At 45.7% G+C, this 125,959-nt stretch overlaps 1 protein-coding gene, 1 non-coding gene and 2 pseudogenes across 2 annotated transcripts; 3 read left to right on the top strand and 1 right to left on the bottom strand.

The window, feature by feature from the left end:
• Positions 1 to 4: 4 nt before the first annotated feature.
• LOC136507119 (hydroquinone glucosyltransferase-like) lies at positions 5 to 893 on the bottom strand (annotated as a pseudogene).
• A 5,210-nt stretch (positions 894 to 6,103) lies between these two features.
• LOC136507117 (cysteine-rich receptor-like protein kinase 15) lies at positions 6,104 to 11,058 on the top strand. Its single transcript, XM_066501944.1, has 10 exons — positions 6,104 to 6,181; positions 6,885 to 6,921; positions 7,631 to 7,769; positions 7,958 to 7,992; positions 8,183 to 8,235; positions 8,792 to 8,924; positions 9,029 to 9,216; positions 9,355 to 9,504; positions 9,892 to 10,077; positions 10,690 to 11,058. Exons 1-10 carry the CDS (start codon positions 6,104 to 6,106, stop codon positions 11,056 to 11,058), a joined length of 1,368 nt encoding a protein of 455 aa, XP_066358041.1.
• A 2,749-nt stretch (positions 11,059 to 13,807) lies between these two features.
• LOC136507116 (putative disease resistance protein RGA3) lies at positions 13,808 to 81,722 on the top strand (annotated as a pseudogene).
• LOC136509742 (small nucleolar RNA R71) lies at positions 62,445 to 62,551 on the top strand. Its single transcript, XR_010772485.1, has one exon. It is a non-coding gene; the product is annotated as a small nucleolar RNA R71 (small nucleolar RNA).
• Positions 81,723 to 125,959: the final 44,237 nt, after the last annotated feature.

The raw sequence follows: 125,959 nt of genomic DNA, 5'->3' as shown, positions 1-125,959 counted from the left end.
CTTCCCCTGCCATCAACTCCCCCACCACCGCTGCGATGATCTCCTTATCCTTCCTCTCGGGCAATCGTATCGCAGATTCGCAGCTCCTACCCCCTCGGACAGCATCACCGCGTTAAGCCGCTGCTCGACGAACAGCCAGGCCACCATCGGCACGCCGTGCACCAGGCTCTCTACCGTGGATTTCCACCCGTAATGCGTCAGGAAACCTCCGGTGGCACTGTGGGCAAGCACCTGTGTCTGCGGTGCCCACGACGGCACCAAGAGACCCACGTCCTTTGTCCTCTCCAGGAATCCTTCCGGCAGGTAGGCGAAGGGGTCCTTCCTTCTTGCTCTCTCTGCGTTGTAGTAATTGTCACTGAGTGTACCCTCGTCGCTGGGGCTTCGCACCACCCAGAGGAAGCGCTGCGCGCTGAGCTCCAGCCCAAGCGCGAGCTCGTGCATCTGCTCCTTTGGCAGCGAGCCGGCGGAGCCGAACGAGACAAAGATGACCGACCTGCCCGACTGCCGATCGAGCCACTCCAGGCACGCCGCACGCGGGGAGCGTGGAAGCGTGCCGTTGGCATCGGTGCTACTGCCGACGAACTGCCGTATCAGCGGGCCGATAGGGTACACAGGCGGCCGGCCGGGCTCTGGCTGGCGAAGCACCTCGGCGACCTCAGGCTCGACGGCGTCGAAGGAGTTGACCAGGATGAAGAAGCATCACCGTGTACGAAGGGTTGGACCTGTCCTGGAGCGGCGAGGGTATGTCCGACCCCGGGAGAGAGCGAGAGCGCGTGCAGGTTCATGGGCATGAAGAGGCAGCGCGTCCCCACGCCGGCGTCGCGCGCGGCGTCCAACGAGTCCATCCCGAACTGGTCGGCGACGAACGCGACGAGGCGGGCGGTCTCCGCCATACCTAAAATGTATAGAAAACACTAGTATATTATATGTATATACGGGTATATACGTGAAACACAAATATACATATACATGGCTGTTGGCCTCCGGCTCGGTTGTCAGCATATGGCCGCGGCGGCGGCTTACGCCGTAGCTTCGACTGTGACATGATACCTCACGTCACATGCACCTATCCTACGCAGGTTGACGTTTCCACGACTCTCAAACAACCGTACTCAGTCAAAGTCAATAAAGACACTGATAAACGAAAAGAAAATCCGAGAAATGGTAGAAAATAGCAATTTGTCTTTCGTACGAGTTGCAAAAAATGCAAATAAATTAGTTTATGTAGAACAAAAAAATGAGTAAAGAAAAACTATAAAGAAATTAATATTCGGATCTCCAAACAAGTTGCAATTAGTAAATAGATCAATACATATTAGAAGTTACAATAATAGTTTCATTGATATCCATAAGTTAGATATATATATACTTGTTGGATTTATTATGGGCTAGGCCCATTTATAAATTTAATAAATCAATAACTCTATGGCTTATAATTGTGGGTATTACTATTTGTACCGGATTGGAAGTTAAAAGGACGTTGACTCAACTTAAATGATTGGAATTGATCCGTCTAATTTGAGAAGTTGAGAAACGGACAAAGGCGTGCCACACGCGCGCGCGCTCGCCGCCGCCGCCGCCGGGCTCGGGCCGGGGCGTGGCGAGGCGGGCGGGCGTGGCGTGTTATCTTTTTAATACCCACTAACCACGGGAGTTTCAACTGGATGGGAGGTCTGACTCCTGATCTCCCGGAGTCTCTCCATCTTCCCTTCCCGGCACATTCCTCCGGGACCTCTCGGCTTTTCCTATTAATCTTCCAACTCCAGTTAAAGAGAGAGTACTCATCCAGAGATACGATTCAGTTGCTCGATGGCCTTCCTCATCTCGTAACTCTGCGCGCACGGAGAAGCGAGACGGCAGGTGCCTCCGAAGCCCTTGTCGTTCGAGACCTTGCTCGGGGGATCGGCAATTAGGTTTTTGGGGAGCGTCTACGCGACTGCCCGAAGAGTCTCCGTCTCCGTACGCCTACGTCGTCTACTTCCCGATCGCCGGCGTCACCATCTTCTTCCTGCAGTAGCAAACATCTTCTTCTTCTACGGCATGTCAAGGGACGTTGCTGGAACTTCAGAATCGCGGATGGGAGGGTATGATTGTTTCATCATCTTTCTGTTTTATGTTCTACATGTTTCATCAGTTCATCAGTTTGCTTCATATCTTATATCTGTTCGTGCTAGAAATATGCTTATGTCTGTTCATGCTAGAAATATGCTCTGCATATGTGTTTCCTTCTTACAGTTCTGTTGTTCCGTATATAGCTTTATGCTTGTTGCAGATATGAGATGTATATCATGCCATCTGTTTCTCTCTGTTTTTCATGAATCAAGTTCACATGCTTTTTGATCTTTATAAGTTTCACATGATATATGATCTAGCATGTATTTTCACCATGGATATAATCGATATCATGATTACAATGATTAATAATTGTTTATATGTTATCATCATGCTGTTGATTTATGGAATTAAAATGACATGGAAATTGCCTATTATCCTAACAATCCAAAAACCTAATTTTAGTCATTTTTCTGTCAGAGGTTTTGCTGCCGTGTTAAAGCCTGATCCTTTTGATGGTAAAAACTTCTTGGTTTGGAAAGCTAAGATGGAATTGTGGCTCACTGCAATGTCATGTTATCATGTCTTTGAGGGCAAACCTGCTAACTTGTCTCCTGAGGATGAGGCTAAGTTTAAGGCTGATGACAACCTCTTTCGAGGTGCAGTGATTAGCGCACTTGATCCAAAATTCCAGAAAAGCTATATCATCCTTCCTATAGGGAAAGAGCTGTGGGATGCACTTGTTGGAAAAGTTTGGAGTTACCGATGCTGGTAGCGAGCTGTATCTCATGGAGCAGCTGTATGACTATAAGATGGTTGAGAACCGATCTGTAGTGGAACAGGCTCATGAGATTCAGGCACTAGCTAAGGAACTTGAGCTCTTTCCATGTGTCTTACCTGACAAGTTTGTGGCTGGCGGTATAATCGCCAAGTTACCACCTTCTTGGAAGGACTTTGCTACCTCACTCAAACATAAGAGACAGGAGTTCAATGTGGAAGAGCTCATTGGTACTCTTGATGTTGAGGAGAGAGCGAGAGCAAAAGACAATGGAAAGAGCGTTGAGACCTCTACTGCTAATGTGGTGCAGAAGAGAAACTCTGGATTCTGCAAGTTTAACAAGAAGAAGAAAAACCAGAATAAGCAAGAGAACACAACTAAGCCTGTTCAAACAGCACAGTTTAAAAAGAAGAACAACAACAAGAGAGATGGAGGCTGCTTTGTTTGTGGCAGTGAACAGCACTGGGCAAGTGAGTGCCCTGAGCGCAAGTTCAAGCAGGAAAAGAAATCAGCAAATGTTGTCACTACTGATACTGGAGAAGGAGCATCTGGGTATGGTAATTCTTTACCATTTGTTCTTTCAGTATGTAATTCACCTGAGTGGTGGATGGATAGTGGTGCAAATATACATGTGTGTGCTGATGTTTCTCTGTTTTCTTCCTACCAGGTCGAGAGGTCTGGCGCCTTGTTGATGGGAAATGGGTCGCGTGCTCATGTTCTTGGTGTTGGTACGGTCATTCTGAAGTTTACTTCGGGAAAGACGGTGCCATTGAAGAGCGTGCAGCATGTGCCCTCCATCAAGAAGAATCTTGTTAGTGCATCTATGCTATGTCGAGATGGCTACAAAATTGTTCTAGAGTCGAATAAATGTGTTGTGTCGAAACATGGTTCCTTTGTTGGTAAAGGATATGATTGCGGAGGTTTGTTCCGCTTATCACTGCATGATGTGTGTAATAAAATGGTGAATTATGTTAATATTTCTGATGAGTCGGATTTATGGCATTCACGTTTCTGTCATGCAAGTTTTGGCTGTCTTATGCGGTTAGCAAATCTAAATTTAATTCCTAAATTCAATTTGGTCAAAAAGTCTAAGTGCCATGTATGTGTTGAATCAAAACAACCCCGCAAGCCTCACAAGGCTGCTGAGGCGAGGAATTTAGCACCTCTAGAACTTGTCCATTCTGATTTGTGCGAAATGAATGGAATTTTGACTAAAGGCGGTAAAAGATACTTCATCACTTTTATAGATGACTCCACCAGGTTTTGCTATGTGTATCTCTTAAAAACAAAAGATGAAGCGTTTAATTATTTTAAGACCTATAAAGCTGGAGTTGAGAATCAACTTGAGAGGAAAATAAAGCGGTTAAGGTCCGATCGAGGTGGAGAATATTTCTCTAATGTTTTCGATGAGTTCTGTGTGGAACATGGTATTGTTCATGAGAGGACACCGCCATTCTCACCACAATCCAATGGGATTGCTGAAAGGAAAAACCGCACTCTAACAGAGTTAGTGAATTCCATGTTGAGTACAGCGGGATTATCCAAGGAATGGTGGGGTGAGGCAATTTTGACAGCATGTCATGTCCTGAACAGAGTCCCAACAAAGAACAAAGAAATCACACCATTTGAGGAATGGGAAAAGAGAAGATTAAATCTCTCATATTTGCGCACTTGGGGTTGCTTGGCTAAAGTAAATGTGCCAATCAACAAAAAGCGTAAACTTGGGCCTAAAACTGTTGATTGTATTTTCCTTGGCTATGCCTTTCACAGCATTGGTTATAGGTTCTTAATTATAAAATCTGAAGTTCCTGACATGTATGTTGATACAATCATGGAATCAAGAGATGCTACTTTCTTTGAGAATGAATTTCCAATGAAAAATACACCTAGTGAAACAAGTCATGAGACTATAATTCCCCATGAACACGAACTGTCTATTCCAACAGATCATGCTGAAGATTTTCATGTGCACATCCCTGAGGAGGATGACACTATAGTCACTCGAAAGAGCAAGAGACAGAGGGTTGCAAAATCCTTTGGTGATGACTATTTAGTGTACCTTGTGGAAGACATACCAACCACCATTAGAGAGGCGTATTCTTCTCCTGATGCTGACTTGTGGAAGGAAGCAGTAAGGAGTGAGATGGATTCTATTATGTCTAATGGAACTTAGGAGGTCGTTGACCGTCCTTATGGTTGTCAACCTATAGGTTGCAAATGGATTTTCAAGAAAAGCTTAGGCCTGATGGTACAATTGAGAGGTACAAGGCAAGGCTTGTGGCCAAAGGATATACCCAAAAAGAGGGTGAAGATTTCTTTGACACCTATTCACCAGTTGCTCAATTGACTACAATTCGCACCTTAATTGCCGTGGCTGCCTCTTATGGTCTTATCATTCATCAGATGGATGTCAAGACAGCTTTCCTGAATGGAGAGTTAGAAGAGGAGATCTATATGGATCAGCCAGAAGGGTTCATTGCGGATGGTCAAGAGAACAAGGTGTGTAGGTTGTTAAAATCATTATATGGCCTAAAACAAGCACCTAAGCAATGGCATGAAAGGTTTGATAATACTCTCACATCTTCCGGTTTCTCTGTGAATGAAGCTGACACATGTGTGTATTATCGATATGGTGGGGGTGAAGCTGTTATGCTGTGCCTATATGTTGATGACATCATGATCTTTGGATCAAATCTCAATGTGATTGAGGAAGTAAAGAAACTTTTGTCGAGCAATTTTGAAATGAAAGATTTGGGAGAAGCTAATGTTATTTTAAACATCAAGCTTATTAGAGAAGGTGATGGTGGGGTAACTCTGTTACAATCCCACTATGTGGAAAAGGTACTAAGTCGCTTTGGTTTTAGTGACTGTGATCCTGCTCCCACGCCTTATGATCCTAGCGTGCTATTGAGGAAAAATCGAAGAATAGCAAGGGATCAACTAACATATTCCCAGATCATTGGCTCACTCATGTACCTGGCGAGTGCAACAAGGCCTGACATCTCATATGCTGTGAGTAAGCTGAGCCGGTTTGTGTCAAACCCGGGAGATGATCACTGGCGTGCTCTTGAGAGAGTGTTGCGTTATCTGAAAGGTACTATGACTTATGGTATTCAGTATACTGGATATCCAAAAGTACTGGAAGGCTATTGTGATGCCAACTGGATTTCTGATGCTGATGAGCTTCATGCCACGAGCGGATATGTGTTTCTGCTTGGAGGTGGCGCTGTTTCCTGGAAGTCTTGCAAGCAGACTATCTTAACGAAGTCTACAATGGAAGCAGAACTCGCTGCATTGGACACTGCTGGAGCTGAAGCCGAGTGGCTTCGTGATTTCCTGTTGGATTTACCGGTAGTTGAAAAACCGATACCGGGCTATCTCAATGAACTGTGACAACCAGACTGTGATTACAAAGGTCAACAGTTCCAGGAATAACATGAAGTCCACAAGGCATGTTAAAAGAAGATTAAAGACTGTCAGAAAGTTGAAAACCTCCGGAGTTATAACGTTGGACTATGTCCACACGTCGAATAATCTGGCAGATCAATTCACTAAGGGACTGTCACGAAATGTGATAGAAAGTGCATCGAGAGAGATGGGTATGAGACCCACATGAAATCTACTGTAGTGGTAACCTGCTCTATGTGATCGGAGATCCCGTGAAGTAGAGTGGTGAAACAAACTATGAGTAGATTGAGAGGAAAGCTCCCTACGAACCTATCTCTGATGTATATCTTTTTCCTTCTGTAAGGAAGGATGGTATTTACCTTAATGTACTCCGAGAGTCTTATAAAGATGAGATGTTGTCCTACAGAACATCTTTTGAGAAGTACACCTATATGAGTCAGACTGCTGGTCACAGTCTATGGGACCTGGGTTATCCCTAAACACTCATGAAAGGCATAGAAGTGTGACTTATATGCTTCAAACAGCGGGGATGCTTGTTGCAACCTAGTACCGGCAAAGGACTTGAGTGAATCTCACCTCACACAAAACTGTCAATTCAAGGCATAGTCCATTGTTCAGTTGTGACTAAGTGAAACTCTTGTTCTAGGTGGATGTTCAACTTAACAGTCTCCATCGAAACACTGGTATATCAAAGAATTATGATTCTGGAACTATACAGTTACAAACCCTAGAGTTTGGTGGGGATTGTTGGATTTATTATGGGCTAGGCCCATTTATAAATTTAATAAATCAATAACTCTATGGCTTGTAATTGTGGGTATTACTATTTGTACCGGATTGGAAGTTAAAAGGACGTTGACTCAACTTAAATGATTGGAATTGATCCGTCTAATTTGAGAAGTTGAGAAACGGACAAAGGCGTGCCACACACGCGCGCGCGTGCCGCCGCCGCCGCCGCCGGCCGGGCCGGGCAAGGGCTCGGGCCGGGGCGGCGGGCGGGGCGGGGCGGGGCGTGGCATGGCGTGGCGTGGCGATGGCAGGCAGGCGGGCGGGCATGGCGTGGCATGTTATCTTTTTAATACCCACTAACAACGGGAGTTTCAACTGGATGGGAGGTCTGACTCTTGATCTCCCGAGTCTCTCCATCTTCCATTCCCGGCGCATTCCTCCGGGACCTCTCGGCTTTTCCTGTTAATCTTCCAACTCCAGTTAAAAGAGAGAGTACTCATCCAGAGATACGATTCAGTTGCTCGATGGCCTTCCTCATCTCGTAACTCTGCGCGCATGGAGAAGCGAGACGGGTAGGTGCCTCCGAAAGCCCTTGTCGTTCGAGACCTTGCTCGGGGGATCGGCAATTAGGTTTTTGGGGAGCGTCTACGCGACTGCTCGAAGAGTCTCTGTCTCCGTACGCCTACATCGTCTACTTCCCGATCGCCGACGTCACCATCTTCTTCCTGGCAGTAGCAAACATCTTCTTCTTCTACGGCATGTCAAGGGACGTTGCTGGAACTTCAGAATCGCGGATGGGAGGGTATGATTGTTTCATCATCTTTCTGTTTTATGTTCTACATGTTTCATCAGTTCATCAGTTTGCTTCATATCTTATATCTGTTCATGCTAGAAATATACTTATGTCTGTTCATGCTAGAAATATGCTCTGCATATGTGTTTCCTTCTTACAGTTCTGTTGTTCCGTATATAGCTTTATGCTTGTTGCAGATATGAGATGTATATCATGCCATCTGTTTCTCTCTGTTATTCATGAATCAAGTTCACATGTTTTTGATCTTTATAAGTTTCACATGATATATGATCTAGCATGTATTTTCACCATGGATATAATCGATATCATGATTACAATGATTAATAATTGTTTATATGTCATCATCATGCTGTTGATTTATGGAATTAAAATGACATGGAAATTGCCTATTATCCTAACAGATTTCTCTGAGGAGAGACGAATTGGTGCAGGATCATATGGAGATGTTTACAAGGTCAGACTTGAGCATGCATGGTCTTTTTACAAACTGTGGTGCATTGCTTCAGAACAATATACCTATACGACATGATGTTAGCAATGTTTTAAATAGCGGGCTAAGGTGTTTAGCGGTATATCTCTAAAACAGCTAATAGTGAAGCTATATCGGGCTATAGCGGGATATAACGTCTAAATTGTATATGAACTCAAATAGCGGCACCCTGCCTCAAAAGGCTATAGCGAGCTATAGCGGTAGCTATAGCGGGAGATTTAAAACTATGGATGTTAGTGTTAATGCAAATGCAAAGTAGGCAACCAGCTGAATAAAAACTTATTGCTGTGTGCCCAGCTGCCCGAGGCCCCAAGCCATATTCTGATGTGGTTATAAGTTGTAGTTAGAAAAGGTCAATTTGCGTTATTGGGTACTAACGGAACATCTTTAACAGGGAGTGACTAAAAATGGGTAGGATGTTGCTGTGAAGATGATTAAAGAAAATCTACAACTTGATGATCAGCAGTTCACAAACGAGTTTCGTAACCTAAAGATGCTTAAGCATCAAAATATTGTGCAGATTCTTGGCTACAGCTATGAAACAAAGAAAACACCTACAAAGTATAATGGAAAGACGGTGCTCGCTGAAAAGACATACAGAGCCCTATGCTTCCAGTATTTGCACAATGGGAGCCTCGAAAAGCATCTTTGTGGTATGGTTATGCTCATTTTACTATATCTTTGAAGAAAGCCTTTTCTGTATATATATACTAGCAATTGATTGATCGATTGGTAATCACCTCGTTTGCTACCACAGATGAGTTTCATGGATTTGATTGGCACACTAGGTACAAAATTATTAAGGGGACTTGTGAAGGTTTGAAACATATTCATGAGGAGCTGGCGGAACCTCTTTACCACTTGGACCTAAAACCTGAAAATATATTGCTAGATAAGAACATGGTGCCAAAAATTGCAGATTTTGGTTTGTCCAGGATATCTTTGGTAAAGAACTAGCTCGGACCACACGAAGTCCTGTAGGAACACTGTAAGTTGAATGCCTGATTTGGACATATCTTATTTCTAATACATCGAAAGTGACTTGTGAATTACTAATCTCATTTGTATGTGATGCAAATGCAGTGGATACCAGCCACCAGAATACATCGAGAGAGTGAAATTTCACAACGGTTTGACATATTCAGCTTAGATGTCATGATGATAAAGATACTGACAGGACCTGAGGGCTACTCCAACTGTGCATACATGCAAAACGATGGTTTTGTTGATCTGGTGAGAAATGATATTTGTTTTTTTTTTGTTATTAACAGTATCAATTCAGTAAATAAACCAAATTAAAAGCATGGAAATATGCTGCAACTGAATTGATTGATTGATGGAGGGAGATTATATATATATATATATATATATATATATATATATATATATATATATATATATATATATATGGTTATATGGTTAAACTTATAGAATCAATGCGTACCGTAGGATGACCGTTGACCGGACCTTAATCAATCAGCACGACAACAGGAGGACCAGAGGCTGACTGCTAAACATAAGGCCTAAGCCCAATACCACTAACCTGCCTGTCTAACACAAACGTTACACATTTACATCCAGATGGTATCTATCAACCCATGCTGACAGTTTATTTCGCAGGTACAAAAGAACTGGAGGAACAGGTCGCAGGCAACATGGAGTGGTTCATCGCTAGAAGCATACTGCCACCAAGTAAAAATATGTGCTCAGATGGCACTGAACTGCGTGGAGGAAGACAGCCAGGAAAGGCCCGACATAGTGAAGATCATTGATGCACTGAATGAGATCGAAAGAAACATCAGCAAGGTAATTCATATAAATGGTGATTTCTTTTTGAATAAAAATCCTTTGTAAATGAAAAAGTCGGAACATTAAGTCACCAAATCATTTCACTATGTGTTCAATTATGTTTACAATGTTTGTCCAGTGTGTTAGGAGCTGCAGTTCCATACTATTATTTTTTTCTGCATTAAAAACCATAATAATAAAGTGTAGTTTCTCTATCTTGTAAACCTAAAACTCATGAGGTGGAATAAAATAGTTAATAGGGACAATGCTCAGTTTCATTAGTGTGTATATGTTTTCTTTTGCCTGCAATTTTAAGCCATATTTGTGATATGTCTCTAAAGTGTATTGCTTTGAATTAGTTACACATTTTACTTGGTTCGCACCTAAAGTCAAAGTGTTGTACTCAACTTTATAAAAATCCTTAGTTGGTGCTGCCATATAACCAGATGTCAAGTTCTTTCCCTTTAATATGCACTGCCTGATTAAATTAGTTACATTTTACTTGGTTCGCACCTAAAGTCAAAGTATTCTACTGAGTACCCAAACAACTTTATAAAAATCCTTAGTTGGTACTTCCATATAACCAGATGTCAAGTTCTTTCCTTTAATGTACACTGCCTGAATAAACAGAACATACTTCTACAAGTTGAGCCAATCAAGCTTCAGTTCCCGGAAGAGGCAGACAGTTCACAGATTGCATGCTCGCTGCAGCTAACCAACAACACAGATAAACATGTTATCTTTAGGCTGGTGATCAAGAATCCAGAGCATTTCAAGGGTTCCTTCTGTGGCGTTGTAACTAGGGGTGAAAAGTACTCTCTTGCTGTGACTAGGTGCAACAAGCTGCTGAAACCACAAGTGGACAGAGATGAGTACTTAACCCTGGAGAGCAGCATGGCAAGCGATCACGAAATACAGTATGCAATATCTGATCATGTGGACAGTCACACACGTTTCTTTGTGGAAGCCATAGAAACGGCCGTGAGATACATCGAGTAAAATTGACAGTTTCTTATATACCAGCACAAGGGAAGGCCCCAACTAAGGTGAGTTCCTTGACATACAAAATTCATGAATTATCCTGGTCTCGACTAGACTCCCTCGTCTCCAATTGCCAGAGCGCATTGGTAAAAAAGAGAAGCATCCATGATAATTTTCTTTACGTTCAGGGAGCAGTACAAAAGCTACACAGGCAGAAGATACCAGCTTTGTTCATGAAACTAGACATCCACAAAGCTTTTGACTCGGTAAATTGGGGGTACTTGCTAGAGATTCTACAGGCTTTGGGCTTCGGACCACACTGGCGTGAATGGATCTCTATTCTATTCCATACATCCACCTCGACAGCCTTGCTTAATGGGCGGCAAGGACCCACTTTTAGTCATGCCAGAGGCGTCCGGCAGGGAGATCCGCTTTCACCCATGCTCTTCATTCTGGCTATGGACCCGCTTCAACGCTTGCTTGACCTAGCAACCCAACATGGGATACTCACCCCCTTACCCATCATGGCGGCAAAATGGAGAACCTCTATGTATGCAGACGATGCGGCTATTTTCATCAACCCAATAAAAGAGGATGTAGAAGATGTCAAAATTATTCTCCAAACATTCTGCACCTTCTCAGGACTCCATATTAATTTAGAAAAAAGCTCTGTGCATCCAATCAGATGTGAAAATGTCGATCTAGACCAAGTCCTATCACCCTTCACCGGTAGTAGAGGTGACTTCCCATACAAATATTTGGGGCTGCAACTCCACACCAGATCACTACAAAAGATCCATGTGCAACCTCTCATTGAGCGTATTGGACAAAGGTTACCCAAATGGAAAGGAAGATGGCTAAACAAAGCGGGATGCCTCACTCTAGTAACTTTAGTCCTCTCCTCCATGCCAACCTACCACCTCACAGTGTTTCCCTTGGCGACATGGGCTAAGAGGTAGATTGAAAAAATCAGGAGATCTTTCTTGTGGAAGGGGGAGGAGAATGCCAATGGTGGACATTGCCTGGTTAACTGGCTAACCATTACCAAACCCAAAGACCTTGGTGGCTTTGGCATGTCTGACCTTCATAGATTTGGGAGAGCCCTCCGATTGCACTGGCTTTGGCAAGAATGGGTGGAGGACTCCAAGCCTTGGATGGGCTCAGAGCTTCCATGTACTGATGTTGATCGTCTCCTCTTCAACTCCTCAATCAACATAACTTTGGGTGATGGTGCAAAGACTCGGTTTTGGCACCATAATTGACTTGAAGGAGAAACTCCAAGGTACCTAGCCCCGAATTTGTTTGGGCTTGTTTTGAGGAAAAACCGAACAGTGCAACAAGAACTCTGGAACAATAATTGGATGTGCTCGCTAAGAGGGAAAATCACCTCGGTTGTCCACATAGAAGAATTTGTGTTCCTTTGGATACGAATTCAAGACGTGCACCTACAGTAGGGCGTTCAGGACTCCATCACCTAACAATGGACCCAGGATGGGACTTACTCCACCCGTTCAGCTTACAGAATTCAATTCAAAGGCTCGCTCGTCCTATTCCATACTGAACTCATTTGGAAAGCACAAGTGGAGAGCAAATGCAAGATCTTTGCATGGATTTTGGTGCAAGATAAAATTCTTACGGCGCACAACCTACAAAAGAGAGGGTGGCCACACCAAGAACACTGCGTGCTGTGCAACGGTCCCTTGGAAACCGGACTCCACCTATGTCTATGTTGCCCTTTTGCTAAGGCGGTTTGAGATCAAATCCTCTCTTGGGAAAACTTCACTCAGCTGCAACAACAGCCCCAGGCAGACCCCATCCATATCAGAGCATGGTGGGAAGAGGCGGCAAGGAAAGTGCCGAAATCTGAACGTAGACGACGAAACAGGGTAGTAATCTAGACCTTTTCGAATATTTGGAAAGAGAGAAATAGGAAAATTTTCAACAACGAGATAGAAATGGTGCCGCAAGTAGCCGCAAGGATAAAGGAAGACATAGAGCAAAGGAAGAGAGCACTCACTTAGGTTTAGCTGTTGTTTCCCATTGGGGTGTGTGTTTCCCTCTTATCCCTGCTTCGGGGGGCTTTAAACCCTCGTCCGGAGTGTCTTTGCTTGTACATAAACTCTCTTTCGCTATCTTAATTGAAAGGCAGAGCTCCTGCCATTGCGTTCAAAAAAATGAATTATCCTGGTAGCACTTGATGGCATATAATTATATATACACATCTGACTCTTTCTGTATTATGAATGTATGATGCATATTTTTCATATGGAACTTAACAATAAGAACATGAAACAACAATTGGTGGTCATAATAGCACCAAAGAACTTTACTAGCTCAGAATAAAATCATCGTGTGGCATAGGTATTGTTATTTAAAATCTGAAAGGAGATTGCCAATTTCGGTGAAGGTATAGTTTATGTAATGTAAGCAAATTGGTATATTGCTGAATTTGATTTATGGTACATGCTGGTCGAACTTTGTTAAAATTGACCTCTAATATATGAGAATTACAGAGATTGATAACTTACGAGTGTAAGACTGATGTTGCTAGATCCAAAAAGAAATAAATGGTTTCATAATAATTTAACTGTTTTTATTTGAATGACATGTTTACATATTATTAGTAGAAGTGTCACGCTCGGAGACTGTGTTAGGGTCTTAAGACAACTTAAATTATATAGTAAGAAGTGCGATTGTCCAATGTGTTGATAAATCAACTGAAATCTTGCAGCTTCCTCATAAAAGGTACTCCAAAACTGTATCTGGGATGACAATGGATAATACAGAGATCCCAGATCAACTCCAGAATTTCAACTTAATGGCAAGTGCTAGATGCAATGACCTGGAGTTTTCTGATATATGAGAAACAACATCAGATGTACGGCCGAACTCATCGTTGGGAGGACAAAAGAAAACACAGAAAATAATGGCTTCATTACTTGATAGCACGGAACAAAAGATCATCCTTCCAATATACGGTATTGGAGGTATTGGGAAGACAACATTTGCAAAATTGATTTACAATAATTTCGAATCATACTCTCGGGCATGGGTTTATGTGTCCTCGAATTTTGACTTGAATAAGATCGGTAACTCTATAATATCATAACTATCTAAAAAGGAGAGCCTAATTTATGACAGAAAGCAGATACATAGTTGCCTTATGAAACTACTTTCAGATAAGAAGGTTCTGATTGTTTTAGATGACCTGTGGGAGGAGAATCCATTTCAACTTGAGGATTTGAAGGATATGTTGAATCTTGGTGAGAGTATCAAAAGAATTGTTTTAGTAACTACATGCAAAGAAACTTTGTACCAATCATAAGCCATACAAGATAGAATCCTTGTCAGATGACATGTGTTGGGATATAATAAAACAGAGAAGTGGCTTCGAATTTAGATATGACAAAGGACACTTGGAGGGTATAGGAAGGGAGATTTCCAAAAAGTGTGGAGGTATAGCTTCAGCAGCTCAGTCTCTTGGATTCATGTTGCAGTCCAAGACAAAGGATCAATGGATGGAAGTGAAATACAGTGATATCTGGAATAATTCTATTTCTAATGTGCTTGCATCATTGGAATAATTCTATTTCTAATGTGCTCAGTCTCTTGAAGTATGCCTCCTTGCTTGAAGTCGTGCTTTACCTACTGCTCAATGTTTCAGAAAGGTCACAAGATAGCTAAAAACGATCTAATTCACCAATGGATTTCTTTGGGTTTCATCAAACGAACAAAATTACTCTCCACTATGCAGCTTTGCGAAAAGTATATTGTGCAGCTTGTTGGACTATGTTTCCTTCAACATTCAGTGTCACCCATGGTAAGTTATTTTTCTATACTGCTACAACCCATTCACTACGGGATACAATCATTTCGCCGAGTGCCAGGGGCACTCGGCAATGGCCCAAAAACACTCGGCAACTGCTTTGCCGAGTGTAACACTCGGCATACAACACACGGCATCTTTTTGTCGGCAAACAGCTATTTGCCGAGTGCTTTTTGCCGGGCACTTGGCAAAGCCTTTGCCGAGTGCCGGAAAAGCACTCGGCAAAGATTTAGACTCGGCAAAATGAAAATACAAAAAAAACCCAAAAATAATAGCAAAATTTTTCAAATTTTTTTTTGGGGGAGGCCGCCACTAGCTAGCGTCCGCCCGTCTTCATCGAAGTCGGTGCATTTTTTGCGCTAAATTCGCGGCTAACGCGGCCGACAGGATTCGAACTCACGACCCCCCCTCGCGTGTCTGCTGCTCTACCACTGCACTACACTGTCACTTGTGTCTAGATTCTGTTATCTATCCTCATAGATTATACTAAACTGAGAGTAAATTGCTTGTTTGAGGTCCTAAACGAATTCAAATAAAAAAGTGGTCAACTACAAAGTTTCATAACTTTTCGAGATCTACAATTTTCATTTAGGAAGTTTTTCCATCCGAGGTCGTTTGAAAAATTCAAATTTCAAATTTTAAAGATTCAAACGTAGTTTTGCATGATAAGATGATTTCAAATCAAAAAGTTGTCAACTACATAGTTTCATAACTTTTGGACATCTACAATTTTCATTTAGGAAGTTTTTCCATCCGAGGTCTTTTGAAAAATTCAAATTTTAAAATTTTTAAATTCAAACGTCGTTTTTGCATGACAAGATGATTTCAAATCAAAATGTTGCCAACTACAAAATTTCATAACTTCTCAAGATCTACAAAGTTTATTTTTGTCATTTGTTCATCCGACATAGTGGTAGTAACATTGTTCACAAATCTTATATATCTCTCTTCTACTTTCATGAAACTAATATGAGAGATATGAGAGATGTAGATTTTATGAACAACGTTATTGTCGCTTTGTCAAATAAAGAAATGACCAAAATAAAATTTGTAGATCTTGAGAAGTTATACAACTTTGTAGTTGAAAAGTTTTTCATTTGAATTCATTTAGGGCCTCAAAAATTGCTTTGAAAAACTGATTTGCCAAGGGACAAAAAAATGCACACGGCAAAATGCCTCTTTGCCGAGTGCCAAAACAAAGGCACTCGGCAAAATACATCTTTGCCGAGTGCCAGAAAAAAGGCACTCGGCAAAGACGCATTTTGCCGTGTGCCGAAAAATAGCACTCGGAAAAATACATCTTTGCCGAGTGCCAGAAAAAAGGCACTCGGCAAAGACCCATTTTGTCGAGTGTTTTTTTTTTGCCGAGTGTATTTTATTTGGCACTCGGCAAAGACCGTCTTTGCCGAGTGCCCGATAAAATACACTCGGCAAAGCCTCCGGCACTCGGCAAAGTGCCGGTTTCCGGTAGCAATTGTTTTTATCATTTCCGTGAAACAATTGAAAAGAATAAAGAATGGAAGTTTTGATAACCACACCAGTACGAAAATGATTTTTAGGTGGGTAAAATGGATTTCTAGAGGTGGCTATTATGCTTGCCTCTATATATAGGTCTTTGAAAATTGGGTGGTTTTGAAAGGCGGGCAATAATCTGCCTTTGTAAATGATTTTCAAAGGTGGGTGACTTAAGCTGTGTTAGATAATATGCTGCTCTAACATCTTTATTTGTCATAGGAGCATAGTAACAGTGACCGCTCCCTCTCTTTCTTTCTGATAGCACAGCAGTATTTGGGAGTATGGCTATAGTGACATATAGTAGGTAGTATATGTCTATAGTAACACATAGTGGGCAGTACGTGTTAATGGACAACGCCTCTGTAACTCAGTTGAGCTCACGTGACCCTGTCGCCTGCACTCGCCACAGCCTGCTCGTCCATGTTGCCCACTATGGCCTGCTCGCGCACTCGCCCAGTCACCCATGACTCCATGCTTCGCGCTACACTACTGGCTTGGCATGCTTGTAATTTGTATAAGAACCGATGTACACAATCAATGCAAGTGTTGATTGGTAAGCGCGCGTTGACCCCCCATCACCTACACTCGCTCCTCTTCCACTGCTCCACATGGACTTTGAACCTGCTCTTCAAATTCGAGCCCTCCGTTCACGACGTGTCGTCTTCTTCTGTGTCGGACATCGGCGACGCCGATGGCGCCCTCAGCACTCATCAGTGTCCCCCTCGCCCTTAGCCCCAAGGTCCACCTGCTTCTTCACTACAGATGGTGAACATCAAGTCCCATGTCCTGACGGTCCTCGATCTTGTCAACCCGAACGACCCCGAATGGCATTGCTTCTTCGATTCCATCATTGGCAAATTCGGGCTTCACTCGCACATAGCTACTACTCAATGCCACCCAACGCCTCAACCCGAGTGGCTCATGGTTGATCAATGTTTGGTCAACTGGATCTGTAATGTTCACTACTACAGAAAGGTTAATCACCGCCAGGACATTCACCCACGGTTATGAGACAACAGGCAGATGGGCTAGAGGGGCCCTTCTAGTTGACCAACCGGCGGTGATATCAATTTTCACCGACGACCCGGCATATGATCCAGCGGTGAACTCAATGTGACTCTTTGCCGCCGTATCGTATACCGAACCAACGGTAGAATGGTTTTCACCGTCGGCTACTCATGCGATGTGCGACGCGCGAAGAAGCTGACAGAGATAATAAGTTTCACCGCCGGTGCCAAGATGGATCGATGCCTCATCGTTAGATCCGGCAGTGAAACAAACTCCCACTCCCGCAACATTCTCCAGATCGTCTGCGCGCTAGGTGCCACCGCGTACTCGGTCCGGGCAGCCATCCTCGACCTCTTCCACGACCACCAACTTCATCAGGCCATGTACGTCGAAGCTTAGTACCGCATCCTCTATTAGGTCGAGCTCACTGTCAATGGCTACTGTGCCAAACTAAAGTATCCTGCCAACGCTCTTCGTTAACTCGACTAGCCCATCGGTGGGACGTCCTAGGTCTCGAACATGCTCTATAGTCTCAACACCAAGTTTTAGCACACCATCTCTCCCATCACCTCCAAGCAACCTCCCTAGACCTTCCTATCAACTCGCTCCTTTCTCTTGCTGGAGGAGCTCTACGACTCCCAGCACAACAAGCTCATCATCCACCGTGCTCTCATGGAGCATGGCGTCACACAGCCTCCTCCGTTTGTTGGCAACACCGACTCGGGTGATGACAGCAGCACTGGCCCCATCACTAGCAACACTGGTGGGAACCGCACCAAGAAATATCGTGGCCGCGGCAACAACAACCAAGACAGCTCCCGATGTTGCGCTCTCCTCTTCATCATAGTTGTCTTGGACGGTGGGATTCAACCCATGGACTGCCATGGTTTAGGAATGGCCCATTTCGTTCCGGGCACCTACTGCGGATGTCCTAGGGCCATGCCCGGCACTCCTCAGTAGGCTTTCATTTCTAGTGCTCCCTAGTTCTGCATCAACTCCTCTATGGACCTACCCTCGGTGCCCCCGGATAGACCATACTGACTATGTGGAGCCCAACTCCCTTCTCGTCGACTTGGCCAGTGCCGGCATGCCACCAGCTAGTTGCAGCTCCGGTGACTGGGTTCCTCAATACCGACGCATCATCCCACGTGGCTTCAGGCCCTCAGTAATCTCCATTCTCTAAGCTCTCTCACATCTCATACTTTTGTTACCGTGGGCAACGACGCCATAATGCTAGTCACGCACTAGGTGAAAGGATCTAGATGGCTAGAGGGAGTGAATAGCCTATAAAAAATTACTACAAACTTCACAACACTAGTACAAAGGGGATTAGTAAAATAACAAGTCCTAATAGCCTCTACTTGCACTAGCACTAATTTTACCCAACCAGGCATCCTACACAATTCTAGTAGCTTTGTTTTCTAATTTAGTCACAAGTACCACATAGGAGCTACTCTTAACAAGAACAACTGGAGCTACAAAGCAAGAAACTAAACTAGTTACAACTATAACTACAAGCTCTAGCTAGCTACCACTACAAGCATCTACTGCACAAGCAAGATATGAATGAACCAACAAGTGTGGAAGTGATATACCGAACTAGCCACGAGCATTTCATTAGAGTTGCTCTTTGCAATCTCTCATGGGGACAAGCACAAGAGCCGTGCCCCTTACAGTTGCTTGATCGGAGCCGGCAACAATCATCAGTAGCCACTCAACAATCCCTCCAACTCTAGGCCAACTAGGTGATGGCAAATATCAAGAGTAACAAGAGCTTCACCAGCCGCCATGCCCAAGTAGTGCCATAAGATACAAGAACGACGATGCAAATGCACTAGAGGACCTCTAATCTTACCTGAATGTGAACTGCAAGAGTGCAAGTGAGTGGAGTGTGTATCCTAGCTCTCAAAGTGTGTAGACAAGTGTTATGGGTGACAAGAGAGTGGCCAAAGCCAGCCACAAGCTCTATTTATAGAGCCACCAACAAATCCAACAGTTACCAACTTGTCACACAGGATGCGGGCACACCGGACATGTATGGTGCAGCACTGGACTTCACACTGGATAGCCCCAATGGTTGAAAAAAATAGTCATTGCCTAGACACACATGTCTGGTGCTCACAACGCCCCAAAATACATGAAAACATGCTCTATGGAACTCCTATCCGGTGCAATCTGCCCAAAATGCACCTAAAACACCCTCTCTGGAGTTGCTATCCGGTGCACAGTACTTGTCTGGTGCACACAGGAAGGCAAGGTGCAAGGCTGAAAACTGGTTAAGACTGCGCATAGGCTGACATGTCTGGTGCACCCATCCGCTGCTACATCGGACACGTCTAGTGAGTGCCAAAAAATACCACCGACAACACCTTCTCTTCTATTCGCAAGCGTGTCAACTCTCAAATGTTTTGCCAAACATCAAAGTCTTGAGTTAGCATTTTTCAAAGTGTTTTTCAAACCATTTCACTTGCTCACCACTGTGTCACAAGGCCTACATGCACATGGATGTAGATCAACATCTAGGTGGCACTAGATGACCGAGATTGCTAATTAGAGCTCTCCTCTTAATAGGACGACCATCTATCCTAAACATGATCATGCACTCTATTGTGTCTTGACAGGCAAAACAAAATCCCTATTTATTCCTTTGCCTTCACATCTTGGATCCTTTGTTTTTCTCTTTCTTCTTTGCCAAGTCAGAGCTTTCTCCATCTTGAATGACCACTCTTCATCCATCTCCAAGCCTTGCTCTCCATCTTGACCTAACCAAGCTTAATCAACCACTTGGCACATGGTTAGTCCACTAGTTGTCTCAATTACTAAAACCAAACATAGGGCTTTCAATCTCTCCCTTTTTGTTAATTGATGACAACTTTCACAAAGATATGAATTATTTTGAAAGTCCAAGCTAGCTCTTCACACAAGTGTAAATTGCTAACTTGGTTGGGACACCTTGTGTTGCTTATCCAACTTGAAGACCACTTGGGAAGGCTGTAGATAAGTTTCATAAGATCCAACTAGGCATTGTTAGCTCCCCTGCATATGTGCTAGTATGTTTGGATTAAAGCTTGCACATATGCTAGATAGTAATTGTGGGAGAACTAACATTATGTAGTGATGCTAAGGTGTATAGGATAAATCTTTGTAATGTGTATACCACTTGAAGATGTGGTTGCCACTTGGTAATCACCTCGTCCTTTCAGCTTCATCATTAGCATCTTGCTTGGTTAGACATCGAAAACACTAGAAATCCCGTGAGATCAATATTATAAGCAAGTTTCTAGATATCACATGAGAACACACAACCTACACTACTACAGGAATTTTAATCGAGGTGGGCATTTTTGCTTAACCAAGGCGGGCAAGCCAACTGCCTCGGCACAAAGGTCATGGTTAATTGTGGCCTTAACTACCAACTGCCTCGGTTAATAGATTAACCGTGGCGGGCATCATAAGCTAACCGCCTCGGTAAATACATATTAACCGAAGCGGTTGTCATAACGCGCCCGCCTCGCTTAACATTTTAACCGAGGCGGTTGAATAAAGATGCTCGCCTCGGTTAAGATTTTAACTGAGGCAGTTTTATTACTTGGCCGCCTCGGTTAATGATTTCTAGATTTAAGAAAATGCCTTTTCAAATTTAAATTTAAAATTTCGCTAATGAAAACACAGATAAAGCAGGAAATAGATGACAAACATATATTACATTCATTCTCGTTCGACGAACCGACATTAAGTTATTACATTAGTGATGTCTTCATCATTGTTTCACAAACACAAATCATTTGTACATCAGCAACTAAGGTCATTCATACATAACATTTCTTACCGAAAAAGAGGTCTGGCATAATGTAATCCGATATTCGTAACTTGGTGCTCCAGTTTCTGATCGTCTCAAACTTCGGATCCCGCGCTAACTCGCTTTTCTGGTTGAAGAACGTATTCCCTTCATGCTCGCTCTCTGTGACAAATTTACATATGTCCGCTACTGTTGTCTAAAGTCTTGGTCGAGCTTCTCCCTTCGCCACCATCCTTGTGCTTTCTTGAGCTGTCGCCAGCTGCTGCTGAATCTGCTGCACGTCCTCAAGTACTCGCAAACGTAGAATCCACATAGAACTGAGCCATAGGGTTATTTAGCGCACTACACGATGTAAAATACACAATCATTAGAGCATATATAATAAACAATCAGTATGGGTAGTAGAACTAGTAGTAGTGAGTAGAGTAGAGTAGAGCAGTAGTAGGAGGAGTTGGAGTACTAGAGTAGAGTAGAGTAGTAGGTGTAGTATTAGGAGAAGAGCAGTAGTAGTAGTAGAGTAGTAGTAGTATTGGTACTTACTGGGAACTCACGCCTGAGTTTTAGTTTTGTGCCATTCTTGATCTTCTTCTTCTCAAATCTCCGATCATAGCAATCGGGATCTTTCACGTACTTCTTATAAGCGCTGTATGAAAAACCACTAGTGTCAACGACATTTTCAATAAGTATGTTAACTATAAATAAATACATTCCATCACTTACTATCTCAAACAGCTTTCAAATTGCTTATACCCTGCTTTGTTTGTATCCCGCAAAGAGTCAAATATACAGGCCCTTCCGTCCTAAGGATAGATTATAAATGCAATCCAGTGGCACATGATGCACTGGCTACACCATTCACACAATATAGATTAGAAATGTTCAAATATAAGAAGTCATGATCCCAGTATATATATGTTCCAAGTATCTTTTGGACTTACCCGAACTGGTGGGAGGCCATGACGTTCCCATTTCCCCGGACCTTCTTCATGGCCTCATAGATGTACATTCCTGCCCGATACTTATATTCGATTACCAGATCTTCCCTGTATTTCTTTTATCTCCTTTGGGTTCAAATTCACCAGCTTTTCATGAGTGTCTGGTATATCATAACCTACGATGGTTCTCTCTGTAATAAGCATCCGAGAGAGATAGATAATATCCTTGCCCAATTCCTTGCTTACATAGGCCTGCATCCTACAAGGAAAAGTCATCTTGGCATTATTAGTTTGTTCCTAAAGTACCTACAGCGATGTAGTAGTGTCAAAGTCATAAATAACTTATGGGGCAAATAAGGTGACTTGGGTGATGTCAAGGTCCTTTCGCCGTAGTAGTCTATGCATGTCATGGAAATCTACGATGACTTCACCATCCGTGGGCATGTGGAAGTACTCCATCGGAATGTTGATAATGAAGTTTTCTAGGCCCACTTTCGCTGCTTTCATGTACCATAGATGGAACCTCCTTACCTACCACTTCTCTTCAAGGAGGTCGCCCAAGGTCAACATGAACTTCCCATGCACGTAGTTTTCGGGGCAATCATCCGACTGGGGCCAAAACGATGGCGGTGTTTTCAACCTGCAACACCGGGGCTTGAGATGTTAGGGAGTGGAAAAAGCAGATAACATCTCAAAATGAATTATAGATTGACTATGCTTGCCAGTAGCATACCTTTCAAACATAGTTGAGTATGGGTGCTCGTCGGCTATTTGATAGGCCACCCAACTTGACTTGGTGTGGTTCGGGGGTATGGGCTCCTCTTCATCTGCAGGCTTCCTCGGTGTGGGAGGACATTGGTTTGAGCCCTGCTTCAAACCACTTGTAGGCTGTGGTGTCACATTGCCCGATGCTGCCCCTGTGCTTCCCTATAGATTGCTGTTGCTAGGTGGCAGACTGCTTGGAGGACTGCTGCCTGGGCTGCCAGCATTGTCATTGTCATCGCCACCGCCATCGTCGTCCTTGTCCATAGTATCTTCATGTCCTCAATGAGCGGCTCTAGGAACACATCTATATCATTGCCTGGCTGCTGTTGGTATTTATTAACTTGTCACTTGTTTTAGTAGCCACCTATTAGTTACCTACATCTTCTAACATTACTTTACTAGGTTGTCATCCCTAGTGATGGTGCTAGAGATGCTTGTTGGTATTGCCTAACATCACTACTAGAATGATACTAAGTAGTTCTCTATCATTTTATGTGACTAGAAAGAATATAAAGATATATGAATGAAAAGGAATCTACAAGTGCATAGATAATTATACCATTGTAGCACTTCACCCGAGAGTATTCTAGGTATCATTATTTATATTTTACCATAGGGAAGGTCTAGCATGGACAAGTATTGATAACTTATACCATTGATGGAGAAGTAAACCATAGCCAATATTCTACTCATAACAGGGGTAAGTCGTAGGATAAGAGATATGAAAAGTATTGATCAATGATGATGATAAATCACTCAGAGTACTCCTTTCTATGGCATTAGCATGGTTAGGTAGAATATTAGAGGAATAATTCCTATGTCATTCTTAATTACAAGTCAAATCATAATTTGATTAGTGCAATTACACCTAGTAACCATGGCTAAGATCATCTTTATATCTACGCATAAGGGATATTACTAGAGAAGAGTAAGAACAAAGCTTATCTTCCTTCGTAATTAGATCCTACGTGCTACCTACATCGGGGAGTGGACTACAAAGGACTTAACAGGAGTGTCACATCCACGATCTATCACATGGCCCGGACACATAGGGTGTATCCTCAGGTAAACAACATATAAGCACCACGCTTACACAATGTTAACCACTCACCCCGTGTACTTTGGAGCGAGCGCTATACGAACTTATGCATAAAAATAATGATAAACTAGCTATACTAAGTATATAATCAAAGTGGACGATGAACATTATAACAAAGAGCATAAATAAGATGAATACTAATATTGTCATAACAATTGTAGCAAGCATATAAAAAAATGGAGATACAAAAGAGAGGGGGTACAAGGATTATACCAAACCACGCTCTTGACATGATTAGGAATCCAAGCGAAGCTTGCTTGCCTCCCTCTAGACCTACCCTAACTAGCTATGCCCTAGAATATGGTGGAGCTCTGAGGATGATTAGGGTTCCTGTCTTCTCAAATGACTTATGCCTCAGGGGGAAAGGCAGGGGCTGGTATATATAGGCCGGAGCATCCATCGTGAGACCTTGGATCAAACCGACTTAAAGGACGGCGTAGATGCAACCTAGGAGGCGGTGGAGAACTAACATTGCGACAGAGACCAACATGTGGGCCCTAGGGGGCCAGGTGGCCTATAGGTGTCGGTCGACCCCACCTGGTAGTGTCTCGCTGTCTGCTTTGGTGTGGAGTCCTCCCGAGTCTTCTGGAACCTTCTGGGGTCATTTTTGCTATGGATAAGCGTGATTAAATCTGACATCTCAGTCCACCTTGATGGTTTTCTAGATAAACCCTGTAGAAAATACAGATTCATCAAAACTCATGGAGTTTGTTAGTTTAAACCCCTAGACCTTTGTTGATGTCATATTTATCCCTTATGCATGTTATATTGATGGTTTATAATGATTGTTAACTACCGTCAACAAGCTCCCCCAAGCTTAACCTTTGTTAGGCAGTTAGCAAAGCTAAACTTAGCAAAATGGATCAGGAGTTGCTACGATGTTTTCACTCCTCAAAAGTACATATGCGTTCAAACAAGAATTCTCCTCCGAATTGGAATAAACCAAGCTAACTTTCAAACTTACCCATATTACCTTCAACCATGGTGTAACAACCCAAAAATCCACACACCAAAAATCATAACTACAAAATTTTTGTTTAAACCCCATGTGATGATGAGTGACATTTGTAGGAGCTAACCCTAAGTGTTGCATTAGTCGTAATCTAACTAAACCTACATGACTTGCACAAGTATCTCACCTCATCACCTTGAATTTATTTTACCACATAGCATACATCAAGTTGCATTATATTCAACATGGTGATTTGGATTTTATTTGGGTTTATGTGTTGATTAATAAAAGCTAACAAATATCTGTTTATAAATAAATGTACTAACATGGGATTAATATCCCAACATATACTATGACCAATGTTTATCACCATGGGACATTATACCAAAGGAGAAATATGCCACTTTGATTTATATACATGAAAGAAGTGTAACATGATACAAAAAGAAATAGAAAAAGAAAAGGAAATAGGAGAGAGAGAGCAGCAGCAGCCCAGGCCTACTCGGCCTTGCGAGCCAGCCCACCTGCCCTCCCACTCGCGCACGTGGCCCACGAAGCCGGCCCAGCTTCGCCTCGCCACCCGCGCGCGCGTAGACGCCGACCACCGGGTCCCACCTGCCAGCCCATACCGCTTCACCGGGTCACGACGTGCCTGAGCCGCACCCACTGCCAACCGGACCCCACACGTCAGCCACCCCCAGCAATAGGGTCTTCTTCCTCCCCACGCCAGCCTCTCCTCTCGACCGAGCCCTGACCACAGAGCAGGCGCGGGCCCGGGGTCACGCACATTGCATGACCCTGTTCCCCCCTTGTGCCGTGCTTACGCTACTGCACGTGGGCCGTCGGATGCGCCGCACGCATCACCACCTCACGATCGCCGTCCGCCTTTGGAGCCCTTTGAGCTTAGCTATAAAAGCCAACGTCCGTGAGCCCTAACCCTCAGCCCGTTTGCCGCCGTCGCTGGTGGCACAGCACCACACAGCATCAAGCCGAGAGAGAGGGAGGAGGGAGAAGCAAGGAGGAGAAGGAAGCCGCTGCGGGGAGGAGCTCGCCGGAGCCAGAGCGAGCGACGCCACACTGCACTACTTCCGGAGCTACATGGCCACACCATCTCGCTGCACCGCCGCACCACACCATCAAGAACACCGCGGTAAGCCTCTCGCTACTGAGACCTCCTCCTAGCCCCATGGATGCCGACTCACGTGCACATGCACGGGCACGCTCACCATGGCCAAGAGCACAACCATGGCAAGACCACCACGTCTTCTACGTCACGGTAAAGGCGACGTTGACACCCCGACTGACTCCGCCATGACGAGAGACACACCGCGCTCACCTTAGCCGAGGAAAAAGCCCACCGGAGCCCTGCGTTGCCGCACCGCACCTCGTCGGAGCGCCACCGCCTCCGCTTTGACCCCACCACTGTGGCCGGAGCCACTAGGAGCACCAGGAGCTCCTTCAACACGCCCACCATGGTCATAGAAGCACCATGGAGCTCACACGCTCCTCCAACTAGGCTCTCGCTACCACTACAGCCCTGTCCATGCACGTCGACGAACCCACGCCGCCGTTCACCGTGGTCAGAACCCTAGGAAGCCCTAGCTGCCACCTTGACCCCACCACTGCACTCGCCGATGCTTGGCAACACTTTTGCCTACCTTAATTGAACACCAGCGCCGCGAGTGAGGCTCACCGGGGAGCTCACCATCGGCGGGAGCACGCCGGGGAAGAAGGAGGGGATTTTCCCCTCGTGCGACCACATGTCTGTGCACTTGGTGCACGTGAACCGAACCCCGGGAAGGAGTAAGTGGACCAAGTCCTTCATAGACCGGCTCTGCGGTCTATGGACCAACGCAGGTGGGTTCACCCATGAACCGCGCCTCACCTGCGCCCGTGGACCATGGCCCGTTAGTGGCCCAGTAAGACGACGTGGCCGCACCAGCGCGCGCCACGTGGCGGGCCAAAGCCCAGCCCGTATCCAGGCCCAACCGACCCAGTTTGGGCCCGGCCTATATTGACAATTGACCGATCAATGTTGACAGTTGACCAGGGCCACATGTCAGTGACACCGCCATGCAAGACCCACTTGTCAGAGGATGAAACAGCCAAAATGATGTCATGCCGACGTCATGATAACATCAGCTGCTGACGTCAGCAGCTCTGGCCCCACCTGTCAGTGACTGAGATCCATTGACCATTGACTTGCCCGTTGACTTGACGTTGACTTTAACCGGACCCACATGTTAGTGACCCAAGAGCCCCTGGTCCCATCTGTCAGTAGCTGATGACGTAGATGACGTCATGCTGATGTCATGATGACGTCAGCAGGACCCCACCTGTCAGTACCTGAACCGAGACGATGATGTCATGCTGACATCATGCTGATGTCATGCTGACGTCAGCATGCCACGTGGACCAACAGGAGCGTGACACGTGTCAGCACGATATTAATTCAGCCTTTTTCCCATTTTCAGAAATGATTGAAACTTCAGAAATTCATAACTAATTCATACAAACTCAGAAAAATACAAGACCAGGACCAAAATTCATCTAAAATCGAGCTCTACGCAATGAACCCATGTTGGAGTGCATTTGGCTCTTTTGAATTTTCATTGCTTTTTATGCTATTCTATAGACGTCGCTAACGCGACTATAATGCGATCGTTTGCAGACTCGGAGGAGAACCAGACGGACGAGGACTGAGAGTAGCATGAGGAGTACGGAGATGACTACACTGAAGGTGCCACATCCCACCCAATCTCATAGCACCTATTATGCATGGCTAATATAGAGCTGCTATTGCTTTACTTTTTTGATATAATCACACTATGATAGGACTTGCATGGTAGTATGCTTTCTTGATGGCCTTTACCTTGACGCAACCTTACCCCTGCTCACCCTGCTGCTATGCTTATATATACCATATCGATGCGTGGTGGAAACTGGAGTTATCTGGACTATGGGGAGAGTGCTGCGTGTGTGACTTGGGTGTGTGGAGGGTAAGGGTTGTGTCAACCAAGTTGGAGTATACGACGAGCCTGGGCAAGTCTTGCCATGAGGTGCTACCTGGGCACCCTGGAATGGATACCTGTGGTGGGTAAATGGTGATATGAGGTGGCCCTGGGTGTGAACCTGTGATGGGAGGAGCCCGGGGTGGAGGTGCTGTGGTGGCACGGTAAAACCCTGATGAAGACATTCTGGCTTGGTCATCTCTAAGGACTTACAAGTACTCAGACTCACCGGGAAGCCTTACGTACCACTCGCCCTATATGGTGCGGGACGGCCGGACTACTTGGTAGGATATTGCCACTACTGCTAGGTTGATAGCGGACAGTGCAAGAAGGTACGAGGCACGGAGGATTCCCCCACACCCTTCCGAGACTTCATGGAGACCTTGTGGACTCGGCTCATGACTCACAGTTTTAGCCTCCCCAGACTAGGCTTGGGGTGTACCAGGGATGCATGGTAGAGTGGCATTATCCTAGGCTAGCAAGCGGCCGGAATCAGCCCAGTTGACGACGGTCAGCGAAGAAGGCAGATCTTATGGTTATGTAAAACCTCTGCAGAGTGTATGGTTGATCGATCGATACATATGCCGACTTGTCGGCTATGGACCTTTCCCGGGTTTCGCTTAAACTAGATAGTGAGATGAGTCCTCTTCTTCCCCCATGAGAGAGTGTCGGTCGTAGCCAGGGGCTACGCGCCATGAGACAGTGCCGAGACTGAGTTGGCCTATCGACTGAGTGATGGTATGGAGATGGCGTTGGTATATCGACACCAGGATCGAAACCTAGCTCTGGACGGAAATGGGGTGGAATGTGTGTGGGAATGGTGTTAAAACTTGACTATACTATTATATACTTGATATGCTAATACATAGGAAACCCCAGCCTTATAGGTTCCTTTTTATTATATCCAACTTGCATCCAATTTCCACAAAGCATAGCTCATAGGGTGGGAGTGGCCAGTACAAATCGTACTGATAAACTTTGGCACACAGGTTCTGCTAAGGAGTATAGCTTAGAGGAGTTTGATGGTTGAGGGGTTCGTTCCTATGCTCGAGTTTTGGCGATCTTATCTCTAAGCTGTTCTAAATGAATGCTACTTTTGATTCCGCCAATGCGGCGATGTAATAATTTATGTAATTCCGCACTATTTGTACTCTGATATTACGTTGTATGGATGTGATACTCGACTAGAATTTGGGTAATATGATATACAACGGTCTTATTACACTTCGACTCTATGGATTTTCCTTCGCGGAAATCAGGTCGTTTCAGTTGGTATCAGAGCCATACTTGACCCTAGGACGAAACCCTCAGAAATGGACGATAGAATAGGATGTGAACAGCCCTTCTTTTGGTTATATACCAACCCTACATTTACTTTTATGCAAGGCTTATCTATTTATTGACCTGCTAACACCTGTTTCCTAAAAACTTACAGATGGCAACGAACGTCGAATGGCCGCCTCTAGGACCACTACCTCTAGACCACACCAAGCTTACCTTCGACCTACGTGAGCTCAGGGGTTTTGCACAGACCCTCTACCGAGTTCTCGTCATGGTAGGAGTCCCTGACGAGCTTGTCAAGGTCACCTGCACCGGGAAGTCAGCTCAGGAAGGAGGAATCGAAGGACCGGTTGTCACCTCAGTCGAGTTCCCAGCTAGCACTACCTTACCTTCTGTCCTAGCTTTCACCGAGTTGACTATAGACGACATAGTTGAGGAGAGACTGCGAGCTGTCTCACACAAGGCACTTCGCAGAGTGATGAGGGACCACTACGAGCACCTAAAGACGATAGAGTTCCATCTACTTCCCTAGGCCCTTGACCTCAGCCTTACCCCTAGTGAGCAAAGTTTCACAGCCGGCAGAGTTATCCTTGCCGAGGAGGACAGATGCCTTCGTGTCTCAGCTATCCACCTACTAGAGCAGGACAGGTACGTGACCCAGCTTGAGCAGAGGAGATGTTAGGACCAGGCCCTTCTGTGGGAGTACCAGGAGCGAGGCTCACAGGGAGCACAGAAGCGAGCTAGTCTGCTTGAGACAGTTGCCAAGCTACAGGATGAGCTCAACCGTCGTGAAGAAGTCCACAGAGCCGAGGTCGCTGACTTACAAGACAAAGCCGCCGACCTAGGCAATAGGAACTGCTACCTCGATAGCAAGGTCTTGGAGTTGCAGAGAGAGTTGGACGACAAGAAGGCTGAGTTCAACCGTAGAGGAGACAGAGAGAGGTCCAAAGGGATTGATATGCTAAAAATCCAATCTAAGAACAAGACCATGACTGAGGAGCTAGAGGAGTTCAGGAAGAAGGCCATTCGCAACCAGGGTCACCTTGTTGACACCGTTTTTTGTACGTGATAATGATCGGAGTGGACTAATCGGCAAGGGGAAAGTTACTGTGTACTTTGATAGCCGATGAAAGCCAGCTTGTAAAGATGGTTGCCGATAGCTGGTGATGGTCAATGGAAAGGTTGGTTTAGACTCGGGCGTTGCCGATGAGGTTGGAGGTGTTATTGTCGATGCCGATGAAGGAAGGCTTGAAGGTTACTGCCGATGCAGCAGTGAGTATGCCGATGAAGGAAGACTTGAAGACTACTGCCGATGAAACAGGGGATATGCCGATGGGAAGGAAGATGGCGAGATTTTCATCGTAATTGAGGCGGACAGGGAAATAGATAGGAGTTGATTTCCTTTTCTATATTTGTTAGAGTATGGTTCATGTAAGAGTCACGTGTTTCCTTAGATATGGGCTTGGTGTCCTAGTTGTGTTCGGTTGTGTCTCTTTAGATCAGGGTATAAATATGGAGTGGGGGGCAATGTAAGAATAGATCAATCAATATCAAAACCAATTTTTACTCCTATTTGCATCTACTTACTTTTCGGCGACTTCGTCAATTTGCATATTTTTCCTTTTTTACGAGTTCTCATTGATTCGGCGAGCTGCATCGCTTCAGTGCGACCTTCGGCGATTCTCGAGTTCCGCGTGAGCACCTCTTGGCCGTGACTTCCGGGCGTATCGCTGTTGTCAGGACCAAAGTGTTCGTATCTTCATCCTTGTCGATTAGCAGGTCAAATCGACTGGCACGCTTTGGATATCGATTCGGGTATTAGCCCTTTGTGTTTGCAGATCCACTTTTGCATCAACACATCTTTTGGCACGCCCGGTGGGACCAATCAATCAATATGTTCAATCCCGAGATCGATTCAGGGAACATTATCGCAGTATCAGAAGAAGATCTCAAGGAAGAACAGAGGCAGGCTATGGAAAAGGCTGTAGAAGAATACAAGCAGCTTTGTCTGAGATCGTTTAGCTTGAACAAGAGTGGACAAGTCATCCAGAAGCAAGATTTGCCGTTGCCTCGGCAGGTTACCTTTGACTCCAATCCTGGTAAACTTCAAGAGATGGTTAATTCTGCAGTAAATCATGCTTTGATTAATCATTCCAATGTGCTGTCCAATACTGTTCATAATGCTGTGGTTCGAACTCTCAAAGAAGGACAAGCGGCACCACATTACGTTGGGCCTGCCTATCATCAACCAGAGCCGGCATCTGTCAAAACTCCATCGGCTCCTTCGGCCGTTGTGGGTACAGAAGTTACTTCCCCTCCAGTATTGGCAGGCTCACCTAATATTCAATCTACACCGATACGATCAGATCAGGTACTACCAGGAGGGCGAGTTCAGCTTAATACAGATCTATCGGCATCAGCTATGTCAGGCCCTGTGTCTCAGAATAGCCAGATTCCTACTAATTGGTGGGGATATGGTATGCCTCCGGAGTCATCTGCTTTCAATCCTAGATTACCTCAAGTGTTTGATGCAGTAGGAAGAGCTCCTATACCATCGGCCGTTTCGCCGATGGCTCAAGTGCCTCAATATGCCGCAACTACTTCTGTGCAACCAACTCCAGGAGGTTTCCAGATGCCTATGGTTCAAACATTCAGTTCAAGTCCATCGGCGAGCTTACTGCCGATGCAGCAGAAAGCCCCTGCTATGAGTCAAACTGGGGTTCAGTTCATGCCTCAAACCGGTTATAATTATCCAACAATATCAGCAAATTACCAGCCATCGCAGGTTGCAGGGATTCAACAAGGTCATATGCAAGCTGGTTTCCAGAATCAAGCATCGGCAGCTCAGCCGATGAATCCTTTCCAACAGGCTAATGGACCACAAGTAACGGCAAATATGCCGATTGCTGGAGATCGTGGGCCACAAAGATATGTGGAGGGATATCAGCAGGCACCTCCTGTAGAAATTCAACCAGTTCGTCAGCAGGAGGCTGATGTTTTTTGGGCCGATAAGATAGCAGAAATTATGAAGGATCAGTTTGGGATAAAGCCCAAGGTTAATACTTATTCTTATCGGACTCCATACCCTCCTGCATATGATTTAATTCCTCTCCCAAATCGGTACAAGGTACCAGATTTCACTAAATTCTCTGGGCAAGATGATACATCAACAATGGAACATGTCAATCGCTTCATTATTCAATGTGGAGAGGCAGCTAACAGAGATGAATTAAGAGTTCGATTATTTTCATCATCTTTGTCTGGATCAGCATTTACATGGTTCATTTCATTACCACCAAATTCTATTATTACTTGGGTTGATCTAGAAAAACAATTTCATAAGTATTTCTTTGCTGGAATCCATGAAAAGAAGCTTACCGATTTGGTAAAATTGAGACAGCGTAATGATGAATCGGTAGAAAGCTTTGTGCAAAGGCTACGAGATGTAAAAAATAAGTGCTACAGCCTGGTGCTGGATGATCGGCAGCTTGCCGATCTGGCTTTCCAAGGGTTATTGCCACATCTTAAAGACAGATATGCTTCTCAGGAGTTTGAAAGCCTCAGTCATCTTGTGCAAAGGATCTCTGATCAAGATACTAGGGTTTTTGAACCTAAAAAGAATTGGAGTAAAAAGGTATCATTTGTTGAAGAAGTAGGAGATTCTGACTCTGATGAAGAACCAGTTATCGGCTTAGCTGAGTGGGTTAAGAATAAAAAGCCGATATCATGTCCCTTTGGTCAAAAAGAGCCAGAAAAGTTTACCTTTGATATCACCAAGGCCGATAAAATATTTGATCTTCTGCTTCAAGAGGGCCAAATTAAGCTGTCACCTAATCATGTGATCCCATCGGCAGAAGAGTTGAAGAAGATCTTGTACTGCAAATGGCACAATGCAACTTCACACAGTACAAATGAGTGCAAGGTGTTCAGGCAACAGTTACAATCGGCTATTGAATCTGGGAGAATTAAGTTTGGTACTTCCAAGGCCCAGAAGCCGATGAAAATTGATCAACACCCTTTTCCAGCAAATATGTTGGATGCCAAAGGAAAGACCAAGGTATTGACGTCAGAGGCTGCTGAGAAAAATGCGTCAGTGGACCCCCAACATCGGATAACTACCGATGATGCAAAAAGTAAGGGTTTGCTAGGAGAAAGCAGTAGTTCCAAGAATCCTCCTCGACCTGGCATTGTGATTACTCATCGAAGGCAGCAGGAGGGTTGGCGTCAACGTAATGACCGATATCGACAACAGCAAGAAGTGAGACGTCAGGAAGAATGGAATCGACATAAAGATCATTGGAGGTGTCCATTTTTCATCCATTGCTGGGAAGAAGGTATTAAATTGCCAACTGTTGAAAATTGCCCTGAGTGTAATGGTTATTACGGGGTCAATCGCTCAGAAAGGAGGTTTCAACTTGGTAATCAGGGTTTGTCTATCAATGAGCCGATCAGAGGCAGAGCATCAGTGCATGATCGGCTGGGGGGCAGACTTAGTGTACATGAGAGGCTTGGTAAACGCGCTGGATATTTTCCAAGGAATCAAGAGGAGCTTGAGGAGATGGCAAACGCAAGAGTTCCCGATGAGGAAATATTCTACAGGGACCCTAATATACGTCGTGTAGAACCAACTAGGACTTGTTATCAGTCGGTTTGGAAAACCAAGTTTCCTCGATGGTGCCCAGAGGGTCTGACAAAGACGCAGAGAAGGAGGATGCAACGTGAGCGTCAGGAGGATTTATACCAAGAGGAAAATTCCTCCAATGAAAGGCCCGGTCATCAGCAGTGGCAGGTAAAACACAAAAATAAGGGTCCATCGGCAGATGTTAATATGGTATTCATGTTGCCGATGGAGTTTTTAGCACTATCTGATAATGAGGAAGAAGTTGTTCTCTCTGATCAAGTAGCTCAGTTAACACTAGATCCAATGATGGCTGTTTTTGAGAAACCTACCGATGACGAGAGACAGCATCTTAAGGCTTTATTTGTGAAGGGCAGAGTCGATGGGCAGCCTGTGTCTAAGGTACTTATTGATGGAGGGGCTGCGATTAATATTATGCCTTACGTGATGTATCGGAAACTTGGTAAGGGAGATCAAGACTTGACCAAAACCGATATGATGTTGAAAGATTTTGAAGGCAATGTGTCACCGGCTAAAGGGGCAGTGTGCGTTGAATTGACCATCGGCAGCAAAACCTTGCCAACGACGTTCTTTGTTATCAACGGCAAGGGTGCATATAATCTGCTTCTAGGGAGGGATTGGATTCATGCTAATTGTTGTGTTCCTTCTACAATGCATCAATGCCTCGTATAGTGGATTGGGGATAAGATTGAGGTCGTCCCTGGTGATTCTTCTTATATCATCGCATCGGCAGAATCAGATACTTATGAGCGAACTAAATGCATATTAGGAGAAGCTTGGGAAAAAGAGTTCCTTAGAGTTGCTGATTATGAAATTCCACCGATCCAAGCAGTCGGTTCTGAAGAAGAGTTTTAATGGATAGGTTTGCCGATGATGGAAAATTAGGTCAAGGGTTCACATCGGCAGATGATTTAGTAGAAGTAGATATTGGTGATGGCGATAGGTCAAGACCTACTTTTATTAGTGCTAAGTTAGATTCCAAGTGTAAGCAGCGAATAACAGATTTGTTAAAAGAGTATAAAGATTGTTTTGCTTGGGATTATACTGAGATGCCTGGATTAGACCGATCGATAGTTGAACATCGGTTACCTATCAAATCTGGATTTCGGCCACATCAGCAGCCAGCGCGCCGATGCAACCCTAATGTACTTCCTGACATTAAGGCCGAAATAACTAAATTAATTGAAGCAAAGTTTATTCGGCAATGTCGATACGCAGAGTGGATCTCTAATGTGGTTCCTGTTTATAAGAAAAATGGAAAACTTCATGTCTGTATTGATTTCAGGAATCTCAACAAAGCCACACCGATGGATGGCTATCCAATGCCGATTGCTGATTTGTTGATTGATGCTGCGGCTGGACATCAAATTATCAGCTTCATGGATGGTAATGCAGGTTACAATCAAATATTCATGGCTGAAGAAGATATTCCCAAGACTGCTTTCAGATGTCCAGGTCATGTGGGGTTGTTCGAATGGATAGTCATGACGTTTGGTTTGAAAAATGCCGGTGCTACTTATCAAAGAGCTATGAACTTTATTTTTCATGAATACATCGGCACATTAGTGGAGATCTACATTGATGATGTAGTGATTAAGTCTGGAGATATCACAACACATTTAGCCGATCTGCGAAAGATACTGGAGTGCACAAGGAAGCATGGATTGAAGATGAATCCTAATAAATGTGCATTTGGTGTATCGGCAGGACAATTCTTGGGTTTTATGGTGCATCAGCGGGGCATTGAAATCAGTAGGAAGTCTATTGATGCAATTAACAAGGTGATTGCTCCTGCCAATAAGACTGAATTGCAATCTTTGATCGGTAAGATTAATTTCATTAGAAGATTCATATCTAATCTGTCGGGTAAGATCAAGGCTTTCAGCCCACTACTTAAATTGAAAGCTGATCAGGAATTTGTATGGGGAGCTGAACAGCAATTAGCCCTTGATGAAATTAAGAAATATTTATCAAATCCTCCGGTGCTAGTTCCACCTCAACATGGGAGGCCTTTCAGGTTATATTTGTCAACTGATGATACAGTTATCGGTTCAGCTCTTATTCAAGAATTTGAAGGGAAAGAACGTGTTATTTATTATTTGAGCAGAAGATTAGTGGATGCTGAGACGAGGTATTCGGCCATCGAGAAATTGTGTCTGTGTTTATACTTTTCTTGTGTCAAATTAAGGCATTATTTGTTATCTGCCGAATGTACGGTCATATGCAAAGACGATGTGGTCAAGTATATGCTGTCGATGCCGATATTAAGTGGTAGAATCGGCAAATGGATTTTAGCATTATCAGAATTTGAACTACGTTACAAATCAACTAAGGCAGTTAAAGGGCAAGTGATGGCTGATTTTGTCACTCAGCATTGTAATACAGTGGACTCTCTGGAGGTTGCTCCCTAGACACTTTTCTTCGATGGGTCCACATGTGGTGAAGGAGCAGGTATCGGCATTGTGTTAATTTCACCTCAAGGAAGGAAGTATGAGTTTTCATTGCCGATTGTTGCTACAGCGACAAACAATCAAGCTGAATACCAAGCCTTGATAAAAGGGTTAGAATTACTGAAGGAGATACGTGCCGATGTTGTTGAAATCTTTGGTGATTCTATGCTAGTTATAAATCAATTGGCTGGAATTTATGAATGCCGAAGTGAAGCTTTGATTTCGTATTATGAAAGATGTTTGCAATTGGTGAAAGGATTTAGAGGTTTTCGTCTTGAACATATCTCTCGATTGCATAATGAGGAAGCTAATCGACTAGCTCAGCATGCTTCAGGGTATCAGCCTATTCAGGAAGTGCTAACATCGGCAGTTGATACCGATGACTGGAGGAAAGAGATTGTCGATTATTTAAAGGATCCATATAGAAAGGTTGAGAGACGTATAAGGTTCCAAGCTACCAAGTATGTGCTCCTCGATGATGAATTATATTATCGAACTATAGATGGAGTTTTACTTAGATGTGTTAGCGATGATGAATCGAAAAGCTTGATGGGTGAAATTCATGAAGGAGTATGTGGGGCGCATCAATCGGCTTTCAAGATGAAATGGATGATCAGAAGGAATGGGTACTATTGGCCGACTATTCTTGAAGATTGTTTTAAATATTTTAAAGGATGCCAGGGGTGTCAAAAGTTTGGTAATATTCAAAGAGCGCCTGCATCGGCTATGAACCCTATAATCAAACCGTGGCCGTTCCGGGGATGGGCTATTGATCTCATTGGTCAGATTTATCCGCCATCGAGTAAAGGACATAAATTTATTCTGGTTGCTACCGATTATTTCACAAAGTGGGTTGAGGCAATTCCTTTAAAAAAGGTGACATCGGTCAATATGATTGATTTTGTGAAAGAGCATATTGTTTACCGATTTGGTATTCCTCAGACTATCACTACCGATCAGGGCACTATGTTTACATCAGGAGAATTTGATGAGTTTGCTGTAGGTATGGGAATTAAAATTTTAAATTCTTCTCCATATTATGCTCAAGCTAATGGTCAAGCTGAGGCTTCTAACAAAGGGATCATCAAACTCATTAAGCGCAAAATTGAAGAAAATCCTAGGAGGTGGCATACAGTATTAAATGAAGCCTTGTGGTCATATCGGATGTCATGTCATGGTGCAACCAAAGTAACGCCTTATCAGTTAGTATATGGACACGATGCAGTATTGCCTTGGGAAATTAAAGTTGGCTCTAGACGAATACGTTCTCAAAATCAGCTGACAGCCGATGATTATAATACTCTTATGAAGGATGAGTTGGAAGATGTGGCGGGTCATCGGTTAAGGGCTTTAGTTAGTATCGAAGAAAATAAGAAAAGAGTAGCCAGATGGTATGACAAGAAGGTGAAAGTAAAGGAGTTTGCCGATGGAGATCTGGTCTGGAAATTGATTTTACCAATTGGGACTAAAAGTTCAAAGTTTGGAAAGTGGTCTCCTAATTGGGAAGGTCCATATCGGATAAATCAGTCTGTTCCTGGTAATGCATATATTTTAGAAATCCTCGAAGGGGTTGTGTTTCCCAGAGCGTTAAATGGAAAATATTTAAAGAAATATTACCCTAGTATCTGGATAGATGCATAAAAGTATAAGTGCCGATAACAGTACTATCGGCTAGAATTATGCAAGGATGTCAATGTCTCATAAAGTGCCGATACAATAAATAAGATTACAAGTTCAACAAGGATTGGATAGCTAATATCGCACGCAGGCGAATCTGGTCGGCTTCCTCCATTTCTTTGATATCGTCATCGGCAGCACCCTCCACAGGCTTGAGTTTTTTCTTCATGGCTAAAGCTTTGCGAGCCTGGATATCTCTTTCTTGCTGAAGGGCTTTGACGGCATTGGGTAGCTGGTTTTCTTCTTGTTGAGCATGAGTTAAGGCTGCATCAACTTCTTTCAATTCAGCCAATAGAGCCATCTTCCTTGCTGATAAATCCAAGATTTTCTGCTTAAGTTCAGCACCCGAAGTCTGCAAGTTGCCGATGCCCTTGTGCTTCTCATCAGCAATTTGTTTCAGTTGTAGCATCTCTTCTTTGAGTTGAGCTTGAGTTGCTCTATCGGCAATGCGCTGAGCAGCCCGTTGATATTGCAGTTGGTGGCTTTCTAAATGAGCTGCTGGGAAGAGTACTTCTTCAACATCGGCAGGGACCTGGCCACGAATTGTTTTGAAAATTGCCTTTGCGGGGTCCGAGTCATCTACCAGTTGGGCGGTACCCTGCTGTAGCAAGTTCAGGAGGGCTTCCAACTTGGATTTAGTCTCTGCCGATATTGTTCCCAGTGCAAGGGAAGAACTTGTCTCCTCTCCATCGTCGTCAGAAATGTCAATGGCAAAGGAAAATAGGCTGTTCGGGGAATCTTGTTCCTGAGAGAGAGAAAAGGAGATCAGTTAAGGGTAAGTATGAGTATTGTAAATCAGCTAGGTTGATCAGTTTACCTGTTTCAAGGCAATTTCCTGTGCTTGACTGGAGGAAGCAACCTGGAGTATGTCGTGTGGGGGATCGGCTGAGCTTGCCGATGGGATATCCTTTGTGACTTCATCGGTGGTGGGCTCTTGAGGTATGATCAATGACATTGGGGCAGATGTAGGGATCGGCATAGACCTTTGTCGTTTTGGCTGTGCTTCAGTATCTGTTAAAGCTTTGCGCTTTGCTTGGGCATCGGCAACGATTGGCTGGGGGGCATCGACACTTGTTGGTTGTGAAGCTTGGACATCTGGTACGTTTGCCGATGTACCCAATTGTTGCTGCAAAACAAGTGTAAGATATGATATTTAACAGATAAAATGTAAAGTCAAGAAGCTACCTCTGAAGGTTCATCGAAAGAAGTGGTGCTTGATATCGGTGGAATTGCCGATGACGATCCAGTAGCAGCTCTGACCCCCTGATGATTAAGATTAATACAGTTTGTGATCGGCATAAGTAAAAATAAACAAGGTTGTTACCTTGAATGCTTTGACCAAGGTTGTAGCAGCAGCCGATGGAGCAGCCCTGGATGTAGCCAATTTGGACTTGGAAGTGATGGTCTTGGTACGAATCTTCTGGTGGGTCAAAGCGGCTAAGGTGGGAGCGTTGTAGCCGATCGGCGATGTTGGGGAAACAGGCCGAAGATTGAAGGGTTTCCCACTTTTGCTCACCGATGGTGCTGGATTGTTAACCTGTTACAAGAGAATCAGTTACTGATATATGAAGGGAAAAGCAGAAGGGAGTTAAAAGAAACTTACCGCGTCGTCAGGGATGGCATATTCAGGGTCGATCATGTGCCGATATGTGTGAGCAGAAGTTGCGAACAGTTGTTCTTTCCACTCTCGCCACCATTGCTTATATGACTCGGTGATGAAAGATATTGGTGTCCAGGTGGATATATCAACATCTGTAGTATCGGCATCGGGGGAGAGTTGTACTACCTTGTTCCAATCTGTTCCGCAGGTGATTGTTTCCCTGGGTTTGATCACATCGGCAAAGCAGAGTTTGATTGGCAGTTGCCCAAAAGCCAATTGGCGGGATACTGCCGATGGGTTGTAAAATTCATACGTAATGTTGGTGTTTTTCCCGCTGCCGAATGTGTTTACTGGAATTGCCCTGGGAGTGATGATAGCCATCATGAGCTCATTATCTTGATTCAGAGTGTCATCGGCAAAGTTGAAAAGAAGGGGGAATCTGTTTTCTTCGTCAATATAAGGCACCCAGGCCCTATGATCACGAGAAAGACCATTGTAGAAGCTTTGAAAGAATCTGCCGATTTGGTCTTCGTTGGCTTCTGTTCCAGGAAGGACAATTATGGCTTCACCAAAATTGAGGGGTGAGCGTGTTGCCGATTCATCATCCCCAAGCACATAGTCTTCAGCAATTTCTCGTGGGAATTGTTGAGCAAAAAAGTCCCATTGCAAACGTTTGTGCATATGGGCATTCAGCCACATGTTGATAAACCACCACGGGCCTCCCAGGTTGCCGATGGGTTCGCCAAGCAAAAGTTTCTGAGACACTTGATGAAGAAGATGATAAGTGGAGCTCAGAAGGTATCGGCCAAGAGGAAACCTTACGCCATTAGCCAAAAGTTCAGCTGCAGGGAGGAAGGCGTTGGTTGGTCCTACTGATCGACCACAGAAGATAAATTTTTCTAACCACATATTCAGGAATGTGGCATGTTCCCTCTGGTTAAGTGTCCCGGTCTTCTGGTATTCTTGAATGTATCCCGTCCAACCGCCGATGTTGCGGGTATTCACCCTATATTCAGACTTTCTACCATAGATGGAGCCTTCATCGGCAGTTGAGATGTCCAAGCCAGTAAGCATGTGGATATCGGCAAGGGTAGGAGTAGCTGGGCCATGTCCAAACATAAAAGTATTGGTCGTGTCTGACCAGAAATAAGCAGCTGCAATTATCATTGATTCATTTTTCTGCATATCGGCAATAGATAGCCTAATGCATTGGTCTAACTTTCGTTCTGCCCAGTATACTTGCATCGATCTATTAACCCTCAAGTACCAATCTTTCCACCCTTTGGTGGTTTTGGGCCAAGATCGGAATGTGTCTTTCCACAAATTCAGAGAGAAATTTTGGGCTCTAAAGGGGATTCTGTTAACCTCTGCATTGATCAGATCGGTTGGATCTGGGTTGCCCATTGGTCCAAGGCATTGGACGTGCGGCTGATCGGTTGGGATAACTAATTTGTTGCGCAGTTCCTAAGGTTATAGAATCTAGAGAACAGAAGAAAGGAAAAATCACCAACTGAATGAATTTGCAAAAAGATCAAAGTAAAAGGTAATGGAAGTGGAGCGAACCGCGGGGACGTCGAAGTTGATGGCCATTGTCTTGAGGAAGATGGAGGTACGAGCCGGAGACTTGAAGTTAGCGCCGGAGAAGAGTTCTTGTTGGTTGAGGTCGCGCAGTTGTTCGTCGGAGTCGCCGCCGGAGAGAGAGAATGCCAAGGATTGGAGGCTGAAGGTAGAAAATGAGGGTTCCGGAGAAATCTATTTATAAGCCGCCCGGAATAAGGGTATTTTGGACTTATCTCTATGTCGCGCGCATATAGGTCAAGGCGGTTCAGATGGATATGGTAACTGTTCGCGCGATAATCAGGGGATTGTACAGATGAGTTGATGAAAAGTAATCATGACTTGGAAGAGATATCGATACAGGATATTTTAATTCTGAAAATGGCAGCATTATCATGTTAAGATCTTGCCGATGGGTTATTGTTTTGGTATCTTAACCATAATCAAGGCAAGAGTGGTTGGCGATTGTGCGATATTTACTGAAGTGCGTGAATCAAGATTAGATTTGATTGGATTTGATAACAAATCAAGTTTTGGCTTGGAGAATGAGTTACGGTAATCGGGCAAAGGCAAGCGTTATCTGGAGTAAATTTCGGAGCATTAATGGTTTTATACTCCGAAATTGGGGGGCATGTGTTGACACCGTTTTTTGTACGTGATAATGATCGGAGTGGACTAATCGGCAAGGGGAAAGTTACTGTGTACTTTGATAGCCGATGAAAGCCAGCTTGTAAAGATGGTTGCCGATAGCTGGTGATGGTCAATGGAAAGGTTGGTTTAGACTCGGGCGTTGCCGATGAGGTTGGAGGTGTTATTGTCGATGCCGATGAAGGAAGGCTTGAAGGTTACTGCCGATGCAGCAGTGAGTATGCCGATGAAGGAAGACTTGAAGACTACTGCCGATGAAACAGGGGATATGCCGATGGGAAGGAAGATGGCAAGATTTTCATCGTAATTGAGGCGGACAGGGAAATAGATAGGAGTTGATTTCCTTTTCTATATTTGTTAGAGTATGGTTCATGTAAGAGTCACGTGTTTCCTTAGATATGGGCTTGGTGTCCTAGTTGTGTTCAGTTGTGTCTCTTTAGATCAGGGTATAAATATGGAGTGGGGGGCAATGTAAGAATAGATCAATCAATATCAAAACCAATTTTTACTCCTATTTGCATCTACTTACTTTTCGACGACTTCGTCAATTTGCATATTTTTCCTTTTTGACGAGTTCTCATTGATTCGGCGAGCTGCATCGCTTCAGTGCGACCTTCGGCGATTCTCGAGTTCCGCGTGAGCACCTCTTGGCCGTGACTTCCGGGCGTATCGCTGTTGTCAGGACCAAAGTGTTCGTATCTTCATCCTTGTCGATTAGCAGGTCAAATCGACTGGCACGCTTTGGATATCGATTCGGGTATTAGCCCTTTGTGTTTGCAGATCCACTTTTGCATCAACACACCTAATCGAGGCACTCAGGCAGAACGAGTACCTACAGGACAAGTGTGAGAGGACTTGGCAGGCTTGGCAGAAGTCTGACAAGAAGCGCCTCAGGGAGATGAAGGGTATGTGGGATCAGCTACCCAAGGAGATTCGCAGAAAGACGAAGCCTAGGATAGAGGAGTTTGAGTTAGCCCCAACTCGCCTCAACCTAGATGCCTACCCTACCCTACCTAGAGCCAAGCCTACTGAGGAGCTTGCTGAGGCCTTGAAGTACGTGTCCCGACTTCACAAGTCTGATGAGGAGATCGAGATCGAGAACAGTCGTATCCCAGCTGCGGTGTACGAGTTAGAGTAGATGACCCTGTGTGGTCATGAGTCATGTCAGTGGCTTCCATAAGTTGTACCCCATGATGTACCCCTTATGAGATGTAATATGAGACACTATGCGTAGAACGATTCTCGCGAGTCTCCAAGTGTAGCTACTGGAGATGATGCTATGTAATAAAACCCATGTAATGAATGTTTTGGATCTTATTGCATCTTATGGATCTTATTCCTTCTTTATAATGAGTGTTGGATAGTATAAATGTTTTTCTTGAAATCGTCAAAATCATGTAATCATACTGAATTATAAGCACTTATGGCACAAACACTAAAATTCCTATGATCCATGTTGTAGATGCCGAACCGCCAATCTGCTCGCCTAATGAACCGTGGACGTGCGCCCACCCTCGAACCAGTCAAACCAAATAGGGGGCGTGGTGGCAACAACCATGGCCATGGCCATGGCCGTGGACGTGGTGGGATACCCTTCAACCTGGAGAATACCCCACCGCCTGAGGAGAACATTCCGCCACCACCACCACCGAACCTGGCAGAGGTGATGGCGCAACAGACCCAGCTTCTTGTAGCTCTTGTAGACGGAGCAAACCATCACCAGGGAGGTCAGTAGAATGACTTCCAAAGGAAGCTAGAGGGATTTCTGAAGCTGAGGCCACCTACCTATGATGGCACCGACCCTGACCCGCTTGTAGCCGATGACTGGCTCAAGGAGGTGGAAAAGAAGCTCGACCTCACCACCTTCACTGATGATTAGTGTGTTGGAGCTGCCACACACTAGCTCATAGGTGCAGCACGCGCCTAGTGGGATAGTTTCAGTGATTCCCATGAGGACCCTGTCAACATCTCATGGGATGAGTTCGCCAAAGCATTCACTGAGTATCACATTCCTAAGGGTATCATGGAGGCCAAAGCCAAGGAGTTCAGCAACATCAAGATGGGAAAGGATAGGGTGACTGAGTACACTACTTGTTTCACCAACCTTCTACACTATGCACCTTCCTATGTTGTGAACTCTGAGAAGGAGAAACTATACTATTACCGCAAGGGACTTAACCCGCACATCAAGATGAAGTTTGGCGGTATTGAGAGTAGCACGCTGCGTGCTTTGGCGGATCGCTGCATCCAGATCGAGAAGGACCGTGCTGAAGCTGGAGAGGAGTACAGGGAGAGGAAGTGTAAGCCTGAGGAGTCCTTCCGTGGCCGTGATCGCAAGAGGTTCCACAGAGATGCACCATCCAGGGAATGCTCTTGCCACAATAGGGATGACAACCCTAGATCGAGTAGGGGTGGTGGAGGCTACACCACCAAATACTCCCGCCCTGCTCAGGATCATTACACCCGGGACCGTTATGCTCGGGACCGCAACACTCAGGACCGTTTCAACCATTCCCGCTCAGTGAATGAACGCCCAGCACAGAACCGCTCTGCACCAAGCACTAAAAACTGGAAGGCACCCGCGCCAACCCCTACAGGCGGTGCGCCTTTCACCTGCTTCGCTTGTGGCCAACCAGGTCATAAAGCTGCTGAGTGCCCTCAAAACTCAGCTGCTCAGAAGTCTCAGTTCAAGGGATCTGCTACTCATGGACGTCTCAACCACCTAGATGCCGAGGAAGCATAGGCTGCCCTTGACGTTGTGTACGGTATGTTTTTAGTTAATGGCAATACTGCATCAGTTCTATTTGACTCTGGAGCAACTTGTTCTTACATATCATCCAAGTTTGTACGAGAGCATGGCCTGCCTGTAACCCCATGTGGAAAACCTATCATCACTAGCTCACCTTTAGGATACCTAAAGTGCACCCACATCTGTAAGGGAGTGAGTCTTACCATTGAGGGTCTTATCTTTAAAGCCAACCTAACCCTGTTACCTTCCATGAGCCTAGACGTCATCTTAGGTATGGATTGGCTAACCATTCACCGAGGTATCAAATCATGTTCACCTAGATACGTCCAAGTGACCCACCCATCAGGCCAAGTTATTAGGTGTGAACCTCAGTCCGGAAAGTCCACCTCTATCCTATGTGCCCTTAAAGCGAGTTCAGAATCACAGAAGGAGGAGAGGACAGTCCATGATGTGCCTATGGTCAGAGACTATCCCGATGTATTCCCTGAAGAATTACTGGGTATGCCACCAGACCGTGATGTAGAGTTCATCATTGATCTTTTGCTGGGAATAGGACCCATTGCCAAGAGACCTTATCGCATGTCAGTTAATGAACTGGCCGAGCTCAAGAAATAGCTTGATGAGCTCATCTCAAAGGGATATATCAGACCCAGTGCTTCACCCTAGGGATCCCCTATTCTGTTTGTTAGGAAGAAGGATGGCTCGATGAGAATGTGCATTGATTACCGGAACTTGAACGCAATCACCATCAAGAACAAGTACCCCCTACCAAGGATCGATGATTTGCTTGATCAGCTTCGAGGTGCCAAGTATTTCTCCAAGATTGATCTTAGATCTGGCTATCATCAGATGAAGATTTGAGAGAGTGACATTCCGAAGACAGCTTTTGTGACTAGGTACGGGCAGTTTGAGTTCACTATGGTGTCCTTTGGACTCACGAATGCTCCCGCATACTTCATGAACATGATGAATAAGGTTTTCATGGATGAACTGGATAAGTTCATGGTAGTATTCATTGATGACATCCTTGTCTATTCACCCACCGCTGAAGAACATGAACATCATATGAGAACTGTGCTTGAGAAACTAGCCCAACATCAGCTCTATGCAAAGTTCAGCAAATGCGAATTTTGGCTATAGGAAGTTGCCTTTCTAGGCCATGTACTATCAGCTGAAGGTGTCATAGTTGACCCAGCCAAGATTGAAGCTGTGAAAGAGTGGGATCAACCCCGTAATGTGATAGAAGTCAGAAGTTTCTTGGGATTGGATGGATATTATCGCCGATTCATTGAAAACTTCTCCAAGATAGCCCGTCCGATGACCAACCTTCTGAAGAAGGCCAAGGAGTTTGAATGGACACTCGAGTACGAGCAAGGCTTCTAGGAATTGAGACAGAAGCTTACCACAACTCCTGTGCTAGTATTGCCTGATATTAGCAAAGATTTCATGGTCTATTGTGATGCATCCCATCAAGGACATGGCTGTGTATTGATGCAAGGTGGGAGAGTGATAGCTTATGCTTCTCGACAGTTGAAAGAACTCGAGAACCGTTATCCTACTCATGATCTTGAGTTAGCAGCAGTTGTGCATGCTTTGAAGATTTGGAGGCACTACTTGATAGGCAACAAGTGTGATATCTATACCGATCACAAAAGCTTGAAGTATGTTTTCACTTAAGAAGATCTGAATATGAGGCAACGCCGATGGCTAGAATTGATCAAGGACTATGACCTAGAAATTCACTATCATTCGGGAAAAGCTAATGTAGTCGCAGATGCTCTCAGTCGCAAGAGTTACTGTCACACTCTGATCATGGAATCCGTACCACCTGAACTCAAGGAAGAGATTGATGATTTCCAACTTGAGATGCTACCGCATGGCTTGTTGAGTGAGCTCCGCATACAGTATGATCTCACAGATCACATTTGTCAAGCTCAAAAAAATTGTGAAGAGATCGAATATCTCTGTGGTCTGATGAAACTAGGCTACAAGACCAACAACCATGAAAGATGAATAAGGAACCATCTAGTTCAAGGATAGAATCTGTGTCCCTTCCGATCCAGCACTACGAGAGGAAGTTCTGTCAGAAGCTCATGATTCTAAGTACTATATTCACCCTAGAGGTTCAAAGATGTATCAAGACTTGAAGAAACACTTTTGGTGGAAAGGCATGAAGACAGACATTGCGGGACATGTGGCATGATGTGACACCTGTAATAGAGTCAAGGTTGAACATCAAAGGCCTGCAGGATTGCTGAAGCCTCTTGACGTTCCCGAGTGGAAATGGGAGAGCATATCCATGGATTTCATAGTCGGGTTGCCCTGTTCACAGAAAGGCAATGATTCCATTTGGGTGATTGTAGATCGTTTGACCAAGGTTGCTCACTTTGTACCCGTTAAGACCAAGACCGATGCCGAAAAATTAGCAGATCTATATGTTGAGCATATCCTCAGACTGCATGGAGCTCCCTCTAGTATTGTATCTGATCATGGTCCTCGGTTTGTGTCCCGATTCTGGGAAGCCCTACACAAGTCCATTGGAACCAAACTTGATTTCAGTACCGCTTATCACCCACAGATAGATGGATAGACTGAACGAGTGAATCAGATCTTAGAAGACATGCTTCGCGCTAGTGTACTGAATTATGGCTCTGATTGGGAGAAATGCCTACCCTATGCAGAGTTCTCTTACAACAACAGCTACCAAGCTAGCATCAAGATGTCGTCGTTTGAAGCTCTATATGGCAGACCTTGTAAGACACCTTTGATGTGGTCTCAACCGGGGAAAGATCGTTCTTTGACTCTGCTAAGATTCAAGATGCCGAAGAAGGAGTTGCTCAAGTAAAGGAGAATATGAGAATTGCTCAAAGTCGATACAAGAGCTATGCTGACAAAAGAAGAAGAGAACTTGAGTTCAATGTGGGAGACTTTGTCTATCTCGAGGTATCCCCGCTACGTGGAACTGTCAGATTCCACGTGAAAGGAAAGCTCGCCCCTAGATTTGTTGGGCCATACAAGATCCGCAAGAGGATTGGAAAACTCGCTTACAAACTTGAGCTACCTAAGGAATTGGCGGGTGTACATCCTATGTTTCATGTATCCCAGCTACGCAAGTGTTTGAGAGTGCCCGATGAAGTGATCCCGACAGATACGCTTGACATTCATAACACTCTCGAGTATAAAGAGCATCATATCAGAATTCTGGGTAGAGACACCAAAGAAACTCGAAGCAAAACTATTTCTATGTGCAAGATCCAATGGAGCAATCACACTGAGAGGGAAGCAACATGGGAGAAAGAGTCTGACCTCCGGCTACAATATCCTTATCTCTTCGAAGAGTACGTTATGCTTTAATCTCGGGGATGAGATTCTATTAAGGGGGTAGGACTGTAACAACCCAAAAATCCACACACCAAAAATCACAACTACAAAATTTTTGTTTAAACCCCATGTGATGATGAGAGACATTTGTAGGAGCTAACCCTAAGTGTTGCATTAGTCATAATCTAACTAAACCTACATGACTTGCACAAGTATCTCACCTCATCACCTTGAATTTATTTTACCACATAGCATACATCAAGTTGCATTATATTCAACATGGTGATTTGGATTTTATTTGGGTTTATGTGTTGATTAATAAAAGCTAACAAATATCTGTTTATAAATAAATGTACTAACATGGGATTAATATCCCAACATATACTATGACTAATGTTTATCACCATGGGACATTATACCAAAGGAGAAATATGCCACTTTGATTTATATACATGAAAGAAGTGTAACATAATACAAAAAGAAATAGAAAAAGAAAAGGAAATAGGAGAGAGAGAGCAGCAGCAGCCCAGGCCTGCTCGGCCTTGCCAGCCAGCCCGCCTGCCCTCCCACTCGTGCACGCGGCCCATGAACTCGGCCCAGCTTCGCCTCGCCACCCGCGCGCGCGCAGACGCCGACCACCGGGTCGCACCTGCCAGCCCGTACCGCTTCACCGTGTCGCGACACGCCTGAGCCGCACCCACTGCCAACCGGACCCCATGCGTCAGCCACCCCCAGCAATAGGGTCTTCTTCCTCCCTACGCCAGCCTCTCCTCCCGACCGAGCCCCGACCGCAGAGCAGGCGCGGGCCTAGGGTCACGCACATCGCATGACCCTATTCCCCCCTTGCGCCTCGCTTATGCTACCGCACACAGGCCGTCGGATGCGCCGCACGCATCACCACCGCCCGATCGCCATCCGCCATTGGAGCCCTTGGAGCTCAGCTATAAAAGCCAACGTCCGTGAGCCTTAACCCTCAGCCTATTCGCCGCCGCCGCTGGTGGCACAGCACCACACAGCATCAAGCCGAGAGAGAGGGAGGAGGGAGAAGCAAGGAGGAGAAGGAAGCCGCTGCGGGGAGGAGCTCGCCGGAGCCAGAGTGAGCGACGCCGCATTGCACTGTTTCTAGAGCTACACGGCCACACCGTCTCGCTGCACCGCCGCACCACACCGTCAAGAACACCGCGGTAAGCCTCTTGCTGCTGAGACCTCCTCCTAGCCCCATGGATGCCGACGCATGTGCACATGCACAGGCACACTCACCATGGCCGAGAGCACAACCATGGCGAGACCACCGCGTCTTCTACGTCGCGGTAAAGGCGACATTGACACCCTGACTGGCTCCGCCATGACGAGGGACACACCGCGCTCACCTTAGCCGAGGAAGAAGCCCACCGGAGCCCTGCGTTGCCACACCGCACCTCGTCGGAGCGCCACCGCCTCCGCTTTGACCCCACCACCATGGCCGGAGCCACTAGGAGCACCAGGAGCTCCTTCAACACACCCACCATGGTCGTAGAAGCACCGTGGAGCTCACATGCTCCTCCAACTAGGCTCTCGCTACCACTGCAGCCCTGTCCATGCATGCCGACGAACCCACGCTGCTGTTCACCATGGCCGGAATCCTAGGAAGCCCCAGCCGCCACCTTGACCCCACCACCGACGGGAGCACGCCGGGGAAGAAGGAGGGGATTTTCCCCTCGCTGGCCACACGTCTGTGCACTTGGTGCACGTGAACCGAACCCTAGGAAGGAGCAAGTGGACCAAGTCCTTCATAGACTGGCTCTGCGGTCTATGGACCAACGTAGGCGGGTTCACCATGAACCGCGCCTCACCTGCGCCCGTGGACCACGGCCCGTTAGTGGCCCAGTAAGATGACGTGGCCACACCAGCGCGCGCCATGTGGCGGGCCAAAGCCTAGCCCATATCCAGGCCCAACCGGCCCAGTTTGGGCCCGGCCTATATTGATAATTGATCGATCAACATTGACCATTGATCGGGGCCACATGTCAGTGACACCGCCATGCGGGACCCACTTGTCAGAGGATGAAACAGCCGAGATGACGTCATGCTGACGTCATGATAACGTCAGCTGCTGACGTTAGCAGCTCTGGCCCCACCTGTCAGTGACTGTGATCTGTTGACCATTGACTCACCCGTTGACTTGACGTTGACTTTAACTGGACCCACATGTCAGTGACCCAAGAGCCCCTGGTCCCACCTGTCAGTAGCTGATGACGTAGACGACGTCATGCTGACGTCAGCGGGACCCCACTTATCAGTACCTGAACTGAGACGATGACATCATGCCGACGTCAGCATGCCACGTGGACCAACAGAGCGTGACACGTGTCAGCACGATATTAATTAAGCCTTTTTCCCATTTTCAGAAATGATTGAAACTTCAGAAATTCATAACTAATTCATACAAACTTAGAAAAATAGAAGACCAGGAAGAAAATTCATCTAAAATTGAGCTTTACGCAATGAACCCATGTTGGAGTGCATTTGGCTCTTTTGAATTTTCATTGCTTTTTGTGCTATTCTATAGACGTCGCTAACGCGACTATAATGCGATCGTTTGCAGACTCGGAGGAGAACCAGATGGACGAGGACCAATAGTACCATGAGGAGTACAGAGACGACTACACTAAAGGTGCCACATCCCACCCAATCTCATAGCACCTATTATGCATGGCTAATATAGAGCTGCTATTGCTTTACTTTATTGATATAATCACACTATGATAGGACTTGCTTGGTAGTATGCTTTCTTGATGGCCTTTACCTTGGCGCAACCTTACCCCTGCTCACCCTACTGTTAGGCTAAGTCACATGCTTGCTGCTATATTTCACTGCTTATTATTTCTACTATGCTTATATATACCATATCGATGCGTGGTGGACACTGGAGTTATATGGACTATGGGGAGAGTGCTGCGTGTGTGACTTGGGTGTGTGGAGGGTAAGGGTTGTGTCGACCAAGTTGGAGTATACGACAAGCCTGGGGCAAGTCTTGCCATGAGGTGCTACCTAGGCACCCCTAGAATGGATACCTGTGGTGGGTAAATGGTGATATGAGGTGGCCCTGGGTGTGAACCTATGATGGGAGGAGCCCGGGGTGGAGGTGCTGTGGTGGCACGGTAAAACCCTGATGAAGACATTCTGGCTTGGTCATCTCTAAGGACTTACTAGTACTCAGACTCACCGGGAAGCCTTACGTACCACTCGCCCTATATGGTGCGGGACGGCCGGACTACTTGGTAGGATATTGCCACTACTGCTAGGTTGATAGCAGAAAGTGCAAGGAGGTATGGGGTGTGGAGGATTCCCCCACATCCTTCCGAGACTTCATGGAGACCTTGTGGACTCGGCTCATGACTCATAGTTTTAGCCACCCTAGACTAGGCTTGGGGTGTACCAGGGCTGAATGGTAGAGTGGCATTATCCTAGGCTAGCAAGCGGCCGGAATTAGCCCAATTGACGACAGTCAGCGAAGAAGGCAGATCTTGTGGTTATGTAAAACCTCTGCAGAGTGTATGGTTGATCGATCGATACATATGCTGACTTGTCAGCTATGGACCTTTCTCGGGTTTCGCTTAAACTAGATAGTGAGATGAGTCCTTCTCTTCTTCCCCCGTGAGAGAGTGTCGATCATAGCCAGGGGCTATGGGCCATGAGACAGTGCTGAGAGGGAGTTGGCCTGTCGACCGAGTGATGGTATGGTGAGGATATGGAGATGGTGGTATATCGATCCCAGGATCGAAACCTAGCTCTAGACGGAAATGGGGTGGAATGTGTGTGGGAATGGTGTTAAAACTTGACTATACTATTATATACTTGATATGCTAATACATAGGAAACCCCAGCCTTATAGGTTCCTTTTTATTATATCCATCTTGCATCTAATTTCCACAAAGCATAGCTCATAGGGTGGGAGTGGCTAGTACAAATCATATTGATAAACTTTGGCACACAGGTTTAGCTGAGGAGTATAGCTCAGAGGAGTTTGGCGGATAAGGGGTTCGTTCCTACGCTCGAGTTTTGGCGATCTTATCTCCAAGCTGTTCTGAATGAATGCTACTTTTGATTCCGCCAATGCTGCGATGTAATAATTTATGTAATTCCGCACTATTTATACTCTGATATTACGTTGTATGGATGTGATACTCGACTGGAATTTCTATAATATGATCTACAACGGTCTTATTACACTTTGACTCTATGGATTTTCCTTCGCGGAAATTAGGTCGTTTCACATGGGGCTTCTTAGCCTTCTCTTGGGTCTTGAGTAATTGAAAGACAGAACGATCAAGTCAAGCACTATGTCTCAAGTTCTTTGCTCAACCATTATTCTAGAGTTTTTGTAAATTTTCAAAATAAAAATTAGAGCTTCCATTGTATGACACTCTCAAGTCTCTCAATATATGTGGTATTTGTGGATCCTTACCAAGACAATAGTGATGCTATGCCTTTCTCTTCCTATCACTAAGGCTTATGTAGAGTTCATAGGAGTGGAAAATAGCATGAAAGAGCATACTTGTAATACATATATTGTAAAGTCAAACCTCGGATCCAAAGAGAGTTGAATCATACAATCAAATCAAGGTGTGCATATGTGAGGATGTATATGGTGGATATATATGTGGCTAACCTAATTCTACTATGCTCCTTGTGTAGCACCCAGTTTTAAGAACAAAACTTGATACGCACCATATGTGAGCCTAGGAAGTCAAATCTCACATATAGCTACAAATAAGGGTAATATCGAAAGACAATGCTCAATATATAACATACTTAGTATAAAGGATATAACCTTAAACACCAAACATCGTAAAGACAACTCCGATCTTTGGGTAAAGACTCCAATTCCACAAGGATAACTGACTGGTTGATCACAAGCCTAAATTCTTCAAACTCTAGCAAGCTGGTACCCATCCGAGATTTTTGTCTAAATAATTGAAAAGTAAAACAAGTGTAAGTACATGCCGTACTCAACAAATATAACATGGGGTTCATGAGGCTCAAAAGGTTGACACTGATTTACTATGGTTATCTTTTAATGTGTCATGATTTTAACAATTGAGTAGCATCAAATTTATTCACAAGCCCACATAAACACATGATCAGGTAAACATGAATAATGAATAGCACAAACAGTAATCATTAGTGAGCATCTTCATCATCAGTATCATCTGTGTTCATCATCTATTTCGTAAGCGTTCCAAGGCTGCTCGTCACCATGAGCATGGCTATTATAACAATTTTACACTCTATAGAGGTTGTACACTTTCACTATGAGTCGTGATTTACCCTTTCACCCAAGGTCATGAGCCTCTCAACCCACTACTAAGAAAGGTCAGCAGGATTCACTATGAAGCCTTTTAAAGGTTCGTCTAACAAGTTAGGGCCGCTAGGTTTCCCCATCAATAAGCATGAACTCCCCTCCAAGGAGTGATTGACAAAATACCAAGAAACCAAAATGCACTCAATCTAGCAGGCAAAGGTCATACCTATCGGAGCCCCTCTTGCGCCATAAAGGTAACCACTCACAAGCTAGAAAAGATCCTCATACTTAACAAAAGCCAGAGCCATGTGGCCCTCATAGTTGTACTATAAGTCCCAGTTGATCACTTATAGATAAGTCCTTAGGGAAGGAATCTAGAGCACCATAAAAATAGCCCAATGCTCTAGCCCCCTGATTCCATGTTGCTAAAAAGCATCTTTTAGTGTTTATTGCATATACCATTAGTCAAGTTATAAGATCACGGTTTCAGTTGAGCACTAGCATCATACTAACCAATGCAATACCCGATAGGTGACAAGGAATCCAGGATATCAAATAGCTAGGAAAATTACTATGGTTGCCAAGGTAGACACATGCATATGATTAAATTATTAAAGTGAATAGGACAACAAGGTAGATCCCATGCTATACTTGCCTTAAACTCTGGTCTTCTTCTAGTGAATTGTAACCTCCAAAGGACTTATTTTGGATCACCAACTTCTTTTATATCACCAACGCAAAGCTCACCGACTGGACATGATCATAAAGCACCACATAAGCATCCATGCAATCATACACGAACCAAACAATAGAACTATATTAGAATGTACACCAAACATAATAAACAGCAAGTAAAAAGGTTTTAAAGATGTTCTACACGTTACTACGAACACACAGACACGAAAAGCACTCTAATCGAAGCTATAACAAAAAAGTTATGAATTAAACAAGATTTCCTTTAATAAAATATTAGATTAAATCTAACCTCGAATTTCAAAAGTTGGAAACTTGTTTGACAGTAGTATGAACTTGTAGATTATGCAATTACGAATCTAACGCAACTTGAACGGATCAAAACGAAGTTAAAATGAAGAAGTTATAGCCTAAATAAGGTAGTGGCAAAACTGTAAATAAGTGGATCTTCTATTTCGAATTAAAATAAATAAAAATTGGAATTTTGAAAATTAGAGTGGACTACGGGTTAGATTATTCAAAAGCCGAGGATCTCTGTAGCAAAATTGCCGGTCGAAACCGTATCTTCTAACCTGGGCCATTGATCTCAGATCGAGCAGCGCAGATGAGATGGGAGGGGGAGAGAGGGGCTGTCGGCCGGCTACAGTGACAGGCGTGGCAGTCGGCCATGACCGGCGGTGAAGAGCTTGCTGGCGAGTGCAAAGAGGGACCTAGAGTCCACAATTCGATGCGGGCAAAGCATGGGGTGGAAGCGGGGATCAAGGTGAGCTCACCCAGGGTCTTAATGTGGTCAGAGCCAGCACGGAGACGATGTGGGACACGGCGGGGCTAGGGCTTCATGGCGTCGCGGCGACTCGTTGAGGTAGCGGCTTTGGTGAGACTTGATGGATGTCACACCCCAAAATTTCTAATTTTGGGTTGTGCACAGAAAACACTAATTAAAATAAATGTTTTGATATTTGGATAAAATTTACCAATCTTAGTTTGAACTAGCGTAAATTTAGTTATAGGAAAAATGTGAATTTTCAAGCTTTTCCAAATTAATTTGACGAGCTATTGCTTGATGTGATGCTTGGTTGTTGATTTATTTCATGTTGTGAGAAAAGATTTTTAAAATGCGTTTAGTAAGTCGATCTTCTTTTTCCAGCAATTCTTAGTCTTTCTCATGGATCAAATTCCTTGTTTTCCAACTTAATATTTGCTTGAGAAGTATCCTAAAATCTTTTCCATGAAATCCAAATCACTCCTTCCTGCTCACTATTCATCAACCTATCTCCATGGATACCTCGGGAATTTCTTCGGCTTTTTTCGGAACTTGTTCCCACTTGTTTGTGAGAATAATCTAATTTTTAAATGCTCCAAAATATCTTTTCATGAGCTCCAAATACCTTATTTGGGTTCGTCTTGTTCTAAAATATCTCTGAGAATTTTCTCTGAATTTTCAGAGCCTTCGGAGTATTTTTCGTGGCTTAAAATTCAATTCTGGACTTTTCTAGAATTATTTTATCCATGAAATTAATTAATTCCGAAAATAATAAAATATCTCAGATTTCCTCATGCCCAAAGGCCCATGTCTTTATTTACTAATGGGCTTTAATAATTAATTAGGCCTATTAGTAAAGGTGGAGGGTGCAACATCAATTAGTACCATATTGCTAGTTGATGTTGATGTGGAGAGTTTTTCTTCCTATATATATCAACCAACCCCTTGGGCAAAGCACACCAAAACTACCGTATGGGGAGCCCCTAGTTTGGGAAATATCTCGTGTAGTAAATTATATTTTTCTCCTCCTCTCGCCGATCTTGATGACAACTGCTGCCGCCAAAGACCTCACATGCTGCGTCATCGTCGTGCCTAGACGATGGTTGCCGAGTCCCTCCCTTCCCTGCCTGCACGAACACAGCAGCAGCAGGCAACCTCTTTGCCATGGCCACGTACATCCAGATGGAGGAGGCCAGAGGTACAAGATGATGTATTTACAGTTTTGCCACCGATCGTTAATCCTTTACCGTCTCATCGTCTTAACTCCGTTTCGAGCGATTCTAGTTACGTTAGTTTCGTAATTTTGTGCTCTACGCAGTAGTAGTAAAGTTTATCATGTCAGTTAATTATGAATTTATTAACCTAATACTAATTACATTAATAATTAGTTAGTGGTTTCCCAATTAAAAACAATCAGTTTAATTTCGTTCTTGTTCTTTTACGACCGTGCTGATCATGAGGTACACATTAGTAGGAAAATTTATCATGTTTCACATCTTTGAATTTTATAAGTAAATATTAATTTGATTTGTGCTTATGCAATTGAGTTTCTAATTAAAAGTAGCATAGGCATATACTTTGGTCTTTTATAAATTATTGTAAATCTAATTAATGTTACCCTTAATCTCTCTTGATTTATAAGTGATTTAGTTTAATCTTGAAACATAAGTGCTTTCGTTTAGTTATTATATGTTCTTTATCTTTTCGTGTTAAATGTTTAAATGACTTAAAGCATATGTATAATCTTTTATAATTATAAAATATGACTTATGCCAGCATTAATGTCTTTTTAATTATGACTTGCTTAGATCAATTATGAGACATAATATAAATGCTCTATTAGTTGCTCTCACATGTTTTATATTTCTAAAGTAAAGTTTAAATGTTCTATATAATATGAGACATGTTGATTAATAAAATATGATTAGCTTAAACTTGACTTTTCAGACTAAATATGTTATGATTAATCTGGATTAATTATTCTCACATAGTTTTTCTTAATTAATATCAGTAAAGCTTGTAGCTATTTTTCTTTAATAATATAAAGCTTCCGGTAGTCGTTTCCAGAGCGCTCGCGTTCGTAGTAACGAGTTCTCGTTTAGTACGATGTTTTCTCTTGTGTGGTGTGTTGTCTTAGTCTACTTTGTTTCTTGTATGTTTGCCTATGTGTGGTGCTTGCTACGAGTAGAACAAGAATCGTCTGTGAGCGCTGAAGACCAGAAGATTGCCGAATGAAAGATAGAGTGAAGCTTCTTGAAGCAAGATACTTTGGGTGTAAAGCAAGTTTAAGGCAAGTATAGCATGGGATCATCCTTGATGTCCTATTCACTTTAACCACTAAATTTCATATGCATGTGTCCACCTTGATATCCTTTATAGGATTCCCTAGAAATTGTTTACTGAATACCTTGAAACCTCAGGATCTATGCATTTGGGTATTACTTTTGCTAGCGCTTAACATTGACCATGATCTTGATACTTGATTAATAATTGAGCTATAAACTATAAAAGATGACTTGTTAGCAACAACAGGAGGGTTAAATTCCCTCTCTATGAGGACTCATTTGTAAGTGATCATCCGGGACTTACAGTACATCTGTGAGGGCTACATGGCTCTGGCTCTAGTTGCTTAGAAGACCTTTTCTAGCCGGCTTAGAGGATACTGCGAGTTGGGTATAGGACAACCTCTGTCCTGTTGAGCCTAGCTATGGAAGCAGCCTTTTATTTTTGGAAGGGGGGTTCCTATATCCGATGACCCTGCGGCCCTTCCCGGTTAGACAAACTTTTGAGTGGCTTTATATGGTTCTCTGTGTTTTGGGCCTAGCTAACCTGGGCATTTGAGAATCATGACTCACAGTGAAAGTGTACATCTCTGCGCAGAGTTTAATAAACTAATATATCAGCCGTGCTCACGGTCACGAGTGGCCAAGGGATTCTTATGCCAAAGATGAGCACTTGTTTAATTATGCTTAACTAAGTTGTCTTTGAGCTGTTTATTGTTCTTGTATAATGATCATGTGTTATGGGAACTATGGTGCTACCTTGTTGCTAATAAATGCTAAAACTTGATCATACACTTAAAAGCTACTTGCAGTTCAACCAGTGTCAGCTATTTGAACCTCATAAACCCCATGTTATATTTGCTGACTTCGACATGGACTCACCCTTGCAATTTCCCCCACACCTCAGGCTAGATATCAGTTTGCTAGAGTCTGAAGGAGTTAGGCTTGTGATCAACCAGTCAGTTGGATCCAGTGGAGTGAAGTCTGCACCCGGAGATCAGAGTTGTCTATCCGTTGATTGCTTTCTAAGGTTATCTCTTTTGCTAAGTTCGCTATATATTAAGCATTATGAATTGATATTGCCCCTTCATTTGTAGCTATATGTGAGATTTGATTTCCAGGGCTCACATATGGTGTGCATTCGGCTTTGTCCTTGAAACTGGGTGTTACAATGGAGAGGTGGCATGGTCCGGGGAGTCGGTATTTAAGGTCGGGGAGACATGGGGCGCATGCACATGGGTGGAGTCGGGGGTGGCGCGGGGTCTCGTCGAAATCCGACGTGAGGAAGACGATGGTGCGGCTGACATGCAGGGCTGCCTCGTTAGTGAGCCAAGTGAAAGAGGAGGTGGGCGCGTCTGCGTGGCTTGGTTGGGCCGGCCTGCTGGCTCGCGAAGGGAAAGCTAGGCCGCGTAGGGAAGGCGGGAGCAGGCCTGCGCGGTGGAGCCGAAAGAGGGAGCTGCTCGGGCTGGGCTCCAGGGAGAGGGGAGAGAGAAAGGCTAAGCAGGCCGAAAGCCAGGGAAGGAAACTTTCTCTTTTGATTTTGTTTTTCTTTTATTTCAAAATTATTTTCAAAGCTTTTTAAAAGAATTTGAATTCATTTTGAATTTTAGTCGAAACCACTCATCACAATAAATTAATTGCACCCGCATGTATGCACAACCATGTTGCTACATTCTATGATAAATTTTAATTTCATGAAAAAATATTATTTCCTATATTTTATGTGCACAAAAATACATAATTAAATCATTTTAACTTTATTTCAGAAAGAGCAAATTTTTGGGTGTTACACCTTGAAAGCATGTCTCTCTTTTGGAAATCAGAAAATACTTTACAAGAAAACACGGGCTATCTTATTCATCTCTTTTTCTTTTCTCTTTTTTAGCCGGGCATCTGATTACCCATTGTTTTTAATATCTCGAACACTTGTCCATTTTTTCTTAACTCTTTTTTTTTCTTTTTTTAATGAATAACTTTTGCATAGCCCCGTGCTTCTTTTCTGCAATAAAACTTTTAAGAGATAGCAATAAGAACTTTGGAGCATTTATTTGGTGGATATCCTATCAGGCATATTTCTGGTGTCCACTCCCATGTAGGAGTAAAACATTTTTGGGTAGATCTAGATGGAATGGCATGCTTTTACGCCCACCCCAGGGTAGGAGTAGTGCATATATGGGTGGTGTGTACGTGATCTTGATTTTAAGAGCATGACAAACCTCTCATAAGGGTCAACAAAACTTGACTGAACTCAATGCAAAGCAAGCAACATATATATGGAAGTTTTCCTAATCAAACATATATGGCTTTGGTAGGAATTCAAACTTTGTCATACAGGAACTCATCATGTAGCATTTTTGTGTTTTTTTGAAAGATAAATCTTTAGAACTTTAGTATCCATTGGACCAAGATAAACAGCAGCTCAGACCTTCTCATATCATATCCGTCAATTACCTAGACTTAGATCAAGCATATGCTACCCACGAGTTTCAAGTTCAGAGTAAATTATTATATCAAAATAGTCGTATCTAAAACTTAGGAGAATTCGAGGCTGAAAACTAGGTACTTGAAACGAATTACAACAGATCAACTATTCATCATTTCCATTATAAGAGATTATCCTCGGAGTCCATTTATTCAACTCTTAAAAATAGAAAACTAGACACACTTTTTATTTTATTTTCAAGACTTAAAATCACACCCTAATAATATATAACTAGTTAAGATAACTTTTTATTATTATTATTTTAGTTTGTTATGCATTTTTATTTCTTTAGCAAATATATAGCAAACTTAAAAATAGTAAATGGAAAGAAATACTTAGCTAGATACATGGGGAATGCTCTTCCCCAAAGCTAGATGTTGTCGTGGTCGAATATTGAAGTTGAGTGATCCTTTTCAGAGTGGGTTCGCTAGTAGGTGTCCTTCTCATCCATTTGGGGGTTGGTTCAGGAAGATGTACTTCGGATGTAGTGAGACGAAGACAACCGAGTAAACTCACTCTTGATCATATGTACCATCCTACAAAATACCAACAAGAACACCAAAACTAGTGGTCAGCCATTTGGAGATTTGTTGTTCTTGTGGGGTTAAACATAATCTCTAATTGACAAAGTTCTAGCAGCATGTCTGTCTTATTCATTTTCATCATTTTTTGGATTTTCTATTTTTATGATATGCAGAACAAAAAAAGTATGTATGCATGGTATTTTTAATTTTTATGCCACCACGGTGAATATTCCCATGGGTATTTACACCATAGATTCATAGATTTATTCATATGGGGCTTAGGATTTATAATGCAATGATGAAATGCAGCCATGAAACTTTTTATCTTTCTTTTATTAGCACAATGTAAATGAAGAAAATAAATATGCTAAAGTGAAAAGAATTCATGCAATGCTAGAAAGTAAATATGGATAACTACCGATGTTACCTCCCGGCGAGGGTTTAGATTTTTAAGTCCTTCGGATAGGACTTTTCTCCTATCTTGCTCATTCTTTGGGTGCATCTGTCGGTCTCGAAGATGGATACCTTGATGGTTGCACCTCTAGTGATAGTAACTCGGATGATGTCACCTTTTCTCTCCACACCTGCTTGGTTTGTGAACTTGACCTTGGCGGAGTAGGTTCATCTTTCACGGGTTCTTCAGGTTCTTCCCTTTCATCCCTTGGGAGTTGATTCTTTTGGTGTCGAGATGATCGATGTCTCCTCCTAAAGCGGTTCTTTTTTGGCTGCTCATAAGTGGTATAACTATTGAAATAATAGCATACCTTTTCTCTAAGGAATTGGAAGTGGACTTGTCTAGATCCTACATAGATGATCGTGTTAGTGGTGTTGAGGAATGGTCTTCCCAGGATGATGGGTGTATCGTCTTCTTCTTCTCCCATGTCTAGAACCATGAAGTCAGCAGGGGCATAATGATCATGTATTCTTAGCATAATATCTTTAGATATCTCCTCTAGAAATCAGATTGATTGGTCCACCATCTACAATTGCATGTATGTAGGGAACAAAGGTTCATCACCAAATAAATATTCATACATTACCTTGAACATTATGTTTACACCCGACCCAATGTCGCAATAGGTCTTGTGAATGATTATTTATCCAATGGTACATTCGATCGTTGGTACACCAGGATCATCCTTCTTGGCAACGAATGGTGAAGCGAGGAGGTGGTCGTACTCTGATCAGATTGTGTTGATCATTTTGACTGGTTCCTCTGGTGACTGCCTGATCTTGTTCTTCCTCCTTCTCCGGTTATTTTTCTTCTTGGTCACTGTTGTCTCTTCGGGCAGGTACGTCGTTTGTTGATGTCCAGGAGATTGCAAGATACAATTCTTGAAAGAAAACTTCTCCTTTTTATCCTTAATTATGAAATAGATCTTGGCACTGTCTGCGTAGATGATGGCCTTCACGGTGCTTAGGAAAGGTCGACCTAAGATGATGGGTGCCCTTTCATCTCCACCTGTTTCTAGAACCACAAAATCTACAGGGATGTACGATTGTCCCACTCAAACAATGGCATCTTCAAAAACTTAGGGTAGCAGAGTGACTGATCTATAAGCTACAAACACATATTTGTGTACAATAAAGAATCTCCTAAAATCTTCTCATAAATTACCTTAGGCATGATGTTGACACTCTCTCCGAAGTAACAGACAGCTTCCTAGAAAATGTGAGGTCCAATGGGATGGGGATGATAGGTCTCCCTAGATCACTCTTCTTGTCGGGTTGGGAATAATCTATCCACCTTCCCGTCGATGGCTCCGTGTAGTAGTAAGCTGCATTATGAATATCAATAAGATTTGCACTTTCTAGACCTTCTGGTTGCCCTCGAATCTTACCTTTGTCAGACAAAGGAACAGCAGCCGCCAGCTAAGCTATTTGTGGTTCTATCATTTTATTAAAGCTATGCTAGTTCTAAATGGCAGAGCAAAGGTATCCATTCTATTACTTATATTTTCTAGAATTTTATCATTGGTAGCTACCTTCTTAGATAATCCTTCCATGAGTCTAGATTGGCTATCAATTAATTCTCTCAATGGTGGTTGATTGAAGTTATTATAATTGTTACCTTGAGGGTTACCTTGGTAATTACCTTGGTAGTTCGGCCTCTGTTGCTGGTTCCATCCTTGATTCTAATGAGGATGAAAGTAGTTGTTATTGATGAAGTTCATGTCCTCATGAATTTTAGGACAGTTGTTCCCTGAATGCCTAGTGTTTCCACACTCTTCATACGTCATGCGAGAATCATGAATGTGCATGACTTCTTGCTTCTCATTGGCTCAGTGCTCGAGCTTCATCATTAGCATGTCCATCATGGTAGACAACATGTCTACTTCCTTGAGTTGATGCATACCCCCACCTCTCTTATGGGTCTAAAGACGTTCTTCATTCCAACCTTGGTTGGAGGCCATCTTCTCCACGAGAGCTATTGCGGCTGGTATGGTGAGTGACAGGAAAGCACCTTCAGCAGTAGCATCCATAGTCTCACGGGTACTGTTGGTCAACCCATGGTAGAAAGTTTGCATGAGTAGCCAATTTTCCATCCCATGATGAGGACATTCTGCAATGTAATCTTGGAAACATTCCCATGCCTCAGGGATAGATTCATCATGTTGTTGCTGAAAACTTGAAATTCTCCCACGCAGGGCATTAGTCTTGCCCGTGGGAAAGAACTTGGCTAGGAAGGCAGTGGAGCAGTTATCCCATATAGTATTTCTATCTTTGTTGGCATAGAACCATTGCTTCGCCTTCCCCAAAAGTGAGAATGGGAAGAGGCGAAGTAGTATGGCGTCTTGGGTCACTTCTTTTATGGTGAAAGTGCTACAGATCTCCAGGAAATGTTGGAGATGTGCACTCGCATCTTCATGTGCCTTCCCACAAAACTGGCTTGCTTGCACCAAGTTGATTAGGGCTGGCTTGAGCTCAAATCCATTATCTCCAACATTGACTGTTGGTCTAGTATGGATGTTGACTGTAGTTGGAGCAGAGAACTCATGGAGAGTCTTGTTGGCCATGGCTTCAAATTATGGTGTTGAGCTTCGCCTTGTCTGGTTGTCTTCTAGTTCTAAAGCTGAGACCTTCTTGAGTTTGGCTCTAGTTCTCCTGATTAATGCTTCTGGATCTTCAACGTAGTTTGTCAGAAGGTCAAAACCAGTCATACATTACCCTACATAAGATACACAAGTAGATAAAACAAGGGTAAGCCTATTTGAGCAGAGGTAAATGGTTATCTCAATCACATCAATAAGTATAAGTTTATCAATACATCCTTTGCCTAGGTACCTTCCCCGACAACGGCGCTAGAAATGCTTGTCGGTATTTATTAACTTGTCACTTATTTTAGTAACCACCTATTAATTACCTACATCTCCTAACATTACTTTACTAGATTGTCATCCCTAGTGATAGTGCCAGAGATGCTTGTTGGTACTGCCTAGCATCACTACTAGAATGATACTAAGTAGTTCTTTATCATTTTATGTGACTAGAAAGAATATAAAGATATATGAATGAAAAGGAATTTGCAAGCACATAGATAATTATACCATTGTAGCACTTCATCCAAGAGTATTCCAGGTATCATTATTTATATTTTACCACAGGGAAGGTCTAGCATGGATAAGTATTGATAATTTATACCATTGATGGAGAAGTAAACCATAGCCAATATTCTACTCATAACAGGGGTAAGTCATAGGATAAGAGATATGAAAAGTATTGATCAATCATGATGATAAATCACTCAGAGTACTCCTTTCTATGGCATTAGCATGGTCAGGTAGAATATTAGAGGAATAATTCCTAGGTCATTCTTAATTACATGTCAAAGCATACATTGATTAGTGCAATTACACCTAGGAATCATGGCTAAGATCATCTTTATATCTACACATAAGGGATATTACTAGGGAAGAGTAAGAATAGAGCTTATCTTCTATCGTAATCAGATCCTACGTGCTACCTACATCGGGGAGTGGACTACAAAGGACTCAACGGGAGTATCACATCCACAATCTACCACATGGCCCGTAATATAGGGTGTATCCATAGGTAAACAACGTATAAACACCACGCTTACACAATGTCGACCACTCACCGCGTGTACTTTGGAGCGAGCGCTATACGAACTTATGCATAAACGTAATGATAAACTAGCTATACTAAGTATATAATCAAAGTACACGATGAACATTATAACAAAGAACATAAATAAGATGAATACTAATATTGTCATAACAATTGTAGCAAGCATATAAAAATAATAGAGATACAAAAGGGAGGGGGTACAAGGATTATACCAAACCACGCTCTTGATGGTTTATAATGGTTGTTAACTACCTTCAATAGCTACCTAGGTCCAGAAATAATCATGGTTAGTAAAAGATACCTACGCTTCTGACATAGCCTGGGAGGTAGGTTGTAGATGGTGAGGATGACAGATCAAGTGTTGTGCGAGCTGCTGAGGTCACCGAACGGATTCATCCCATTGGAAATCAGCGCGAGCCTGACCTTCCTCGCCTTGTCGCCAAACTTCTAGAACTTGACGTTGAAATGCTTCCACTGCTTGCCATCAGAAGGGTGCCACAACCTGCCATCGTCCTTCCTGCGCTCATCAGATGCATGCCAGGACATCAGCTTAGCATCCTCTAGGTTCTCGAATATATCACGCAGGCGATCGATTAGGAGCAGGTACCACATCGATAGGGCTGGACTTTTCCTCTACATGTAACCCTCTTCTTCCTCGTCCTTAGGAGACGAGACTTGCTTCTTTGCGGTACTCTTCTTGGTCGTGTTCTTCTTCTTCGGCCCTCTATCACACTTGATTTTAAGGATAAAATGGGATGCATAATCTTATGTGTGCCCAAAGAGCAGTCACACACATAAGTCGACAAATTTTAGATAGTATCATCACAAGTGTTTATTACATCATGTATAATAAGACAGAGTCTTCACATAAATGTAACGGAAGTATAAAGAAAAATCTCTCGCGAAAGCTCCATATCATAGGGACGTCAACTGGTTGACCACAAGTCTAGTAATCCTCAGGAAAGTCATCGTTACCATAGCCATCTATTACCCATCTAGGATTTTTATCCACATAATGAAAAATAAACAAGCATAAGTATGTGTCGTACTCAACAAGTGTAACATGGGGTTCATGAGGCTCAAAAGGCTTGACACAGGTTTAACAGCATTCAGCTTTTAGTTGTCACAATTTTAGCATAAGAGTAGCAACAAGTTGTTTTAATCTCAAAGTAAAACACATGATCAATGTGAACATAAATAATGAATAGCATAAATGGATAATTCTTAGTGATCATCTATTCCATAAGGGTCCAAGTTCGCTCATGACCATGAGCACGGCTGATATACTAGTTTTACACTCTACAGAGGTTGTACACTTTCACTGTGAGTCGTGATACCCATATGCCCAGGTTCATTACTCCCAAAACACTTCCAAGGTGAGCAGGCAGAGTTCACTACGAAGCCTTTCAAAGGTTCATCTAACAAGTTAGGGCCATTAGATTCACTCGGCAAACAAATGTAGAGCCCCCCTTCCCGATGGCATAATGATGCGTAGCCTGTATACAAGGAGACAAAGGCCGCACTATACCTGATTCATCAAGCCATTCTTATGCCAATAAAGGTAACCACTAACAAGCTAGAAAAGGTCCTCGTACTGAGCTAAAGCCAGAGCCATGTAGCCCTCACAGCTGTACTATAAGTCCCGGATGTTCGCTTACAGATAAGTCCATAGGGAGAGGAATCTGAAGCATTCAAAAAGTAGCTAAACACTCCAGCCCCCTGTTTCCAAGTTGCTAAAAAGTCATGTTTTAATGTTTATTGCATATACCATTAGTCAAGTTACAAGATCATGGTTTAGTTGAGCACTAGCAAAGCTACCCAATGCATATCCCATAGGAGACAAGGTATAAGTTCAATTCTAGGGAATCCCTAACAAGGTGACACATGCAATATGAATTAAATGTATTAAAGTTGATAGGAAACAAGGATGATCCCATGCTATACTTGCCTTGAACAAAGCGTTCTTGGTGATCCTACTCGTCAAAGTAGTACTATTGATCACCCATGAATTGCTGACCGTCTATACTCGATAATCACAACAACATACAAGCATCCAGAAGCAATCATGCATATCAAACAAAGGCTATAGATTAGAACAGTACACCAATCTACACAAAATCAAGATGAAAAGTTTGTAAAACAAATCTACGTCTTGCTATGAACACACAGACGCGAAGATAACGAAAATCGAAGCTAAAACGAAGAAGTTATGAATTAAACAAGATTTCCTTTATTAAAATAATAGATTAAATCTAACCTCAAATTTTAAAAGATCAAAACATACATAACAGTAGTATGAACATGTAGATTACACAATTATGAATCTAACACGACTTGAACAAATCAAATCGGAGTGTAAACGAAGATTTTAGGGCTAAAACAAGATTAATGGCAAAACTGTAAATAGATGAAAACGAATTTTGGATCTAACCGAAGAAACTACGTTATCAAAAGAAGAAAACGTATTTTAGGAATACGCTTTGGACCACGGGTTAACACATAGAAAACTTCAGGGGCTTGTTTGCAAAAAGGCTGGCCGAACCGGTATCAGTGAATGCCGGTCGTTGGATCATGATCTAACGATCCAGAAATAGATCGGGCGGGGAAATAGCAACATCGGCTAGCCGGCGGCGACACCGACGGTGGCGCCATTGACGGAGTCGAGCGGCGCAAGTGGTTTATGGCCTACGGTCCACGAGGAAACAAACTGAGGCCACTGGAAGATAGAGGAGAAAGCGAACTCGGCTAGATAGCTTACCGGAGTGCGGAGCGACAAAGGGCGGCGCTCGGCTTGGCGAAACGGGCGGTGATGGTGGCGCTAGGGTTTCGCAGTGGCGCGGCGATGCGGGACGAGACAAAGCTTGCTCTAGGATTGGTTGGAGGTAGCATGGTGTGGCTACTATTTATGGCTAGGGAAGACTTGGGAGTCATGGCAAGGCGATGCGTAGCAGCGGCGGAGTCAGAGGAGGAGGCGGTAGTCGTGTCTGAGGTGGTCACGTGTGGGGGAAGAGAAACAGTGCGCGGTGCGGTGCTAGGCCTCGGCTAGGATGCTGCGGAGAGAGAGAGAGAGCAGGCCACACAGATGAAGGACTAGGCCATGGCGGAGAAAAAAGGCTAGAGCGGGCCAGAAGAAGGAGAGGAAGAATTCTTTTTTTCAATTTCATTTCAAATCCAAATTCAAATTCTTTTGCATATTTTGATCAAAACCAAGCATCACAAAATTAAGTATGCATCAGCATGAATGCACAAACATGTGGCTAGACCTTATATTTGATTTTCATTTTAACAAAAGTTCTTATTTTTCTAAATTTAAATGCTCACAAAATGCATAAATAACTCATTTACACCTATTTTAAAAATGATACAAATTTTAGGGTGTTACACCCTCTCTCGTCATCTGCATCCGCGCAACAATCTGCATTCCTCTTGTACCGACTCATGCCACAGCATGGACAGCTCTGCAAGTTCTCATACTTGCCCAATATAGGATATAGTGGTTAGGGCAAGCATGGAACTTTTTAAGCTTCATCGCCACTGGCCAGATCAGCTTCTTCGCTCGGTAGGTATTGGCGGGCACCTTGTTACCCTCTGGGTATGTGTCAGCAAAGATACGTAACAGCTCATTAAAGCTAGTGTCGAACCAGCCATGGCGAGCCTTCAGCATCAACATCTAGAGGTTAAAACACAGTGTCGTCCAGTGCTTCGGATAGTCCTTATAGAGGGGATCAATTGTCGCCTGCTTCATCTCTCTAAATTCTCCAGCCACCTCGGGCTCCCAAACAGAATGTTGTTGTGCTAAAGATGGTTAGTGATTGACTCAAAAAGGTCCACAGTCTCGGGATCCCTCACTGGCTCACCACCATCCCCATCATTGTCGTCAGCCGTGTCTTAGAGCAGATCATCCATCACGATGTAATCATGATCTGCATTGTCGCCAGTAGCAGCATTGCCATGCCCGTCGGCCACTGCTGATGAGGTTTGTTGTTCGACATTCACTGCCGCCGTCATCGTTGTCGATGAGTTCCCTCCTCTAGATGCACCGGCACTCGGATCCTCTGCTTCCCCGTGATACTTCCATACGGTATAATCCTTGACGAAACCATACCGGACCAAGTGAGATTTCACTATGTCATCTCCATGGGCAAAATGGTTCTTGCAGCTCTTACACGGACAGATGGTGAGTTCCTGCTTTAGACTCAGACGATGCCTTTTGGTAGTGACAATAAACTTTGTCACATGTTCGAGGGAAGCTGGATTCAGCCTCGATGTCTTGTACATCCATTCCCTGTCCATGGCCGCTTACACCTTGTAGACACAAACAATGAAAATGGCGCATATAAGCATAGCAGTACGGAAAAAAGAAAGCGGGGTAGCTCTAGATCTAATGATTTCTCTCTCCTCCAAATAGATCTAGATCTAGATCTTGAGAAAAAGCACCCAAATCATAGAAAAGAGAGAGGATTGAGGGTTTGAGAGCGAGAATCAACCTCTTGCAGCGCCCCCCTTCAACAAATCCAAGGGCAAAACCTCTCCCCCTAGAAAATGGCCACTTTTAGGGTTTTGAGGTCAAAACCCTAAAAAATGAAGGAGGAGCCACAGGGAAGGACACTGGCTGCATTTATAGCCTAGATTAACCAAGGTGAGCATTATAAAGAAAACTCTTATGTGGTTGTCTTATAGTAAACGCCTCAGTTAATATATTGACCGAGGCGGTTGCCTTAAAGCAAACACCTTGGTTAACAACGATTAACCGAGGTGGTTCCTTATAACAACCGTTGCGTTAGGGTAACCGCCTCAGTTAATTAGTATTAATCATGGCGGTTACGTTAAAGCACTCGCCTCGGTTAAGGATTAATCGAGGCGGTTGCTGGCCTGGCCACCCAGCCTCGAATAACCGAGGCGGGCAACCAAGCCACTCGCCTCGGAGCCCAAATGCCAAACACTGTGGAAAAGAAATTATGTAGTAGTGCTAAGTACTTAGGCTACCTCTAGCTACCACTTGAAACCTATATGTACTAGTTTTGAAATCATCAATCAAGTCTATTACTTGCAAGTTTTTTTTCACAGTGTGACTTCTCATGGCATGATTAGTCCTTTAGCGTCAACACAAGTATGTTTCTTCTTCACGCTAGCCTTGGTCACTTGGTTGCCAAGTCATTACTTGCCCTTCACCTTCTCTTAGTACCTCGAAACCATTTCCTTGCCTAAACATTGACTTACACTTGCCATCCTCAAGTAAAGCTATGCCTTTCAATAATGAATTTACATTTAAAATTTCTTTCCTCAATTTACCATCTTTATATCAAGGATTAAGTTCACTTTGGCCCCTCGATTCTTGATTTTGTCTAATTTCAACCCCAACTACAAAACCGTCTAACTTTGACACCTCAACTATAAAAACCATTTAATTTTGACCCTAGCTATCTGAAAACCACTCAAAACTGCCTCAGGGGTCAAAGTTGAATGAATTTGATAGTTGCGGTGCCAAAGTTAGACAAAAGAAAGAGTTGATGGGCCAAAAATAGACTTAATCAAGTACATCAGTTTTTAGATTTTTATAATTTTTATATATTTATAATTTTTATATATTTAGATTACTTACAGATAAATATTTATGTGTTTTAAAAATCTACCAACACATTATTTAGTTTTATATATTCATTTTGTCATTACGAATCTAAATTTATTTAAAATATAATCTATATGTTTAAAGTTCTCATATTATGTTTTTGAATTATTCTAACAAATTTGGATGGAGAAATGACCAAGACCAAAGTTGTAGATCTCAATGAGATATACAACTTTGTAGCTGATGTCTTTTTTTATTTGAAATCATTCATGGTCGTAAATTTTTTTTAATTGTTTTAATGAACTCAGATGGAGAAATGACCAAAACCGAACTTGTTGATCTCGATAAAATATACAAGTTTGTAGTTTATGACATTTTCTTTAAAGTCATTGACGGTCCCAAAATTCTGTTTGATGTTCTCATATTTTGAAATTCAATTTTTTTATTGTCCTAACGAACTCAGATGGAGAAATGACCAAAACCAATCTTGTAGATCTCGATAAGATATACTCCCTCCATCCCAAATTGTAAGTCATTCCAAGAATCTTGGAGAGTCAAAGCATCTCAAGTTTGACCAAGTTTATATAATAAGATAATAACATTTATGATACCAACTAAGTACCAATAGATTCTTTGTTAATTATATTTTTATAGTATACCTATTTGATGTCATAAATCTTTGTAATTTTTTTTATAATTTTGGTCAAACTTGAGAAGCTTTGACTCTCCAAGATTCTTGGAATGACTTATAATTTGGGATGGAGGGAGTACAAGTTTTTAGTTGATGACTTTTTCATTTGAAATCACTTATGGTCTCAAAATTCTGTTTGAAGTTCTCCTATTTTGAAACTCAAATTTTTTAATTGTTCAAAAATGAATTCGGATGAAGAAATGACAAAAACCAAAGATGTAGACCTTGATGAGATATACAACTTTGTAGTTGATGGCTTCTTCATTTAAATCATTTACGGTCCAAAAATTTGATGTGTAGATAAATATTTTAATACACATAAATATTTATCAATAAATAAATCTAAATATATAGTTTTTTCATAAATATCTAAAAGACTAAGTACTTGATCAAGTCTATTTTTGGCCCCTCAACTCGTGCTGTTGTCTTAACTTTGACATCTCAACTATCAAAACCGTTCAATTTTGACCCTGAAAGCAGTTTTGAGTGGTTTTTAGATGGCTCTAGGGTCAAAATTAAACAGTTTTAATAGTTGAGGTGTCAAAGTGAGATGGTTTTGTAGTTGGAGGTTAAAATTAGACAAAGGCAAGAGTTGAGGTGCTAGAAATGGTCTTAATCCTTATGTCAATATATTCACCAAATATTATTCTTCTCTAGATAGATTGTCAATAAGCACACTTTATTGATCTAATGGCGTTCATATTTGGTGAGAAAGGTAAATTTTAATAACCCACAATTCTATAAACATGTTTTCCACAATTGAGACCATAGATATGCATGTGTTCATGCATGTCTCTTTCTCCTTTCCACCTTGTGGATGTGATTTTCTCAATATACCATAACTTGTGGGATCATTGTTTTGGCTTATATTTGATCTCCAATAAACCATACCATTACATTTTATGGGGCTAAACAACTGTTCAGACACTTAGCAAAACTCATTAGTCTATTAATCATGTCGTCACTCAATTCACCAAAGCCCACTTAGAGCTTAGATATTCTTTCAATCTCCCCAGTTGTGGTGATTGATAACAATCCAATTATAGCTTTTGCAACTAATATATAAATAAAGATTCTGAATTATCAGAAAATTGCATCAACTGAACATGTGAGTACTTGTGTAACTTGAGTTTTGTACTCAAGAAAAACCCAAATTCCTGAAAAGGAAAAAAGGGAAGAATAGCCAAACGTATAGTGATGTCATAGCTCCTAATAATCAGCCCTTATTCTATTAGGAATGATTGCTTTTGCATGAAATGAGAAACCTGACCCTAGCATGTTACTTCTTTTGTAGATTGTTGGAGCGTTTGACAAAGGTGTCACATTGTTCACCATGCATGACCTTGTGCATGACTTGGCAAAATCAGCCATGGTGGATGGAATTTTAGATACTAATGAACAAAGCTTTACTGGAGAACCCAGTTGCTGTTACAAATTGCTCACTGATTGTAGCAAGCCACTAGAATCATCTACAAAATATCCTGACAAAATAAGAGCACTGCGTTTTGTAGATTGTGGCCAAATTGAGCTACACGGTAGTGCATTTTCACGTGCAAGGTCCTTGCTAGTCTTGGATTTAAGTGATTGCCACATACACAATTTAGCAGCTTCTATAGGTGAATTGGTGAAACTGAGGTACCTTAAAGCTCCAAATATTCAGAGTCAGATGATTTTGGATAGTATCACCAATTTGTCAAAATTGATTTACCTCGACCTAAGTGGGTCTAAAATGTCAGCATTGCCAGTGTCAATTAGTGTTATTGAAGGCCTGATGTATCTTGATATCTCAAATTGCTCACAAATTAAAGAACTGCCAGAATCATTTGTTAACCTCAAAAGGTTGGTACATCTCGACTTATCGAACTGCCATAAGCTCGGAGGTGTATCTAAAACTTTGGGTGGTCTTACCAATGTCCAATATTTGAATTTATCACGTCAAGAAAATATTCACAACAGGGCTCCTCTCCAGTAGCTGCCACACATAATTGGCAATCTCATTGAACTCCGGTATTTAGGTTTATCAGCGACAATGTATGATGTGTTTCCGAATCAGGCCACAGGTGATGAAACAGAAACATACGGTTTCATTGACCATATTTCTACCCTTTCCAATCTAGAGCATCTTGATCTGTCTCGTAATGGTCGCATGAATGGTTTACCTGAAAGTATTGGCAGACTCAGGAAGCTGCATACACTGGACCTCTCACACTGCGCATTGCTACGGTGGATTCTAGAATGTATAGTTAAAATGGATAGCCTGAAGATCCTGAATGTGATGGGCTGCCCTATGCTAGATAAATCTCCACTCCCTCGACTGAAGAAGCTTGCCTTGTTGCCGCATGTTGTGGTCCACGCTGACGATGGTGAGTCCAGAAGCAATATTAGTGTGGTTAGGCATACAAATTCTCCAGTCCTGCACATAAGTGGCCTTGACAATGTGAAGTCTTCTGAAGAAGTCCAGAGAATAAAGCTGATAGAAAAACAAGAGATCTATGATTTGAAACTTGAGTGGACCAGCGATGCTCCAAGATCTGTGGAGGACATTGAAGTGTTGGGAGAGCTTGTGCCACCAACCATCTTAATGTACTTCCATATGAAAGGTTATAACAGTGTGAGCCACTACCGGAGACCGGCTCTTTGCCGAGTGCCAAGTGGATTGCCGAGTGTTTTTTTTCGGGCACTCGGCAAAGAGCTTCTTTGCCGAGTGCGGAAAAAAAAACACTCGGCAAAAAAAAAGCACTCGGCAAAGAAGCTCTTTGCCGAGTGTTTTTTTTACACTCGGCAAAGAAGCTCTTTGCCAAGTGTTTTTTTTGACACTAGGCAAAGAAAATTTCAAAGCACATTTTGAAGCAGTAAATTAATTCAAATGAAAAAGTTTTCAACTACAAAGTTGTATAACTCATCAAGATATACAATGTTTGTTTTGGTCTTTTCTTCAAATGACAAAGTGAAAGTAAATTTATTCACAAATCTAACATATCTCTCTTGTAGTTTATGAAACTACAAGAGAGATATATAAGATTTGTGAACAATGTTAGAATGACCATGTCGGATGAACAGATGACCAAACAACCAAAATAAACTTTGTAGATCTCAAAAAGTTATGAAACTTTGTAATTGGCAACTTTTTGATTTGAAATCATCTTGTCATGCAAAACTGTATTTGAATTCATTTAGGGCGTCAAACAAGCAATTTACACTCGGTTTAGTATAATATGTGGGGAACCAAAACGGAATCTAGACATAGGTGGCAGTGTGGTGCAGTGGTTAGAGAAGGGGACGCGCGAGGGAGAGGTCGCCGGTTCGAATCCCGCCGGCGTCGTAGTCGCGAATTTTACGTGAAAAAATGTCGGAGATGGGCGGGCGCTGGTCGGTGGGGGCTCCACCGATTAAAAAAATTCCATTTTTTTCGGGTTTTTTTTTCAACTTTGCCGAGTGTCGGGCACTTGGTAAAGGCTTTGCCGAGTGCCCGACAAAAGGCATTCGGCAAAGTCGCCTTTGCCCGCCCATTTTTTGCCGAGTGGCCTTCGCCGAGTGGAGCACTCGGCAAAGCCTTTGCCGAGTGTAAATTGGGCTTTGCCGAGTGCCCCTGGCACTCGGCAAAGCCACTGAGTCCGGTAGTGAGCTTTCCAAAATGGGTTCTGTATATTACTCATTATCTTTCTGGTCTTATCGAGATTAAACTGTGGGATCTACGTAAATGCAACAGCCTACCACCTCTTGGTCAGTTGCCAAACTTGCAACGGCTAGTTATGGGAAGAATGGACAGCATCACGACAATTGGAGATTAGTGTTCATTATGCGGTGGCCCGGGGGCTTTTCCTCGACTGAAGAAATTTTGGCTATGCCATATGGAAGAACTGCAAGTGTGGAATACAATATACTCATATGGCGACGGCGAGGATGGTATGAACAAACTCATGTTCCCAAGCCTTGTGGAACTAAAAATAGATGACTGCCCAAAGTTGAAAATAGAACCATGCCCTCCTAGAGCTATGACATGGGCGATAGAAAAGAGCGATACTGTATTGTCATCATGGGGGGAGGAGAGAAAAACCTTGGCATCCTCCTCGGCTAGACATGGACTAACAGATGATGTGAGTGTGACGGTGATATCCAGCAAGGTGCCTCTGCATCAGTGGAGATTGTTTCACCACCTCCCTGACATCACCAGGTTAAACATCATAGGTTGCACTGATCTAACATGTGAGTCACACTCATTAGGGATCATCAGAGATCCCACCCTCATCACATCGCTATACCTAAAAGGAAATCATCTACCAGAACTTCCAAAATGGTTGGGTAAGCTTACATCTCTTAAAGTTATGGATACAGAGTTGCACGGGGCAGCTAGAGGCGCCGCCTGAAAACATGAAGCAACTCACTTCCCTACGTCTCATGTTCCTAGATGATTGTACAAACTTGACAACATTGCCACAATCGTTGGGAACGCTAACCTCTCTAAGACAATTGTACATCAAAAAGTGTGCAACGCTGAGTGATTTGCAAGAAAGCATGCGGAACCTCACCTTCCTCGAGTGCCTATGGTTGGAGGATTGTTCAAGCTCATTGACACTGCCAGAATGGCTGGGCGACCTTGCCGCACTCGAGAAACTATGCATCTTTGATTACAAGGGCGTCACGTCTTTTCCAGATAGCATACAGAAGCTCACCAAGCTTGAAGTTTTACAAATCATAGGTTGCCCTGAACTGGTTGAGTGGTGCAAATTAGAGGAGAACAACAACAAGCTTGCTCACGTCAAACACAAGGTATATATATGCCCCAGCTGTGCAATCTGCGGTGTCTCTCTTATTTCCCATTGACTGATCTTTTATTTCTTCATCATCTTCATATAGAAATTATTCTAGTATATATGCTTCTCTTACAAGATTGTATTTTAGAAAAAAAAATTTAATTGTTTACGACCTATGCAACCGCACATAGTAAAATTCTTATAATGTTTTCAGCTAAAGAGCTAATCAAATTCTTACAAGATTGTTTGGTCAGAAAAGTCTACCTTTCTTGGTACATTAGTCTATATGATTCCATTGTAATTTCTACGGCACTTAGTTCACACAACACATACATTTAGCAGTCAAATTACTCCTAAATACGAAAAAAACAGATACCTTCCCCCTGTCAGTTACTGACGTAAGAAACCACCACTTATATTGATGAGGCACGATATGTGAACATTCAAATTAAACATCCTATTTTCTATGGTATGTAAACTATGTTCTCAATAATAACAATAAAAAATATATAACCAAATCTATACCTAATTAATTGTTGACACAAAAATATGATGATGTGATCAACACACAGCAAGCCAGAAGATCTGAAGTGGAACGAGACCAGAGATCTGCTTGGCTTCAACAAAGAACCAATCGATTCTGAAAATCCAATGACGTGCCAGTCAATTTGACCCGCAATTGACAAGGAGAGAAAATCTTATCAGTAATTTACGATAGAACATGTTGGTGTTATACTAAACAGTTCCAAATGTACGGCCAGATAGCCGATTTAATGAGGCTATCGACTAAACAGTCGATATCCGGCGTATCCATGAAAAGAGTATAACATGCGAATAAAATCGATTGTTTAATATAAATGAATCTACAAACAATTTGAATCTAATCTATCATCATCAACAGTGAGGTTCGATCGGATCGATGCAGCTATGATAATGATAACAAACTAAAGTCAAAGAATCTATAAAACCATCTATATGTTGACAGATTCATGAAAACATGCTATATACGTGAGAGTATTGGCAAATCGGCTAAAATAGCCGATGCAGTCATAGCAAACAAATAGAGTACATATCTTGATCATGAACAAGACCATTAATCGATAACTTCTAATCTAAAGTCTTACCAGTGAGGTTCGACCAGATCGATGCAGCTATGGTAGTGTCATTAGATTAGATCTCATTAACTAATGAGTTTATTCAAGATTGAAACATGCCTTTGAATACATACTATGTTTGATTGGAATAGAAATAGAACAGCCGATCTAGCGGAATTAAGCCATCAATCATAAGATTTAAAGCGTGACCAGACTAGAAGACGACCAATTAAGATGATATGATGTCGATCTATCTATATTTCAATCAGGTGATTTTGTTATAATTAAAAAACATTAATTATAACAAGATCGATAACTGGTGAATCAACTAAAAACAGCAAGGAAATCATACTAATCTTAGCAGATTCGATAACTGGTGATATTGTATTAAACAACAAGTTATTTAATATAAGATCGATAACTTTGATCTATATTATGATTCGTAAGGGATCAATCAGCTGATACAGCCTTACAAACTACGATACAGATCGATAACTAACTTATATTATGGCTCATAAAAGGTCAATCAGCTGATGCAGCTTTACAAGCCCAATACAAGTCGTGACGGTACTTACAAGCAAGCTGGAGGTCGATCAGACGATGCAGCCCAGTTTGTTGAAGAACTCGTCGAGATCTACAGTACTCCTACTCCTAATGCGATGGTGAAAGCCGAAAAGATTATATTGATTGAATGTTTGTCCCTTTTTATAATAACTAATGTCTAATATTTGTACTCAGAACCTAAACATGAATCCTACCTCAAATACGACTCATTACAATTCTTGGAATAAAAGAAAACTTCCTAACTTAATAATAACTTGGACCCTAATTTTCCTTATTCATAGAGTCTGACACGTCTCCTTGGCGCCACCCAAATATAGCCCATTGACGTCGTCTGCTGACGTCATCTATAAAATAGTCGATTCTAACATTACATCTAAATCAACTGGTACCTATTCTCATCCAATCGATTCCTTGATGACACAATCCCGAAAGCTTCGAGTTCCTCATTCTTCTTCCCAAATTTTGGTGTAAACACATGCCCCCTAATTATAGGATAAAAATGATTTTATTACAAAATTCCTATTCTGTTCCCCGTGTTGCAACCACTCATTCCAAAATAAACGCATGGCCCCTGACTTCTCGGGCCAAATTATATATAATACCCCAACAGTATCATCTCCAATTCACTCGGCCTGCTTATTTTCCTCTTCTTTCTCGAATAAACTTCAACAGCCAAAACTGCCACCGCCAAAATCCTTAACCCTAGCAAATCCTCTGCTCTACCAAGCTACCGTTCAAGTAGCCTTCCTCAGATTTAGATTCATTTAGGCTACAATGGCAACCAGTGATCACGTTCTCGAGGTATGTTTCCAAACTTCTACCTTTCAAGTGTTAGCCACTATTCTGTATTTTCCTTTTTTCTTAAAATCATCCCAATTGGTCTCTAGGAAATGAGGAATGAAATTCTGAGTCCATTAGCTGTTGTTCCTAATGCCTATTATCTTGGACCCATGGGTGATCCTAATCCATCCAATTTCATCAATCAAGAAACCAATCGAATCCCCTTCAAACAATCTGTAGTAGATTTGTCTTCTTGGAACTCAAAAACTCCCTTTAGAAACTGGACCAAAATGCCTAAGGGGTGGAGGGATTGGTTCCATAGGGTATTAGAGAAAAAGACTGAAGAATGGGAAATTTATGACTTGAATCAATGCCTGACACTCTCACTGTTTGGAATCGAGAGGAATGACTCACTTCTGATTTCTGCATCTTACTTTTGGTCCAACACTTTGAATGCTTTTGTTTTTGGTCATGGTCCAATGACCATCACTTTGGCCGATATTTACATGTTGATCGGCCTTAGAATAATAGGATCAATGCAACCCTATGATTTCTTAAGTGCTGGGTCTAAAAAATTAGCCAAAATATCAGACTGCACAGGATGGGCAAGCTATATTCTGAACCATATTGGAATTGGATCAATTGTTGATGAAAGAGAGCATGTAGCTTTCCTGAACATGTGGCTAGAAAAATTCATCTTCTGTGGGTCATCTTGTGGACCAACTTATAATCATAAATACATGGCAGAACGTCTAGCAGTCGGCAATGAAATCCCCATCGGAAAATAACTGTTAGGGTCTGCTTATCACCTGATGCACCAAGTGTCTATTCAATTACTAAAAGATGAACCAGTGCATACCATCAGTGGCCCTTGGTGGTTAATACAATTGTGGTTGAGTCTGTACATGCATAAAATTGTAAGACCCAATCACAGGAATCTGAGCTTCCCTTCTTCCAACTTTGTTGAAGATTATAAAGAAAAAGAAGGAAGAACTCGACAGTGTATGAATTATGGTGAAGTTGCTTCAGCCATAACAATTGATGTTGATATAGGCCACCTTTTCAAGGATTTTTCAAAGGATTTGATGCAAACATCTTGACTTAGCTGCCTTATGATGAAGATGAAGACAATGAACTAGTTCTGCCAGTCAAATTTCAGTTTGAAATAGGTTGCTCAGATGAAACAGCTACTGCAATTTTTAGTTGTATTATCAAACTCTACGCACTGCCAGCCGAATTTCACCATGGCCGTGGCAAAATAGCCACTAGTTCTTTTCTCCCAGATAACCTTCCAACTTATGAATTCTATAATCCTTCTATTGTAGCCCATCAATTCGGCCTTGGTCAACTACCTCCTCGGCCATTCTTTAGGAACATTCTGAAGCCACGAGAAGGTATCAATGAGATAATGGAAGCTTCTAGAGTTTTTCAACTAGGATCAGACCTTTCTTCTTTTTGCCTGCATGAATGGACAAGAACTACCTTCTCCTCAAATTTGTTTGATTCCCGGTGGCAAGAATGGCACTCTCACCTCTTTTGCAGTCCAATTCATCCCAACTGTTTAGCCCTAGATGAAGAATTTGCTTCTGATAGTGAGGTAATTTACTACTTTTTCCTTTTAGAAGGATTATCCAACAAATTCTCCTATCAATTCATCTAACGAATTCTTTTGCAAGATGCCGAATTTGATCCGCTAGGCGTGGACAGAAAAGGGCATCCCATAGAATATTATCCACCATGTCCAGCCTCAAGAATGGGATCAATTGCACCTACTCTGAAAAAGTTGATGAAAACCCTAGTTGCCCCAACAAGACTCATATATCAGTCTTCAAAATGCAAGACAACCCAAGGTGTAACTCAGAAAACCACCACTAGGAAGAGACTTCGCAGAACAAAATCAGCAATTGCTCAGGTAACTTAATTTATCTTCCCTCTTAAGATGATATCCAACTTCTAATTCAATTCCTTTCTTGCAGCCATTGACTATTGCATCTCAATCTGCCTTGGGTGCTGAATTGTTGTCCTAAGCATTTGAATCAGTGCCCACCAACCTCCCATCGGCTAATCCTCCTAAGGAGCCAATTACAACTGAAATAACCGATGCTTCTAACAGACCCAAAACAGTAGAAGATGAGAACCTCTCTACTTCACCTCCTGATACTACCAAGGTATCTCCTCATGCCTTCTAATCTTATGTAATCCTTACTCTTCTCTGATCATCCTCCTTTATTAGATACCACCTGAGAAAATATCTGCACAAGAGCAAAGGTCTAACAATCCAACAATTGAATGTGACTGTTGTTGCTGATACCCAAACCATTGATTCTCCAACTTAGCAAACAGTCGATGGTAAGAAATTCATATGCTCATTCTTGTCCGTCTATAACAAATATAAACCAAAAAGCTTCTTGATGCTTGCAGACACTAGAATCAAAAGTCCAGAGCTGATTCAACCAAATGTTGAAAAAGATGTTGGCACATCATCGGATGTTCCATCTCCTCAGCCAGAGCTTCTTCCAAAAAAGGTATTGTGTCCTCCTCACCATTCATCTCATTGTCAACTTATCTACCATTCCTAATAAAACTCCTTTTGTTCACATGTAGACACTTAATTCTCCAGCTTTGAGCTACTCCTTCAACTTTGAAGAATACTTAGATAAAAGTGAGATTAGCTCATCAGCCATCTCTTCTCAAGAAATCTTATCAGACGAGACCAAAAATCGGCTAAAAGACAGCCAATGCTCGAGAGGAACATAGGCAATTTGGTCCAAGATGCAGTTCCAATGAGAAGAATCTTCTTAACCATTAAGAAGGATCTACCCATAAATCTTGCTGAAGCCTTGACACCTTTGTCCAACATCGAAGATCAAGCTACCAAGGTGAAAAAGGCTCAAAGAAACCTGATGAACCATGAAGCTTTGATGGCTAAGAAGAACTCTAACAAGCAGAAAGCCAAAGAATTGGCACAACTGATCGACAATCTGAAGAATTCTTCTTCCAAAATTGAACCAGAACTAAATCAACTGAGAATTAGGTGTGCTGAACTGGAAAAAGAACTAGAAAGTGTGAAGGCCACCATCGAATGTCATGAATCCAACTTGACTCAGATCCCTAATGCCATTAGACAATGAAGCAAGAAATGCTTATCAAGGTCAAAGAAGGAAAAGCTATTCGCAGGAGTCTTGAGAGCATTCCTGGATCAGTCGAAGAAGATAAACAATAGATTGCAGAAGTTGATGCTATTCGACTAAAAGCACTACAAGCAATCCATGATGTTCTTAACTTGTAATTTACACTCTAGTATCTATAGCACATAAACTTGATGATAGTTGTATTTTTGGTTTGGCTAGAAGAGCCGATTTGAATTAGCCGATTTCCAATTTCTAACTTTACTCTGACTTAACTAAATCTAGAAACGGCTTTCATCACAAAACCCTTTGAATCCCTTCTTAGTTATTAATGTCGCATTCCCTTCGACATTAATTGGGGTTACTTTCCCACGTTCCAAGATATCTACCATCTCACCTTTGTGGCTATAAATACCAGCCAAGGGCTTTGGCCTCAAACACATCTACATTTGCAACTGTCTCATTCTCTTGCATCTTTCCTTCTTCACAAACCCTGTAGCAGTTTTTGACTTTACTTTCAAGATCTAAAATAGCACCCATGGCCGGCGAAGATAACCGCGACAAGTGTGCAGCAGAAAATCTCCTAGAGGAGGAGATGTCGGTGAGCCAGTGACTCCACCGCATGAGGCAGGACCAAACGACTCCTACTCCTATCAACAGATTATAGTCTGATGTGTCTGCAGGTTTGTCTTGAACAATAGGCTTCCTCCTCCTCCTCCCAGTGCCAGCGAGCCCTCCAATGCTGAGTCTGCTACCGCCCGACGCTTCCTCCGACTCCTACAACGGCAATGATGCCCGGCGCTTCCTCCAAGAATGGAGGACAGCCAAGGACCATTACTTTGAGGCAACTCAAGAGAACGGTCAGCTTGAGATCCTCCTCGAAGCCTCTCAAGCCGCCCTCCTCGCCACCAAGGAAGAGACCTACGCCGCCCAGGCGCAGTTAGCTGAGTCCGACGCCATGGTGGCAGGTAAGATGAATTCCAAGAAAACCTCTGTTCTTATTTTCTCTACCTTTGACTTGATAGTTTCTTTGTTTCTATGATTGATAGCCCTAACGATGCTCCAACAAGTGGCGAACGCGGCTACAGTGGCCATCAATGCTCGCAGCCCCTTACTCATCAACCGCCTGCACGACGTCCCGATGCGTGTCTAGGAGATCGCCCTCCACAGTGTCTGCCATAGCGCAGCAGTGGCCCTAGCCGCGGCGCAGGTCTAGACAAGGCACGAGCTCCGCACCATGCAGCTGGGCTTCCCAGTGGCCGACGACCCTAACATGCATGAGGACTTGATCAAAGACTTCAACGATGCAGCTGCGACCATCGTGGACATTACATCCACCTAGGATGTAATCAATAAAGTTCTTGATTAGTTTGTACTAGGAACAAACTATCAATGAATACAAATTTTGCTTTTCTTCATGAATGTGTTTCTTAATCTATTGAAATATGAGTCTGATTGCCTTTATGTGTATTTTTGCTCTATAGGCGATACATATCGTATTGGCTTTTTCCCTTAGGGTTGATTTTTGAACTAAAGGCGATACCCTCCTGGTACTGGCTATTAGAGTCGATGACTAAATAAATCGGCTATTAAGTATTAATCCAAATGCTAGGATAATACTTCTTTAGGAATTTTCCATTGATTGCTCTATCAAATTCTTGTTCCCCTTCTAGCGTTTCCAAAATATAATGTCACACCCCAAAATTTCTGATTTTGGGTTATGCTTAGAAAACACTAAATAAAATGAATTATTTTAATATTTGGATAAAATTTACCAAGTTTAGTTTGAGCTAGCGTAAATTTAGTTATAGGAAAATGTGAATTTTCAAAGTTTTCTAATTTTTATGGGCGTTTGGATGATGTAATGTTTGCTTGTTGCTTCTTTGTGTGTTGAGAGGGAGCAAAGTCTTTAAAATGCGTTAGAAGGTCGATTTTCCTTCTCCGGCATGTCTTTATCTTTTTCTACAATCAAATTCTTTGTTTCTCGGCTCAAGTTTATATTGGGAGCTTCCTAAAATCTTTTCTTTGTAATGCAAATCACTCCTTTCAGTTCCTTGTCCGTCAATCAATCTCTACAAACTTCTCGGGAAATTTTCCGACTTTTTCTGGAACTTGTTTCTACTTGTCTATGAGCATAATTTAATTTTTAGATGCTCCAAATTATCTTATCATGGGCTCCAAATAAATTATTTGGGTTCCTCATGTTCCATAATGTCTCTGGAATTTTTCCCCGAATTTTTTGAGCTATCAGAGTATTTTTCGTGGCTTAAATAATAATTCTAGACTTTTCTAGAATTATTTTATCATGAAATTAATTAATTCCAAAAATAATAAATCTCTCATTTTTTCCAATGCTCAAAGCCCATGTGCAATAATCCTAATAAATCCTAAAGGCCCAATGCATTTATTTACTAATGGGCTTTAATGATTATTTAGGCCCATTAGTAAATATGGAGGGTGCAACATCAATTAATGCCATATTGCTAGTTGATGCAGATATGGGGAGTTTTTCTCCCAATAAATATGCACTAACCCCTTGGGTAAAGCACAACAAAACTACTGTAAGGGGAGCCCCTAGTTTGGGAAATCCCTCGTGTAGTAAATTAGATTTTCCTCCTCACGTCGTCGTCGTCGCCGCTGCGCTGCCTAGCTTGACCATCCTCTCCTTCACGCAACAAGTCGAGCCCGCCCCTGCGCAGCTGCTGTTGCCATGGCCGTGTGGTGGCTGTACGGGAGGCCAAAGGATGAAGATGAGGTAATTACAAAATTACCACCCATTCATAATATCGTTGTCGTATATTCGTTTTAAGTCTGTTTCGAGTCGTTCCAATTGCGTTAGATTCGTATCAATGTGATCTACATGCTAGTGTCATCATTTTTCATGTCAAGTGACTTTTATATATATGCTTAAATATTAATTTGATTAATATGCATGCAACTAGTTTTTATAAATAAAAGCAACATATTTATATACAATGCTCTTTCGCAAATAAGTTTTAACATGACTAGTTGCTAACATAAATATGTTTCTAAATTATAATATGTTTATTCTAAATACACATATCAAATTTGATTAGATGTTCTCACATGATAGTTTGTATTTGCAAGTTAAAGTTGAATTGGCATAAATGCTATCAAAATATTTATAAATAAAATATGATTAGCTTCAACTCAGTTTTTAAGTATAAATATGATTTGTTTAATCTAAATTAATGCTACTCACATAGTTTTTCCTAATTAACATAAATTAAGCTTATAGTCTTCTCTTTTCTTTTATAATATAAACCATGTAGTCGTTTCTTTACAACCGTAGTTCCGATTAGCGTGATTTTCATGTCTGTGTGTTCGTAGCGACGTGTAGAACATCTTTAAAATCTTTTTACTTGATGTTTCATATGTTTGGTGTACTATTCTAATTTAGTTCTATTATTTGCTTCGTGTATGATTGCATGGATGCTTGTGTGGTGCTTTATTATCATGTCCAGTCGGTGAGATATACGTGGTGAATCTAGAAATCAATCCTTTCAAGGTTTGGACTAGAAGAAGGATATGAGTTTAAGGCAAGTATAGCATGGGATCATCCTTGTTGTCCTATACACCTTTAATCATTTAATTCATACTACATATGTCTACCTTGACTGCCACTAAGGATTTCCTAGTACTTTGTTACCCTGTACCTTGATACCTTTGGATTATTGCACTGGGTAGTGTCGGGTTCATCAACACGGGGTCCCTCATGGACCAGCTTCCCAGCACAGGCTCGGCCCAGCAGATGACATTGCGAATGACTTGCAACTCCTAGGCCGGCCCAAAAACCTAAACGATAGGCCAGAAGGGCGATCCAATCTCTGACCAGAAGGCCTCGCTAAGGAGGAACAGCGCTCGCTTCTGTCTCTGGCCCGCCTCTTCGACCAGAAGGCCTGGCCAAAGAGGAACAACGCTCGCTTCTGGCTTTGGCCCGCCTCTCTGACCGAAAGGCCTGGCCAAACACTAGTTTCTAACTTCGACCTGCGTCTCCGATCGGGGATACACCGAACCTCTGCTTACAACTCTTCTTTGACTGGCATAGTCGGAGCCGGCTAGGACCAACCGACCAGGGACGCCTACTCGATGAGGACTAGGAAATGGGCGGAGCAAGTAAAGCAGGATGCTCAAAGTCAATGGCAATACCAAGGACCATACTCTGCACACCTGCAGGATAGTACCAACAGGACATGTCAGAAGAGTGCCCTACAACCTTCCAGGCATGTCAGAACCCAAGCAGTATTGTGGGCGCCAACATTTCCCTATAGTGTTGTGGGCACCCGCAAACTCCCATACTAGATGAGCATGGTAAAACCCCCTACATGCCTCTGGGCATCAATAGTATGGCAGGCACCGATGTCTGCCATACTAGAAGAAGATGACGCAACCTCCCACATGCATCTAACATTAATAGTGTTATGGGTTCCTACAATCATCTTGTACCTGACAACGTGGGCAACAAGACTTAGCATATGTACACTCCCTCTCTCTCTCACACACCTATAAGGCCATCCTCTTCATCTATAAAAGGGGATGCACTCACTCCCAACAAATAGATCCCAAAGTTCACTCACACACAACATCAGAACCACTAGGTCCAAATGTCGAGCACATGCTCAAACACTTAGCACATAGCAAAGCTCCCGTCACTCTCGACCCTTCGGACTAGAGTCCAACCGGACCTCTTGTACCCCCATCTTTCTCGCTTCCGTTTGCAACCCCATAGCAAACTTTGAGCACCTAGGCTCAGGAATAAAGTCATCGACTGACTCAAACTAGAAGTAGGGCACGTTGCCTGAACAAGTATAAACCCTGTGTCATTGAGTGCTAGGCCACATCCGATCATAATGTACAGTAAAACTACAAATATTTACATGTTGCTCACTTTCTGCACCGACAGTTGGTGTCATCCATGGGGAAGACGTTGTATGTTCACACTTTTTTCGTCATCAGATGGCCCACCTTTCCGCCACCTTCGCCTTGGCGGGCTCAAGCGATACGACTCACTTCAGCTCACTAGAGTTCCCTGCACTCCCACCTATTGGGATGTGGGGGCCTCCCGTCTTCAAGCCATCCTAGGCCTTCCTCTTTGGAAGCCTGGACTTCGTCGCCGACCGGCTCAGCGTACTACACCTACATGAGGAGGCACTTGTTCTGGTGCCCATCGGAGGGTTGTCCGCCATTGGCTTTGGGACACACAACGAGGCGCCTACACTTCATTCTCAGCAAACTCTCTGCTCAAACCTCGCTATGAGTAATGTACATGCTGTTATTTACTCGCTTTTTACTATCTTCTGCCGATTATCCGGAGGGACCGTGTTGTCCGCACCGCAACCACCGTACGACCGGTTCTCCTATGGCCTCATGTCCCCTACGAACGCGTATGCTCGGGGGCTCTAAAAAATGCTGACGCAGCCTCCACTCACATCTAAATTCATGGGGACGGCGAGCTATGCTCCCACCTATTTCTACTAACTCGTAGATGACGAGGTTGAGAGTGATAGCTCCAGCATCGGCGACGTGGCACCTAGCCACCGTCTGTCCTAGGAGTGCGCTATAGTGGATGCTCTAGGATAGCTGTGGGTGGTAGCAGAGTCCTTGCAGACTCACACCCCTCTGGACCCTCATGCGGGGACCCTCACGCTCACACGTGAGCACGGCTTGGAGATATGACAATGGCGGTTGAACTAGCCGCCACCTGAGCCGGTGCGCTCAGCACACCATGCTGTGCCCCGTGCGCGTAACCCGGTGAGTGGTGCCCAGGGTCGCGCCCGCCAGGTCCAACGCAACATCATGGACAGGGGAACGATCCCCCATAGTTTGCTCAGGCTAGCCAGAACATCATCGCCGCGATAATGCTTCTATGCGTCCTTCTCGAGCCAAACGACCCCTAGGAACAGGCGATCCAATGGAACCTCTGGGCACCGGTGGAAACCACCACCATTCAATAGGCGGAGAGCTTCGCATCATGACACCAACTCGCTGCCTCTCTCCCCACCAGGTGAGTGGGAACGCACCAGACGAATCGCTCCACCCGCTCACCACTATAGCCGCTGAGCGTGGCATAGGAGGCCACATCTACGCCTCGGCATGACCTGGCGCCCGCTCCACACTAGCCCCCTATGTGCGAGTGGCTCAGGCCAAACCAAGATGCTTGCAACGTCATCAGCAACTGGCATCAGGCCCGGCATGATGATGACGTTCGTCGAGCGATGGTGAGGGCAGGCGACATAGGACCCAGTCGGACCATCGAGGGCAGTGGTGAAACATGCCCTAGGCATGGTCGCTAGCTAGACGACCGGAGTCCTAGCACAGATGGCCTGGGACCACGGGCCTTTGGTCAACGCATCCAAAGAGCATCATTCCCACAGCGCTTCTAGCCGCCCACCAACATCGCCAAGTAGACCAGGGAGACAAACCCCAGTATTTGGCTCGAAGATTTCTGGCTCACCTATCGAGCCAAAGGGGTGGATGATGACCATTTCATCATTCAATATCTCCTCATCTACATGGGGGAACATGTTCGGGCATAGCTTGAATTCCTCCCATAGGACAGCATCCATGACTGGGCGGACCTCAGGAGAATCTTTGTCAGAAATTTCTAGGGGATGTATGTCACCCTAGTAACTCCTGGGACCTCAAGAGCTGCCAGTAGGAGCCTAGCGAGTCCCTACAGGATTACATCTGTAGGTTCTCCCAACGATGCAACTCCCTCCCTGATGTCGTTGACGTGAACTTCATCAACACATTCCTCTCCAGAACAACCTGCGAGTCCCTGATCCACAAGCTTGGCTACCTGAAGCCCCGTACCACCAGTGACCTACTCAACGTCGCCACAAACCACGCCTCCTGAGAGGAGGCAGTTGGAGCGGTCTTCAACGGAGGCTGAGACAAAGGCAAGGCCAAGCGCGAGGACCAAGACGAGGGCCCCTCCACGTGGAGGGGTAAGAAGAACAAAAAGGATCGATGCCGATCGGCCAACACCGTGTTGGTCACCGTAGCTGATCACATGGGCAAGCAGCCCTAGCAGGGCCTGCCTGACAACTTCAACAAGCTCATGGATAGCCTGTGCACCTACCACACCTACCCCATCAAACACCTCTATAAGGACTATGATCTCCTCAAACATTTCCTATGATAGGCCGGTGGGCTGAAAGAAGGAGATAGCAAAGAGGCGACAGCCAAGAAAGGAGGCATGGTGGGGAAGGATGGGGATAGCTTCCCCAACCCCAAGGAATGCATCATGATCTTTGGGGTATCCAACGCCATCTGCTCTAAGCGCCAGCACAAGGTACGCTATAGAGAAGCATGCACAGCCAAGACGGTCGTCCCCTCCTTCCTTAGCTGATCAGAATCTCCGATCACCTTCGATCAAAAGGACCATCCCTCCCACGTCGCCAGACCAGGACGCTACCCTGTCGTCGTCGACCCCATCATCTACAAGAAGTGCCTCACCAAGGTGCTGATGGATGGAGGCAGCGGCCTCAACATCCTCTATGTCGACACCCTCAACGCCATGCGCATCCCCTGGTCGAAACTCCGCCTAGCTGGCTCTCCCTTCCACGGCGTGATCCTCAAAGCGTAGGCGTACCCGCTCGGGCAGATCGACCTACCTGTCACATTTGGCAACTGAGACAACTTTCGCTCAGAGGTCCTCACCTTCGAAGTGGTGGACTTCCTAGGGTCCTACCACGCCATCTTGGGGCAGCCATGCTATGCCAAATTCATGGCAATCCCCAACTACACCTACCTCAAGCTAAAGATGTTAGGACCGAACATCGTCGTCACCATGGGCATCGCCTTCTCGCATGCCTTCACGTGCAACTGTGAGCATTTCGAGCTCACCGCCACGGTCATCAACTCATCCGAGCTCCTATAGCTCAGGGAGTCATCGACCCCAGCAGTCCTAGACTACAACAAACCAACCTCCTCGACGGCCTTCCACCCACTCGAGGAAACCAAGGCAGTGGGGATCGACCACACTAACCCAACCAAGACGGTGTGGATCAGGACCTAGCTCCTGGCCAAATAGGAATGTGAGCTCATCAACTTTCTGCGCGCCAATCGCGATGTCCTTGCATGGAAGCTATCTACATGCCGGGCATACCACGAGACGTCACCGAGCACGCACTACGCCTCATCCTAGGCTCAAAGCCCGCTAAGCAACACCTGCGTCGCTTCGACGATGAGAGGCGCAGGGCCATAGGTGAAGAGATCGCCAAACTCCTAGTAGCTGGATTCATTAGAGAGGTATTCCACTCTGATTGGCTTGCCAATCCTATTCTTTATAAAAAGAAGACCGTGAAATGGAGAATGTGCGTTGATTATACTAGCCTCAACAAAGCATGTCCAAAGGATCACTTTCCTTTACCACGCATAGACCAGATAGTCGACTCCACCTCGGGATGCAAGATCCTCTCCTTTCTGGATGCTTACTCAGGCTATCACCAGATTGCGATTAAAGAGTCTGATCAACTCGCAACCTCATTCATCACCCTGTATGGTTTGTACTGTTACGTAACCATGCCTTTCGGTCTAAAGAATGCTGGCGCCACCTACAAAAGGTGCATGCAGCAATGCTTCACTGACCAAATCGACTCGCTCGATCAGCCTGATCAAGCCAAGTGGCTAAAACCAACAATCGCTGTCTATGTTGATGACATAGTGGTCCAAACGGCTCAAGCTTGTGACCTGATCACAAACTTGGACGCAACATTCGTGAACCTCCGAAGGTTCAACATCAGATTGAATCCCAAGAAATGTGTTGTTGGGGTTTCTAAGGGGAAGCTGCTTGGATACATTGTGTTCAAGTGTGGCATCGAGGCCAACCCCAAAAAGATCATGGCCATCTACAACATGGGCCCTATATGCAATGTCAAGGGCATACAAAGGCTCACCAGCTGTTTGGCTGCTCTGAGCCGATTCATCTCCTGGCTCGGCGAACGGGGGATGCCACTCTACAAGCTCCTCAAAAAGATATATGCCTTCATCTGGACTGAGGAAGCTTAGCTGGCTCTAGAGAGCCTCAAAGCATCACTGACGTCGGCCCCAATCCTCATCACTCCTAAACGGGGAGAACCCCTCCACCTCTACGTTGCAACAAGCAACCATGTGGTGAGCGCCGCCCTGGTCATCGAAAGGGAGGAGCCAGGACACCACCTTAAGGTCCAGCGACCCATATAATTTGTCGGGGAGGTACTCACTGCCCCCAAGTTCTGGTACCCCTAGGTGCAGAAACTCCTATACGTCGTGATGATGGCGACCTAGAAGCTCCTGCATGAAGTCTCGGTCGTCACTTCATACCCGCTCAGGGACATCATCCGCAACCGTGATGCCGTAGGACGGATCTCCAAGTGGGCACCCGAACTCATGGGCCACGACATCAGCTATATCCCCCATACCGCTATTAAATCTCAGGCTCTCGCAAATTTTGTCTCTGAATGGATGGAGATCCAGCTACCGACCCCGGACATCACCCACGAGTACTGAACAATGTACTTCGATGGGTCCGTAATGGCACCTGGCTCAGGGGCTAGAGTGGTTCTAATCTCCCTGGACGGGAACAGGCTCCGCTATGCCATCCGCCTCCATTTCTCGGCCTCAAACAATGTCGTGGAATACGAGGCCCTCATCAACGGACTGCGCATCGCCATCAAACTCAGCGCTACGTGACTCTACGTCCACGATGACTCAGAGTAGGTCATTGACCAAGTCATGAAGGAGTCCTCCTACAAAAAACCCCTCATGGCAGCATACTGCCAGGAGGTGCGCAAGCTCGAGGACAAATTCCAGGGGATCGAGCTGCATCATGTCCCCCGAAAGGACAACGATGCCGTCGATTTTCTTGCAAAATTGACCGCCAGGCGGGATCCGTCTCCGAGTGGGATCTTCATCAAATGATCTCCACAAGCCATCTGCTCGCATCCTAGAAGGTCCTATCTAGACAAGCCCCAACGCCAAGCCGGCGCTCGGAGGCTCCGACCCCAGTGCCTCCATGATGACGTTACCCACCGATGTTGCTGTTTTGGCACTCGATCAAACCGACTGGCGAGTGCTGCTACTCGCCTACCTCCTCAAGGAGGTTCTCCCACCTAAAAGGACTGAAGCCCGATGGATCGCTCGATGCACCAAGACCTTCATCGTGCTCAGTGATGAACTCTACAAATGGAGTCCATCGGGGGTGCTCATGAAGTGCATCCCTACCAACTAGGGGAAGCAGCTCCTCCTCGAGGTCCATGCTGGGATCTATGGACATCACACGGCCCCAAGGTCACTGGTCGGAAAAGGCTTACGCCAAGGTTTTTAGTGGCCCACCGCACTACGACATGCAGAGGAGGTCGTCCGTAGGTGTGAGGGATGCCAATTCTATGCTCGGTAAACTCATTTGCCGGCACAGGAGCTTCAAACCATCTCCATCACCTAGTCATTCGTGGTCTAGGGCTGCGACATGGTAGGACCCCTCAAAAAGGGCCCGGGCAGCTTCACTCACCTACTGGTAGTAGTCGACAAGTTCACCAAGTGGATAGAGGCCAAGCCCATCACAAACATCCACTCAAAAGAGGCGGTCAAATTCTTCCTTGACATCATCTACCGGTTCGGCGTTCCTAACTATATCATCACTGACCACGGGACTAACTTCACCAGGAAGAAGTTCCTGGACTTCAGTGATGGATACGGCATCAGGATTGACTGGGTCTCGGTCGGACATCCACATACTAACGGTCAAGTCGAGCGCGCTAATGGCATGGTCCTCCAAGGACTTAAGCCATGCATCTTCGACTGACTCAACAAGTACGTTGGGCGATGGGTTACAGAGGTCCTAGTGATCCTCTAGAGCTTGAGAATGACCCCAAACCAATCCATAGGGTTCACACCCTTCTTCCTAGCCTATGGAGCTGAAGCAGTGCTGCCCTTCGACCATAGCGCCCCAAGAGTGAAGGCATTCGACCATGACCGAGCCACGGAGGCTCAGCAAGATGCAGTCGACCTGCTCGAGGAGGCCCATGAAACGACCGTCATCCGCTCCACTCGCTACCAGCAAACTCTCCATAGGTACCACAAAAGGAAGATTAGGGAGAGGATCCTCGAAGTCGATGATCTAATACTCTGGAGGACCCAATCAACAAACTCTCTCCACCATGGGAAGGTCCCTATATGGTGACTGAGGTGATCCGACCGGGCTCCTACCGACTGAAGGACGACAACGGCAACGTTCTCACCAACACTGGAACATTGAACAGCTACGTCGTTTTTCCCCTAAATTCGGTCTTACCGCTTTTATTCAACACATGCTCCTGTAAAGCACCCCAGCCTGAAAACTTTTAGCTCGGGTCGCTCAGGGGCTCCATGAAGGTACAATACTAAATACTACCTCCCTTTTTTTACTATCACATGGTAAAAACTTTCCACCCGAACAAAGGGGCATTGCCCAAGCGACAGGGCATTCTATTCCTTTGATTATCCTATGTGACTTTGTTTTTACTCCCGACCGAGCACACCCCACCATGACCTATGGTTACAAGCAGCCGAGCCCACATGCCACGCCCAGGTTCTTAAAGTTGTAGCATACGGAACAAATGGGCAGGTGCAAAAAAGAAAGGATAAAAACAAAGCTATGCTAGGATAAAAAACAAGGAACGGATAGTGATTCTATCACAAAGCAGAACTGATGTATTCATTGATACAAAAACTGTTCACATAGGGGCTCCCCCACGAACTTAACGATTACATTTGCTGACTACTTCTACTCCAAATGCTACTATGGCCGCTTGGCATCATCGGCTGATGCCAAAGGTGAGGCCACGGCATATGCCGCCGGACATAACCACCACCACAAGGGCCCCATCCGGTTCCGCTCCATTGACTTTAGCGAGCGCAATGGGTACCTCAAGGGCATCGCATCAATAGATTCTCAGCAGAAGAGCATGGAGCTCCAAACCTTCTCATGTAGTCGAGGCAGCTCCTATATAAGGATGCTGCCCACCGAAGTATGGCCGCCGTGGCTAGAGGATGTCTCATCAAACTTATGAACTGACTAACCTGAGTAGCTGTAAGGGCGAACCCCCCACTAGTGCAGCCCTGAGCGTCTTCCCCTCCAACAAGACTCGCCCAGAGAAGATTCACCGAAAGGAGTCCACATGCGGCTCCATCCTGATGAAAGCCTCACAGACAGTGACAAAGCCAGCAATGGCGGAAGTAGCCCCTTCTCGGTGAAGGCAGCCAACACCACCTCATCTATGCTGGATGACCTCCACCTCAACATTATGCTCCAAAATCATGAACAGGTCTGTGAGTTCTCCTTTCCCTCTCCCTTCCCCTATTTAAGGAGGAGATGCAGCAGTTGAAGAAGGGCAAAGGATTGGGGTGAAAAACCCTCTCCCTTCTCCCATTCCATGCGGATGGGAAATGACAGGATGCGCCCTGCTCGACGGAACAGTGCTGGGTTAGACGGGACGTGGCTAGGGTATGGCCCACCACTACCTCACGTCGGGCATGAGAAACAAAGTGCCACCATGTGCAAGCAGCCCTCTGCCTTCCCAGGCGGGACTTGGAAAGGCCTAAACTATGGGATCTCTGCCCAGGAGAGACAATCGGGCTTCCTAAGTCAATCAGATGGCTCAGGCAAACGCCGAGAGATAGGTAAGGAGCAAAGGGACACCCCATGTGGGCCATGCCGACTCCATCACGAACAATGAGCGTGGATCGTGGTTGGACATTTTTTATTAGAGGTCCTCAAACCCCGTCACTCAAGTCATCAAGGTAACATTACCAACCCCCACTATTTCTTTATATAATCATTCATTCGTCTATACATGCATTCATTGATTCCATACATCTGAGGCATTGCATGTGTAGTTAAATGCATCACAACGCTCCGTGTTGCATCATGAAGCGGTAGTTGCCTCATTCAACATGAGCAATGACCGACCAGGGTTCAAAGGCCGGCCCACGAAGCGCTCGAGGCCACCTTGCGACAAACAGAGCCAGGGGAGAAAACATAGATGAGGCCCCAGTGTCCCTCGCCTAGTCTGCCCTGAAGCAGACAGGGTCATCTCAACCTTCTCATTTGATCCTAACCTCAAGCCAAACCCACAGAATCTCCATCGAGGGGAGGCCAGCGGGCCACCCGGGTCAGTCTCTGGAATGACCTAGGCATCTGTCGGGTTGTAGGTTAAGTAGCAGTGGAATGTCACATGAGGGCTATGCCGACCCTATCACGAATGATGGACCTAGTTTTCACTCGAACATACCTGTTAGCAAGCTCACCGAGCATGTCCCTCGAGCCATCGAGGCAAGCAACGTTAGCTCAGCCCCTCTAGTTGCGAAAAAACCATGGACAGGGTAACGCATGAAAACTACAACTCAACCTAACCCCTACCAAGCCCAACGAGGCTCAGGGCTCAAGACACCGAATGCCTCGACTGTGCCCGATGCCAGGATCCACGAGCTCCATCTCGCTCAATCCCTAAACTACCTCGGCTATGCCCGACACCAGGATCCACGAGCTCCATCTCGTTCGATCCCTAAAACTGCCTCGGCTGCGCCTGATGCCAGGATCCTCAAGCTCCATCTCGCCCGATCCCTAAATTGCCTCGGCTACACTCGACGCCATGTTCCATGACCTCCGTCTCATCCAATCCCTAAACTGCCTTGGCTACGCCTGATGCTAGGATCCACGAGCTCCGTCTCGCCCGAGCCCTCAACTACCTCGACTGCACCTGACACCAGGATCCACGACCTCCATCTCATCCGATCCCTAAAACTGCCTCGACTATGCCTGACGCTAGGATCCGCAAGCTCCGTCTCGCCCGATCCCTAAACTGCCTCGGCTGCGCCCAACGCTAGGATCCACAACCTCTGTCCCGCTCGATCCCTAAACTGCATCGGCTGCGCACGACGCTAGGATCCACGAGCTCCGTCTTACCCGATCCCTAAACTACCTCGGCTGTGCCCGACGCCAGGATCCACGAGCTCTATCTCGCTCGATCCCTAAACTGCCTCGGCTGCACCCGACACCAGGATCTGTGACCTCCGTCTCACCCAATCCCTAAACTGCCTTGGTTGCGCCCGACGCCCAGATCCACGACCTCTATCTCGCCTGATCCCTAAACTGCCTCGGCTACGCCTGACGCTAGGATCTGTGACCTCCATCTCGCCCAATCCATAAACTGCCTCGGCTACGCCTAATGCTAGGATCTACGAGCTCCATCTCGACCGATCCCTGAACTCCCTCGGCTGCGCCCAATGCCAGGATCCACGAGCTCCATCTCAACCGATACCTAAACTACCTCGGCTACGCCCGATGCCAAGATCCGCGAGCTCTGTCTCGCCTGATCCCTAAAACTGCATCGGATGCGCCTAATGCCAGGATCCGCGAGCTCCGTCTTGCCCGATCCTTAAACTGCCTCAGCTGCGCTCGACGCTAGGATCCACGAGCTCCGTCTCGCCCAATCCCAAAACTGCCTCAGTTGTGCTTGATGCTAGGATCTGTGACTTCATCTCTCTCGGTCCCTAAAACACGCCCGATGACAAAACCCCCTAGGCGATTCTGCCCGAATCTCTCGAGGGCTCGGGGGCTACACCCGCAGGTGCGCTCGTGCGCACCCACTGACGAAACAAAAAATTCCCCCACTGGCAACATGAAAAAAAACCCCAGACAATTCTACCCAACTCGCCCGGGGCCTTGGGGATTACACCAGTGGGTGCGCTTGCGCACACTCGCCGTCAAAACAAAAAATCCCAAGACGATTCTACACGAATCACCAGAGGGCTCGGGGGCTCTTGTCGGGTTCATAAACCCAGGATCCGTCATGAACCAATTTCCTAGCAAAGGCTCAGCCCAGTGGATGACATTGCGAATGACACACAACTCCTAGGCCGGCCCAAAAATCTAAATGATAGGCCAGAAGGGCGATCCAATCTTCGACCAGAAGGCCTCACTAAGGAGGAACAATGCTCGCTTCTGTCTCTGGCCCACCTCTCTGACCGGAAGGCCTAGCCAATGAGGAACAACGCTCGCTTCTGGCTCTGGCCCCCCTCTCCGACTAGAAGGCCTGGCCAAACACTGCTTTGTGACTCCAACCTACGTCTCCGATCGGGGATACATCAAACCTCTACTTACAGCCTTCTTCGACTGGCACAGTCAGAGCCGACTGGGACCAACCGACCGGGGACGCCCGCTCGGTGAGGACCAGGAAATGAGCGGAGCAAGTAAAGAAGGATGCTCAAAGTCAATAGCAATACCAAGGACCATACCCTGCAAACCTATAGGACAGTACCAATAGGACATGTCAGAAGAGTGCCCTACAACCTTTCAGGCATGTTAGAACCCAAGCAGTGTTGTGGGTGCTGACATTTGCCCAATAGTGTTGTGGGCGCCCGCAAACTCCCATACCAGAAGATCGGAGTTGTCTTTCCTTTGTTTGCTGTCTAAGGTTATATCCTTTATACTAAGTATGTTATATATTGAACATTGTCTTTTGATATTACCATTATTTGTAGCTATATGTGAGATTTAACTTCCTGGGCTCACCTATGGTGCGTATCTGGTTTTGTTCTTAAAACCGGGTGCTAGAATTACCAGGTGGACATCGTTTAATCTGGTAAGGACCTTCCTAATTAGGCGACAATTTGCCAAACCTGTTGTCTTTAGACCCAATCGCCAACCTTACTTTCCAAACTAACTCTCCTTCGCAAAGCTGTTTGTTCTTGACCTTTTTATTATAATGCCTTGCAACTCTTAATTTATTGGCCTCTATATTTTCAAGAGCACGCAGCCGATGACAACTTAAGTCCTCCAAATCATCCATCATAAGGTTTTTATAGACTTCGGCTATCAAATCATTTTGCAATGTAACACGTCTTGCTCCAGTCTGAATCTCCTAAGGAAGAACTGCACCATGCCCATATACTAACTCATAAGGTTATGATTTAATCGATCCATGGTAAGCCATCCTATATGCCCACAATGCTTCATTAAGTGTCAGATACCACTTTCTTGGTTGCTCTTCAATTTTCTTCTTAATCAATTTAATCAAAATTTGATTAGATGCCTCTGTTTGGCCATTAGCTTGAGCATAAAAAGGAGATGAATTTAATAATTTAATTCCCATACTAGCAGCAAAATCTCTAAATTCCTCTAATGTGAATATTGTTCCTTGATCAGTAGTAATGGTTTGAAGAATCCCAAAATGATAAACAATATGTTCCTTGACAAAATCAACCATATTCTTTGAAGTTATTATTTTTAAAGGAATCGCCTCAACCCACTTAGTAAAATAATCTGTCGCTACCAATACAAACTTGTGCCCTCTACTTGAAGGTGGAAAAATATGGCCAATCAAATCAATTCCCCAACCTCGGAATGGCCATGGCTTAATTATTGGGTTCATAACTGATGCAGGTGATTTCTGAATATTACCAAAACACTGGCAATCCTGACACCCCTTGTAATATTCAAAACAATCTTCTAATATTATTGGCCAGAAATATCCAGACCTGCGAATAACCCATTTCATTTTATAAGCCAATTGATGAGCTCCACATATTCCTTCATGTACTTCCCCCATCAATACCCTTCTTCTTCTTGACTTAAACATTTAAGCAAAACTACATCGACTATTTTTAATACAACTGATCATCCACCAAAACATACTTAGTCGACTTATATCTAAATTTTCTGGTAACCTTCTGTGATGGATTCTTGAGGTAATCAGCTATTTTAACTCTCCAATCATTAGCCAAGGTCTCACTACTTAAGATTTCTTGGAACACTCAATAGCCTGACATATTCTGAGCTAACCGATTGGCCTCTTGATTTTGTGCTCTTAGAATATGCTGAAGAGAAGTAAGAGGAAACCTCTCAAGCAACTTTCGACATTCATCATGATATCCCTTCCGAATATTGTCCTTACATTCATACAAGCCAATCAACTGATTAATAACCAACTGTTAATCTCCAAATATTTCAATTGACTCTGCCTTTACTTCTTGAAGAAGTTGAAGTCCCTTAAGAATAGCTTCATACTGTGCTTGATTATTGGCGGTCATTGGTTTTGTTTGAAAAGCAAACTCAAAACTTGCCCCCCGAGGTGAAATAATAACAATACCAATGCCACCCCCTTGTTTACACGATGATCCATCAAAAAATAATGTCCAAGGCATAGGTTCCACATAGCCGATGCTTGGTTTATGATGTTGAGTAATAAAATTAGTCATCACTTGTCCTTTGACTGCTTTAGCCGATTCATACCTCAAATCAAATTCTAACAATGCAAGAATTCACCTTGCCATTCTCCCATTTAATATCAGCATTGACAACAAGTGTTTGATCACATCAGCTTTAGACACAACTGTACACTCAGCCAATAATAAATAATGTCATAATTTAGTGTTGGAGAAATATAAGCATAAGCATAACTTTTCAATAGGAGAATATCTTGTTTCTGGATCCAAAAGTCTTCTACTTAAATAAAAAACAACCCATTCTTTTCCTTCAAAACAAGATATTCTCTCCGTATGCCCGTAGCCGTCCATCTCTCCACCGATGGCTTGGATTAGATCGTTGTGTACCGGTTCATCTCCGGTGCACAGCACAGTATGGACCAAGTGCACCATCCGCGTCAGTAGGGCCACATCTATGGTTCACCATAGACCAGCCACTCAGAGACCACCACCTGTCACCACATGTGCCACGCCAGCGACCGCACTGACTACGCGGACATTTTGCTAAAGAGACCCCAGCTTTTCCAGAAATCAACCCGCCGTCCTGAGTAGTTCAAACGTTATTAAAAATATGCCCTTGGTTTATCTGTTTTAACTCCTGGACTTTTCCAAAAATGACGCCCAGTCCACATGACTATTTTAATTTGATTTTTCATTATTTTTAATACCGAATTGATTTCAAAATATTTACAGAATTGCCATTGATCTTATTTTATGCGTAGTTTCTCCGTTTTAACTCCGTTTTGATCCATTCAAGTTGTGTTAGATTTGTAATTGAGTAATTTACTTGTTCATCCTATTGTTAAATATATTTTCAACTTTTGAAATTTGAGGTTAGATTTAATCTATTATTTTATTAAAGGAAATCTTGTTTAATTCATAACTTTTTTGTTATAGCTCCAATTGGAGTGTTTTTCGTGTCTGTGTTAGTAGCGAGATGTAGATTCATTTTACAAACTTTTCATCTTGATTTTATGTTTGGTGTACTATTCTAATTTAGATCTATTATTTGCTTTGTGTATGATTGCAAGGATGCTTGTGTGGTGCTTTATGATGATGTCCAGTCGGTGAGCTTTGCGTTGGGATATAAAAGAAGTTGGTGATCCAGAAGAAGTCCTTTGGAGGTTAGAATTCAATAGAAGAAGATTCTGAGTTTAAGTCAAGTATAGCATGGGATCTTCCTTGTTGTCCTATTCACCATAATATCATTTTAATCATATGCATGTGTCTACTTGGGCAACCGTAGTAATTTTCCTAGCTATTTGATATCCTGGATTCCTTGATGCCAATGGGTTATTGCATTGGGTAGTATGGTGCCAGTGCTCAACTAAAGTCGTGATCTTGTAACTTGACTAATGGTATATGCAATAAACATTAAAATATGCTTTTTAGCAACATGGAACAAGGGGGCCAGAGCACTGGCCTATTTTTATGGTGCTCTAGATTCCTCTCCCTAAGGACTTGTCTATAAGCGAACATCCGGTACTTACAGTAGAGATGTGAGGGCTTCATGGCTCTGTCATTAGCTCAGTATGAGGACCTTTTCTAGCTTGTTAGTGGTTACCTTTATGGCATAAGAAGGGCTTAGATAGGTATGATCTTGGCCTGCCAAGAGGGTGTGCTTTGGTTTCTTGGTATTTTGTTAGTCACTCCTTGGAGGGGGGGTTCATGCTTATTGATGGGGAAACCTTAGCGGCCCTAACTTGTTAGACGAACCTTTGAAAGGCTTTATAGTGAACCCTATCAACCTTCCTTGGTAGTGGGTCAAGAGGTTGGCCACCTCGGGCAAAAGAGTAAATCACGACTCACAGTGAAAGTGTATAACCTCTACAGAGTGTAAAACTGGTATATCAACCGTGCTCACGGTCATGAGCGGCCTTGGGCTCTTACGGAATAGATGATCATTAATGGTTAATGATGATGAACACTGATGATACTGATGATAAAGATGTTCACTAATGATTACTGTTTATGCTATTCATTATTCATGTTTATCTGATCATGTGTTTATATGGGCTTGTGATTAAACTTGTTGCCACCCTATTGCTAAAATCATGACTCATTAAAAGCTAATCATAGTTAACTAGTGTCAGCCTTTTGAGCCCCATCAACCCCATGTTATATTTGTTGAGTACGACATGTACTTACGCTTGCTTTACTTTTTAAATCTTTGGAAAAATCCTGGATGGGTACCAGATTGCTAGTCTAGAGGAGCTAGGCTTGTGATCAACCACTCAGTTGTCCCTGTGGAATTGGAGTCTTCACCCGAAGGTTGGAGTTGTCATTCCACTGTTTGACATCTAAGGTTATATCCTTTATACTAAGTACATTATATATTGAGCATTGTCTTTTGATATTACCCTTATTTGTAGTTATATGTGAGATTTGACTTCCTGGGCTCACATATGGTGTGTATCTGGTTTTGTTCTTAAAACCAGGAGCTACATTCTGACAATGCAAGAATCCACTTTCCCATTCTCCCATTTAATATCAGCATTGACAACATGTGTTTGATCACATCAGCTTGAGACACAACTGTACACTTAGCCGATAATAAATAATGTCATAATTTAGTGTAGGAGAATTATAAGCATAAGCATAACTTTTCAATAGGAGAATATCTTGTTTCTAGATCCAAAAGTCTTCTACTTAAATAGAAAACAACTTGTTCTTTTCCTTCGAACTCTTGCATCATGGCCAATCCAATCGTTTGGCTATCGATCGACACGTACAATTTAAAGGCTTACCTTGTTGAGGAGGAACCAGCACAGGTGGAGATTTCATATACTCTTTTATCTCTTCAAACATTTTTTGTTGTATGTCACCCCATTTAAATTCTTGATCATCTTTCAACTTCAACAAAGGAGAAAACGGCAGAATCCTTTCTGACATATTTGAAATAAACCTTCTGATGAAATTAGTGTTACCAAGCAGAGATTGTAATTCTGTTTTATTAGTTGGAGGTACTGCCTCATCAATTGCTTTCATACTCTTTTGACCAATCTCAATTCCCCTCTCGTGGACCATAAAACCCAAAAATTGACTAGCTAACACCCCAAAGGCACATTTATGGGGATTCATCTTTAAACCATGTTTTCTTGTGCACTCCAAAGTCTCCCGCAGATCAGCCAGATGTTCTTTGTACCCTTTGGATTTCACCACCACATCATCAATATAGATTTCAACAATCTTGATGATCAACTTATGGAAAATATAATTCATTGACCTCTGATAAGTTGCGCCAGAATTCTTCAATCCAAAAGTTATCACAACCCATTCAAATAAGCCGATTACACTAGGTCACCTAAAGGTTGTTTTTGCTATGTCTTCTTCAGCCATAAAAATTTGATTGTAACCTACATTACCATCCATAAAACTAATTACCTTGTGCCCGGCCGCTGCATCTACCAACATATTGGCTATTGGCATCGGATAACCATCCATCGTTGTAGCCCTGTTCAAATCTCTAAAATCAATACTGTCGATGTTTCGAACAAACACCGACTAGTAAATTTATGATTGTTGCGCGTTAGGCCCGGATGGTGCACTAAAGGACACAAGATTTATATTGGTCCAGGCTGAATGTCCCTACGTCCAGTCTACAGCTGCTCGTGTTATTAGTGCCAAAAAAAGGTTCATAGTAGGGGGTACAAACGGTCGAGGGAGGGAGAGGTCCCAGGTCTCTAATGGAATGGTCGAAAGGGATGCCAAGAGCTCGGTCGCTGCTCGGCTACATGCGTGATGTGTTGTGTATGTTGAACTGATCCGTCAAAAGTTGGTCCCTTTGGTGGGGGGCCCTGCCATACCTTTTATAGACCAAGGGGGGAGCAGGGGTTACAGATCGGAGAAAAAGGAAAATGCTAAAGGTATAGAAGGTCCTTTGAGGGAGCCGGGTCTTCCTTTTTCCCTATGCCTACCCTGCTTAACACGGCAGGCCATGTCAGAGGTGGCGTGTTCGCTGATCCTCGTAGGTCATGCCCTGGCCTCTTTTAGCAAGTGGGTGCGTCCCATCCTACGTCGGCAGATGGTGCGGTGCACCGGAGAGCAGAGTTGTGACCCCTCGGGGAGTAACAGGGGTAAGTGACCATATGTCTGTCACTGTAGATGATGTGATTTCTATCTTGGACCATAATGGCTATCGTATGCCTATGTTAGTATCTGCGCCTGAGGACTGAAGGCGACGCCTACTACACTATGGGACAAAAGTCGGCGCCTACAACACTATTCAGGCACTATTACGTCGGAAAGGACCTAAAGCGCCTGTCCCATCGTATCCTGATGGTACCTTCCTGCAAGCGTGCAGGGCATGGTCCTCGGTACTGCATTTGACTCAAATGTCCAGTCATACCCTGTGCTTGTCATCATGAAGGAGCAGGGTGCAATCATCGAGCGTGGCGGAGCCCGCCTTCCGTCGTTAGGCGAGGCGGAGCCCACCCTCGGACATCAGGCGAGGTGGAGGCCAGCACTCAGGGGTCGGGCGGGGCAGAGCCTGCCTTTAGACGTCGAGCGAGGTAGAGCCAGCCCTTAGCCATCGAGCAAGGTGGAGGCTAGCCCTCGGGGATCGGGTGAGGCAGAGCCCGCCCTCGGACATCGGGCAAGACGGAACCAGCCCTTAGTCATTGGGCGAGATGGAGGCCAGCCCTTAGGGGTTGAGCGGGGCAGAGCCTACCCTCGAACGTCGGGCGAGGTGAAGCTAGCCCTTAGCCATCGGGCAAGGCGGAACCAGTCTTCCATCATTCGGGCAAGAAGCATAGTAGTGCTCTTTGTCTGACTGGAAGCGTCAACATTCGATGGTCATTAGTCCCCCCTCATTGGGTACCCTGGTATTAGGTCCCCGATAGTAGCCCCCGAGCCCCTGGGTGATTCGGATAGAATTGCCCGGAGGATATTTTGATTCACCAGAGGGTGCGCGCGAGCGCACCCGTCGGGTGTAGCCCCTGGGCCCCCGGGTGATTCGGATAGAATCGCCCGGGGGGTAATTTTAGACCCTTCATGGGTAAGGCTGTGAGATTCGGTTTTTGTCAACTGGGTAGTATTTTAGGGGAACCCTAGTATCACGTTCATGGGGATCTCGTCTAGGGTCAGCTCGGCTAGGGCTCGACTGTGGGTTGAGGTCCTACTGATGCTCGTGTCCCTGAACCCCAGTCTCCTGTGGGCCCATTCCTTGTTGGGATGGCCATTGAGACTGTTCGGCCAGCCTTTGGACTTCTAGGCCCAGGTGGGCCAGAGAAAGGGTCCTTTGACCCGATTCCCTCGGTGGGAAATGAGTCCCGGTCTGCCTAGGGAAGGCGAACTGTCCGGCGTGATTTTGGTCGGAAAGGATAGGGATCACGGGAGCGTATCCCATGACATGACGTAGCGGTGTGTCATGGTAGGCTTGGAGATCTAGGTGGATGGTTGCCCTTCTCACATCTGTCGCCCCTATAAAACCACGGGGTTCACCCCTAGGGTTCCGTACTTTGCCTTTTTGCCTTCGCAACGTCAACCTCCGTCGCCAATTGCCAGAGCCTGCCGCATTCGCATCGCGGCCGCCGTCAAGCTCACATCTGCTGCCGAACCCATAGCCATCCCCTTCCAATTTGTGTCAATGGAGCCATGGTGCAGGTCCAACATCACCCCTCAACGCTTGGAGGGCCTCGTTCGCCGTGGCCTCCTTCACCCGCTGACTGCCTCCGAGGAGTGGCGGCTGCCTAATGATGAAGACGAGCCATTGCCACCCGAAGGGTACGTCGTGTCCTTTGCTGACTTCCATGAGTGGGGATTCACCATACCCGCTCATCAGTTCCTTCGGGGGCTGTTGGATTACTACTAGGTGGAACTACAGCACCTTGCCCCCAATGGGATCCAGCACATTGTGGCGTTCATCGCCCTGTGCGATGGGTTCTTGGGGATTAGTCCCCACTTTCACCTATGGCAGTATCTCTTCGCCGTCAATCTTCTGAAGAAGCGGGTCAAGAAGCAAGATCTGCACGCACCGGTGGGATGCACCGGCATCCACCACCGCAACAACCAGATAGAAGCATACCTGTTAATGCAGCTGTCAACCTCCAACAAGGGGTGGCATTCGCAATGGTTCTATGTCAAGGATGACGCCGCCGCCCCCTTGCCAGTTTTCTCTGGGCGCTTCATCATGGAGGCCCCGGGTCATGGAAGTGGGGTGTCCCGACCAAGGAAAAGAAGCACATCAATGACCTTCTTGCCGCCATCTGAACTCTGAAGGATTGGGGCATGAAGGGATCAGGGATTATCGGTGCCTACCACACGATGAGGGTTGCGCCACTCATGGCGCGCACACTCCCCTTGCACTAGATGGTGCCTGGAGCGTCGCTTGAAGGGATGGTGCTTGTCGACGAAGCGCTCCCTCCCTCTGAAGTGGCACAGTGCATCAAAGAGGTGATGGAGCCTTCAAAGGACACTGCTGGAGTCATCCTCGATTTTGTGTTTCCGGTGCTGGGGCATCCCCCAATGCGGCCGGAACCAGGGTTCGTCGACTTTGTAAGTTTTCTTTCTCTGTACTCCTTTTTACTTGAATTTTTGACCCCTTAAAGCTGACCTTGGGATGGCGGGACTAGCTGAGGGCACTATTCTTCAATGAAAGCCTAGCTCTGTTGCTGAAGGATCGGACCCTAGCGAGATCGAACCGTATTGCAGCCGAGTGGGACAAAAGGACGAGGGAGCTCAGGAAGAAGTTGCTTCAGAAGCATCAAGCACGAGATCGAGGAGAGGAGACAGGTAGTGATGATGATGATGACGATGATGATGATGATGAGTTTGATGAGGCAGCCGCCAGCATGGATTGGGGTGTCCTGGAGGGCGATGATTTGCTGATAGGCACCCACCCGTCCACGTAGGGACCCTTCCCATTCCATGTGGGGGAAGCGAGCCCTCAAGACCGGTGGAGATGGGCCCAACCGTCGGCCCGTCCTTAGGACCGATGGAAGCAGGTGGGCCTGCTGCTACGCCCAGGGTGCCAGCGGAGGGGGGTAGCTCCGATGCTGCTCCCCATGAGCCGACAGGCGCGGGCGGATCTGCCGCCACGCCCGAGGTAACGGCAGTGAGGGATGGCTCCGCTGCCGTGCCCTCGGAGACAAGGGAGGTGAGCCTCTCTGCCCGAGAGCAGGGGGTAGGCTCGAAGCGGCCCCACCCTGATGAGGTGGAGCCGAAAGCCGGGAGTTCATCCCCCAAACATCATCTGATAGTGCCAACCTAGTTTGTTGACTCCTCTGTTATCTCTGTTTTTTGCGGCGACTCACGTTCGGTCAGACGGGGCATTCCTATAGCACTGGCACCCAAGAAAACCCTCGCCCTTCAGGCAAGGCGATGGCCACTGTCTGACATTGCTCCTATTTTGGGTGGGAGCAAAGCCGGTGCCACAGCCTCATCGGCGAGTCTGGCGCCACCCGCGATGGTGCCCGCACCCTCGATGGGTCGAGCAATCGACGCAGCCGAGGGATCACCCTCAGAGGTTGTCGCACGACTAGCGACGGAAGTGATCTCGCCTTCGGCACCGAAGTAGGTGGAGCTGTTGGTCGCACCCATTGTGTTGGCTACGGTGGTCGAGGAGCAGCTAGATGAGGTCCCACCGATGGGGGTGGAGGTGATGGTGGTTGCGATGGATGGACCATAGCCAGAAGCTGTGGTGGTGGCGCCTGAGGCAGCGTCGCATCCTGCGCCACCGGCGGCCTCTGAGGTCGACGCCCATCCTAGGCAGGACGGAAGGAGGTCGCTGGCGAGGGACCCTCAGGACTGCCACAGTGGTCACCGAGGAGACCGGCTAGGGAGTTTGTCCCTGTCCCTAACATCGGGGGGCAGCCGCCCGCCAGTGCGGACGAGCACCGACTCTGGTGGGGGAGTCCACAGGATGCGTCATCGGCTGATCTTTCACCCTCGATGATGGCGCCGAAGGACATGGATAGGGAAAGCCTTGGTAACAGGATCACGGCCATGTTGGATGCTCTGACCATGCCTAGGGCACCCTTCGAGACGTCATCATTCCTGTCGGCCAGGTATTTGCTTGGTCTTGCCTCTTGATTTTTCCTTTCTTCGTCTATTTTTATTTTCTGATCACCTATCTTTTTTCTAGTCTCTTGCTGCTTCGTAGCATGGAGAAATCTCGGTTCCTATGTGAACACAAGGAAGAGTGGGACCGCCTCATCGATGAGGCATGGCTGCATAGGGACGTGACCACCCAGCTTTGCCAGTGGGTGGTCGAGCTGGACTCCCCTTGTAGTGGAGGTGGATGATCTTCGACGGCGGGAAGACGAGTCTTGCCAGCACGTGGAGGATGCCATAGGGATGCTCCAGGATCTGGCAGCGAGGGCGTGGTGTGACGCAGAGGAGGCCGCCATGGTGCAGAAGCAGCGGGACGAGCTGCTCTAGAGGGATGCCGAGGCCCGCCAACGGATCATTGACCTCCTGGGCGAGGTGGAGAAGCAGCGGGAGCTCAGGCTGCGAGCCACGGAGAGGTCCATGGCCCTAGAGTAGAGGGCAAAGGCTAGACGCTAAGGTGGTCATTCAGCTATGTGGGGACCGAGATGAGCAATGCCAGGACCTCGGAGAGGCTTTGCTCGGAGCGCGGTACGATCTGCGGGGGAGCGCGACCAGGCCGTGCGGGAGCATGATGAGGACAGTAGAGGTTCGCTTCCTCTAGGCCGAGCTTGATACCATGAAGGCTCAGAAGCTTGAGGCTGAGGGCGCCGCTGCCGGACTTGCCAGGGATCTCGCCGAAGCGAGGAGTGTTCTTCAGGTGGAGAGCGACGAGCTCGAAATCTTTAAGGTTGGCCTGAGCGTTGTCTATGATGACCTACGGGTGGTGCGGGCAGAAGGGACTAGCTCGCTCGCGGCCCATGCCGTGGATATCACAGCGTGGGTGCACCAGCTGGAGAAGGAAGCTTTTTGCCTGGGGGTTGTCCAAGCCTTTGCCGTCGCCCGCTCGCATTATGATGATAACATCAACCTGAGGGCAATGAGCCTAGTTTCACACCTGGCTATGAGCTCTCCGAGCTGGATGAAATAGAAGAGGCGGTGACTCCTCTTGCAGAAAGCCTGGTGAGCAAAATTGAAGACATGGTTCTCCCTTGGAGGGGTAGTTAGTTAGTTGAAATAAATATTTGTCTATAATATGTGGACAAGTGTCGGTACTTTCGTGTCAAAAATAGATTTGTGGCTTTGTTTCGCAATTTCATTTCATTTGTTTGATCTTACCTTCTTCCCTTTTTTCAAAGAAAGAGATTTATGTGATTCGTCCCTTCCGCTCGTTAAGACTGTAGGGCCCAAGGTGTTTTAGGGGAAATTTTGTTTGTGCTGGTGAGCAAAATTGTCATAGCCGTCTAGACATGGGCTTTTTGCAGTCTTACCTATCTGTTCCCCCAAACCTTGCCGCCAGTCTCGATGTGAGGAAAAAGGTCTGATGTAATGACTGTTTCAAAAAAGGAAAGGAGGTGGTCGTACCTTTGCCAGCCCCCGAGTGAGATCCAAACCCTTGCGGTCGCTGGGGCCAGATGTTACTAGAGACCGGAGCGAGGGTAGCAAACTTAGTGTTGCACATACCCCTTACTTAGGATTTTGGCGATCGCTGTGTGACCGTGTGTTTGGTCTTATCGCTGGCCCGACCTTCCCTGAGCCCCTACACATGGTGGGGATTTGGTCAAGGGTTGGCTCATTTTGTGACTATCGCCCTGTCCACAGTTTCCATAACTAGAGGGGTTAAGGCGACGTCACTTGCCTCGATGGCTCAAGTGCGTGCTTTATGAGCTCACTAACGGGATGTTTGAACAGAATCCAATCCTGTTTGCTTCACGACAGGGTCGGCAAAGCCCTCGGGTGGTGTTCCGTTGCTCCTTGACCCGCCTTCCAATAGATTCCCCCTTAATGGGGATTCTATGGGCTCGGCTAGAGGCTGGATTGAACTAGAAGGTTGAGATGACCTTTCCTGCCTTAATGTGGGTTGGGCAAAGGCTGTTGAGGCTCATATGTGTTTTTCTCCCCTAGCTCTTGTTGGACGTGAGGCGTCCTTAGACCCTTCATGGGTCATCCTTCGAACCCTAGTCTCTCGATCATGGATCGAGCGGCTCGAGCCCCCGAGCCTGTTAGGGTCTATTAGGGGTCGGTCGTGTTTCACGCGTTACCCCATCCTCGGTTTCTACAACCGGACGGGCTAAGTTGATGACACTTGCCTCGATGGCTCGAGTGTCGTGCTCAATGAGCTCACTAACGGGTATGTTCAGTGTGAAATCTGGGTCCATCATTCGCTGACGGAGGTCGGTAGAGCCCTCATGTGGCATTTCACTACTTCTTAACCCGCCTCCCGGTAGATGCCCGAGCCGTTCGATAGGCTCAGGTGGCCCGTTGGCCTCTCCTCGATGGAGATTCTGTGGGTTGGCTTGGGGTTAGAATCAAACGAGAAAGGTCGAGATGTCCCTGTCCGCTTCTGAGCGGAGTCGGGCAAGGCCGCTGGGGCTCATCTCGAGTTTTTCTCCCCTGGCTCTGTTTGACTGCGAGGCGGCCTCGAGCCCTTTGTGGGCCGGCCTTCGAACCTCGGTCAGTCGCCGCTCATATTGAATGAGGCGGCTGCCGCTTCGTGGCATGACACGAAGCGTTGGGATGCAGCGATTTGCATATGCAACGTTTGGATGTATGGATTCAATGTATAATTTAATTGAAACTGAAAGCGGGGGGTCGGTAACGTTACCTTGGTGGCGTGAGCGACAAGAAGCTCTTACCAAATATGTTAGTGCGGGGTTTGGGTCCTACGTTTGCGATGAGGTCGGTGTAACCTGCATAAGCATTGCCATTTTTTGTTTCTGTCTCTCGACGGCGATCCGAACCATTCGATTGATTTAGGCGACCTGACAGCTTCTCCTCGGAGGAGATTCTATAGGATGACCCCCCCAAACCCTTCTCGAGAAGCCGAGAGGTAAAGCTCATGGTGCGGGGAACTATGAATTTGATTATGCTGGTGAACAAAAACACCATAGCCATCGGGGCGTAGGTTCTGGCGGTTTGTCCAGTTGTATTCAAAGTTTTATACCCACACGCCGTGCTTCTAGTTTTAAACGTAAGGAGGGGTCGGGCAAGGAGGATGTCTAAAGCAGGTAGACACTCTCGGTAGCCCCGAGTGATGTTCGTGCCCCTGCCGTTGCTGGGGTCAGAAACTCGGTAATGAAATTAATGCGCAAAGTAAGAAAACAGAGGTGCTTATCTTTCTGCGGCCATTCGTTTGTTGTTTTGCTTAGGCCATCTGATCGACCTAGGAGGCCCGTTGGGCCCCTGGATGGGGGTTTCATTGTTGGGTCATTACATGGTCCTACCTGGGGAAGCAGAGAGTCGCCTGCATGCAGGTGTGCCCTGGTTCTCACACCTGGTGTGCATTAGTGGCAGGCCACTCCCAGGCAACGTCCTATTTGACCAGCGACGTCTCGTCGACCAGAGCATGTCCCGTCGGTTCTAGCATGTCCCCTCAGGTTCTGTCGGCATTGATTTCCCATCTACATTGAATAAGGGAAGGAAGAGAGTTTTTCGTCCCAACCTTTCGCCTTTCCTCAGTTGTTGCGCCTCTTCCTTAAATAGGGAGGGGGAGGGGAGTTCTCATCCCATTCTCTTGCCTATTCCTGGGCCGCTACCTTCTTCTCCTTATTTTCCACTGAATGCATTCCTACGTCGTGGTGGGTCCTAAGTGAGAGAGGGTAATGCCAGGGAGAGAAAAACTCATAGATCCGCTCATGAGTCGGGAGCGCGATGTTGAGCTGGAGGTCATCCAACATAGATGAGGTGGTGTAGGCCACCTTTATTGAGAAGGGGCCACTGCCGCCGAAGGAGGAGGGGCACTGGAGGGTGTCGAGCGTCGTCGGCCTTGCCGTCGTTCATTGGGGCCTTTTCTCGGCGAGAGACGCCCCCACCCAGGTGCTATTGTCAGGGTTGCGGCTAATGGCGATGGCATAGTCCCTGGTTGCCCCAACGAAGGTGCCGTTGTCAGGGTTGCGGCTGATGACGATGGCGTAGTCCCTGGACGCCCTGGTGGAGGTGTTGTTCTCAGGGTTGTGGCTAATGACAATGGCGTAGTCCCTGGATGCCTCGAGGAGGGCACCACAGTCGCCAACGTGGTGCTCGACATTGCAGATGATGGTGCCCTCAAGGATCCCGTGGAGGGGTAGGGCATCACCGATGGAGAGCGTGGCGCGGCGACCGTAGTAGTACTCGTAGTAGGGCTGTTCAGAAACTGTAATCGAATAAGTTTGTGGGGGAGCCCCCGAGTGAACAATCTTTTGTATTTATGAATACATTAGTCCTTTTCGTGTTGGGGTCACTTTGTAAGTAGTGAATTTATGCAAGAATGAACAAATTTTCATCTTTTGTTACGGCAAACAGTTTTTCAGATTCCTCTTTTTTCTGTAGAAGAGGTTTCGGTGCCTTTCGACCCTTCCCATGGTTCAGGTCACAAAAACTAGGAGTGCGGGTGAATCAATTCTTATCAAGGAGGTCATAGCCACTGGGGCATGGGTTTCTCGCAGTCCTACCAGTTGTACTAAGAATTTGTTTTTGAAATCTTAGTCCTTAGGACTTGTTATGAGAAGAATGGAAAACTTAGAAACATTTGCAAAGGTAACACACAGGAAGTGTTTGTAAGATAAATGTACTTATATCACTTATATCAGCCCCTGAGTGAGGTCCGACCCCTCGCAGTTTGTAGGGGTCGGATGTCACTAAAGATCGAGGATTTCTAAAGACAAAAACTGATAAGGGAAAGTATGCGTTTATTAAGGGAAAAAGGACGTAGCTGCTCAATGTTCTAGGCGTTGGTGAAGACCTCGCCGTCGATGGTTTTCAACTTGTAGGTGCCTGGCCGGAGTACTTCTGCGACAACATATGGCCCCTCCCAAGGTGGGGAGAGCTTGTGGTGGTCCTTGTTGCTCTGCACGAGGTGGAGAACCAGGTCCCCGACGTTGAAGGCTTGGTCCCTCACCCATCAGCTATGGTACCAACACAGCACCTGCTGGTATTTGGCCAAATGGAGGAGGGCGATGTCACGGGCTTTGTCTAGTTGGTCCATGGCGTCTTCGTGGGATGCCTCGGCTCCCTGTTCGTCATATGCTCTTATTCTTGGTGCTCCATAGTCGAGGAACGTCAGGAGGACGGCCTTAGAACCATAGACCATGAAGCAAGGTGTGTAGCTGGTGGCCCAGCGAGGAGTTGTCCTCAGGCTATAGAGCACCGCAGGGAGCTCGGTGACCCAGCGTGCGCTGAATTTGTTCAACCGGTTGAAGATCCTAGGTTCGAGGCCCTGTAGGAGCATGCCATTTGCGCGTTCACCTGCCCATTCGATCAGGGGTGCGCGACGGCAGCCCAATTGACTCGGATGTGTTGTTCATCGGAGAATCGAATGAATTTCTTGCCGGTGAACTGCGTGCCGTTATCTGTGATGATGGAGTTCGGTACTCCGAAGCGATGGATGATGTTAAGGAAGAACAGCACAGCTTGCTCGGACTTGATCACGGAGATCGGCCGAGCTTTGATCCATTTTGTGAACTTGTCTATGGTGACAAGCAAGTGGGTGTAGCCCCCGGGTGCCTTTTTGAGAGGCCCAACCAGATCAAGCCCCCAGACCGCGAAGGGCCACATGATGGGGATCATCTGGAGTGCCTGGGCTGGGAGGTGAGTTTGCTGAGCGTAGTACTGGCACCCTTCATAGGTGCATATGATTTGCTCGGCGTCAGCTACTACAGTGGGCCAGTAGAAGCCCTGTCAGAATGCATTCCCAACCAAGGTTCTAGGCGCGGCATGGTGCCCGTAGACCCCACTGTGGATATCGCTTAGCAGAAGCTTCCTCTGTTTAATGGAAATACAGAGCTGCAGGATCCCAGTGTGGCTCCTTTTGTAGAGTTCACCCTCTACAAGAACGAAGGATTTGGCATGATGTGCGAGCCATCAAGCCTCCGTCTTGTCCGTTGGCAGCGTGTGGCGGAGGAGGTAGTCGAGGTGGAGTGTTCTCCAGTCGCCCAGAGGGTTGGGCTCTGTCGTTGGATCCTCTTCAAGCTCCATGACACCGGGGCCAGGCAGAGCGGTTGGTTGGTTAGCCCCCGAGGCTAGATCAGAAGGGCCATCGTTGGGCCGTTTTGACCCTTCGTAGTGCACCAAGGGTTTGTGTTGGTCGCTGGTGAAGACGCTCGTCGGCACCGGCTCTCGACCGGACGCTGCCTTTGCAAGTGCGTCGGCCGCCTCGTTGAGGCGCCTTGGGATGTGATTGAGTTCGAGGCCATCGAACTTGTCCTCCAACCATCGGACTTCTCGGTAGTATGCAGCCATCTTGGCGTCATGCAGCTTGACTCCTTCATGACTTGGTTGACGACTAGCTGAGAGTCACCCCGAATGTCGAGACGTCGGATGCCCAACTCGACGATGAGGCATAGGCCGTTGATGAGTGCTTCGTATTTGGCCATATTATTTGATGAGGGGAAATGGAGCCAAACCATGTACCTCATGCAGACCCCAAGGGGTGATACAAAGACCAGCCCCATGCCAGAGCCCTTTTTCATCAGTGATCTATCAAAGTACATCGTCTAGTACTCTTGATCGATGACCGCCGGTGGTGTTTGGACCTCGGTCCATTCGGCGATGAAGTCAGCTAATACCTAGGATTTGATCGCTGTTCAGGAGGCATATGTGATGCCTTGATCCATCAGCTCGAGTGCCCACTTTGTAGTTCTTCCTGTGGCATCCTGGCTCTGGACGACCTCACCGAGGGGGAATGACGTCACAACCGTTACGGGATGTGACTCAAAATAGTGGCGCAGCTTCCTCTTGGTGATGAGGATGGTGTAAAGGAGCTTCTGGATTTGGGAGTAGCGGGTTTTGGAGTCGGATAGTACTTCACTGATGAAGTACGTAGGGCGCTGGTCTTTGAGGGCATGTCCTTCTTGCTCCCATTCTACTACTAGGGCAGCGCTGACCACTTGTGTGGTGGCCGCTATGTATAGCAAGAGGGATTCTTTGTCGCTCGAAGGAACTAGGATCGGGGGCTTTGTCAGAAGTAGTTTGACCATGTCAAGCGCCTCCTGGGCCTCGGATGTCCACTCGAAGTGGTCGGCTTTCTACAGGAGCTAATAAAGGGGGAGTCCTCGGTCACCGAGGCACGAGATGAATCCGCTGAGGGCGGCGAGGCACCCTATGATTCGCTGAACCCCCTTTATGTTCTGGATTGGCCCATCTTTGTGATGGTCGAGATTTTCTCTGGGTTGGCTTTGATGCCATGCTCGAAGACGATGAAGCCAAGCAGCATACCCCTCGGGACCCCGAAAACACATTTCTCGGGATTAAGTTTGATGCCATTCGCTCAAAGTTTCGCAAAGGTTTGCTCAAGATAGGCAATGAGGTGGTCAGCCCATTTGGACTTAACTACGATGTTGTCAACGTAGGCCTCAATGGTCCACCCGATGAGGTCCCCGAAGCATCTGAGCATACATCGTTGGTATATTGCCCCAACGTTCTTCAGACCGAATGGCATCGAAATGTAGCAGAACAATCCAAAGGGGGTGATGAAAGACGTCGCGAGTTGGTCGGACTTTTTCTTCGTGATTTGATGGTAGCCGGAGTACGCATCAAGGAAGCAGAGGGTTTCGCACCCTGAGGTAGAATCGACTATTTGGTCTATGCATGGCAAAGGAAATGAATCCTTTGTGCATGCCTTGTTGAGGCCCGTATAGTCAACACACATCCTCCATTTCCCGCTCTTCTTTCGTACAAGGATGGGATTGGCTAACCACTCTGGGTGGTGTACTTCCCTGATGAATCTGGTGGCTGACAGTTTTGCTATCTCCTCATCGATGGCCCTACGCTTTTTCTTGTCGAAGCGGCACAGGCGTTGCTTCACCGGCTTGGAGCCTAGATGGATTTTTAGGGTATGCTCAGCGACCTCCCTCAAAATGCCTGGCATATCTGAGGGTTTCCACGCAAAGATATCTTTGTTGCCATGGAGGAAGTCGATGAGTGCGCTTTCCTATTCAGAGGAGAGCATGGTACCAATGCATACCGTTTTACCCTCGAAGCTGCTAGGATCTATGAGGACCTCCTTGGAGCCCTTGGCCAATTCAAATGACCTGGTCGACTTCTTTGCACTAGGCGCTCCTTCGGTGACCTCCACCCTGAGGGCGATGAGCTCCCCGGAGGCGATGATTGTCGTGGCGTGGCCACAGCACTCGACCTTGCACTCGTAGGCACGCTAGAAGGAGGTGCCGATGGTGATGACCCCGCGGGGGCCTAGCATGTTCAGCTTGAGGTACATGTAATGGAGACAGGGTCCCGATCTTCCGTCAGGTTCAAGATAAACAACGATTTGTTCGGAGAGCGACACACCGATCCGGCTTCAGATCACAAAGACCCAAACCCTACAACCTTAGCACCACGTCTCCTCTGGTTATCAACCGTGTCACAATCCAGTTGACCTCGCCAAGAAGGCTAATCCCTGCTGCGAATCGAAGAACACAAGCAAGAACAAGATAAAAAGCAACTCAATTAAAGTGATAATTGCAGATGAATGATTAAGCACTTGAAGTTGGGGTCTTGCAAACCGATAACGGTGACTGTTCAATGACAGATTGATCTAAAACAAAACCCAAAACCTAATGTAGGTGGTGGCTACTGATTATATAGCCTAAGGGACGTCCAAGGATCCCTCTTCACGTCCTAAAGGTGTCCCAACACGTTACAAGGCCCAACGGCCCAAAAGACGACGACACAGTGCCGTGACAGATTCTGGACGTCAACTTGTTTCGACGATTCCCATTGATTCTTATGGAATTTTGTGGGACTACTTCCATTGGTTTCCTTATGAAATTATCTTTCCATCCATATGTGGATCATCAAAAACGGAGTTCGGATGCGTCCTAGGCATCCGTTTAATTGCAGACTGGTCCTGACGGCCAAGGCAGACTCGAACTCGGATTGGACTGGGCCTCTGGCTTGGCTTGGACGTCCTTGCTGGCCTCCTAAGGTGGTGGACAAGGAGGAGGACGTCCAAGGGCTTCCTTGGTGGGTTCTCCAAGTCCTTGGGCTGTGCTCCCACTTGGGCCAGGGTCCCAAGGATGAATAACAAGCCCATGACGACAATGTATCTCTCGGCAGAAATAGTGACAGAATATCTTGATGGTTTGGAGGCCTTGCCGACGTGATATTGAGATGAGACCAGATCTATTTGAAAGCTTATCAAACAAGCTTTCCATCAAGTGCTTATTGACCTCGATCGCTGTCGACGAAATATGGTCGGCAGTCTACCTAGGGGTATGCCCAAGGTAGTAGATTATCGGCAGACAGATGCGCAAGCCCTAAACAAGACGGTGACGCAAGACAGACACGAGGTTTTATCCAGGTTCGGCCGCCAAGAAGGCGTAATACCTACGTCCTGCGTCTGATTTGTATTGCTGTATGTCAATGAGAGATATTTTTTAGAGGGGTCCCCTGCCCGCCTTATATAGTCCGGGGGGCAGGGTTACAGATCTGGAAACTAATCCTAGTCAGTTACAATTGCCATATCTGGCCGGATAAGGATTCCTATTCTAACCGACCAGGATCCTGCTTGGTCGCCAAATCCGTCTTGATTCCTTGTGCGGGACTCCGATCAGGTTAACTGGGCCGCACGTCATCTTTCGGGTGGACTGAACCCATCGATCCGGGCCAGCCCAAGCTTAGCCGTAAGGGTATAGGGGTTAATACCCCCACAGCTAGTCCCCGAGCATCATGTATTATGCTGCGACACGCCTTTTGAACCTTCTCCGACAAGCGAGGCTTGAATTCTTGACGCCTCCGACCACCGTCATCACCGGAGAAGTAGGTTGTCCGAAGAATGTATGGTGCTCTTAAGAAAAAAGAAAAAGATTTCTGTCCTGAGAAGTGTGCCCACTTGTATTTCTGAAAAGAAATGTAAATGGTCTTGAAGTATAGCATCCTGAAACATCAGAAGCGTAGGGGTCAAAAAACAAACACGTTCACCGCAAGGTGAAGTGTGCCCACTTAGTCCCCGAGCTTGCTGGAAGGCAAAGTATGAGCCTTGTAGCAAGGTCTAAAAGAAAAGTCTCTTAACTGTATGTGAGTACAAATCACATGTAGCCAACGAGAACCACTATTCAAGCAGTGGTCGGGGCAGTCCCCGAGCATACTAATAATCCTCATAATCATTCAAACACAGGGGTCAATTTAAACACACATTCACCGCAAGGTGAAGTGTGCCCACTTAGTCCCCGAGCCTGGTAGTAGGTGACGCAGGTACGTGGTGCCAGGGTCTATCAAAGGAATTCCGCTGAGATTAAGAATCCAATTACCGTACAGGCAAAACAAGTTACACCGGCAGGTGCATCGTATCCACATAGTCCCCGAGCTTGCTGGAAAGCGAAGTATGAAGCGAGGTCTAAAGAAAAAATCTCTTAACTGTATGTGAGTACAGATCACATGTAGCCAAGGAGAACCATTATGCAAGCAGTGGTCGGGGCAGTCCCCGAACACAGCCGTGGTCGGAGCAATCCCCGAGCACGAAAGTGGCCTGGGCAGCATCCAAGCACAGTAGTGGTCTGTGCAATCCCCGAGCACATTAGTGGTCTGGGCAGTCCCCGAGCACATTAGTGGTCTGGGCAGTCCCCGAGCACATTGGTGGTCTGGGCAGTCCCCGAGCACTTTAGTGGTCAAGGCAAATCCACGATCACTTGCGCTGCTTGTACTATTATTTTGTGTACTTCTCTCTGTTCTCTGCCAAGTCCAGTCTGACACGTCTGGTCAAAAAAGTAAATAGGTATAGTACGTCATTCTGTCTTCTCTTTCTTTTTTTTCTTTTTTGCAAACAGTCGGTTGACACCTGTATTGAGGTGTGTCAGTGTGGGCCCCCTTACACCATCAACGAAGAGGCGCGTACACTGTTAACGAAGGAGCGCGTTTATTGGCGCAGATTTCGAGGTTGTGTGAACAACCGTCTGCGGCGCGTGCGCACGACTCCCAATATTCTCGGGCGGACGAAACGACGGTGATCTTTGTTTTATATAATGCGGATCTGGTAAGTTACTCATACCATTCCCCATTGTCATCCGCCGCCGCAACCTTCTTCTTCCTCCTGCCGAACCCTATTCCCAAAAATCATCACCAATCCGCTCGGTCTCCCGCATCCACCCACTTCGTAAGGACGAACTAATGGCGAAGAGAGACGCCCAGAAGAAAGGCGGGGTCATGGCGAAGGAATGGTGGAAGTCGCGGAGCAACGAGCAGACCATCGAGGACCTCGTCGCCATGGGAGTGCTCCACAACAAGGCACTTGCGGGATGGCGTGCACCGGAAGGAGAAAGCTTCCCCGATCCACAACCAGGTGAGATTGTGGTATTTGAAGATTTCTTCAAAAGGGGTTTTGGGATTCCAGTGCACCCTTTCCTTCAGGGTCTCTGTTTGTACTACGAGATTGGGATTTGCAATCTGCATCCCAACTCGATTCTTCTTGTCTCCACCTTCATCCATCTCTGCGAGGCTTATGGCGGCTTCCAGCCCCATTTCGACCTCTTTCGCCACCTATTCTGTCTTCGGAAGAAAGGGAGCGGTGGCTCGAAGATCGCCGGAGGCGTTTACCTGAACCTGCGCGACGGCATGAAGGCTCAATACCTGCACTGCCCCTGGAACACCTCGTTGGACGAGTGGTATAAGAAGTGGTTCTACATCCGTGAAGAGCCGAACACCATCACTCTGTGCGATGTGGGCTTGATTCCAGAGAAGAAAAGCAGCTGGTCGGAGAGGCCCGAGAACTTGGAGCAGATCGCCGAACTGCTCGGGATGATCCCGTGGGGAAGGCTTGATGGCCCGAGTGTCGTCGGCAACTTCATCAGCCGAAGAATTCAGCCTTGCCAGAAAAGGATTCACCCTGGCTTCGAGTACCAAGGAGGCGCTGATCCGACGAGGACCAGAAAGGAGCCGCTCGACAAGATGGAGATCAAGGCCAGGATTGGAGAGCTGTTCAACCTGGCCGATCCCAATTATGTTGCACTGAACGCCATTGAACACGCCTTCAAGCTGGCTCGCCCTCCCCCAAAGGTAAATGACGCCTCCTTTTAACTGTAAAGTCATGTTGTATCAAGAAAATAACTGTCTTTTCCTTCATTTTGTGTCTCAGTATAATGGCCGTGACCGGGCTGGAGTGTTTGTGTCGCCTCCCCCTGGTGTAGAGTGGCCGCAAGCTACTGGACCAACCGCCCAGACCAGCGCCAGGACCGACGGCGTTCACTGGGCGATACTCGAGACCGTAGAGGACGCCTCGACCAGAGCCGCCGGCAAGCGTCCGGCTGCCAGCAAACGTCGCCAAGCCATCATCTCCCAGTCGGACGACGAAGCAGAGGATGCGGACATCTCCCGGCTCGTCCCCCGAAAGAAGAGAAGGCAGGTGGAGCCGTCGGAGCAGGGTTGCTCCTCTGTGCCAGCAGTGGTCACAGCGCCGACCACAGCAACACAGAGCACAGACGAAGAGAACATGCCGCATCATCCTCCGACGCCCGTACCGGAGTTTGAACAAGTCCCGGTAGAAACTGCCGAGCAAGCAGAGCAGGGGCGGTCGAGGAGGCGTTCCTTCGCCACATCCTTCCGCAAGTCAAAACTGTAAGTATATATATTTTTGATGTAAGCTTTGAATTTTGCAGTGGATGCTATTGTCTTCTGAATTTGTCTCTGAATGTATTAGATCCGCGTCCACCGAAAGTCCCGACCAGCTAACTGGGTGCAGAACGTCCTCTCCAAAAACGGCAGGACAAACTGCTCAGCAACCGGCCGTGGAGGAGCCCATGGCAGGGACTCTGCCTGGGCCTCAGCAGGCGGACGGCCAGACGCCAGTCCCCGAGCAGAATACAAGTGCTCCGAGCACAAACCCTGATGAGGCGGATACCACAGCGCCACGGGAGCTGGATCTGGCCGAGGAGCAGCAGCCAGAAGTTGCCCAGAACAAGGGTGCCGAAGCGACGGCTCGTGGGAAAGCCCTGGTGGTCGTGGAGTCTGCAAACTCCGGACCACCGCCGCCTCCCGAACTGGAGGCTGAAGAGGATGAAGTGGAAGAAGTCCTGGGCCGTCCCCAAGATAGACGACAACATGTATATGTGTCGCGCTATCGGAACGACGAATGGGTCATGCACGAGGAGATCCCAGAGGCCGAGGAAACCTTAAGAGTTGAACGAGCAGCCAAACGCCTGGTGACTAAAGTCCAGGTATATTTGGCTTTAGTCCTTAAACCTGTTGTGTAGTCGAACTATCTGACGTAGCTTGTCTGTATGCAGGACGTGATGAAAACTGCAAGGTACCGAAAAAGGTGCTTCGACCAGATAGAAGTAGTCATGAAGACCAATAAGGAGCTGACGGCTGAAGTGGAACGCCTACGGCGCCAACTTGAAGCCACCAACCAGGAGAGGACAAACCAAGAAGCACAGAACCAAAACCTGGTCGGCCAGCTCAAAAACAAAGAGCAGGAGAAAACAGGTAAGTGTTCGCCGTATCATAGCAAGTGCTGGACTTGTGTTGTTTTGTTCTTGACAGTAATGGCTGTAATGCAGGTTTAGAAGCTGAAGTGACCCGCCTCCAGGGGGAGAACAGCCGTGCGTTTGCAGAATGTGGTCGCCTGAAGGAGGACAACGAGAAATTGGCACGCCGCCAGTCGGAACTCCAAGACCACACTAACAGAATGAAGGACGACCTGAAAAGTAAGCACTCCAGACCACCGTTCTCGTTAAATTGCCCGCATCGCCTTGTCGTGTCATCACGTTTGATGTCTTGTACTGTTTTCAGTTTTGAAAGTCAATGCCAAGAGGCACCTTGAGGCCGTGATCAGGGAGCGCGACGACTGGAAAGCACAATGCCTTAAGGCCTCCGAGGAGCGGGACACGTGGAGCAAGCGATGCCAAGAAATGGCAACTGGCATTGTGCCCGTCCTCGACCTTATCGACCCGGCGCTCACAGAGGAAGAGCTAAGGACACCTCAGCTCGGACTGGTCGAAAGATGCAAGCAAGCATGGGGATGGTTCCAAGACTTCGTGAAGGAGGCGGGTGAGTACACGGGTGCCCATGTGCTAAGCATGGTTCGTGCTCACTACCCCTTGATCGATCTCAAACGCTTGGAGGCTGGGTACCCGAAGGAGATAGACCCAGACCAGGCCGAAGAGCTTCGGACGGCCCAGCTGGACTTGTCGTCAAAGATAATTGGCGATATTAACCTGTGCGGAGGTGGGACAGCACCTGTGCAGGGTATGCCATCGACAAGCCAGCTGGAAATGCCATCAGCTAGAAGCCAACCAACGGAGCCTGCGGTCTCGACCAGCCAGGCACCGGCGGGGCCATCCCCTTCAGCTTGACTAGCCCCAGAGTCCCCGAGACTCGAGTAGGGTATCAGAGGCGGCAAGCAATAAATGCCATGCGCCCCGACCAGCCAATGTAATAGGCTTAAAGCTGTAGAAGGAGGACATAGTTGTGTTATTGTAAACTTGAGCCTTTTCAGGCAAGCTTGTAATAACGTAACTGTATATCATTATAAGCTTGTTTGTTCTATACAAAACGTACTTTAAGCTTGAGATTCTGTGTTGGTGTAACTAAGTGGGAACGTGTTAACGTTCTGTTTAGTTGTACCGTTTTGCTCGACACTTCATCCTGAAAAGTTTGTGCGGCCCTAGTCTGGCATGTGGTCGGAGTATGAGGTACTATGACCTGTGCACACGTGAACGCAGACAAGCCAAACCAGGGGGGACCTGCCGATCACCCGCAACGTAGAGAGCGGATCCCGTGCACGTGTTGGGAGGAACCGGAGACAGGACCTGCTCCGAAAACCGTAGAAGGAGTGGTGGTCGGCTTGTACTGGCTTAAGTTAGAATAACCATAAAATTTGGAGTGACATATTAGAGTGGTCGGAGAAATCATAGTTGCTTTAGTAAAGTAAATCGAAAATACAAGTAGAGTACATATCTCAGTAGTTAAGCATAGAAGCGTCTAAGCTTGTCGATGTGCCATGAGTTCGGTACGTCCGTGCCGTCTAGACGAGCTAACCTGTAAGACGTTGGATGTGTGACTTCCTTGATCATGAAGGGTCCCTCCCATGGGGCTGCGAGTTTGTGGACACCAGCCTGGTTCGTCTTCCACTTCAAGACTAAGTCCCCGACCACGAAGAAACGCTCTTTAACGTTCTTGTTGTAGTACCTGCGCAAAACAGCAAGGTACTTGGCCGTGCGTACGCAAGAATCAAGCCTTTTCTCTTCTGCGCTGTTGACTTCTAGCTCCCGTACTTCGTCGACCTTGCCTTCGTCGAAGTTCTCTACCCGTGCTGATCGGAAAGCTATATCTGGTGGGAGGACTGCTTCAGCGCCGTAAACCATAAAGTATGGTGAGACGCCAGTGTTACGACTGGGCTGAGTTCGGAGGCCCCAGACAACGGCTGGTAACTCCTTGAGCCATCTTCCAGGAGCTTTATCGTTTTCTCTGTACATCCTCTTTTTCAATGCGTCCAAGATCATGCCATTTGCCCGCTCGACTTGTCCATTAGCTCTAGGATGCGCCACCGAGACGTATTTTACAACTATGCTCCTTTCATCGCAGAAGTCCCAAAAGGCGTTCCCGGTGAACTGAGTACCCAGGTCAGTAATGATGCTGTTGGGCACGCCGAAACGGTGGATGACCTGGTCGAGGAATGTGACGGCTTTCTCTGAGGATGCCTGTACCAGAGGCATGTATTCTATCCACTTAGAAAACTTATCAATTAGCACGAAGACGCATGTAAATTTCCCAGGGGCTGGTTTGAAAGGCCCGATCATGTCCAGTCCCCAGCATGCGAAGGGCCAAGAGGCTGGAATCGTCTGGATCTCGTGTGCCGGTACATGGATTCTCTTGGAGAAGAACTGACAACCTTCACAGCGGCGGACTAGCTTCTCTGCATCGGCCACTGCTGAGGGCCAATAGAACCCTGCTCGGAAAGCCTTACCGACCAGTGTTCTTGATGCCGCGTGGTTGCCGCAGGAGCCAGAGTGGATTTGGTCTAGGAGATGCTTGCCTTCCTCCTGGGTTATACACTTCATCAAAATTTCCTCCTTAGCGTTTTTGCGCCATAACTTGCCATCGACGAGCAGATACTGCTTACTACGACGCATCAGGCGTTCATTTTCTGTTCGATCGATATAACCGCTACCGTCTGTTAAGTACTTGATGAAAGGTGTTCTCCAGTCTGGCTCATGAGTGGTCGGAAGCGGCTCGGTTGTGCTCGGCGCTGGAACCGTAGCCACTAATTGCCGGTCTGAGACTTTGTCGGTCGTTGAATCTTCGTCTTCAATGGAGGGCGTGAGCAGGTCTTGGACGAATACGCCATGTGGGATTTTGGCTCGGGATGATCCTAACTTTGACAACGCATCTGCTGCCTGGTTCTTGTCCCGGACCACGTGTGTGTACTCGATGCCATAGAACCTGCCTTCCAGCTTTCTTATCGATTTGCAATATGCGTCCATCTTTTCACTGGTCGTGTCCCAGTCCTTGTTGAGTTGGTTGATGACCAGAGCCGAATCTCCGTAGACATAGAGACGTTTAACTCCAAGCTCAACCGCAATGCGTAGACCATGCAGGCATGCTTCATACTCGGCTGCATTATTAGATGCTGGGAAATGAATCCTGAGAACGTACCGGAGCTTTTCCTTGGATGGTGATACGAAAAGAACTCCTGCTCCCGCACCGTCGATGTTGAGAGAACCGTCGAAGTACATCGTCCAACATTCGTCGGATCCCGGAGAGGCGGGAGTGCTTAAGTCTGTCCACTCGACGATGAAATCGACGAGTGCCTGAGACTTGATTGTAGTACGACTTGCAAATTCCAAGGAAAGGGGGCATAGCTCCATTGCCCATTTGACTATGCGCCCGTTCGCGTCCTTATTGCGAATAATGTCCCCCAAAGGATACTCGGTCATGACCACCACACGATATCCGTCGAAGTAATGTCTCAACTTTCGGGATGTTATCAGTATGGCGTAGAGCAGTTTCTGAATCTGTGGGTACCTGGTCTTGGATTCGTTGAGTACCTCACTAATGAAATAAATTGGCCGCTGTACCTTGTAGGCGTGGCCCGGCTCGTCACGCTCGACCACCAGTGTAGTGGAAACCACCCGATCGGTTGCCGCAATGTAAAGTAGGAGAGTTTCGTCTTCTCTGGGAGCGGTAAGTACCGGAGGTGACGTGAGGTATTGTTTCAGCTGCATGAAGGCAGCGTCTGCTTCCTCCGACCACTCGAACTTCTCGGACGCTTTGAGCAGTTTGAAGAACGGTAGTCCTTTTTCTCCTAATCTTGATATAAAACGGCTTAGAGCAGCCATGCAGCCGGTGAGCTTCTGGACGTCCTTCACCTTTTTTGGGGGCTTCATGTCTAAGACAGCTTTAACTTTCTCCGGGTTAGGGCGTATGCCGTCGTAACTGACGACGTTGCCGAGCAATATGCCAGAAGGGACACCAAAGATGCACTTCTTTGGGTTTAATTTCCATTGGAACGTATTAAGGGCTGCGAAGGCGCGTTCCAGATTGTCAACAAGGGTATGTGCTTCCTTGGTTTTGACAACTACATCGTCGACGTAAGCCTCGACGAGGCCGTCTTTTATCTCGTCGTTGAGGCAGGCCTATATAGCGCGTTGGTAGGTAGCACCGGCGTTTTTGAGCCCGAACGACATGGTCGTGTAGCAGTAGGCGCCGAAAGGCGTGATGAAAGATGTCTTGATCTGGTCGTCCTTTTTGAGAGCGATCTGGTGATAACCAGAGTAGCAATCGAGAAAGGAAAGCAGCTCGCAACCGGCGGTTGAATCTACGACCTCGTCTATGCGAGGTAAGCCAAAGGGGTCCTTAGGGCAGTGTTTGTTGAGATCAGTGTAATCAACGCACATTCTCCATTCATTATTCTTTTTGCGTACAAGAACCGGGTTGGCTAACCATTCCGGATGATACACTTCTTTGATAAATCCGGCTGCCAAAAGCCGTGTAACTTCTACCCTAATCGCCTCCTTTTTGTCGCGAGCGAACCGTCGTAGCTTCTGCTTGATTGGTTTGGCTTTGCTGTTGACATTCAAGGAGTGCTCAATCAAGTCCCGAGGTACACCGGGCATGTCGGAAGGTTTCCATGCAAACACATCCACGTTGCCCCTCAAGAACCTGACGAGCGCGTCTTCCTATTTGGGATCCAGGTCGGCCCCGATGAGGGCCGTTTTGCTGGGATCACCCTCGACCAGCTGGATCGTCTTGTGCTCCTTGCACCTGATGTTCTTGCGCGGAGCCTCGAGCTCTGGGATCTCCAAGTGGTCGGCCGTGGTCTTCTTAGCGTCGAGAATGGTCTCGGCCATGCGAATAGAGAGGTCGTGAGCCTCTGCTATTTTGAAGCTGTCGTCCTCGCAGGTGTAAGCTGCGTATACGTTGCCCCTGAGGGTTAAAACTCCTTTCTCAGTAGGCATCTTGAGCACCAGATACCTGTAATGAGGTATGGCCATGAACTTGGTGAGCGACGGTCGACCAAGAATAGCATGGTAGGTGCCGTCGAAATCAGCGACCACGAAGTTGACGTAGTCGGTGCGGAAGTGGTCCGGAGTCCCAAACTGCACAGGTAGCGTGATCTGCCCGAGAGGTGTGGAGCTCTGTCCGGGGAGAACGCCCCAGAACTGTGCCTCGTACGGCTTCAGGTCCGCCTGGGCTATTTTCAGAGCGGGCAGGCTGTTCTTGAACAGTATATCAATGGAGCTGCCGCCGTCGATTAGTACCCTGTCGAACTGAACCTTGTTGATACAAGGATCGAGGACCAGGGGAAAACGCCCTGGTTCGGGTATGGCGGCCCATTGGTCCTTTCTGCTGAAGTAGATTTCACGGTGAGACCACGGAGGAAGCCGCGGATCGGTAAGAAGGTTGTCGTTCTTTGCCACGTTCAAGCAGGCGCGGGCGAGCAGCTTGCGTTCTCGTTTGGTCTCAATGGAGACCTTGCCGCCGATGATGGTGTGCACGCGATCCGTTGGCTTGACGTATTTATGACGAGGATCTGCATCGTCGTCGTCGTTGTCCTCGTTGCGCTGTTCCCTCACGTCAGTAGGCTTGTCGGACGTATCCGGAGCCTGCTGGCGCGTGTAGATAGTCTTGAGGACGCGACAATTCTCCATGGTATGGTTCGACTTGGGATGGAGCTGGCAGGGGCCCTTCAATGCCTTGGCGTAATCGTCCTCGTAATTACGACGTCCTCCGCCCTTTTTCACAGTATTGACCTCACCATCATCTTCCCGAGCACGCTTGCTTCTGTAATCGTCACGGCGGTTGCGCCGCTGATTACGTTGATCACGGTGGTCGCGGGAGTCGTTGCGCTGGTTGCGGCGGTCAAAATTGTCGTTCCGACCACGGTTGCCGCGGTAATCATCGCGGTGTGGGGGGTGGTCGGAGCGTGGAACCCTTGCTTCTTCTTCGACGATTATCTTTTTAGCGTCGTCGGCGTCCGCGTATTTCTTAGCGGTGGCCAAGAGCGCTGTGACTGACTCAGGTCTTTTCCGGAGGAGCTTGTCTCTCAGGGCGTCGTGGAAGCGGAGGCCGGTGACGAAAGCCTCGATTGCTTCGTTGTCGGATATTGATGGGACCTTGATGCGCATCTCCGAGAAACGCCGAACGTATTCGCGCAGTGGTTCGTCTTTCCGATCTCGGATCCGTTGCAGATCGTACTTGTTGCCGGGTTGTTCACAAGTAGCGATGAAATTGTCGATGAAGGCCTGCTTGAGTTCCTGCCAAGAGTCAAAAGAATTTGCCGGCAAGCTAACTAGCCATTGGTGACCTGCATGGCCAACGGCGACTGGGAAGTAGTTAGACATAACGTGCTCGTCAGCCATGGCTGACCGGCACGCGGATTCATAGAGCATGACCCATAATTCAGGGTTTTCTTTGCCGTCGTACTTCTGAAGCTTCTCGAGCTTGAAATTCTTGGGCCATATGACTTGGCGCAGGTGTGGAGTGAACTGCTTCAGACCCGGCGGACCGTGGACGGTGTCGTACTCCATACGGCGATAGCTTTCGTGGGATGCACGATCGTCGGCTCTCTGGTTGATGCGAGCACGCAAATCACGTCCACCGAGGTAATGGCGGAGATCATTATTGCCATCGCGGCGATCTCGATTGCCACCT

This window comes from Miscanthus floridulus, chromosome 15 (assembly GCF_019320115.1).
Source record: "Miscanthus floridulus cultivar M001 chromosome 15, ASM1932011v1, whole genome shotgun sequence".
In the NCBI taxonomy this organism is placed as follows: Eukaryota; Viridiplantae; Streptophyta; class Magnoliopsida; order Poales; family Poaceae; genus Miscanthus; species Miscanthus floridulus.
This window is presented reverse-complemented; position numbering and strand designations above follow the sequence as displayed.

Excerpts from the sequence above, each read along its gene's own strand:
- LOC136507117 (XM_066501944.1), top strand. The coding sequence starts at position 6,104 with ATGGAAGCAGAACTCGCTGCATTGGACACTGCTGGAGCTGAAGCCGAG. Across the intron at positions 6,922-7,630 it reads CAGTCTCCATCGAAACACTG|AGTCTCTGTCTCCGTACGCC; the intron begins GTATATCAAAGA and ends GACTGCTCGAAG. Across the intron at positions 9,217-9,354 it reads GTTTGTCCAGGATATCTTTG|TGGATACCAGCCACCAGAAT; the intron begins GTAAAGAACTAG and ends ATGCAAATGCAG.